The sequence below is a fragment of the Venturia canescens genome, chromosome 8, assembly GCF_019457755.1.
Source record: "Venturia canescens isolate UGA chromosome 8, ASM1945775v1, whole genome shotgun sequence".
Lineage (NCBI taxonomy): Eukaryota > Metazoa > Arthropoda > Insecta > Hymenoptera > Ichneumonidae > Venturia > Venturia canescens.
In genome coordinates, this window is record NC_057428.1 from 4,897,413 (window position 1) to 5,020,502 (window position 123,090).

The window sequence follows — 123,090 nt, forward strand, 5'->3', positions numbered from 1 at the left end:
ATCCTACGCCAGCCACTTCACTTTCAATGAATCGATACACCCTTCCAGAAAACCCTCCTAACACACCTTCCCACAACAACGCAGATGGTGTACGATAACAAGGATGGATAAACGCCAAAACGGATGCGCATCAAACGTTGCATCTAAATATGCTGCATGTATGTAGAGCTCTCCGCTAGCAAATAAGATTTCATAAGAGAATTCATGGAATCCGCTAACCTGGCTAATTTCTATTCATCTTCAAAATCTATGGATATGTCACGAATGTATAAACAAATGAAAAAATGTTGATTCCAATAAAATATGTGGATTCATAAATTTTGTATTTTTTTCCCAAAAAACAATAGGTGTCGTCGTAATAAAAAAAGTAATAATGTTGGATAATTAGAAACTTGATATTTTAGTCATTTGCTTTTGCTTCATAACCTTCAGGTGGTACAGCATTTCGTTGGGGATTGTGAAAGAATGTATGATTTCCATCGCCCCACGGAAAACGCTGTCCAATAATTTACAAAATAGATGAGTCATGATATTATAAATAGTATCAGACACTGAAATGGATGAGAATCAATTTGGTGAAAACCTTGGTTCTTCGATACATATAATCCATAGGAACATAGCTGGGTCGGGGTTTTTTAGATTCCTCTTCCACCCGAGATTTTACGATTAACGATGCAATTAAAGACACCGGCAAGGCACCAAAGAGTGTTAATAATTTCCAAAATCGTCCTTTTTTGTCATATTCTACATGTGAACAATGAATTTTCTACATAGTATTATTATGTCAGTTCTGAATTATGAAGGAGTTTAGATGAAAAAAAATCGTTGCTTTCAGTTCAATACAGAAATGATCGAATAACTGAAATCGTTTTGGAGAATTTATTTGTGAATTTTATGAACGGAGGAGAGATTGGTAAGAATTTCAATTCTACAGAATATTTTTCCACAAGTTTTGGGAGTAAAAGTGAGTTGATCAGTGATTTATAACCTTTCATGTAGGAATCGTTTGACTTTGAGGTTGCAGGGTGACAGGAGCTAGTCCAAGATTTTTCATTATCGCATTCGATTCCCGAGACGTTGGATATTTTTTCCTCGTAAGCATGATTATTTTGTGAACAAAATGTATTCTTTCGGAGGCTACATTTTTCCTTGTCAGAATCCTTAAATAAAATGACATTTACTTGGGAAACGTAAAATTTTTTCGATTCGCCAAAATCAGTATGTTTCACAATCGAAACGATCCTCATATATTGCCTCCAATTTTGGTGGAGTGTCGTGAATCTTTCTCGCCCCAACAGAAAACTGGCCATAGTGCATACTTTTTCGGAGAATTTGATTATTACTGTTTCGATGGAGTTCATAAAGAAGAAACGTAAATAAATTCAATGGCAATTTGACAGTTCTGATGTAGCAGATATTCAATTATTTTTCAAAGGGCGATCCACACTAAGCATGCGACGCCTCGCGGATTTTTCTTGAACTGCTGTTGGAGTGCAAAGCAGACAACCTATCACGCAATATTAATGTCGTTAAGTGGTTTTTGCAGCAGTTATCAGCAAAAATATACGTATTCATAAATTTGTCGGAGTTTTAAATACGACTGGTCCATGTTTCCAATGCTAAATCATACACAACTGTCAAAATTGCACTCCAATAGCGCCATTTTTCCGAGGGACACGAGCGCTGCCATCGGTAGTGGGGATCGCCAATATAAAAATGAAGTCACGTAAAAATATATTCAACAAAAATTATTTAAAATTATATTAGTTCATCGATATTTTGTTTAACTACCACTGCATTAACATACCAATTTAACATTTTGACTTGATATAATTTTAATTATGGAATTTTTTTCGACACGATGTTCAATATTTTTCTGGATTTAAAATTATGTACATTATATTAATTTTAAAAAATTATTGAATATAAATTTCGTACGAAAATTAATTTTTTCATTTGCTTGAATTGAAATTTGAGGTAATTTAAATTATGTACGTAATTTTAAATCAGACGAGTACTCAAGAGAAAGTCTGTTAAATTAAAATTCGATTGAATAAGATTGGTAAACAATAAAATTTGGGATCATTGAAATTATGTACCAAATAAATTCCTTCAAATTTTAATAAACTTATATTTTTATTCAAGAACTTGGATTTAAGGTAGGAGTCGCGCGAAAATCGATATTAGACGAACTCGTGATTTTTAAATTATATCATTTTTACGTGATAAACTTTCATATGGCTAAAGGATTAAATAGGTTACCGAAGATTATACCAAGAAAATTACGATCAAAAATAGAAATACTAGGAAAAAAAGGGTTGGGACGAGTACATTGATGATCCCTAATTTGCTGATAATTACATCCATAAAAAAATATGACATTTTATTTTTTTAATTGTAAAAAAATTACTTTATAAAAAAAAATACAGAACAGTTCGAAAAAAATTTCACAAATCTTGAAAAAACATTATATTAAAAAAAAAACTAATCTGTATCTATTTTTTAAAGTATCCAAAGCATCAAATAACAAGTAAAACATAAAAAGCCGAAACATCACGCTTGAAATAATTTTGGAAACCGATGCCTCATTCTTCTTATTTTATTCGAACAGCTAAATTCATTAAAAAAACTTTCATCTAATTTACGTGCAGCATTAAAATTTATTATATCAATCGAAGGACAAGTAATTTATGAGTAACTCCAAATTTCAACATTATGGAATTGTTCTTAGAAGCTTTTAAATCCAAAAAAAATCACATGCAAGCTAGCCATTTCTTACTCTATGGTGGCAGAGACTTGGAAGAAAATCGATTTTCTTCAGGCTTTCAGGAGCTTCTGATATTATTCACAATATTCGACGTCGATTGGATCGATACAAATTATGTTTAAATATGAGTTAAAAGTACTTGTCCGGCCCATCACTATTCATAATAATAAAAATCAATCATAAAAAAACGAAATTGAACGGCAGAATCCGGTAAAAAATTTATTGAAATGCGATTTAGTATTAGTTTAATGCTCTTAATAATAGTATAGGTTAGTTATGCCGAATGAAATTCGTTCGCTGAAAGAAGTGAGAAATAAAAATTTCCGTCATTGGAATATAAACTGGGGAGTTATTTTGGAAGCTTGAACATATTTAATGGGCAAAATGTTTTTTATTTATCGATGCACATAAACATCCCTTGTATATGGCAGGACAATTCGTTTCCATTCTTATTAAATAAGTGCAATTAAGGGAAAATTACATGAAGATAACTCTCTAAATTCCCTCTGCATGAATATTTGTGCTCCATCAGTTCTAGAAAAGCCCTGATTTTTATTTGAATAAACAATTTTAATGGAAAGTGATGGGCCGGACAAGTACTTTTAACTCATATTTAAACATAATTTGTATCGATCCAATCGACGTCGAATATTGTGTATAATATCAGAAGCTCCTGAAAGCCTGAAGAAAATCGATTTTCTTCCAAGTCTCTGCCACCATAGAGTAAGAAATGGCTAGCTTGCATGTGATTTTTTTGGATTTAAAAGCTTCTAAGAACAATTCCATAATGTTGAAATTTGGAGCTACTCATAAATTACTTGTCCTTCGATTGATATAATAAATTTTAATGCTGCACGTAACTCAAATGATGACTGTTTTCAATTGATTAGAAAATACTTGGCCTCGAATTGATATAATAAATTTTAATGCTGCACGTAAATTAGATGGAAGTTTTTTAAATTAATTTAGCTGTTCGAATAAAATAAGAAGAATGAGGCATCGGTTTCCAAAATTATTTCAAGCGTGATGTTTCGGTTTTTTATGTTTTACTTGTTATTTGATGCTTTGAACACTTTAACAAATAGGTACAGATTAGTTTTTTTTTAATATAACGTTTTTTCAAGATTTGTGAAATTTTTTTCGAATCATTCTGTATTTTTTTTTTATAAAGTAATTTTTTTTACAATTTAAAAAAAAAATTTTTCATATTTTTTTTATGGATTTATATAATTATCAGTAAACAAGGGATCATCAATGTACTTGTCCCAATCTTTTTTTTCCTAGGGGAAGTTTATGGTTTGATATCAAGTCTTTTTTCTTAAAAGTTCCTTATTTATGTTCAGATGACTATATCATTTTAGTTTAAATTTCTATGAATTATTCATGATTTTCGGATTACAAGGTTGGTTTTCACGAAAAAAGACCTATTTTTCGTCAAAATTGTTCTAGAAATATTTCGTCACACGTTCATTCTTGGACTTTGGGGATTTTTTCCTAGTACTCTAATATATTATGCTTATTGGGAACGCAAGAGCACGGTGGAAAGCAGGTTGTAGGCCGTGATATGCTTTTCGGCTTGTAACTTTGGTTTGCACGAAAAAAGACCTATTTTTCGTCAAAATTGTACCGAAAATATTTCGTCCCAGGTCTGTTCTTGGACTTTGGTGATTTTTCCCCTTGTCTTCTAATATGTTTTGTCCATTGGGAACTTAAGAGCATGGAGCAATGCTTGTTGCGGGCCGAGATATGATTTTCGGCTTATAACGTTAGAAAAAAGAAAGGAAAAGAGGAAAGATAGATCAAATTAAAGACACAACAAATCCAACAGAATTGGCCATTTTTGAATGTCGTTTTTGCATTCTGAATTGCATTTTGGTGTCATCCAAAACGTGCCCCGATGAAATATATTTCCAAAGTTTGCAAGTGGCCGCTGAGATCCAATTATTTTCAGTTTGATAGTTGCAGAAAAAATGCACCCGGAAACATTTATCATGTGAGAACTCAATGAAGCAAAAAAACTGAGCGTACTTAATTCAACAGACCAACGGAATTTAAAGACGTTTAAGGTACCTGCGCATTGATTTGGAGAAAAACAATTTCAGAAGAATTTAAAAATGAATTTAGAAATTAAAAAACTCAGAATAGAATAGAAAAAGGAAAATTTAGGAATTTAGAAACGCTGAAGACGTTTGTGATAAATTTTTGAGATTACATATTACGGTTGAAGTAAAAAATTGAAATGATTGGCACACATGCTGCGACACAAAAATATGAAAGTGTGAAGGTATTCGCTCCATACCCCAGTAATACAAACTTCAATACTATTAAAAAAAAACACTTTAAAACTTGCTGAATCAAGTTCCATTACATATTACCATAATCAAAGATAGGGGGTGATACTTAGCACATCAAAAGACTCGGTAGAATCTCGGGACAAGTACATTGACAGCCCTGTCGTCTGCTGGCCCGAGGCTCGCCGAGTATACTTTCTCTGAATAAAACGATTCGCGGTGGTGGGGGTAAAATTGGCATGTCATTTTCTAAAAGTGCAGAGCTCAGGAGATGTTTTATAAAACAAAAATTGGTTTGGAGACTAATTTTCAAAATCCCTTTCGAATGAGCACGAAACCAACACGATCAGTAGCGTAAATGCTGAGAAAAACCTTTGCACAAGCTCAAGATTATGCAAAAGTTACTAACACATTTATGGATTTACTGTGTCTGTACAGAACACCATCAAAGGTTGATGCCAGCAATAACCCATTTCTATGGAAGCTCGGGTCCCGGGATCCCGGCTACAGAAATAATGAGTTGTGATTGGTCAGGACACTCGCTGTACCGTTCCAGCGGAATAAAGTTTGTGAATATATACCTATATATACAATGCCATCAGTCAGCCGTCAGTTTTTGATGTTATAACAAACTTTTCGACATTACGAAGTGCGCGGTGAAAAAATAATATTTTTCATCTAATAAAGTGTTCAATATCTATTTATTTTGTTAAAAATAGTGGTATGTGGTATGTCATACATGCAGTGTATTACAAAAATATAGTGACTTTGGCGTGATATATTGTTCAACCATCTGTCAGTTTTTGATGGCATGAGTAAATTAATACCAACAGCGATCTAAATGATAAAATTTCGGAGAAACAGTGCGAGTTGTATGAATTCGATTCAAAATTCTTATATGACTATAAAAAAAAAATGTTATGTAAGTTTTGTGAAAACCATATGTGGGTTAGTTTACCTTCATCGCAATCGGTTCGCGAGTATTTGTTATATAGGACATATATTAGTTTTGGGAAATTTCTCTCACTTCATACTTTTTTTTTTGTCTGGTTGAACCTTGGTGGCTACATGCAGAGTTTGAAAATTTTGTGCATCTACGTGGGTGCGTCAACTTTCTATCTCTGGGCATGATAATACGAATGGGAAAGATTGCTTCAAAAAGTCCTTGGAGGCACGTTTTTAAATGAAATAAACATTGCTAGCACTAGAATTCACTAAACATATGTGAAAATTGCGAATTTTGGTGGACTTGGTGAACATTATATATTTTTTTTTCTTTCTCCTTCTGTCAAATTTTAAGGAAAATGAATTAAAAAATTCGTTTCATTGAAAAATCTTCATATTTTCTTTATTCACAATGATTTCATCAAACTAATTGAAAACAAAGTTTATAAATGACGGGGGAAAATTCCACAATGATACAAAATATTGAAAAACCTTACGAAATATGATTTTAATACCACAAAATTATGGACACGTCCGAAATGGTTGAAAAATTGAGGGTATCACTTCAAACATTCGAAGAATATCAAACTGTTATAAATTGTACAAAACTTAAAGAAAATCATTGGAAACATTATTTTTAAATATCACAATAGAAACATTGGAGAACTTTAGAAAATCTTATTTAAGAATATTTTTTGTCGTTTAGAACTATACCACAGAAAAAAGATTTGATATCAAGCCGTAAAAATCCTCTCTCGGAAAAAAAAAATTTGGACAACTACATTGATGATCGCCCGTTTTCGCATTATACCACAAAAAATGTAAACAAAACATCTTAAATCACACAACGAAAATGATTTCGAACCGTAAGAAAAAATCAAATATATTACAATCCTACAGCATTCGTGTATAATATTCTTAACTACTATATTGATTGTGCGGAATCAATCTTTTTTCGACGAATCAGATGTTACAAGCCAAAATCATATCTCGGCCTCCAACCCGCTTCCCACCATGTTCTTGGGTTCCTAATTAACAAAACATATTAGAGTACAAGGAAAAAAATCGCCAAAGTCCAAGGACAGACCTGTGACGAAATATTTCCAGTACAATTTTGACGAAAAATAGGTCTTTTTTCGTGCAAACCAACGTTATAAGCGGAAAATCATATCCTGGCCTCCAACCCGCTTTCCACGGTGCTCTTTGGTTCCTAATTGACAAAGCACATTCGAGTACAAGGAAAAGAATCGCCAAAGTCCAAGGACAGACCTGTGACGAAAAATAGGTCTTTTTTCGTGGAAACCAACATTATATGCAGTAAATCGTAAATAAGTCATAGAAATTTAAATTAAAATTATATGGTCATCAAATATAAATACGGAACTTTCGAAAAAAAAGACGTGATATCAAACCATAAACTTCCCCTAGGAAAAAAAAGGTTGGGACAAGTACAATGATGGTGTAGTGTTTGCTGACAATTCCATCCATAAAAAAAAAAAATTGGAAACCGATGCCTCATCCTTCTTATTTGATGCCAACAGCTAAATCAATTGAAAAAAATTCCACCTAATTTACGTGCAGCATTAAAATTTATTATATCAATTCGAGGCCAAGTATTTTCTAATGAATTGAAAAAAGTTACCACTTGAATTATGTGCAGCACTAAAATTTATGATATCAATCGATGGACAAGTATTTTATTAGTAACTTCAAATTTTGACATTATTAAATTGTTCTATAAAAGCTTTTGAATCCAAAAAAAATCACATGAAAGCTAATCATTTGTTACTCTATGGTGACAGAGACTTATAAGAAAATCGATTTTTCTCAGACTTTCAGGATCCTTTGGTATTATTCACAAAATTCAACGTCGATTGGATCGATACAAATTATGTTTAAATATGTGTTAAAAGTACTTGTCCGGCCCATCACTTTCCGTTTAAATTGTTTCTCCAAATAAAAATCAGGGCTTATCTAGAACTGATGGATCACAAGTATTCATGCAGAGGAAATTGAGAGAATTATCTTCAAGTAATTTTTATCTAATTGCACTAATTTAATAAAAATACGGAAACAAATTGTTCCGCAATATACAGGGGATATTATTCTGCATCGATAAATGAAAAAAACTGTACATAATATATATGTTCAAGTTTCCAAAATAACTCTCCAGTTTATATTCAATGATGGCAATTTTTACTTCCCACTTATTCTTCCAGCGAACGAATTCCATTCGGAATAAGAACTAACCTATACTATTATTAAGAACATTAAATTGAATTAATAATGAATCGCATTTCAACAAATTTTTAACCGGATGCTGCCGTACAATTTCGTTTTTTTTATGATTGATTTTTTATTGAATGAATAGTGATGGGCCGGACAAGTACTTTTAACACATATTTAAACATAATTTGTATCGATCCAATCGACGTTGAATTTTGTGAATAATACCAAAGGATCCTGAAAGTCTGAGAAAAATCGATTTTATTATAAGTCTCGGTCACCATAGAGTAACAAATGATTAGCTTTCATGTGATTTTTTTTTGGATTCAAATGCTTTTATAGAACAATGTAATAATGTCAAAATTTGGAGTTACTAATAAAATACTTGTCCATCGATTGATATCATAAATTTTAGTGCTGTACGTAGTTCAAGTGGGAACTTTTTTCAATTCATTAGAAAATACTTGGCCTCGAATTGATATAATAAATTTTAATGCTGCACGTAAATTAGGTGGAATTTTTTTCAATTGATTTAGCTGTTGGAATCAAATAAGAAGGATGAGGCATCGGTTTCCAATTTTTTTTTTATGGATGGATATACTTATCCACAGAAATTTCAAAGTTTGCAGGTATCTGCTGCGATTCAATGTATCTGCGCAATGAGCTTGGAGCACGGCGATTTCAAATCCATTCATAAATGAGCAACTGAAGATTTTTCTAATGAATTTTCACTTTATATTTATGTTATAGTGAGAGTCAAAAAGTAAAATGAATGGTAAAACAATACTATTTGAAAAGAAACACTTTAAATCTTGCTGAACTAAGATCCATTACATATTACCATAATCAAAGATAGGGGGTGATACTTAGCACACATATTTATGCACAGAAATTTCAGAGTTCGCAGGGATCTGCTGCGATTCAGTGTATCTACGCAATGAGTTTTGAAGACAGCAATTTCAAATCTATTCATAAATGAGCAACTGAAGACTTTTCTAATGAATTTTTATATTTATGTTACAGAGAGAGTCAAACAGTAAAATGAATGGCACAGTATATAAATTTTATAGTTTACAGATTTTTGCTGTATTTCCATGATCCAAATCTGTAGTATTATAGTGAAAAGTTGTTAAAAGTCATGATGTTACATTAAAATGACATAGCACACATAACATTCAGAAATTCTGTAGGTTTCCATGATGTTGGCAGGTATTATACTTAATCGCATCCAAAACTGAGCAACTGTAGATTTATCGTAATGAATGTTTTCACCAATAATTCCACATTTGCAGTTTGCACAATAGGAATCATACTCAACATACACGTCATTTCATAAGTATTGTTAACTACATTTGTGTTTGTCTACCGCATTCCGAAGATTCAACTTTTCATATTATCAGCAAAAAAAAGCATCCAAAGACTTTTTGGAACAAGTTTCAAAATTTATTACTCGACAGACCAGGTGGAAAAAGAATAATTACACTTATATCAACACCAGAAACTGTTTTGAGAATCTGATGTACAAAATGTGCGATTGATGATCATAGTTGGAAACCTCTTGAATCACGTTACCACAATCAGCATGAAGAAGTAGTAGAAAATCAGAGGACACATCTCAGGCAACGAATTAATAATATGTATCGATCCGCTGCAAACCAGTGGAGTCAAAACAAGGGCAAGAGTACGATTTCCGAGGCGCCAAGTTTTGACCATGCAGTCTTCATAATTAGCCCAAAATAAGATGTTTTTCAAGAGTAAAAAAAATCGAAATTTTGCCTTTAAGGGGGTGAAACGGGGGGTTGAAAGTTGAAGTATCATTATGATGTGTATGCTCCCTAATTTGGACCATGTAGCGCCCTTTTTTTTTATCAGAAATGATACTATTTTGCAGTAAAATGAAAATCAAAATTGAAAAAAATAAAAAAATTTAAGGGGGTGGAACGGTGATTTGGGGAAAATTCGTCGAATCACAATTCGTCAAATTACAATTCATCGAATCACAATCCTTTGAAAATTTGTCGAAAACTCGTTAGAAATACTGTTTTTGATTTTTGGGTGGGTCCGGAACATCACTCAATAAGGTTTGTAACGTTGAGGCGCGTTTTTTTTTTAATTTATAAAAATGTTGAAATTCATTTCTCCATTCGACACATCTTTCATGTGTGTGCGAAATCGTTGGGTGGGTTTAAAGCACCTTCGGTGTGTGTACGGAATAGTTGGGCGGGCTTGGAACACCTATGATGTGTGTGCGGAATCGTTGGGTAGGTTTGAAGCACCTTCGATGTGTGTGCGGAATCGTTGAGCGGGTTTGAAGCACCTGCGATGTGTGCGCGGAATCGTTGGGTGGGTTTGAAGCACTTTCGATGTGTGTGCGGAATCAATCGTTAAATCTTGGCGCATCCGAAATCGTACTTTCCCCAATGAATTGAAGTTATATTTTGTAACAATGTTCGCTTATACTGCCAAATAAACAAATGAACGCAAATTGAAACAGGAGATGGTAAACAACTCAACACAACAACACAACAAGACAACCTCCACGTGGTGTTTTCCGGGTTACGCTAATAGTCTGCAATTTAGCGCACACATTTTGAAAATCAAGGCGCAATGTTTTAATACGGCATTGAAACACTATTAAAAATACTATTTTATACTTCGAAAAATCATTTCAACGCAAGATATTAATACCCTCACTTATTCGCGTGCGTTAGAAATTTATCATCAATAGCCAAAAAAAACACTTTTTTTCAACTTCAAATGGTCATAACTCCTTAAGGAAGCCGAATACGCAAAAATTTTATTCTTGTAATTCGTTTTAGAATGGTCGAAATATGAAGAATCAATCGTCAAATCTTGGCGCCTCGGAAATCGTACTCTCCCCCAAAACAAGGATCGGAAAGAGCAGAACCAAACTCAATAGGAAGCATGATATGGGAATATTCAAAAATAATGATGACCCAAGAAATAAATTAGAAAACATTTATTCGATTGGAGTTTCTCACATTATATATACTAACAGTTCCGTGTGTTCTTGTTTTATTAATTATCAACCATAATATTTCAGATTGCAAAAAGAAATCTTGACAAATTATAGATTGACGAATATTTTTTGTCTTTACAACTTCCAGACCTATTTTTGATAAACTGATTTGCCTTATTTATATTATCTAGAGTCGCGGCAGCGACTTTGAGACAAGTACATTTATAAGATATGACGAGTTGCTGCCAGAGACTCTTTACCGGAGCGATAGCGTTTCCAATTGTTTTCGAAAATTTTCAAAATTTGTTTCTTCAATATCTAGAGTCGCGGCAGCGACTTTGAGACAAGTACATTTATAAGATATGACGAGTTGCTGCCAGAGAGTGTTTACAGGAGCGATAGCGTTTCCAATTGTATTCGAAAATTTTCAAAATTTGTTTCTTTAAAAATTGAATAATTACAGTACTTCAGAGAATACTATAAGTTGACATATTTTTTATTATTTTTTTTCTTTCGATTGGGACCTCATCGAACTCTGTAGCTTGACGCGTTGAAGAGATATTAATTATTTATTTTTTAATTGCATCAAAAAATGGGTCGGATTTTCGCACACATTTTTGATGTTTATTTGTTTTATATCTAGTGACAAATCTGGTGCCATAATATATTTTATATACCGATATATTTTTTTCCTGGTGCCATAATACCAATATATACCTATATATTTTCGTGTCGTATGACTTATGGTGTGTTGTTTATGCTGATAGATGATGAGGTTATAAAGATCGCGAATTTGACAGTTCACCGATATCCCGGTCGGTAGTACAAGTATAATACTTATATATTTCCGTTATGATATGACGTATGGTGTGTTATTTCAATGCTAACTAAATGAGGTTATAAAGATCGCGAATGTTACAATTCACCGAAACTGTGCCAATTTTTTCCGGTTCTGTAGAAAATAAATAAAAGCAGTACAATGTTTTAGTGAAAGTGGAGAGAAAAAAGTGAAGAAGAAAGAGATAAAGACCGAGGAATCCAAGAGTGTTGTGTAACGGAAAAAAACCGAAAAAAATGTCAACAACGTTCGGATTGATGGTAAAAATATTTAGAAAGGTTAGAGATTTTTTCTATATATATCTTGAGATGTAGTCCGGATTCTGAAACATTAGAAATAAAAATCCATGCCTCCGCTCTTTCTCATCAGCTCTCTCTCTCTCTGATTGTATCATCAGACTTGTCGATGTTTGTTATTGCAGAATATCTAAAGACGCGGCATCGTCTTGTAATAAAATAACCCAAAACATGAATGACGAAAAAGAGCCAGGGACTACAAAAATATAAAAAGGCAGTATAATCGCATTGTCTGTAAACGCATAACAGATTATTCGAAAGTGCTTGATTACAAAATTACTATTGGCAAATCGAAACTGAGACAATCAGTATTTTTTTCATTTTGCATTGGTGGAAATTTTTTCATCAAAAAGACTAAATTGATAATCACGGAGAGTTTTCACTTCAATTCCAACAAAGTAAAATTTAAGTTCGAAATAAAATATGTTCGCGTGTGTGTATATGTGTGTATTAGGGTGGTCGTTATTTGGGGTCTTTTAAAACAATGCTTAACCCTCGACCATGCGGGTTGAAGTTTTCCGTTTAAAATACATGGAATTTTTCTGCGTCTGTGGTAACGATTTTACTGTGGGCCTCAATACGTTTGGAAAATCTTGAAATTTTCAGAAATTATTTTACAAGCATGTTGCTACACGGAAAAAATTTTCAAAGCTCCTATCCTTAAAATGTTGTATAGCATCATCATACTAACCCATTAATGCGCAAAACGATATTTTTGGACACACAATTTCAAGTACGCAGTTTTGACTGAAAAACAAAAGAAAAATTCTCCAAAATCTGATATAGGGGGTTTTTGAGGGTGCTCTTTCAGAACCTGGCGTTTATTTTTTAAAATTAAATCAAAATCTTCATTATTTTTGCGTTTTGAATTGGAAAGTCAAAAATTTTGAACGTTTTTTTCCCTCAAATCGATTTCCGTTACTGTTGCTGCACTCAAATAACCATATTAAGGCCAGCAAAAGTGTTTTCAATGTCTGACCTTTCCGGAACATTGGTTATAACCAGTATTATAAAAGTATGTATAAATACTTTTTTCTCATTCAGTTTTTCCAAGATGGCGGTTTTTGCAAAACAGCAAGCGTGATTTTTTTTCTCGAAAGACTCAACTTAACAAAGAAATGTAACAGAACAAAAAGTGTTGAGAATCATCTAAAGAATACGCCTGATTTTTTTCAAAAATTTTCTAGCTAGTTTTGTATTTTTCAATTTCGATTAATTTTGTAAAATTTTTAAAGTTCTGAAAAGATTCACACGCATTCTTCGGATGATTCTAAACAATTTTTGTTATATAATTTTTTTGTAAAGTTGAAACTTTTTGAAAAAAAAATTATTTTCCATCGAATAATAAATAGGTTCATAATTTTCTTCTTAAAAAGTTTCAACTTAAAAAAAAAAATTATATAACAAAAATTGTTTAGAATCATCCAAAGAATGTGAATCTTTTCAAAGATTTTAAATATTTTAAAAATTTATCGTAATTGAAAAATACAAAAATAGCTAGAAAATTTTTGAAAAAAATCACACGTATTCTTTAGAAGATTCTCAATACTTTTTGTTCTGGAACATTTCTTTGTTATGTTAAGACTTTCGAGAAAAAAAATCATACAGATTTTCATCATGCTGTTTTGCAAAAGCCGCCATTATGCAAAAACTGAGTAAGAAAAAAGTGTTTATAACCAGTGTTCTGGACTCGTCAGACCTTAAGAACATCTTTGCTGGCGATAATATGGTTATTTGAGAGCAGCAACAGTAAGGGAAATCGCTTTGAAAAAAAAAAAAATGTTAGAAAATCTTGACTTTTCAATTAAAAACGAATAAATAATAAAGATTTTGATTTAATTTTACAAAATAAATGCAAGATTCTGAAAGAGCACTCTCAAAAACCCCCTATATCAGATTTTGTTCTTTAGTTAAAACTGCGTACTTGAAATTGTGTGTCCAAAATTGTCGTTTTGCGCATTAATGGGTTCTTATAGTGATGCTATACAACATTATAAGTGTAGGAGTTTTGAAAATTTTTTTCGTGTAGCAACATGCTTGTAAAACAATTTATGGAAATTTCAAGATTTTCCAAATGTATTGAGGCCCACAGTATAATCGTGACCACAAACGCAGAAAAATTCCATGTATTATGAACAGAAAACTTCAACCCCCATGGTCGAGGGTTGAGCATTGTTCTACAAATCTGACAAAATTACAGCATTACTTTTTATGTATTTCGAACCAATTTAGGGGGCGAAAAGGGTAAAATAAATTTGATCCCAAATAACTACCACCCTAGTGGGTATTAAAATACCTAAAACAACTTGCATGCATAATAAAACGATTTTTATTTTCAAAAAAACTGATTCGCCTTGAGGGGGTCACACCCCCCATGGCAACCGCATTTTTTGGGGTTTCCTCTATTTTTTGCGACGAGAAAAAAACACAGACTTAAAATTTAAAGAGTTTATTCATTGGTATTTCAACTTTATGATAGAATTTTTTAACTCTGATGTCTCGAGTTAATTCCGTGTAAAATTAATCCACAGGATCCCATATGCTTCTCCATGGTGTCCACGATTCCCAGGGGTCCCGTTTATCTGCGATCAAAAAACCGAGGAGCGTTTTGATTTGTAAAGCAGTGGGCTATTGCCTGAACTAAAATCATACAGAAATATCGAAATTGAAGGATTATTGAGCTATGCAACATTTTGAAAAATTGAAATAAGGTTTTTCTAAACGGAAAAATCCTTCCTTAATATTTCTGTATAATTTTAATTCAGGTGATAACCACTGCTTTACTAATCCAAACGCTCCTTGGTTTTTTGATCTCAGATAAACCGATCCCCTGGAATCGTGGAGACTATGAAGAAACATATAGGTTCCTGTGGAGTAGCTTTACACCGAATCTACCAGAGATATCAGAGTTAAAAAATTCTACCATCGAGTTGAAATACCATTGAATAAACCCTTTAAATTTCAAAAGTCTATGTTTTTTTTCTTTGCCGCAAGAAAATTGCGAAAAAACCCTACAAAATTCGGCCGCCATGCGGGGTGACCCCCTATGTTGGATTTAATTATTCCAATCGATCAATATCGCGTTATCTTGAAAAAAGATTCGAGTGCCTTAGTCATTGAAATCCTGTCGTTATTTAACGACATTGAAATTTATTATTCGTTTTAATTTATTGAGTTTTTAAATAAATTAGCCGTAATTTGATTAAAAAATGTTTATTTCCTTTTTTTTGATATCTCTTTCAATGAGACAGGGAATAATTTTAATTAAAAAATTTTTCAATAAATGTCTTTTCGCAAGTACACTCTGATGGGTGATAATATGATCATTACATCTGAACGGTAGTCTCAGTGAATAAACCCTACATATATGTTACTCATACATGTAGTGTGCATTTCTTGGTACGAACAAAAAATGAATTAACAATAACAGAATGTCCTCTATATTGTGCCCTAACATGAAGAATTTGATTTTCCAATATCCTGTAAAATTTTTTCAAGTTCACAGTGCACAAAAAGTAGTCAAATCAAACCATAAGTAACAGCACGAATGCTGTTAAAAAATTGGAGACAAGTACATTTATGTTTGATGTCACCTGGACAGTAGTCTCAGTGAAACCCTATGTGACACTCATGTAGTTCAAAACACGAATGCACGATGATTCATAAGAAGTTGTTCGATCTGTTCTCTCGAAACTTGCTTCAAATGAGCAATTCATTACTAAAGGTTATAAAAAAAAACCATTTCAAACGCAATGAATAAAAAAATGAATCTGTTAAATCATGGTAATGCGTGAAAAACGTTTGGTTCAAAGGAACAAAACGTGGTCAAATAAATGCAAAAGTGACGAGTACATCGGATGACGAGTGAAAAAAATTCAAAACATAATGGTATGTAAAAAAAATTACGAAACCAACTGTAAATAATTTCAACAAAACAATTAAGAAAAGCTTTCACAAATCATGAAAAAATATTATATTAAAAAAAATACAAATCTGTAATTATATTGTAAAGGAAAAAAAAAATTCAAATAGGACGTGAGAAATTCATTCTTACGGGAAGCACCCGGAACTTGAGAAAGTTCAAGTGAATCAAAAAAGTTACCATCTGAGTTATGTGCAGCACTACAATTTATGGCATCAATCGGAGGATAAGTATTTTATTAGTATATAATACATAATTTTTCACAATATGAAATTGTTCTGAGAAACGTTCAAATCCAAAAAAAAATCGCATCGAAGGTGAAAGTCATTTGTTACTCTATGGTGGCAGAGACTTACTTAGAAGAAAATCGATTCTTCTCAGACTTTCAGGATCCCCTGGTATTCACAATATTCGACGTCGATTTCGTATCGGTACAAATTATGTTTCAATATGTGCTAAAAGTACTTGTCCGGCCCATCACTTTTCATTCAAATTGCTCATTCAAATAAAAATCAAACTAGACGTTAATTTCTACGTTATTTTTATGGAACTAGCATTAACGCTGCTACACGCCCACTTGAATTTGGACATCATTCCACATATGCTCGGCGGCAACTATCTCTTCGCAACAATTCATGGCATCGAGTAAACAAAACCATTGCAACGGATAGAGGCTTTACATTCCGATATATGGAAAATTTTTTTTTTAGGAAAGGGTATATAGTAATACACTAGGGAATCACTTTTCATCGAATTTCAAGAAATGCCCGTGTCGCACTCATTTTTTAATGTTGATTTCAACAAAGTGCAATTGTGTACGTGACCATAAAAAAACGAAATTGTACAGACGAATCTGCTCGAAAATTTATTGAATTCCCATTTATTATGCCCTGAATATCTTCAGTAATAGAATAGATTAGTTGCTATAACGAATAAAATTCGTTTGAAGAAGAAAACGTGTAGTAAAAATTACCGTCATTTCAATATAAACTGGGGAGTTGGAAGCTGGACAATGCTTATCGTGCGAAGGATACTTTTTCATAAATACGCAATAATATCTCTTGGATATTACAGAAAAATTTGTTTGCATTTTTTTATAATGAATGCAATTAAGTTAAAATCTCTTGGAGGTAATTTTTTTAATTCCCTCTGTTTCCCTCTGTACGCATAGATGTGATCCATCAGATCTAGAAGAGCCCTGATTTTTATTTGAATGAGCAATTTGAATGAAAAGTGATGGGCCGGACAAGTACTTTTAGCACATATTTAAACATAATTTGTACCGATACGAAATCGACGTCGAATATTGTGAATACCAGGAGATCCTGAAAGTCTGAGAAGAATCTATTTTCTTCTAAGTAAGTCTCTGCCACCATAGAGTAACAAATGACTTTCACCTTCGATGCGATTTTTTTTTGGATTTGAACGTTTCTCAGAACAATTTCATATTGTGAAAAATTATGTATTATATACTAATAAAATACTTATCCTCCGATTGATGCCATAAATTGTAGTGCTGCACATAACTCAGATGGTAACTTTTTTGATTCACTTGAACTTTCTCAAGTTCCGGGTGCTTCCCGTAAGAATGAATTTCTCACGTCCTATTTGAATTTTTTTTTTCCTTTACAATATAATTACAGATTTGTATTTTTTTTAATATAATATTTTTTCATGATTTGTGAAAGCTTTTCTTAATTGTTTTGTTGAAATTATTTACAGTTGGTTTCGTAATTTTTTTTACATACCATTATGTTTTGAATTTTTTTCACTCGTCATCCGATGTACTCGTCACTTTTGCATTTATTTGACCACGTTTTGTTCCTTTGAACCAAACGTTTTTCACGCATTACCATGATTTAACAGATTCATTTTTTTATTCATTGCGTTTGAAATGGTTTTTTTTTATAACCTTTAGTAATGAATTGCTCATTTGAAGCAAGTTTCGAGAGAACAGATCGAACAACTTCTTATGAATCATCGTGCATTCGTGTTTTGAACTACATGAGTGTCACATAGGGTTTCACTGAGACTACTGTCCAGGTGACATCAAACATAAATGTACTTGTCTCCAATTTTTTAACAGCATTCGTGCTGTTACTTATGGTTTTTATTCACTAACTGTGCGAACGTTTGTTACATTTATCCCGCACTTCGTAACGTCAAACCCCGGCCGGTTCGTTGAGACACAGCTATCAAAGGGAACTCGCATATGTAACCTACATTATTACACACGATATATAATCACGCAACCGACGATTTATTTATACTTGACAATATTCCGCGCACTCTGGTTTAATTGAAAGATTATCTCAGTTGACACTTATTTCCAATCGAACGAAATAATGAAATATTGAAAAGTTTCGTTGACATAAGCATCGCGCATTTTTTTATATTTTTCATTTTCACACACAAATCACAGTCTACATTTACGCGGCCGCTTTTATACCGGTTTAGTATACCACAAGTTTTAACAAAATAAACTAGGGAAAAAATAGGTTGGGACAAGTACATTGATGGTCCCTCGTTTGCTGATAATTCCACCCATAAAAAAAACTTTAAACAAAATTTTTTTTAATTGTAAAAAAATTATTTCTTAAAAAAAAATACAGAACAAATCGAAAAAAATTTTACAAATCTTGAAAAAACGTTATATTAAAAAAAAACTAATCTGCATCTATTTTTTAAAGTGACAAAAGAATCAAATAACAATTAAAAAATAGTAAACCGAAAAATCGCCCTTGAAATCATTTTGGAAACCGATGCCTCATTCTTCTTATTTGATTCGAACAGCTAAATCAATTGAAAAAAATTCCTTCTAATTTACGTGCAACATTAAAATTTATTATATCAATTCGAGGCCAAGTATTTTCTGATGAATTGAAAAAAATTACCATTTGAATTACGTGCAGCACTAAAACTTATGATATCAATCGGTGGACAAGTATTTTATTAGTAACTCCAAATTTTGACATTATTGAATTGTTCTAAGAAGCTTTCAAATCCAAAAGAATCACATGCAAGCTAGTCATTTCTTACTCTATGGGGGCAGAGACTTATAAGAAAATCGATTCTTCTCAGACTTTCAGGATCCTCTGGTATTATTCACAAAATTCGACGTCGATTGGATCGATACAAATTATGTTTAAATATGTGTTAAAAGTACTTACGTAGCAAGTAAGTACTTTTAACTGCACGTAAAAGTATTTACGTGCAGCATTAAAATTTATTATATCAATTCGAGGCCAAGTATTTTCTAATGAATTGAAAAAAGTTAACACTTGAATTACGTGCAGCACTAAAATTTGTGATATCAATCGGTGGAGAAGTATTTTATTAGTAACTCCAAAGTTCAACATTATGGAATTGTTCTAAGAAGCTTTTAAATCCAAAAATATCACATGCAAGCTAATCATTTCTTGCTCTATGGTGGCAGAGACTTGGAAGAAAATCGATTTTCTTCAGGCTTTCAGGAGCTTCTGATATTATTCACAATATTCGACGTCGATTGGATCGATACAAATTATGTTTAAATATGAGTTAAAAGTACTTGTCCGGCCCAACACTATTTATTGAAATAAAAATCAATCATAAAAAAACGAAATTGTACGGCAGAATCCGGTTAAAAATTTATTGAAATGTGATTTATTATTAGTTTAATGTTCTTAATAATAGTATAGGTTAGTTATATCGAATGAAATTCGTTCGCTGGAAGAAGTGAGAAGTAAAAAATGCCGTCATTCCAATACAAACTGGGGACTTATTTTGGAAGTTTGAACATATTTAATATGCAAAATGTTTTTTATTTATCGGTGCACAATAACATCCCTTGTATATTAGAACAGGACAATTCGTTTCCATTCTTATTAAATTAGTGCAATTAAGGAGTTTCGGTACAGGCGATACAATGTTGCCATGCTAAACCATGCTAAAAGCATAAAAAATTTCAAAAAGTTCAGAATTTTATAAAATTTGGTGAACATATTCTTTAGTGCCAAATTTGACAATACAAATTTTTTAAGATTTTTCTTCTACACAGTTATCGAGTAATTGATCACTAAAGTTGACGTGTATAAGCATAGCGTTTCCATATAAATAGGTATACATTCCGGGCATAAGAAATCTGCTTTAATGCGTAATTACTCGATAACTAAGTAGAAGAAAATTTTGAAAAAATTTGTGTTTTCGCACTTGATGTTGAAGAACATTATCACCAAATTTGATCAATTTCTTAATATTTAGACTTTTGTACCGAAACTCCTTAAAGGAAAATTACTTGAAGATAACTCTCTAAATTCCCTCTGCATGAATATTTGTGCTCCATCAGTTCTAAAAAAGCCCTGATTTTTATTTGAATAAACAATTTAAATGGAAAGTGATGGGCCGGACAAGTACTTTTAACTCATATTTAAACATAATTTGTATCAATCCAATCGACGTTGTATATTGTGAATAATATCAGCAGCTCCTGAAAGTCTGAAAAGAATCGATTTTCTTATAAGCCTCTGCCTCCATAGAGTAAGAAATCACTAGCTTGCATGTGATTTTTTGGGATTTAAAAGCTTCTTAGATCAATTTAATAATGTCAAAATTTGGAGTTACTCATAAATTACTTGTCCTTCGATTGATATCATAAATTTTAGTGCTGCACGTAACTCAAATGGTAACTTTTTTCAATTGATTAGAAATTAATTGTCCTTCGATTGATATCATAAATTTTAATGCTGCACGTAAATTAGATGGAATTTTTTTAAATTGATTTAGCTGTTCGAATATCAAATAAGAAGAATGAGGCATCGGTTTCTAAAATGATTTCAAGCGCGATTTTTCGGTTTTTTATTTTTTACTTGTTATTTGATACTTTTGACACTTGAAAAAATAGATACAGAATAGTTTTTTTTTAAACATAATGTTTTTTCAAGATTTGTGAAATTTTTTTCGAATTGTTCTGTATTTTTTTAAAGTTTTTTTTATGGATGGAATTATCAGCAAACGAGGGCCATCAATGTACTTGTCCCAACCTTTTTTTTTCCTAGGAGCAGTTTATGGTTTGATATCACGTCTTTTTTCTCAAAAGTTCCTTATCTATGTTCAGTTGACTATAGGATTTTAGTTTGAATTTCTATGGATTATTTATGATTTTCGGCTTATAACGCCGGTTTCCATGAAAAAGGACCTATTTTGCATCAAAATTGTACTGAAAATATTTCGTCACAGATCTGTTCTTCGACTTTGGCGATTTTTCCCCTTGTCTTCTAATATGTTTTGTCCATTGGGAACTCAAGAGCATGTAGCAATGGGTATTGCGAGCTGAGATATGATTTCCGGCTTATAACGTTAGAAAAAAGAAAGGAACAGAGGAAAGATAGATCAAATTCGAGACACAACAAATATAACAGAATTGGCGATTTTTAAATGTCGTTTGTGCATTCCGAATCTAGACATTTTCATGTCATCCAAAACATGCCCCCCATGAAATATATTTCCAAAGTTTGCAAGTGACCGCTGAGATCCAATTATCTACAGGTTGATAGTTGCAGAAAAAAGGCACCCGGAAACATTTATTATGTCAGAACTCAAAGAAGCAAAAAAAACTGAGCGTACTTAATTCAACAGAGCAACGGAAATCAAAGACGTTTAAGGTACCTGCATTGGTTGTTCAGGAAAACAATTTCATTTCAGGATAATTTAGAAATAAATTTAGAAATTCAGAAATTTAGCATGGAATTTAGAAAAAGGATAATTAAGTTAAATAGTAAAGCTGAAAACTTTTGTGATGAATTTTTGAAATTACATGTTACGGTTGCAGTAAAAAATTAAAATGATTGGCACACATGCTGCGACACAAAAATATCAAAGTTTGAAGGTATTCGCTCCATACCGCAGTAATACATACTTCAATACTATTTGAAAAGAAACACTTTAAAACTTGCTAAACCAAGTTCTATTACTCATTCTCATAATCAAAGATAGGGGGTGATACTTAACACACATATTTTTGCACAGAAATTTCAGAGTTCGCAGGTATCTGCTGCGATTCAATGTATCTGCGCAATAAATTTTGAAGACAGCAATTCAAAATTTATCCATAAATGAGCAACTGAAGACTTCTGTGATGAGTTTTTTACTTCATATTTATATTACAGTTAGTTTTAAAAAGTAAAATGAATGGTACAGTATAAAAATTTTATAGTTTGCAGATTTTTGCTGTATTTCAATGATCCAAATTTATAGTATTATAGAGAAAAGTTGTTAAAAGTCATGATGTTACATTAAAATGACATAGCGAACATTGTATTCAGAAATTCTGTAGGTTTCCATGATGTTGGCAGGTATTATACTTAATCGCATCCAAAATTGAGCAACTGTAGACTTATCGTAATGAATCTTTTCACTAATAATTCCACATTTGCAGTTTGTAGAATAGGAATACTCAACATACACGTTATTTCATAAGTATTGTTGTCAAAATTTGTGTTTGCCTACTGCATTCCGAAGATTCAACTTTTCATACTATCAGCAAAAAAAGCATCCAAAGACTTTTTGGAACAAGTTTCAAAATTTCTTACTCGACAGACCAGGTGGAAAAAGTATAACTACACTTATATCAACACCAGAAACTGTTTTGAGAATCTGATATACAAAATGTGCGATTGATGATCATAGTCGGAAACCACTTGAATCACGTTACCACAATCAGCATGAAGAAATAGTAGAAAATTAATGGACACATATTAGGCAACGAATTAATAATATGTATCGATCCGCTGCAAACCGATGGAATCAAAACAAGGATCGGAAAGACCAGAGCCAAACTCAATAGGAAGCAAAACATGGGAATATTAAAAAATAATGATGACACAAGAAATAAATTAGAAAACATTTATTCGATTGGAGTTTCTCACATTATATATACTAACAGTTCCGTGTGTTCTTGTTTTATTAATTATCAACCATAATATTTCAGATCACAAAAAGAAAATTCTGAGGTTAAACTCGGTTCATCCTATCTCGAAATTATATGAAAAAATTGAACTGAGTTTAAACCGCGTCGGAGAAAACTGCCATTAGAGTTCTTATGATCAAACGAACATTGTCAAACGATTGGGGTTAATAAAAATTTCAAAAGTTGAAATATATAGGGGCGCTAAGTTTAAGCAACTGAGAGAGATGCATAGTGTCGTTACGACCGTCTAACTTCGTCGAGCTCTCGAGGCGCTTAGTGTGGCCAACAAAACAGCACACTTACGGATGTTTTATGTGGTTGGTAATGAAAACCGAGTTCCCGAAACTTTCGACCAATCACAATCGTTTCGGGAAGTGCCAAATAAGCCCTATACCTTAAGCATTGAGTGTCACCCCCCTGCTGCGGGCAGTCGGGAGTTAAAAAATAGCACTATACTGCTACAAATCCGAACGAATAACATACATTTATCCTTCCAGATAAAATCAATGTGAAGGCCAAAAATAAAATAACCAGCCTGATAAAATGAGTATAGTCATTCAGAATCCCTTTTCCGCGATTTCGATGGGTTCTCGTAAAGATCTATTTTCAAAAGTTCATAAGAATGCAAATACTCATATAAATTATCTTTGCTAATCTTGTTCTTTTGATGGCTCCCCCCCCCCCCCCCCCCCACCCCCCTCTACTCCTCGACCAGCAGCACTCGCTTCGCTCGTGCAGCAAATGTCGGGGCAGGCATCAAAACATCTTATATCGATATAGATGCATATTTCGGAAGAAACATACTTTCGACCGGTTGTGAAGAAAAATAGTATATACACCACACAGGCAGGAATATCAAACTTTCTGCCCTTATAGTGTAATATACTATTTGTATCATATTTTGGGAAATGTTGTACAGTTATGATCCTGAGCTAGCACACAAGCAGAATAATAATCATTTAATAACTGCTAAATCATTTTAGAAACCCTTGGGGTGATAAATCCTTTAGCAGGTACGGTTGAAGGTGTACACGAATTCCTACTGCAACCGTAATTCTTTACTGTACTTGGCTAAGTTATAAAATGATCCCATTTTTATTCAGAGTTTAAAATTGTTTATTGATAATGCAAACATAGAAAATCATTTAAAACAAAACTAAGGTCGTGACCTTTTAATACTTGGGGTTCCTTTTTCATTTTTTGAAGTTTTATACATCCATTCTTAATTTTATTATTAATTTTCTAATATTCTCGTACTTCGTTGTACGGAAAAGAAAAAATGAGCACATTAAGACGCCTGAAAAGTGCTGAACAAGCTATACTCAGATGCCAAAGTCCATACGGATAACCTTGGTTGAAACCAGACAAATGCAGCGACCCACTTCCCTTGCTACAATGTTCGAACTATTGATTTCATATAACAGATCAAGATATACAATTACATATCAAAGAGTTTCCAGCTGATACCTGTGTTAAGGAGTTTCGGTACAGGCGATACAATGTTGCCATGCTAAACCATGCTAAAAACATTTAAAAATTCAAAAAGTTCAGAATTTTATAAAATTCGGTGATCATATTCTTTAGTGCCAAATTTGACGACACAAATTTTTTTAAGATTTTTTTCTTCTACACAGTTATCGAGTAATTGATCACTAAAGTTCACGTGTATAAGCATAGCGTTTCCATATATATATAGGTATACATTCCGGGTATAAGAAATCTGCTTTAATGCGTAATTACTCGATAACTAAGTAGAAGACAATTTTGAAAAAATTTGTGTTTTCGCAGTTGATGTTGAAGAACATTATCACCAAATTTGATCAATTTCTTAATATTTAGACTTCTGTACCGAAACTCCTTAACACAATAATGTTCAGTGTTGCGTAAGAATGCTACTGACCGTTTTCTCTGATACGGTTCAACTCAGTTCAATTTTTTTCATTCGAGGTATGATAAACCGAGTTCAAACTCGCAAGGTAAGTCTTTCAAGTGACCTTCTTCGATTTTGATAAAATTTAAATATGTTATTCGACATCAAAATCTTAGGGACACGTATTTTTTTTTTTTATCGGCAGCAAAACGTTTCTAGCGGGTGAAATCATCTTTTGAAGTTGAGACCTCTGGGAAGTACTTTCCCGGTTTCACGTATTTCAAATTGAGATAATCCAATACACCCAATGATAAACGCTGGAAAATGCCACTGGTTTCACATCGGAGGGTTGCATAGGAAAAGAGTTTCAAGGGTTGAAATTCACAAAATCGTTATAACAAAAAAACTATTGCACCTATGGTGAATTCAATCGCATTTTGAAGAGGGCTAAAAAAAAAGTAGATACGGGTTTTCGCGTTTTTCTCGCAAATCAAGTTAAGGGGGTGAACTACCCCTATACAGGATACAGGGTGTCACAAAAGTAACGGGACAGTTGAATATTTTCGCCGGTATGATCATTTCCCAGATCGTTAAGGTCGATCTTGAAGTCACATTTCCCAAGAAATTCATTTTGACCTTGTCGGTGTCTTTCAAGATTATTTCAAGGTCAACTTTTGTTTTTCAAACGAGAGCCCCCTTTTTTGACAATGGTAATCCATAGAGCGGTAAATTTTTCGTACAAACATGAACTTAAGTCATCGGTCCCCTTTGAAAGTCACTGCAGGGTTAACTTAACTTAAACACAGTATGGATATCTTGTACAAGAATAGAAGCTTCTTAAATTTTATCATTAAGACCATAGTTATCAATTTTAACAAGACCTATCTAGTACTGACCTCGAACGTGACTTCAAGGTGATTTCGAGGTCAACTTTTTTTGTAATGAAAACTCCCTTTTTGACATCCGCCATCGATAGAATGAAAAATTCGTAGTAATATGTACTCAAGTCATTGGTTAATTGTGAAACCCAAGGTTACTGAAGGGTTAATTCAATCCAAACACAGTATGAACTATGGTCTTTATTTGGGGTCAAAATTTATTTTACCCTTTATGCCTCCTAAATCGGTTCGAAATGCATAAAAGGTAAGGCTGTAATTTTTTCAGATTTTTAAAACAATGCTTAACCCTTGACCAGGGGGTTGCAGTTTTCCGCTTAAAATGCATGGAGTTTTTCTGCGTTTGTGGTCACGATGTTACTGTGGGCCTCAATACATTTGGAAAATTTTGAAATTTTCAGAAATTACTTTACAAATATGTTGCTACACGGAAAAATTTCCAAAACTCCTACCCTCAAAATGTTGTATAGCATCGTCATTCTAACCCATTAATGCGGAAAACGACAATTTTGAACACACAATTTCAAGTACACCGTTTTCACTGAAGAACAAAAGAAAAATTCTCCAACTCATTTTACAGCCGCCTAGCATGTTGTCAAGAAGCTCAACGGTTCGAGTTTGAACATCATGTCTAAATTTTGAAGAGAACGAAAGCAAACATGAGAGCCAAGGGGACTCGCGCTAATCAAGCACCTCGACACGAGAGTGACACGAGGATTCGCGCTATTCAAGCACCCCAAAACGTGAGAGGCACGGGAACTCACGCTAATCAAGCACCCCAAAAGATGAGAGGCACGGGGACTTACACTAATCAAGCACACCAACACGGGAGAGGCACGGGGACTCACGCTAATCAAGCACCCCAAAGAGAACAGAATTTACTATGTTCACGTCGTTGTTCCTGGCCCATGCTAAAAGTAAATCAAATTTTGACCTTCAATTGCAAACTCGATCGATGACTTGAGTACATACCTGTATGTCGAATTTCTCGCTATATCGATTCCGGATGTCAAAACGGGAGTTTTTATTTTTTTTAAAGTGGACCTTGAAATCAACTTGAAGGTCATGGTCAAGGTTACGTTCGAGGTCAGTACTAGATGAGCCTTGTTAAAATTGACACAACACGAATGCTGTAAAAAAACTAGAGACAAGTACATTTATGCCCTCTGAGAAGTCATCTGTAAAATCATGGAAATCAATGGTCGTAAGACTTTAAATCCAAGAAACAAAACGTTGTTAAATAAATGCAGAAGTTGCCGAGCACATCGCACTATGAACAAAAGAATTACAAAAGAAGAAAAATAGGACACAACAAATTACAACCACAAAGAATACAAAAACAAAACATTACAAAAATAAATTGCGACTAAAAAAAATTAAGATCACAAAAATTAAAAAAAAATTACCCACGGAAAAAAATTATATACCAAAAAATTGAAACAAAAAAAATTTGGCCGTTGTACTTCGCGTTTTTTTTTCTAGCTAATATTATCTAATTTACCTGTATCTTATACTCACAAATTGGAAAGTCGAGTAAAACGCCAAGTACAACGGCCAAATTTTTTTTGTTTCAATTTTTTGGTATATAATTTTTTTCCGTGGGTAATTTTTTTTTAATTTTTATAATCTTAATTTTTTTTAGTCGCAATTTATTTTTGTAATGTTTTGTCTTTGTATTCTTTGTGGTTGTAATTTGTTGTGTCCTATTTTTCTTCTTTTGTAATTCTTTTGTTCGTAGTGCGATGTACTCCGCAACTTCTGCATTTATTTAACAACGTTTTGTTTCTTGGATTTAAAGTCTTACGACCATTGATTTCCATGATTTTACAGATGACTTCCCAGAGGGCATAAATGTACTTGTCTCTAGTTTTTTTACAGCATTCGTGCTGTGTTTCAGGTTTATTTGACGACTTTTTGTGTACTCGAAATCTGAAATTTTATGGGATATATTGAAAAATTGAAATAATGATCATATAAAATGAAACATCTGATCACACAATAAAGCAGTTTATATATTCACCTACACCCATCTCTCTCTATATATTTATTTTGACATGCTGAAGCCAAATTCCAAAATACCGTGAAAATAGGTGAAAATTGCGAAAAATGATCGTTGAGCAAAATTTTGTTGACCTAAATCTAGAATGTTTCTCGTGTTTTTCGAAAATTCTGATAAACAAGGTTTCAGACAATATTCCGGATTTTTCGATTCTCACAAGTGACCCATGAATCTCATTGTCAGTTTCCACTTATATATTTGAAGCCCCTGGCTCAAGGAATGTCTCGGTATGAATCAGTTGAGATTTCACACAATCTGGACAAGCGATGAGAATTTTTATTATGAGGTCCAAAAGCTTGGAATATTTCCATGAGGCGCCCGAGACGTTGACCAATTGATTTTGTTCTTCCGAACAGATGTACCAATATTGCGATCGTAGAAAATCACTCCGTATCGGTTTGAAGTTAAAAGTATTATTAGGAAATTGTGCACCCTTTCCACTGCAAAATCTATCGACGTCAAAAAAACGAATTGAAACTTGAATATTACTTCAGAAATCAATTGACTGTAGAATTTTAATTAAAATTGAACATGACGCTAAACGAGTTTATCAGTTGTGCAGTTCATATTCTGTTTTAGGATGTTTTATCAAAAGGTAATGATTAAAAATGATGAATACAACGTTTTTATCACTCCTTCTTTCGGATCAACAAAATCTTTGCCGGTTCGTTTGCCTGTTTTGCTTTTGAACCAGGCAAATTTCCGGGTCCCTTCCTATTATTGTACCGCAAAACAAGACTCTGCAAGACCGGAAACGAAAAAAAAAACACGCATTAGTTTTGCTATGGCTGAATTTTCAAAAACCCAAGATTTCGCGGTATCGAGGACGAAATGAACGGTGGTGTGAAAATAATATGTTAACTCGAGGAAAAAACAAGAAATAATTCCCTGTCCGACGAGTAAAGCTCGAATGACCGAGGAATGACCTTCCACAAGAAAAGCGAGTATAAAGTGTACGTAACAAGTTCTAATACTTTGGGAATCCATGAGCTTGGTTCGTTACGACAAAGTCTCCAAAATTTCTGTGTGAAATGAAAAATACCACCAAGCGGAACCATCTGACATTGCTCTGACTCGATAGCATACCATGAATAAATGACGAATGAGAAATAGTGAAGCTGCGACAAGCCTCTTCCACATTTATCAGCACTGGGGATCAAGGGACGCGGTAGCGGCTCGTATTGTTACAAGATTCTGCAATCGAAAACATGCAATTACTGTTTTACTTTGGAAAAACGTTTATCAGAAAATCTTTTAATCATAAATGACATTTCAAATGATTTGATTCCAACCAATAGTCGTAAGACTTTTAAAAGTTCTCTTTAAATTCAAGTCAATAATGAACATTTTTCTGCTTACTTGACAACTATAAACTACATGGCAGAACACACAGCACAGGCATTATTAACATTTTTTTTATAGAAGTATCCAAAAGTCTGAGAATTTCAAAACCATTGTCACCAGCCTGTACGTATGCAATTACAATCGCAAGATCTCTATCATCATTTTCTTTTCTGACCACCAGAAATTTTCTCAATGCGTCGAGCCCTTGACTAGAATTAAACTTTCTTCTTAGTGTTTTTCCATACAATGCGTTTGCTTCTTCGGTAGATATTTTTGTAGTCCTTGATCTTATTCGTCACTCCTATCTTGGGTTATTTTATTTATATTTTTCAATGGAATCTATCCAATTTTTGATAAAATAGCATAATGACAATGATAATGATCATCTAAAAATTTGATAATATTCAATTTTGGAGAGCTGATGAAAATTGTCGCTATGACAAAGATGCAGAGGCATGGATTTATTTATTTATTTAAATCTACTTTAAAATGTAAAAGGATATTTAAAAACCAATTTCTCGTGAATTATTGAATAAAATGTTTTCCATATGATATAACAAATGAAACGAAAATGGAATGTGTCGGGAATTGAAATCTGAGAATATAATCAAATAAATATCGTAGACGAATATAAATTCTTCATTTGTTATTAAATAAAATGTTTTCCATGAGAATTGAATAAAGAATCAAAAATGTAATGTGTTAAATTGAATTATTGTAAAAATAGGTATATTCAACAAATATACCCATCTATAATATTCAATTCAATTCTACACATTTCCGTTTGGATTCAATATTTATATCATAAACAATACATTTTATTTGAAAATTTATTCCGAACTAGGGTGCATTCCGTGCGATTAAGCGTGTGAATAGTTTTCTTGTAGCGCTGCAGCGCTACTTTTATTGCAACAGCGTCTTCAAGCCCACCAATCTTGAAGCAGTTCAATAAGAATAAACAGGAGTACAGGGGGATGGCTCCATAGTTTTCGATGTCCAGGTATATTTCTCAAGAGTTTTTGATGTCTAGGTATACACTATAAAAATACTTCAAAAAAGTAAAAAAAGAACGCCAAGTATTAAAAAACCGCCCCTCTAGTTTCGAATGATCTTTACTATATTTTCAGTAAATGAAAAATTTCCTTACCCATTATTTATTGCTAAAATGACATAGTAGGATGATCAAGATAAGAAAAAAAATATGAGATCATTTTAGCATAGCCAAGGATTTTGAATAAATTTCGATTTCTGGTTTTTTGCAATAATTGCAGAAGACAGAATGTATGTTTCGACTCGGTGTCGGTAAACTATTGTTTCCGTTACCATGATTTTCATTCCTATTTCCTGAGCTTCTACAGTCGCGAGCAATGTGACCCTTTTTATTACACCTATTGCAAGTAATCGTATTTCCGGGTTCTCTACGAGTTCCCTGCTGTATTTTTTCTTCGTCTATCGCGGCTGTAATTGCTTCGTTAAGGGTTGGATATGCCCTAGCTTTAATAATTGTTTGATATTCGCGTTTGAGACCTTGCGCGAAACTCGAAAGGGCTACTTCGCGTATGTGTTTTTCTACCGCCATTTGTTCGATCATTGTCGAGTGCTTTTTTATACTTGCATCAATTAGATCCATCATTGTGTCTTCTACCCTTCTTCCGAAATCTTTTACTGATTCATTAAATCTTTGTCGGCAAGAATACAACTCTGTTTGAAGGGCTCCTACGGTTCTCGTACCGCAAAATATTTCTAACATAACGGATTTAAATGTTTCGAAATTTGGAATATTTTTATATCTTACTTCTGCTCGGGCTCTACCGGTTAGTTTCGTTGTTAACACTGATTCCAGGAGAATCTCTTGGTCCTCCTCTAAAATATGTTTGTTGACGTGAGCAAAAGAATCTACAAGTTCTCGCGCTTCTTCCGGTTTTGAACCGTCGAATCGAGGAATTAAACTACGCGCTTCTTTAAGAGATATTGAGCCTCGAAGTCTGTTAGTTCGCGAGTGATTTGGCGGGGAATTTTGAGAATTGTTTCCTCTATTATTTTCGCCATTATTTCCAGGATTTCCGGGATTATTATTTCGACTATTTCCGGGATTTCCGGAATTCTGATTATCTCCCGTTGTGTCTAAATTTACTGTTTCAACCATTGTTGATATTAAAGGATTTGTTGTTTCTACTACCGAATTTTCCGGCGTATTTTCCGCGTCTAAATAATCGTCTTCCGATGTCGGAGATCGATTTAAAGATTGGACGCTACTTCGTCGTCTTCTATTTTGCGAAGTGGTTTCGCGGTCGTAGTCGAGTTTATCGTCGAAAAATGAATTGAGCGAACGCGAAACAGTGCTAACGCTCGGTAATCTGAGACGTTCAGCGTACTCGTCGTCTGACATATAAATTTTTATATACGATCTGGCTTTGGCGGATTAAAATGTTATTTAATAATGTTCCGTCACTTACAGTAAGATGATCGCTAGCATGATGTTCAGATTCGTTGTCGGGTTGAATTTCTTCCGCTCCTGCTCCAGTCGTATTTTAGGTTGAATCTTGACGTAAATCGGTCTGCCTTGGATGCGACCCGTACAGCACCGAAATCGTAAAGACGTATTTACGACGTCTATACGATGTCTTCACGTCTAAAAGACGTCTTAAATACGTCTTTACGATTTCGATGCTGTACGGGGATGATCGGTGATCGAACGTCCGTTCGATTTATCGACTTTTCTAGAATTATCGGTCCTCCTCAGCAATTTGAATTCCTTCCGTTTGACTATCGTAGACGTGTCGGGTTTCTCGAGTTGTGGCTATCCCACCGCTGCCACCAATGTTGTGTTCGCGAAGACCGTCACGAAGGGACGAGTTATCAAGGACGAGTATTTAAGGGATTTAGACCAAAAGAGCTGAACTCCAACTCGATACTTTTACAACAAGTTAACAATAAGTTTATTTAAGAAGTTACAAATTCGAGGTTTTATTGCCTCGAGACCAATCATTACAACTCTCGTCAAAAACTGTCAAATTTTGGTTAGTTGGTAAATTTATAGACTTTGGGGTTTTTCCCCCTCTCGCGACAATATGGCGTGATATTCTTTCTCGAAGTTTCGGTGCTGACATCGAGGGTCGATGCGCTCGTTCGGGAACGTCGATATTTCGCCGTCGATGCATTTATGCTGAGAACGCTTTCAAGAGACGCGGTAGAGGCTCGACGCCAAGTATTAAAAGGATCAACTGCAGCGCAAAAGAAAAGCCAGCGCGAGCCCTGCCACTACTCTTATATACGCGAATATGCCGGTTTTATGACGTCACCGAATTCTCAAAAGGCTCTCACAAACAAACCATTTTATGAAAGAACCTGAAAATTGGTGATGATTTTTTTTCGATTTCTCCCTTTCCATTGGTCTTTGTTGCAAGTAAATCCGTCCAGTCGATCCTGAGATATGTAACGTTAGTGATTTAATATCCATCATTTCGGGAGCTTTAATTTCTTAGAGACAGACGGGCGTAAGTTAAGCATGTTTACATTTGGACTTACGTCCTTTGCACGATTTCTTACGTTTTGTCGCACGCTACGTCACGCACTACGCTGAACGCGGCTACCCCCTCTCCTTCTGCGTCGCCAAGCGAGAGAGACAGAGAATGTGCGCACAGCGGGGACAATACCAGCTCCTAGTTTGCGCATAACATATGTATATATTTAAATAATATATATTTTATTTATTAGCATTAATTAATAATAAGATATTATTATATTAAATATTTTATTACAATATATAATATAAAATGATAATAATATAATAAAATAAATAAATTAAATAATACGAATAGAATTAAATAATAAATAATAAAAATTAAAAAATATAAAATCCTGGTCGACGTCGCTGGATTTTTCGAGGAAGTCTAGGGCGATAGCTCATGGGTTTTGGAGGACATTCTATCGCGATTTTCGATTTCTAGGTCGACGACCCCATAGTTTTTTATGTCCAGATATATTCCTCCAGGACTTTCGTCGTCTAGGTATGTTTTCTCATGGTTTTCGAGGTCTGGGTCGACGGCTCCTTAGTTTTCAACGTCCAGGTATGTTTCTCCATGGTTTTCGTGGTCTCGGATAATTCCTTCATGGATTTCGATGGCTAGGTATATTCCTCCATGGTTTCTGATGTGCGAGTGTATTTCTCCATAGTTTTTAATGTCCACGTGTATTTCTCTATAGTTCTTGATGTCTAGGTATATTCCTCCATGGTTTTCGCGATCGAGGTCGACAGCTCCACAGGTTTCGATGTCCCGGTATGTTTCTCCATGGTTTTCGTGGTCTAGATCTGTTGCTTCATGTCTAGGCATGTTCCTTCTTGGTTTTCGTGGTCCAGGTATATTCCTCCATGGTTTTCGATGTATGGATATGTTTCTCCATGGTTTTCTCGGTCTAGGTAGATTCCTCCATGGTTTTTGATGTATGGATATGTTTCTCCATGATTTTCGTGGTCTAGGTACATTCCTCCATGGTTTTCGTGGCCTAGGTATGTTTCTTCACGGTTTTCGCAGTCGAGGTCGACGGCTCCACAGTTTTCGATGTTCAGGTATGTTTCTCTCAGGTTTTCGTGGTCTAGGATAATTCCTCCATGGGTTTCGATGTCTCCATGGTTTTCAATGTCTAGGCATTTTTCTTCATGATTTTCGCGGTCGAAATCGACGGCTCCACAGTTTTCGATGTCCAAGTATGCTTCTCCATGGTTTTCGTAGTCTAGGATAATTTCTCTATGGGTTTTAATGTCTAGGTATATTCCTTCATGGTTTTCAATGTCTAGACATGTTCCTTCATGGTTTTCGTGGTCCAGGTATATTCCTCCATGGTTTTCGATGTATGGATATGTTTCTCCATGGTTTTCGTGGTCTAGGTACATTCCTCCATGGTTTTCGTGGTCTCGGTATGTTTCTTCATGGTTTTCGCAGTCGAGGTCGACGGCTCCACAATTTTCGATGTCTAGGTATGTTTCTCCATGGTCTTCGGGGTCTAGGATAATTTCTCCATGGGTTTTGATGTCTAAGTATATTCCTTCATGGTTTTCAATGTCTAGACATGTTCATTCATGGTTTTCGTGGTCCAGGTATATTCCTCTATGGTTTTCGATGTATGGATATGTTTCTCCATGGTTTTCTCGGTCTAGGTAGATTCCTCCATGGTTTTCGTGGTCTAGGTAGATTCCTCCATGGTTTTCGATGTCTACGTGGACAGCTCCATACTTTTCATTTGCTAGGTATACTTCTCCTTGGCTTTCGTCGTCTAGGTATGTTTCTTCATAGTTTTCTATGTCCAGGTGTATTATTCCATGATTTTTAATGTCTAGATATGTCCCTCCATGGTTTTCGTTTTTTTTCATGGTTTTCGTGGGCGAGGTCGACGGCTCCATAGTTATCAATATCTGGGTATGTTTTTCCACAGTTTTCGATGGCTGGGTCTGAATTTACATAGTTTTTGTTCTCTAGGTATATTTCTCCATCACTTCCGTGATCTAGGACGATGACTCCATACTTTTCGATTTCTAGCTATGTGTCTACATAGTTTTCAATGTCTAGGTATATTCCTCCATGGTTTCGGATGTCCAGGTAGATTTCTCCATAGTTTTCAATGTCTAGGTATGTTCCTTCATGGTTTTCGTGGTCCAGGTATATTCCGTCATGGTTTTTGATGCTAGGTCAACAATTCCATAGTTTTCGATGTCTGGATATGGTTCTCCATGGTTTTCATGGTATAGGTCGACGGCTCCATTTTGTTTTCGGTGTCTACGTCGACAGCTCCACGGTTTTCGATGGCTAGGTATATTTCTCCATGGCTTTCGTCGTCCTGGTATGTTTTTTCATGCTTTTCGAGGTCTAGATCAACGGCTTTGTAGTTTTCAATGTCCAGGTATGTTTTCCCATTGTTTTCGTGGACTAGGTTGACGTTTTCATAGTTTTCACTATCCCGGTCGATAGCTCCATAGTTTCCGATGTTGAGGTGAATTTGTCCATGGTTTCCGATATGAAAGTCAACAGCTCCATAGTTTCCGATAGTGCCGCGAGTTTTTCTAAGGTTTTCGATGTCTAGGTTGACGACCGCATGGTTTTCGATATCTAGGTCGACGGCTCTACAGTTTTCGATGTCTAGGTTGGCGACTATAGGATTTTCGACGTCTAGGTGGATGCCTTCGTATTTTTCAATATATATTCGACAATTTTATATATATATGATATTTAGGTGAACGGTGCAATGGTTTACGATATATTTCCTCATAGTTATCGATATCTAGATCTGCGATTTAATAGTTTACATTGACGAGGCAGGTTCAGACGTTACAGAAGACCATGAAAAAATATCCCTGGACACTAATAACCATAACGCTGTGGTCTTAGACATTGAATACCATGGAAACATCTCCTTGGGCATTGCAAACCATTGACAGTATCCATGTAAACATGGAATCCATTGAAAGAGAAAAAGAAGATTGTTTCAAAAATCATTTTCCAAGTAAACAAATGGAGCTTTTCAAAAAAAGGAATAGAAAATTAAAATATCATCCCATTGCATAGGAATTTTCCACTCTTTCATTGGAAAATTTGATTTGCTGAATGGATAATCAAAATCGTCGCCATTATTGCTTGTAAAAAGTTTCAACTCACATAAACATAACCGCACAGTTTTCGTCCGTCTACATAGAAAAATTGGCTTTATAATAGTGTTGATTGCTTTTGTCACATAGAAAAAAGCACTCAACTTGAAACAAATCGTTTTAAAAAGTATCGTTGAAAACGAGGAATGTATTTTTTTTCCTAAATATATATTGTCTCGCCTCTTAAAAATAAGTGAATTGAGAAAAAAAATAATTGAAAAAGTAAAAAATGAACGCCAAGTATTAATAGGTCGCGACCGTAGTTTCCAATGATTTTCTATATTTGCATTGTCAATAAAAAACTTGAAAATATAAAAAAAAATGAGATCGTTTTCTGAAGTTGCCAAATACAGTGAATGAAAAATGGTTCCTATATAGTTGTCACGTCTCTCAAAAAGCAGTGAAATCAGTAAATATTAAAACTTCAAAAAGTAAAAAAGGCACGCCAAGTATTAAAAGGTCGCGACCGTAGTTTTAAATGATTTTCTATTTTTGCATTGTCAATAAAAAAATATGAAAAAATTATTAACTATAAAAAAATATGAGATCTATTGTAACATATATACAGTGAATGAATTACGTTTCCTGTAGGAATTCAGAATTTTGGAAATAAAAAAAAAATGAGATCATTTTCTAACGTAGCCAAGTACAGTGAATGAATTAAGGTTCCTGTGGAATTCATTCGTGTACACTTTTAGCCCTAATCACTCACTTCTTCAGGAAAATTTTCCAGCAAGCGTTACAGAGCAACAAAGGTTTCTAGAATGATTCTGCAATTATTAAGAAATTATCATCTGCTTTTATGCTAGCTCAGGTTATAAACTTAAAACATTTTACACAATATGATACAGGAACCTTTTATAAAGAAAAGCGCAAATACGTGTACAAGTGCATGCGTTGTATCTATGCGATGTACTGCACAAATTCATTGTCAATATTACACACAAACTTGGCGTGCATTGTTTTCAATCGAAAGCTCGGCGAAGGAATGCCTCATCCGACCATATATTTGGAGAAAACTTGAATATCCACTAATGTAATTGTTTTTTAATTTGCCATCCCTTTTCCATCCAACTATTTTATTGAGTAGTTCGACGTGAGATCTCGCGTTGTGTACATAAAAAAAATTTCCATTCTCGACTAGTTCGACTGATAAATTCATTACTCCAAATGCTTCCTATTCAACGCGTTTACTTTTCTCAAATCAATTTTTACACAGTTTATATACTCTTTATTTTAGGAGTGCGATATACGGGCACAACAGCGCTATGTCATTTTAATGTAACATCATCAATTTTGACAACTTTTCATTCTAATGCTATAGATTCGGATCATTGAAATACAACAAAGATCTGCAAACTATACAATTTATATACTGTGCCATTCATTTTAGTTTTTGACTCTAACTGTAACATATATATAAAATGAAAAATTCATTACAAAAGTCTTCCGTTGCTCATTTATGAGCAACTTTGACTTTGAAAGATTTGAAATTGCTGTCTTCAAAACTCATTGTGTAGATACATTGAATCGCAGCAGATACCTGCGAACTCTGAAATTTCTATGCATAAATATGTGTGCTAAGTATCATTCCGTATCTTTGATTATGGTAATATGTAATGAAACTTGGTTCAGCAAGTTTTAAAGTGTTTTTTTTCAAGTAGTATTGAAGTTTGTATTATTGCTATAAAGCGAATACCTCCAAACTTTTATATTTCTGTGTCGCAGCATGTGTGCCAATCATTCAAATTATTTACTCCAATCGTAACATGTAATCTGGAAAGTTCATCACAAAAGTTTTCAGATTTTCTACATTCCTAAATTTTCCTGTTTCTAAATTATATTCTGAGTTTTCAAATTTCTAAATTCATTTCTAAATTCTCCTGAAATTGTTTTTCTTCAAAACCAATGCAGGTACCTTGAACGTCTTTGAATTCCGTTGCTCTGTTGAATCAAGTACGCTCAAAGGACAAGTACTTTTAACTCATATTCAAACATAATTTGTATCGATCCAATCGACGTCGAATATTGTGAATAATATCAGAAGCTCCTGAAAGTCTGAAAAGAATCGATTTTCTTATAAGTCTCTGCCACCATATAAAGTAAGAAATGATTAGCTTGCATGTGATTTTTTTGGATCTAAAAGCTTCTTAGAACAATTCCATAATGTTGAAATTTGGAGTTACTCATAAATTACTTGCCCTTCGATTGATATCATAAATTTTAGTGCTGCACGTAAATCAAATGGTAACTTTTTTCAATTTATTAGAAAATACTTGGTCTCGAATTGATATAATAAATTTTAATGCTGCACGTAAATTAGATGGAATTTTTTTTAATTGATTTAGCTGTTTGAATCAAAGAAGAAGAATGAGGCATAGGTTTCCAAAATTATTTCAAACGCGATTTTTCGGTTTTTTATTTTTACTTGCTATTTGATTCTTTTGACACTTTAAAAAATAGATACAGATTAGTTTTTTTTAAAGATAATGTTTTTTCAAGATTTGTGAAAATTTTTTCGAATTGTTCTGTATTTTTTTTTATAAATTAATTTTTTTTACAATTTTTTTTAAAGTTTTTTTTATGGATGTTAATATTTTAGTTATCAAATTATATTGTCAAATCAGTGTAAGGCCTGCTACACACGGTCAATAATATTGCGCAATATAGATGATTGCACAATATTATTGAACGTGTGGATGTAGTATTGAAACATTGCGCAATCATTGAACAGAAGTTTGAGCTATCTTAAATTTATGGCGCACTACACACCATACAAACTTATTGTGCAATATTACTGTGCAATATTATTAACCTTATGTAGCGGGCCTAAAATGCTAAAGTACGAAATTCGCGGTTCCTTAAGCAGAAGTCAGCGCACTCTGGCACTCTGGTGACGAATTACGTTTTCGTCACACCCCGGAGTATTACACAAAACCGGTGCTCGGTAACCGCTAATTTCACGCGGTACACGAAGCAGGCGGTAGCAGGACAGCCTCTTCCTGTTCCATAGAACATTTATTGTCTATGGCTTCTGGTATTATGGTCTTATGCAACCTGTCATTACTATCTTATATTCATCACAGATAAAAGTCGTGAGGCATGTGAGTTCCCAGTTTTCATACATATTGTGTGCGCAAATAAATGAAATAATTTCTCATTTCTATTGTAACATCATCTGGTTATACTCTTCTTTTTTAACTCCGTATATTTACCAATTTTTAGGTTATGCTCAACCGTAATACCTTTTTCCAAAACGTCTTTTTTTTCTCACGTGTGACAAATGTAAAATTTCGTCTGCGAAATTTCACTTCAATTGGAGGATCACTTTCTTTTGACAGGATGTCTGCATCTTGATGCCATTTTTACATGGAAACACTTTTTCATAATGTTACTCCGTAATGCTCCTTTGTGGCTCAGTCGTAATGGAACACACACCTCGAGTTCAAAATTTCTCTCGATCTTGGTATTCTACAACAAAAGAATGATTTAAATTACTATTACTAAAAAATTCTTCTTGTTTGAATAGTATAATATATTTTTGTGTACATATGTTACTTAGTATTCAACAAGTGCTTCTCAACAAGGACCCAAAGAAACATCACTGCTGGAAGAACCATGGATCAGCATATCAGAAAAAACTAAATTGCATATTGATTCCTTAAATCCAGCAATTTTGTGTCCACCAGAAAAATTGTTCATAGGTGCTCAAACAAATATTGCCAATTTTGTAAAAGTTAGTGGACTGGCAGGAGTCAAAGATGCAAATTGGAAACCAATGGAATTTGATGTCAGCAAACTCCATACATATTGTTTGATGCTCTCAAAAATAAGACTCACCAGTAAGAAATATTATATTTCACAATATTTTACTTGAACACCGGTCAGTAGAACCGTGATCATGAAAGTTCAGTTTATGTTGAGATAGTGTATAATTAATATTTCTGGATGCCATTGATTTAATAAATAGATCAATTCAATATTTCCAGAAGAGCAGAAATTTTGAAGTTGACTCCAACTTTTTGTCATCAAAATAACGTTTGAAAATTTATCTTAAACATTGAAATGTGTAATTAATTTTAAATACATGTTCGACTTTTTTCTCCTGATGTTTAACAGCTATTTTCAATTAACATAAAAACTCATAAAAATTTTACCAGGATAAATTATTTATAGAAAATCTTGAACTGCAGCTCTTGTGGTGATTACAACAATGGGTGGTTATGCTCTGGCACCAACAGCCTTTGATCTTCAAACGTTTGTTATGTGTTCGCTGGGAACAGGCATGGTATCTGCAACTGCAAATTCAATCAACCAATTTTTTGAAGTACCATTCGACTCACAGATGTCGAGGACAAAAAATAGGGTCCTTGTGCGTGGTTACTTAACGTAAGTTACAACATCTACAAATTAAAAATCGCGGGATAGAAAGAATATAAGTTGTAAATGGGAAATTAGAATAATTTAATTGACATCCAACTTAGCCCTGCTCAAGCAATCATTTTGGCAGCAACATCCGGTATCGTAGGACTTTCGATACTTTATTTTCAAGTGAATGGATTGACTGCTGGACTTGGAGCTGCCAATCTTGTCCTTTACACGATTATATATACTCCGATGAAACGATACAGTATTTCAAACACCTGGGTCGGAGCTGTTGGTAATTTTATTTTATTTTATTTCAGCTACACAGAAATAATTCATGTCATTAGGATTGTTATCACCGAAATTTTTCAAAAGTTTTGTTTTCAGTCTGTGCAAATATCTTTAACTACCGTCCAAACAACGTTCAAATGCGATTCTAAGCCAAAGTTATGAAAAATACAATCCAAACAGTACTGAAAGCATCTCTAGAAATGTTTCCTGAATATCCTTATTTTGAGAAAAACATTCACATACAATGCTATTATATACCATTCTACGATATTGAAATGGTATATTACACAACAAGGGCAGAGAGTTCGAAATTCCTGCACTGCACATTAGAGTCGCAAATAATGCATTACTTTTCGTACATCATTGGCGTTTTCATTACTCATTACATTTTAATGAGTGATGAAAAAAATATTCACTACCTACTACTACATCGTAATTTGTAGTGGAAAAAAGTTCTACTATCCATTACATAAATGATTCTCAACACTTTGTTCCATAAATTTTTTTCGTAAAGTCGAGACTCTTCGAGAAAAAAAATCATGAAAATGTACATCATGCTATTTTGCAAAAACCGCCATCTTAGAAAAACTGAGTGGGAAAAGTGTTTATAGTCAGTATTCTGGAAAGGTCAGACATTAAGGACACCTTTGCTGGCAATAATATAATTATTTAAGAGCAGCAACAATCACGAAAATCGATTTGAAAGAAAAAAAACGTCATAGATTCTTGACTTTTTAATTAAAAACGAAAAATAATAAAGATTTTGAGTTAATTTTACAAAATGAATGACAGCTTCTGAATGAGCACCCTCAGAAACCCACTATATCAGTGGGTTTTGAAGAATTTTTCTTTTGTTTCTTTTTGTGTGTCCAAAATTGCCGTTTTGCACATTAATGGGTTAGTAGGGTGATGTTATATAATATTTTCACCACACCTGCGCCGAAATTTCAACTTTCCGAAATCGGAAGGTTGAATTTTCGGTTCATGTGTGGTGAAAAATAGTATACACTCCACGGGAGTGAAATTAGACCACCTCAAACCGCGTGCTTATCACCCTCGCCTTCGGCTCGGGTGACAATTCTGCCCGCGGTTTGAAGTAGTCTACTTTCCCTCCCTAGGTGTGTAATATACTATTTGAGAGTAGAAGTTTTAAAAATTTTTTCCGTGTAGCAACATGCTTGTAGAGTAAATTCTGAAAATTTCAAGATTTCCCAAACATATTTACGCCCACAGTAAAATTGTAACCACAAACGCAGGAAAATCTCATGTATTTTAAACGGAAAACTTCAACCCCTGTGGTCGAGGGTTAAGCATTATTTTAAAAATCTAAAAAAATTACAGCTTTACTTTTTATGTATTTCGAACTGATTTATGGGGCGGAAAGAGTAAAATAAATTTTTACCCCAAATAACAGCCACCCTAGTGCTTATATGCATACTTGAGAAAAAAAATTTGAGTACTCGGGGGCCGCATTACGTGCGAGTTCGAGTTCGTATACTACTATTACTTGTACTAGACAAAACGGAACTCGAAGGTGATACAGAATATGAGCCGAAACCTGAAATTAATCATTTAAAAATGTTTTTAAATCACGAATTTTGCATGATTCTTTGCAAAAAAATTCAATATCATACTTACAAAGTTCGTTATTTATTATGGAACAGTATGTCAAAAACCACGTCTCCAGAAAAAGTAGATAGAGAAGTTTAAAAAAAAACGGGAAAAAATGTATAATGTTCTAGGCAACCAATACGTTTATTTTATACGACAAAAAATAAAAATTGTCCGATTATTTGTGGTAGAATAAATATACAAACAGTTAACCTCTTAGGTAGCATTGACGTCAAATGGCGTCAATGGCTTAATCGATTTCTACGAAAATTGGTACCCTGAGGTTTTCGAGGCCGCTGATTACGAATCTGCACTCAAAAGCAACAAATTCAAAATGGCGGACCAAAATACAAAAAACATTTTGCACATTAAATATGTTCAAACTTCGAAAATAACTCCCCAGTTTGTATTGCAATGACGGTAATTTTTACTTCTCACTTCTTCCAGCGAACGAATTTCATTCGACATAACTAACCTATACTATTATTAAGAACATTAAACTAATAATAAATCGCATTTCAATAAATTTTTAACCGGATGCTGCCGTACAATTTCGTTTTTTTATGATTGATTTTTATTTGAATGAATAGTGATGGGCCGGACAAGTACTTTTAACTCATATTTAAACATAATTTGTAACGATCCAATCGACGTCGAATATTGTGAATAATATCAAAAGCTCCTGAAAGTCTGAAAAGAATCGATTTTCTTATAAGTCTCTGCCACCATAGAGTAAGAAATGACTAGCTTGCATGTGATTTTTTTGGATTTAAAAGCTTCTTAGCACAATTCGATAATGTTGAAATTTGGAGTTATACTCATAAATTACTTGTCCTTCGATTGATATCATAAATTTTAGTGCTGCACGTAACTCAAGTGGTAACTTTTTTCAATTCATTAGAAAATACTTGGCCTCGAATTGATATAATAAATTTTAATGCTGCACGTAAATTAGATGGAATTTTTTTAAATTGATTGAGCTGTTCGAATCAAATATGAAGAATGAGCCATCGGTTTCCAAAATGATTTCAAGCGCGATTTTTCGGTTTTTTACTTTTACTTGCTATTTGATTCTTTTGACACTTTAAAAAATAGATACAGATTAGTTTTATTTTAAAGATAATGTTTCTTTAAGATTTGTGAGATTTTTTTCGAATTGTTCTGGATTTTTTTTTATAAACTATATTTTTTGACAATTAAAAAAAAAAATTTTTTTTTAAGTTTTTTTTATGGATGGTTTAATTATCTCTTAATTATGTCTTCGCATAAATTTGGTATAAAAATAAAATAACTATTTCTTCTAGAGATCTATCTTTATTTTATAATTTCGAACCAGTTTGTTTTGACACAACTTCGAAAAAATAATAATATATTGAAATATTGATGTTATCAAACTATTGATACTTATTTAAAGAGATAAAACCGACTATGCAGTGGATTTTTTTTTTCACCACACCTGCGCCGAAAGTTCAACTTTTCGAAATCGGAAGGTTGAATTTTCGGTGCATGTGTGGTGAAAAATAGTTTACACTCCACTTTATACTAAAACTATATAACTATATACTAAAAACTATATACTAAAATAGTATTTACTCAAACCGCGTGCTTATCACCCTCGCTTTCGGCTCGAGTGACAATTCTGCCCGCGGTTTGAAGTAGTCTACTTTCCCTCCCTAGGTGTGTAATATACTATTTCATTCTGTTCTCACAAGTTTCACGAGTAGAACCATTGTTTGTAACGACTCTTGGTCGTATTTATAACTTTTTTTGACGAGATTATTTTTTAAAATCAAAACAAATTTAAGAAAGTATAGATTTATACAATCAAGACTCATCTCATAGTACCAAAATAAATATTTCTTTTTTCATACCATTTGCTAATCGGGGATTCTCGATATAATAAATCTTAGTTTTGTAAGTTAACTCCGTCGTCGATGGAGAAAGGTACCTAAGAATTCGTTATTATTTGTTTTTTGGCGAGACAAAATAATCTACATTTTTTGCTAAAGGTTCTTTGTTGTTGCGCAACGCCGATTAAAAATTTGGTAATGTCAACTAAAGCCATTGGAAATCATCTTGATGAAATTTGTACTTGACAACGATATTTCCAATGATAAAAATATGTTTTCAAATACAATTCTCTGTTTGCGTTGTTCATGATAATTGATTTAATAATAGATCTTGATTACTTTTTAACTAGTTGGTGCTATTCCTCCATTAATGGGATGGTCCGGTTGTACCGGCGACATATTTGCTCCTGGTGCATGGATTATGTCTGGTTTGCTTTATGCCTGGCAATTTCCGCACTTCAACGCTCTTTCGTGGAACTTACGACCAGATTATTCACGAGCTGGTTATCGAATGATGGCAGTGACGAATCCAGTGCTTTGTCGACGAACTGCCTTTCGTTATACAGCCGTCATCATGGGATTGTCTTATCTTACACCCGTGCTTGAAGTTACTAATTGGTGGTTTGCTCTTGGGGCAACTCCATTGAACGCGTATTTTCTATATCTTGGTAAAATTTTCTTCACTTCTCTCCATTTTTTAACACTTTCATGTAGTATATTAAAAATAATGGAATTTCGAAACGTTGATATAATCTATAGTTTAAAAATAAGTAAATATTCATCTTAATCGAGCATATTAAAAAAGATCAGTAGCGTGATATCGGAAAATCATAGAATTTTATCGACAATGATAGAACATTTTACTATTTTTTAGTTTCCATCGACCCTGTTGAAACCCCTATGGGTTTTTACCAGCCCGTATTATTACTTTGACATAACTTCAACTTCCAATCGTCTAATATTCCACCTTTTCAAAAAATCCTCCTCCCTACAAGTATCACCAACAAATAGTCACTATTTCTCAACAGAGCCAAACAGAGAAATGAGTTACAATTATCAGCACCATCAGTCCTTATTATTTACAGTTCAGAAATTGATGTGTGAGGCATTGCACGGCTAATACTAATTAACGCCAAACTTAAATGAAGCAGTCTCAACCTGGCATTACGAAAATTATATTTTAGCCTTAAGATGATGGATCAGTCGGTAATCACAACCGTGAGTGCGAGAGAGATAGCTGCAAATTTTGAAAAGGAAATTTTTCCACATCGTTCGTCTGATCGAAAAAATAAAAATGTCATCGGATTTTTGCGATCGTGCTGCGTACGATGACATTTTTATTATTTTAATCGGACGAACGATGTGAAAGAGTTTCAATTTCAAAAATTCGAGTTGTGATTACCGACTGATCCATCATCTTAAAGAATTATAGTCCTATCATGCATTTTGTTTAGTTCATGATAATTCTTACGAAAAAATTGGTTCTAATTCGAAATTGTATTAAAAATGTAACAGAATATTTTTACATGATAGTTGTTACTTTATCTCGAGAAAAAATTATAAAAAAATGTTGAACATAGATAAACCTATTGGATGATACCGTTCAAAATATACATTTGTAACGAAATTAGGTAACGAAATTGGTTTGATTTAAGCCTGGTGTCATGTACCTATGCAATAATTGTTTCATTTGTTTATGCAGCGTGGAGATTCAACAAAAATTCAGACAGCGCAAGTTCCCGCAAATTGTTCAGGTTCTCACTCGTCCATTTGCCGGTACTGATGTTGATGATGCTGTTGTGTAAAAAATATTGGGCAAGTGGAAACGAAAAACAAAATCAAAGGAGCTTGACGGAAACGATACGTCAACCTGCAAATGATGTTCTGAGTATCTTGACAAGAACCCTCACGCCAACGGGATCATCAGTATGAAAAACTCTTGAATTCAACAATTAACGTAGAATATATATATATATATATATATATGTATATTTATAGTATTTCCGCAGTGGTAATATTCACTGCGGGAAAAACGTGAATAATGTACAAAGTTCTGTTAAAGAAAATATCATTTTCACTGAGTTCCTTCATCTTAATTGAAGATTCGATTAACATTTATTCCCAGGAGTTTTATAAAATAACTCTAATTTTCTCGGCCAAATGCACGACAAATATGAATTGATACTTTGTCAATGATATATTAAATGCAAATTTCAAAATCCCATTCTTTATTGAAAAATATCAATTCTTTCGTTAAAGATGATTCAAGTTTCCATATTTCCGGTGTTTTTCCTTTTCAGGGCGTACTCGATCGCCATTTCTCGCCTCGTTTTAGTTAGAATCCTGTGCCCCGGACAATTAAGATTTTGTTCGAAACATTTATTCCTGCAACACTGTCGGCATAGCTTGTATCCGCATTTTGATCCCTGTAAACGATAAGATAATTTCAAACCCGCTTTTCAAATTTCCATTCTTTTTGAGACGTACCAGTGGATTAGGACAGCCATGACATAAATCGTTGCCACGCTTTACCGTCGGTATTGTTCTATTTGGTCTTCTCGCTATTTTTCGCCATTTTTTCAATTTCTTCCGTGAAATTGCATTGCCATCGTCGTCTGTAAACGTATGTTTCATCGTTGCCAATGACAGTGCCTTGAAATTAATGAAAATAATGAAAACGGGCTCATTGAACGGAATTTATTTGAACTACATTAGGAGGTGCCATCACGGATACAACTGTTTGATATCTATAATATATAGAAATGAAATATGCGATATTTTCAGCAACACACTATACTGTCGTGAAATCTTGGTACAAGTCAACGGCGTGCTAAAACGTATCCCAAATATGAAACTTAGCATTGGCCTCATGAAATATTTTACCTTCAATCAAATAAAATGATAAAACATATTTAAAGATTAGGTAAGCTGAATGTTGAAATTTCTAATTATGAAAAATAGTATCAAACTTCACACCGATCATGTAAAAAGCGGAACGCCAAAAAATGTTTGGAAAACGAATAATGTAATTTCGTTTTAAAACTTTCACAGCCACAGCTGTTACAAAAATTATTATGAGAGGATTTCACTTGGATGCCGCATTTTTTAATTGATCAGCTGATCATCCAAAAGGGTGGGATTCAATATCCCGAATAACTTAATTGTAGAACGGTCGATATTTCGAAATTTTTAAAGTTGTGATATCAGTTTGGAGAAAAATAAGTAATTCGAAATTCTTATTCCCGATTGACTATTCAACAGATTGCGTGTTTAATCCAAAATTCCTTCTTTGAATTCGTATTTACCCGAAAATATATATTTCAATAGTTTTCATTTCGAATGCAATTTTAACAGACCACCTGAATGTCAAAAGTTCATATTTTCGAATTCAAAATGGAGAGTAATTGTTTTACTGACAGACCAGAATATAGAGTAGCAAAAAATCAAAAGTGAATTTTTCGAGCCTACAAAACTTAGATATGCAGAATAGCGATGGCTCGAAAAGGCGAAAGTCAAAATGGCGATGTTTAAAATTCGAGATCACCGGTCTGAGTGAGTGAGTGAGACGCGTGTATTTGGAGCTCCACTGCATTTCTTCATTTTAATCGATCGACTTTCTAACGTTTCGCTATTTTGACTGTTCGACTTTTTGGTGTTTCAGTATTTCAACCTCAGTAATATTTGGTCTTTCGTTATTATATTTTAAAAATTGTGAATTTTCACAATATCGCTGACTGTAGTAATTTATGAATCGAAAGAGTGATAGTCGAATTTTCGAAAAATCGATATTTTAGTCATCGTCCTATGGGCGATTGTTACATTCTATTTTCTATGTAAATGTGCTTCAAACCTTGCAGTTTCTGCTTTATTTATTTTCGGCATTCAAAGCTCTAGTCGAATCTATCTATCTCCATATTATCATTCGAAGTTTATAAACTCGAGATTTTAGCTGTTCGAAATTTTAGTCATTCCAACATTTGATCCCCACCCATCCAAAAAAACTCTGGTTGACTGATGCAGTCAACCGGAACGATGATCATACGCATATAATGACTACATGAGACAAGGGAGCCTCAGTATCGGAGCTCCTAACTTTTACGGCCATTGCACACTCCGCGCGATGAGCGATGAGCGAGGAGCGATAGCCAATGAAAACTCTGCTTTTCCGGCAGTCGCCCGGAAAAGCAATTTCCGTTCGTCAGCTAATACTCATTCTTCATCGCTAATCGCGCACAGTATGCAGAGGCCATTATTATGCAAATCGTAATGTTTGTAAAACCTCGGCAATACGCTGAAAATCAACATAGCGTCCATCCGGAAGCTCCTTATAATAATTTTCGCAATTAGTCAATGAGTACGCGCAAGTGCGAGAGAGATAGCCAAAATACGGTTTCCTCGGCTAAATTGGAAGATTCTGAGAAAATGCAATTCACTTCGTATTCTTTCTTTGATAAAAGAAGCACGTAAGAGTCGTAGTCGGCGGATGGCTGAAAAATGAAATTTTTTACGATTCTCAGGAAGTTTGACAATGTACCGTTCATTTCTTGAATCACAGGTTAAACGTTAGATTAGGAATTAGTAGCAAGAGTAGTGACTAGAGTCTTATAGGTCACGATGAACGTCATACTTATTATTCATGTGACCTAAAGGCTAAAGTTAGTAAAGGATATTTACATGAATAATACTTGAAAGCAGCCCCTGGCTTTATGCCGGTATATCGGCTTACCACACTGATCATTGTACTTCAGAAAATGTACACATCACCATCGGGAACCTCATTAAATTCTCTTAGATTATCGCGTAATTTTAAATGGAATTTAATTTTTATCTCACCCTGTCTTTTTTTTTTGCTTCGATTTTGTTGATGTGATCTTCGGGCGAGTCTCTCACGTAACTTTTACACAGCCAAGGTGGAAGTTCGAGATCATAACCTAAACGAAGCAAAATTATCGACGAAAAATTAATTTCATTGAATTCCAATTTTCCGGGGTATCTCAGAAATTGTTAGATTATCTATAATTCAATTTGACTTACAAGCACAATTTTACTGTACTTGCAATCAAGTTCAATGTAATTTAACTGTACTTGCAAAACAAAACTATTTGGTAAGAATACACCTATTATAATACTATAGTAGATTTGAAAAAAGGTGCCTTCGCTGGAAATTTTCGAGGGATATATCGGATTTCGAAAACGCCAATGACGAACCGTTTTTAGTGACAGGCCATTCATCAAGTCCCTCATGGCATGGAAGATATCGATCTCTGATCGATTCAGCAACGAATCTGAACGATTCCATCGTAGAATTTGTGGCCAGTATCGACCTCACTTCTTCATTGCCTGGTAAACAAAGTCTGATGATTAAGTTATAGAAATTTAATGTCCTTATATAAAATAAAAGCATTCCATTAAACTTCACCAACGAAAATAAAATACGTACACATGTTGGAACAATTTGAAAAGATGCCCACGAACATAGGAAGCTGGAGCTGGATAAATTTCTACGAGATCTAAATATTCAAGAGCAGGTTCCCAAGAGGGCGGATTTCTCGATTCGTAAAGATACGGATTATAAAGATTTCCTTCTGCGCACATAACTCCGTCGACTTTTGTTACTGCAATGCAACGTTCAGCATCTTGGATACACTGGATGTTTCCGTTCGCAAACATTGGTATTTTTACGGCTTCTCTGTTGGAAACATTATTTTTTAAAGCAAAAATATACTTTCCACACTAATATCCCAGCATTAGATTGGTACCATTGCTAAATTAAGAAATTGAGAGTCATCGAGCTTGTGTAACCAACTCAAAATCGATGGTTACGTCTCCCGTGGTAAAGTATTACCATGTTATATAGTGAATACGGTCGCTGTTACATGTCAGACACCTCACGTGTATTCTACCGGATTTATCCGTGAGTTTTTCTTGAAATCGTGACAAATAGATTTCGTAATGGGGAGTGTTTGGTGTAAATCCGGCTCTGGTCTCTCCGGTTGTGACAAATATGTGTACAATTTAAAATAAAATAATCTTTGTAGAAGAGAAGTGAATGAAATACGAACATGATTTAATGAAATTTTGACTACCGCGGTTGGTGAGAAAAATCTGGTGTCCAAAAACGAACCACAGTCGGAATAAGCTTATTAAATCACATTTTTTGATATATTTTATATTCGTGTAATCGTTAGATTCGCAACAAAATCAGGCAGAATCGGATTTTAGTTTGATTTTTGCACACTTGGCGCTGCGTATGCTATCCCTCGATGACTCTTAACCAAAAACCAAAAAAGTTAGGTCATTTGCGAGAAATGAGATATCGACTGCTACTTTCTAGGGGCGAAATCCAGACGCTTTCGGATAAGAAGTTTTTGTGTAATTGCAATCAAAAGTTTTTAATGCCCTATTATGTGGCGAGGCTAGTTGTTCTGAAGGTCTTTTGGTTTCAATTTATTAAATCGGTTTGGAAAGAAGTGTTCAGCTAGAAGAACTTAAATCTTTGTTATCCGTTAAAGTGTTAAACGATAGGTCAAAATTGCGCGTAAAAATAGTCACATATAAGCGTACTGTGAGAGCCTTTCTTGCGTCTGCCGCTCTACCCACACTATCCGATAAAAATATATTAAGAATAAAATTCTTGTTAAATTCTAGTAAATTCAGTACGATCTAAGACAATTGTTTTAAACCTTAATATTTTATCATAAAATCTTCAAGTTTTCCAGTTGAGGCGCACTCTTTAGGAATGGGTTTTGTCGGAACAAAATAAAATAACACTAGAAGAAAATCATTTATGAATGAAAAAAATGATATTTACCTGACAGCTTTTATGTGTTCCCATGAGGCGAGGCCCGTCAAAGGTCCTTTCTGCTCACGGGTGCGGCCATGAACAGTAAGAAGACTTGCTCCCGCATCCTCGAGCATTTTTGCATAATCCACAGTTTTTGATATTTCTGGGAATACACGTAACTTACAGGTTACTGGAATGTCCAATTTTTCCTTTAAGGTGCTGACTACAAAATAATTTCAGATAAATATTAAACATTTATTTCATGAGTATCCAGGCTAGAAACATCAACTAAAATGATTTTTTTGTTGTACCGATTTTTTTCAGTAATTCCCAATCATCCTGTAAAAAGGCACCGTAATTGCCGCGTTTTGCTATCGCTTGAGGACAGCCAATGTTTATGTCGATTGCATCGCAATACGGCTGAGCCAAAAGGGAGGCTTCCAACAATACGTCCGGATCATTACCACAAAACTATTCACAAAAATGATAATAATAATAATAATAATAATAATAATATTAATGGTAATGGATTCAACCAATTTATTGAAGTGTATTATTACCGTGAATTCTCGAAAAATCTTGATTTAGTTTTCATAACCGTTATTTCATTATATGAAGTTTCAAAATAAATACTTAAAGCTGAAGATCAAATAATACTTGAGTTATGAGTGGTCGATCTTCACTCGAACTGGCCAAAGCTTCTTTCCTGTATTTTGGATCTCGACAAAAAACCGATGAATGGAGCATCGGAGTATAACAAAGATGGGCACCGTGTCGTCGTGACAATAAACGCCATGGTAGTTCGCTGGCGTCGACCATAGGTGCAACGACGTATCTAGGTGACCCCAAAATTTCTTTCCAAAAACGATATTCTTCAGACAGAGTTGACTTTTCCATTTCCACATAATCATTAATGTGATCTAGCATCGTTACTTTTTTTCTGTTAAAGTTGAACAACAATCAAACAGGATGTTTTCCTGGAAAATATAAAAATTCTACATCGTTGTTGAGACACACAATGAAAATAATACATGAAAATAAAATAGCATACAATGGAAATAAAAATTAATAATAAAATAAAATGTTGTTTTTGTTGTTGTTGTTATTATTTTCATGATGCTGCCTACGATCAAGCATATTTTTCGCGGACGATTAGAGTACAAATAAAGGTGGATCAATAATCGTGATGATATTCTCTACCATCATTCACTTGCAATGTTGGGCAATTTGTTTTCAACGTAAATAATGTGCAACTTATATAATGGAAATTGTTGCAAGATGCAAAAGGGATATAGATAAAACTTATTCATTGCCCTTTATTGAGTATATAATAATATAATAAAAATTACGCCTTTTTACAGCTAGTTCTTTCCTTTATTCATCTTTTTTCGATAAAAAAAAATTTCCATCAACCTTCTTACCAAAGAAAATTTTATATACAGCAAACGGTATAAAATTACTTGAAATACATTTAATCGGCTATTGGAAATAAATGACACTATCTTTCAACTTTTACCTATATATGTCACATAATGTCACATTTCTCTACATAAAATATATCAATTCGATACGATATGAGACATAATGGGTGTCTGCATTTTTACGAAAACTCGGACGGTTGACTCAATCTTCTGGGCTTATTCCTGGAGATAATCTTTCTATGAAAAAAAAAACCATGTATTATTTTTTTTAATTTTTCATCCACCTTACCTCTCCTAAAATAAACGGACGCTTTTGCTCCTCGTCGCACCCTTCGACAACGTCAATATGTTATATATAAATATAAAAATGTTACTCATCAAAAATTGCTGTACGTGCGATAAGTTTTCGTTTACTTCTTCATGAACCAAATCTAAGATGATCAACCATTCGAATTAGTTAAATTTAAATTCTGATTAGGTGGAAATGGAAAATGTTTAGGATTAGGTGGCGATCGTGGTGAGGCGGGTTTCGACAATTCAGATTCAGGAATCGGCGACAATTGGGCGGTTTGTGTCACATGAGGTCCCATTTTGAATCTTGGACGGCGGCTGAAGGACGGTCTTCGTATACGAAGTTGTTGTTGGCTTCTCTTCGACAAAGGTAAGTTAGTAAACATGGTCTCGACGCTGGGGTTGTCATTAATTGTACGGATCCCCCCACTGTTGTTGAGTTGACAAACTCGTTTCGTTGTTAAATTTAAGGGTGGAAGTTTGACCGGTGGACGGCTCGTCTGAATCTCGTTAAGTGATTCGTCCTTTGAGAGCGACTCATTTTGGCTTTGAGTTTCAGTGAAAGCGGGAACATCAGATTTGTCAGGGCGATCAGCAGGACTGGCTATCGGTGTAATTTTATTTTTTCTCGATCGTCCATTAGTATCCGAATGAGTCGACCTTTGTCTTGCATTCTTCCGTAACCGTGTACGCAAGAAAGTCTGTATTCTACGGACAGTCGTGCAAGATCTCGGAATGTTTTTTTCGTTGTCAGCCTCGATACTCCCGTGTCTGAATTTTTTCGTTTTGCCAGATCCGCGGGGTTGATTGCGACTTTGATTATCCATGGCGTTACTGCTTGAACTATTTGAGGACCAGGCATGATGGTTTATAATGGAGAAGCAACAAGAAACGGGCGAGGGTGTGGATGGTTTTACGTCTATTGAATCAATACTCCCAATCGTTCCAATAATCGCAGGTCCCCTTGTATCCTCGGAGACAACGCTTTGCGATGAGGACAATTCGATAGATGTTGCGTCATCGCGACTATCGTAAGAAAAATATAGATGAAAATTCCGTTTTTCACGATTAATTGCAAGATTGAGAGCGTTATTCACATTTGAATTGCTCTCTCGTGTCGCGGAAGATGCAGGATGGCTCGAGCAGATGTAAACTTTTCTCGTTACTTCATTTTGTCTATTTATTGCAGATTTGTTGACGAGACTGTTACAAAAATGATAACGAATCGGCGGCTCCACATTTTCGGATGATCTTGAAGTTTCGCCACAAAAATTGGCAGAACTTGACGCTACATTTGACGTACAATCAATGCGTTGAAGGGTGTTATCGGCTGTATTACGCATTCTCTTATTTCTAACGTATTCGTAGGTCGTCAATCCGAGACAAGCAATGTATCCGTGAAAAAAACAAAGATGGATGAGTAAAATAGCCGCAACCGTCGAGAGAATGCCAACGATTGAGATAATAACGAGAGAACCGGTACCTGGCAACGGTAGAATCGACAATGTAGCGTTATCCATTATACCATTCGAGGAGTTGTTTTCCGAATTATTTACGAACGATACGCGTGTATTATTTCCTTCGGAACTTGAAGATTTCCGAGAGTATCTCAAGGTAACGAGAGTTAATTCGGTCACAATAAGACCAACGATGATGGTTGATCCGATGACCGCGCTAATCAGGCAGATGATGAAATATGGATAATTCCTACCCCCTATACAATTGTTCAACCATTTACAATGATGATCGAAATTGCCAACGCACTTGTTGCACACCGAACAATGCTTGGTACGTTTAGAGCTCGTTGTTATATTGCACAAATGACATCGACCATTTTCGATAACATGGAGGTGACGATGGCGATCAAATTCTGGGACAACAACGTTACTTGAACGTTTACGTACTTCCTTGTCCGCTGGATCAACTAGTAACGCACCCAAATGTGAAACAGCATGCACCAACAGAGATGAGCCTAACACATAGCTCAATATCTCTCTCAATGACGATGAATATTCCGGCAGTACAAAAAAGTACGTGCCGATCGTAACAATCGATATTATCAGCCACCCAACCACTTGTTGAGGATGTAGTGGCAATTGCAAACCATCAGTTCTTCGTGTCCTTCTTTGTTCCGGTGAACCGAATTTATCTTGTAAAGAGCAACAAATCTTCGCACCAATAGCCGGGACTTTCATCGATTGAAAAAAATCTTTTCCCTTGGGTCCTGATAGTTCTGAATTCTTCGCTCCCGATTCTACTTCCGTCGTACCTGCTCCTATGACCGTTGCTGCTGCTAACGCCCTTTGCATTACGCTCGATTGGCATCTCGACCTTTTCTATCAAAATCTTCAGCGATTCTCATACGAATCATGAGATTGCAGTTTTCTCTTTACCCATTCAAGTTCACTGTATTTTCGCTTATTTCTTCTTCAAGGCCACTGTTTGAAGGACGAACAAAGCGGCACGTTTTCTTCATACACAATAACCGTATCACCAATATTTCTCATTATTTCTTTAATTTTTCCTTTTGGTGCTTCGAAATGACATGCCGAGTAAAATAATTCCAAAACAACGAAAGAATTCCACAGCGATTTTTTTTTTTTATCAAACTCTCACCGATCACTGTTTATCCCGTCCTTCCTCACTCAATAATAGCTCAACGAGGAAGACGCAAAATATAGGACAGGCTAGTTGCCTCAAACATCCCTCCCTCTTCGTCTTTCCACGGGCGACGCCGCGCGTATGCGGAATCGATAATGGCATGGCAACGTTACGTGGCCTGTGTGTCGTTCCAAAGGAAATCTACCCCTTCCCCCGCCCACGAAAAGTCCATGGCTTTTCTGAACAATCAAAATAAAGCTGAAAATTTACACTTCTAATGATAATCCGAATACAAGAATTTGAAAATAAACGGAAATAGCCTGTACATCATCATATTCGAGTATACAAAAGTGCGCCAAGCTCCGCATAAGCTTTCTTCTTTAATACTTGATGTGCAACCAGCTACCATACTTTTTGCTATTCGTAACAATAATTGAGTCATAGGTTTAACTTCTTTAAACTGACAGATACTGATAAAAATGAGGAATGTATGTAGTTGTTTTTTGTCTCCCTTACGGGTTACACAAAAATAGCGAATCCGAGATATTGAACGCCGTAGTTGGCTATGAAAAAATTGAGCTACAACAATTCACAATATGATGATTAAATCTGCAAGAAAAATTTAATAATTTTTAAAATTCAAGAAATTGCAAACTCTAATAACATTTAGGAAGTCCAGTATGAAATGAGACATTCATATGTGGTATCTAGCCCAAGTGTGTAAACCCGTAACCCTGATCCTCTCGGATTTCTTTGATTTTTTATGATCACATTGAGTCTAAAAAACACCTTCATCATATTTTTAGAGTGTTCCGAACATTTCTCATTTCGAAGAATTTTTTTTTCGAAATAAAAAACATAAAAAAATGTTAAGCCATCACCCGTGTAGGCAGATTATTTTTTCTGTATTTTACAAACTATTAACGTTCTCAAAATTCCAAAAAATTCTCAAATTACTCACCTTGAGCCGATACTGAATTCTTTTGGCACTAATTAATTTCGCTAATGAATTTCGAATAGTGCACAACGAATTATAAACTTTGAAATGAGAATAATGCTTTCGTGATGCCTGCATAATGCTCCACAACATGATATAGCATGTGGGGTTCGTGTGGGTTTTTTTTTCAAAATAGGTACAAAAAACTCTACTTTCAATACGATTAACGATAACAACATGATTATTAATTCATTGTCAGATTGATTGATGAGAAATAGGTTTCATCGTAGTTTGTGCGCCCGTGAAGAAATGCATGTTACTTGAAGTATATTTTTAATCTGAAATACAGCATGAATGTTGTAACAAAACTAGAGACATGCATATTCTATACTTTTCGAGCAGACACCTGTAAAATCATCGGGATGAATGGTTGTAAGATTTTGCATTCAAGAAAGAAAACTTTGTCAAATAAATGTAGAAGTTGCAAAACACATCAGATACCGAACGAAAAAAATTACGAAAGAAGAAAAATTAGACGCAGAAGATTACAAACTCAAAAAATGCAAAAAAAAATATTACACGAACAAATTGCGAACAGAAAATAAGATCGAAATTTTTTTTTAATAATTCTAAACTAAAACGTTAAAACAAATGAAAATTGGTGGTTGTACTAGGCAAATCTTTTTTCTAGCTCACATTACCTGATCTAACTGTATCTGTTCGGGAATTAGCGAGGTTACGGTGACGGCGAGCGCTATCGGGATCGAGTGCTCGCCCCGCCGCGGGCGTCGTCAGCTCGCGGGCCTCGGGAATTTGGGAAACGTGAGACAATGGGCATTTCGTGCTCTAGTTCTCACGATCCCGTGGGTGTCAGCACGTACTGGACATGTAATTCGGGTGCGAGCGACGCACCGTGTGGCGCATGCCCACGGCGCGTCTTCATCGATCTCTATATTGATTTCATCAGTCTTGGATCCAGTCTTACAGCATGCTAACGTGCTCCGTGCTCATTACATTTATTTTTGGCTACATTCCTCTGATTTTCGGTTTCTTTCTCCAAAAATATTGAGCTCATCGCATTCAGGACATTCTCAGCAACAATTTGGCTTACATATCTGGACAATTCTCTTTCAGATCCCACATATATTTCGGGATTAACTTGCGGGCACTCACGAGCAGGCGTCGGCCTTTCTTTCAGCATCTTCGAACGTGCCCGACGAGGACGACCGGGTCTTTGATCACGGTACGCCTTAATCTCGGGTACACTCTTTGGGTTCTTTCTCACTCTGTTACTTTAAAGTCACTGTTTTATCATCGACCAAAAATAAAGAAGCAGTTTTTTACACATTTTACGGCAGCCGGTATTGCGTCATTTATTTTCCCACCAACATCAGACCCTCACACAACAGTATCTTATACTTGAAAATTCGAAAATCGAATACAATGCCAAGTACAGAGATCGACAAAAAAATTTTCATTTTTCATTTGTACATTGATCAAAAATATACATCGGGAAAATAATTATTATCAATTGATTAAAAATCAGCAAGTATTGCAAATTACATTATGAATTGACCAACCAATTTCTAATTGATGAAGGAGATATTACCAATTGACAAAAAATTCCCAATTGATGGAGAAGATATTGTCAATTGACCAACGAATTTCCAATTGATGGAGGAGATATTACCAATTGACGAAAAATTTCCATTTGATGGAGAAAATATTGTCAATTGACCAACCAATTTCCAATTGACGGAGGAGATATTACCAATTGACGAAAAATTTCCAATTGATGGAGGGGATAGTGCCAATTGACCAACCAATTTCGAATTGATGGATGAGATATTGCCAGTTGACGAAAATTTTTCAATTGATCCAGAATGTTCTGGCAATTGACCATATAAAATCCAATTCTAGAAAAATTTTTGGCCAATTGGTGTATCGTCCATTGGCGATCCGGGCGATACCAGCGACTGATTTACGCATACATAGAATGCGATACGCCCGTGAGCATCTTCTACGACGCTTAGGTCGACGGCTCGATGGTTTTCGATGTCTAGGTCGACGGCGCCATGCTTTCGATATCTAGATCGACGGATCCATAGTTTTCGATGTCTAGATATATTTCTCCATGGTTTTCGATGTCCAGGTCTGTTTATCCATGGTTTTTGATGTCTAGGTGTGTTTATCCATGGTTTTCGATATCTAGGTATATCTCTCCATGGAATTCGATGTCCAAGCATATTGCCCCGTGGTTTTCGATGTCTCGGTCGACGGCTTCATGGTTTTCGATGTCTAGGTATACTTCTCCATAGTTTTCGATGTCCAAGCATATTGCTCCATGGTTTTCGATGACCAAGTATATTCCTTCATGGTTTCGATGTCCAGGCATATTGCTCCATGGTTTTCGATGTCTAAGTATATTTCTCTATAGTTTTCGATGCCCAAGCATAATGCTCCATGCATTTCGATGACTGGGCATATTTCTCCATGGTTTTCGATGTCTAGGTATGATTTTCCATGGTTTTCGATGTCCAGACATATTGCTCCGTGGTTTTCGATGTCTAGGTATAATTTTCCATGGGTTTTAATGTCTCGGTATATTGCTCCATGGTTTTCGATGTCTAGGTATATTTCTCCATGGTTTTCGATGTCTAGGCGTATTTCTCCATGGTTTTCGATGTCTAGGTGTGTTTATCCATGGTTTTTGATGTCTAGGTGTGTTTATTCATGGTTTTCGATGTCTAAGAATATCTCTCCATGGTTTTCGGTGTCTAAGTATATTTTTCCATAGTTTTCGATGTCCAGGAATATTGCTTCATGGTTTTTGTTGTCTAGGTATATTTTTCCATGGTTTTTAATGTCTCGGTATATACCGCCATGGTTCTCGATGTCTAGGTATACTTTTTTATCGAAAACTATGGATAAATAGACCTAAACAGAAAAAACTATGGAGAACTATGCCATGACATCGGAAACCATGGAGGAATATACCTAGACATCGAAAACCATGGAGAAATATATTTAGACATCGAAAACCATGGAAGAATATATTTAGACACCACAAACCATGGATCCGTCGACCTAGACATCGAAAACCATGGCGCCGTCGATCAGGACATCGCAAACCATGGATAAATAGACCTAATCAGCAAAAACTATGGAGGACTATGCCAAGACATCGAAAGCCATGGTGAAATATACTTAGACCCCGAAAACCATGGATCGTCCGACCTAGAAATCGAAAACCATGGAGACAACGACCTAGACATCGAAAACCATGGGGCCGTCGACCTAGACATCGAAAACCATGACGGCGTCGACCTAGACATCGAAAACCATTGAGCCGTGGACCTAGACATCGAAAACCATGGAGCCGTCGACCTAGAGATCAATACCATGGCGCCGTGAACCTGGTCATCGAAAACTATGGAGCCGTCGACCTAGACATCGAAAACTATGGAGCTGTCGACCTAGACATCGAAAACCACGGAGAAATATACTTAAACACCGAAAACCATGGATCCGCCGACCTAAACATCGAAAACCATAACGCCGTCGCCCTGGACATCGAAAACCATGGAGCCGTGCCCCTAGACATCGAAAACTATGGAGTCGTCGACCTAGACATCGAAAACCATGAAGTCGTCGACCTAGACATCGAAAACCATGGAGCCGTCGATCTAGATATCAAAAACCATGGATCCGTCGACCTGGATATAGAAAACCATTGAGCCGTCAACCTAAGCGTCGAAGAAGATGCTCATGGACCTATCACATTCTATGTATGCGTAAATCAGGCGCTGGTATCGCCCGGATCGACAATAGATGAGGCGCCAATTGGCCAAACATTTTTCTAGAATTGAATTATATATGGTCAATTAACAAAACATTTTGGATCAATTGAAAAATTTACGTCAATTGGCAAATTGGTCTCCTCCACCAATTGGAAATTGGTTGGTCAATCTAGAGTCGCGGCAGCGACTCTGAGACAAGTACATTTATATATATGACGAGTTGCTGCCAGAGTCTCTTTACCGGACTTGGTAATATCTCCTCCATCAATTGAAAAATGAATCATCATTTGTCAATGAAGTTTCTATCAATTACCAAATATTTGGTCAATTGATAATGTAATTTGAAATAATTACTGATTTTTAATCAATTGACAATAATTATCAAAATTAGTGGCAAAAAATTATTGATGCCGATCCCTGGCCATGTACAACGGCCACATTTTTTGCTTTACGCCCACGTAACCCGCGATAAAACCTATTTCTCATTAATTAGTATGACTAAATAATAATTATATTATAGCTATTCGTAATACAATTAGAATTATTTATAGGGGAAAGTAGGGCAAAGCGGAACACTTCCCCGAAAATTTAGAACATCTTTTTCTCCATTGGAAATCTGCAAAATTTCGTTATCCGACAGAAAACATGCTTCACAAACTCAAAATTGAAGGAAAAATTTTTTTTTTTTGAAAATTCATTCTTTTTTAAATCAATAAATTGACTTATTAGCTCAAGACAATCCGTGAAATAGTTGTTATCATTGAAAATATGGATATTTCCAACATGGGTGATATTTATACAACTTAATTTCATTTATACGGTAACTTGGAGTTACTCTTATTTTTTAAGGATACACACCTGAAATGTGAGAAAAATCACAACTCTTTTGTTTTTTTGGTAATACCATAGAAAATGGATATAATGTATATTCAATAAAACAATAGCAGTTGTTCCTCCTAGCAATACGGCGAACTCGCCATATCGCCATAAGCTTACAAATTTGTCGGAATTTTTCCCCGCCGGGGAAAATGCTGTTCTAGTTTTCGAATGAGCTGATCCCATTTCGATCTCCATCGAAGAATTCAGTCGTGGATTCTGACTCAAGTATTCTGAATCATTTTAGTCATAAGATTTTTTTTCACACTTCAGATGAAAATGAGTGTGCGTTTATTCTTCTCCCATTAATCAATTCCATTTCATAAATTTCCACCAAGTTCTGTTGAAATAGAACGTCAAGAAACGAAGAACGTTTAGCAAAATTCAAAATAAATTCAAAAATGAGGTAAAATAGGCACAAAAAAAGTCGCCTCAGCCCACATTACCGTTCTAATATTTTCAATGAAGTTCCGTTGAAATAGAACGTCAAGAAATGAAAAACTTTAACCAATATTCAAAATTAGTAAAAAAAAAAAATGGGGCAAAGTGGACACAAAAATTTTTTCGCACAAAAAAAGGCCACTTTGCTTCATTTTTTTCATAAAATTAAAATTTTATTTTATTTCACCTCACATCCGAGAAAATTAATCAAAATCGTCAAAAGAGCCTTTTTTCGAGGGGGAGTCCACTTTGCCCCATAATTTTTTTTCTTTATAGTAAATGGGAAATAAGTGTGAAAAATTAATTTTTTTAAATACAGCAATAGTTGACAGAACGTATGTCAACCGACACTAGTTGAACTGCTTATGATGTCCTCTTGCCCCACGTTCTTCTAAGAGTACCATGAAGTTATCGTAAACAAGATAAAACTGTATAAATATCACATATCTTGGAAATATCCATATTTTTAATGATAATAACTATTTCACGGCCTATTTTGAGCTGATACTTTAATTTATTGATTGAGAAAAAAAATAAATTCCCAAAAATCAAATTTTTTCCTCCAATTTTGAGTTTTTGAAGCATGTTTTCAGCCGAATAACGAAATTTTGCAGATTTCCAATGGAGGAAAAAATGTTCTAAATTTTCGGGGGAGTGTTCCGCTTTGCCCTACTTTCCCCTAAATATTTGGAAAAAAACATATTAATCCCCCCACACGCTATATCATGTTGTGGAGCATTATTCAGGCATCACGAAAGCAAATTGAAATTCATCAACAAAATTAATCTGAGTGCCAAAATAATTCGGTATCGGCTCAAGGTCAGTTATTTGAGAATTTTTTGGAATTTCGATAACGTTAATCGGCTCAAGGTCAGTTATTTGAGAATTTTTTGGAATTTCGATAACGTTAATAGCTTATAAAACACCGAAAAAATGATCTGCCCACTATGGGTGATGGCTTAATATTTTTTTATATGGTATCACAGTGTTTTTAGAACTTTTTCAGATTTTTAAAACAGGACGTTTTTTTTCAGAAAATTTTTTTCTCAGATATGAGAGATGTTCGGAACACTATAAAAATATGATGAGGATGAAAGAAATATGGGCTGGAAACCTCATATTTATTTTATATAAACTAGGTCGACGGCGCCAGATTTTTCAACGATGTCTAGGTCGATAGCTCCACAGTTTTCGATGTCTAAGATTAGGTATGTTTCTATATGGTTTTCGTGGTCTAGATCGACGACTTCATACTTTTCGATACCTAGGTGTGTTTCTACATAGTTTTCGATGTCTAGATATATCTCTTTATGGTTTTCGATGCCTAGGTCGAAGACTCCATAGTTTTCGATGTCTAGGTGAGCAGATCCATTAGATTTCGCCCAATTTCTCGAGAGGGGTTTTTCGAATTTACTTAACCTTTGGTACTTCGAAATACCTTAAAAACTATCTCTAAATACCAAATATCAACTCTCTAAGTGCTCAAGGTCATGAGAACGAGCCTTATAAACATAGAAGAATGACCACTTGTTGCATTGTTTTAAGATGATGGTTCACAAAGATTTTACGTTCAAGTCAAATAATACTCGTTACATTTCCGTCAGTATACCATCTATATTATAGAAAAGCGTGGTTCATTCGTCCAGATCAAGAAGCCTTTCATTGTAATCAAATTAAATTAATTGAAAATTTCAATAGAATGACCATTTTCAAATTGATGCTACAGCCTTATTTCTAGCTTAAATAACTTCTAATATCATTTTTTTCCGTTTTTCACACCTTTCAAGCGAGTTATGCCGAAAATTTGGATTGCGTGAAAAAGCCTAGAGAGATATTATTTCAAAGTTGGTTATTTTCGAAATTTTACGAATAATCGCTAACTTTGACCCTGCACCACAGGTTTCTATCAACTCTGATGTTCACAAAAATTTAGGTGAGAGTAGTTCTTTATATCCAAAGCGACCTTCTTCAAGGAATTTTTTTGCCCGAACTTCCATCACTCTTTACAACCTGCCGAAAATCACAACAACTTCGAGTGAGTGTTATAATATTGAAAAATGTATGATGCAGTGTTTCTAACTGTGTTTTAAGGCTGTTATACGGAGTTTTGAGTACAGTTGTATTGAATCGATTTCCATATAAACAGCAGTAAATTTTTTGAAAAATGGAATCATATTCATGTTCGTAATCCGATGTCAACTTTTGCATTCATTTGAAAACGTTTTTTTTCTTGTATGAAAAGTCTTACAACCATTGATTTCCATGATTTTACAGGTAACTGCTCAAAAACCATAAATGTCTCTTGTTTTTACAGTATTCATGCTGTATGTCAAGTTTAAAATATACTTCAAGTAACATGCCTTCCTTCATGTACACGCAAACTGCGATAAAACTTATTTCCCATGAATTAATCTGACTATAATTATAATTTATTATATTACAAATAGGATTTTTTATACCTATTCTGGAAAAAAACATTAAGAACTCCAGACACTATATCATGTTGTGGAGCATTAATCAGGCATCGCGTAGACATTATGCTCATTTTGAGGTTTATAATTCGTATTGCATTATTCGAAAATCATCAACGAAATTAATTTGAGTACCAAAATAGTTGGTGATACGACATAATATCACATGACAAAATATCACGCGACAAAATATCATGGACAAAATATCACACGATAAAATATCATCGCGACAAAATATCATACGACTTAATATCACTGGAATATAAAATATCCCACAACAAAAAATTACAATGATTATTTATCGAAGCCAGGCATGAATTTTTCAAATCGATTGATGTTTGACACTGTATATACGTGCGAGTGGAGTGTATAAGACAATGGATAACGAACACAATACAACATTGTGTTTGTGTGTGTGTGTGTGTTTGTGTGCGTGCGCGTGAGTATTTGTGTGTTCGTGCGTGTGCGTGCGCGCGCGTGTGTGTGTTTGAGCGCGTTTGTGTGTGCGTGCGTGTATTTGTGCGCGTTTGTGTGCGTGCGTGTTTGTGTTTTTGTGTGTTTGTATTTATGTGTGTTCGTGTTTGTGTGTGTGGTTTGTGTTTATGTGTGTTCGCGTCTGTGTGCGTGCGTGTTTCTGTTTGTATTTGGGTGTGTTTGCGTGCGTGCGTGTTTGTATTTATGTGTGTGCGTGTTTGTATTTATGTTGTATATTTTTTATATGGTATCACAGTATTTTTAGAACTTTTTCAGATTTTTAAAACACGTTTTTTTTCAACAAAATTTTTTTTCAGAAATGTAACAACCGAGATTACATGTTCAACCGTAACATGTAATCTCAAAAATTCATCACAAACGTCGTCAGCTTTTCTAAATTCCTAAATATTTCTTTTTCTATTCTACTCTGAATTTTTTAATTTCTGAATTCATTTCTAAATTCCCCTGAAATTGTTTTTCTCCAAAACCAATGCAGGTACCTTAAACTTCTTTGAATTCCGTTGCTCTGTTGAAATAAGTACGCTCAGTTTTTTTTGCTTCTTCAAGTTCTGACATGATAAATGTTCCCGGGTGCCTTTTTTCTGTAACTATCAAACTGTAGATAAATGGATCTCAGCGGCCACTTGCAAACTTTGGATATATATTTCATCGAGGGCACGTTTCAGATGCGACGAAAATGTCTAGCTTCACAATGCAAAAACGACATTTAAAAATGGCCAATTCTATTGGATTTGTTGAGTCTTGAATTTGATCTATCTTTCCTCTTTTCCTTTCTTTTTTCTAACGTTATAAGCCGAAAATCATATCTCGGCCCGCAACACGCATTGCTCCATGCTCTTGAGTTCCCAATGGACAAAACATAATAAAAGACAAGGGAAAAAATCACCAAAGTCCAAAAACAAACGTCTAGCGAAATACTTACAGTACAATTTTTACGAAAAATAGGTCTTTTTTTCGTGGAAACCAACGTTATAAGCCGAAAATCATATCCCGGCCTCCAACCCGCTTTCGACCGTGCTCTTGGGTTCCTAATTGACAAAACATATTAGAGTACAAGGAAAAAAATCGCCAAAGTCCAAGAACAGACCTGTGAAGAAATATTGCCAGTACAATTTTGATGAAAAATAGGTCTTTTTTCGTGGAAACCAAAGTTACAAGCCGAAAAACATACCATCCATAAAAAAAACTTTGAAAAAAATAAAAAAAAATTATTTTATAAAAAAAATACAGAACAATTCGAAAAAAATTACACAAATATTGAAAAAATATTATATTAAAAAAAAAACTAATCTGTATCTATTTTTTAAAGTGTCAAAAGAATCAAATAACAAGTAAAAAATAAAAAACCGAAAAATCGCGCTTAAAATCATTTTGGAAACCGATGCCTCATTCTTCTTATTTGATTCGAATAGCTAAATCAATTGAAAGAAATTCCATCTAATTTACGTGCAGCATTAAAATTTATTATATCAATTCGAGGCCACGTATTTTCTAATGAATTGAAAAAAGTTACCACTTGAATTACGTGCAGCACTAAAATTTATGATATCAATCGGTGGACAAGTATTTTATTAGTCACTCCAAATTTTGACATTATTAAATTGTTCTAAGAAGCTTTTAAATCCAAAAAAATCACATGAAAGCTAGTCATTTGTTACTCTATGGTGGCAGAGACTTATAAGAAAATCGATTCTTCTCAGACTTTCAGGATCCTCTGGCATTATTCACAATATTCGACGTCGATTGGATCGATACAAATTATGTTTAAATATGAGTTAAAAGTACTTGTCCGGCCCATCACTATTCATTCGATAAAAAGTCAATCATAAAAAAACGAAATTGTACGGCAGAATCTGGTTAAAAATTTATTGCAATGCGATTCATTATTAATTTAATGTTCTTAATAATAGGATAGGTTAGTTCTTATTCCGAATGGAATTCGTTCGCTGGAAAATAAGTGGGAAGTAAAAATTGCCTTCATTGAATATAAACTGGTGAGTTATTTTGGAAGCTTAAACATATATATTATGTACAATTTTTTTCATTTATCGATGCACAGGAATATCCCTTGTATATTACGGAATAATTTGTTTCTGTTTTTTATTCAACTAGTGCAATTAAGTAAAAATTACTTGAAGATAATTCTCTCAATTCCCTCTGCATGAATACTTGAGATCCATAAGTTCCAGACAAGCCCTGATTGTCATTTGGATAAACAATTTAAACGGAAAGTGCTGGGCCGGACAAGTACTTTTAACTCATATTTAAACATAATTTGTATCGATCCAATCAACGTCGAATTTTGTGAATAATATCAGAGGTTCCTGAAAGCTGAGAAGAATCGATTTTCTTATAAGTCTCTATCACTATAGAGTAACAAATGACTTTATCTTTGATGTAACTTTTTTGGATTTGAACGCTTTTTAGAACAATTTTATAATGCCGAAATTGCGAATTACTAATAAAATACTTGTCCTCCAATTGATATCATTAATTTAAGTGCTTCACGTAACTCAGATAGCAACGTTATTGATTTATTAGATCTTTCTCAAGTTCCTGATGGTTCCCGTAGGAATGAATATTCCGAATTATCATTAAATACATGTCCTCGAATTGATATCATAAATTTTAATACTGCACGTCACTTAAATGGAAATTTATTTCAATTGGTTTAGATGTTAAAATAAGATGAGGCTTCGGATTCCAAAATGTTTTCAAGCGCGATTTTTAATTTCTCACGTTTTGTTTGAATTTTTTTTAACTTCATAAAATAATTACACATTTCCAATTTTTTTTTAATATAATGTTTTTTCATGATTTGAACATTTTTTTCTGAATTATTGTGTTGAAATTTTTTTTGTATGAATTTTTTTTACATTTTTTGCGATATCATCAGGAAACAAGGGACCATCGATATGCTTGTCCCAATCTTTTTTCCCCAGGGTGAAGAACTACTTTCACCTAAATTTTTGTGAATATTGGAGTTGATAGAAATCCGTGGTGCACGGTCAAAGTTAACGATTTTTCGTAAAATTTTGAAAAAGACCAACTTTGGAATGATATTTCTCTAGGCTTCTTCACGTGATCCAAATTTTCTTCATGACTCGCTTAAAAAGTATGAAAATGAAAAAAATGAGCCATATTAGAAGTTAATTAAGCTAGAAATGAGCCTGTGGCATCAATTTGAAAAAGGTCCTTTTATTGAAATTTTCAATTCATTTAACTTGATCACAATGAAAGTCCTCTTGATCTGGACGACTGAACCACATTTTTCTATAATCTAGATGGTATACTAAAGGAAATGGAATCAGTATTATTTGAATCGGTATATTTGACTTGAATGTAAAGATTTTGTGAAGCATCATCTTAAAACGGGGCAAAAAATGGACATTTTTTTACCTTTATAAGGCACGTTCTCGTGACCTTGAACACTTAGAGAGTTGAAATTTGGTATTTGAGAATAGTTTTTAAGGTACTTCGAAATACTCAAGTTTGAGTAAAATCGAAAGACCCCTCCTGATAAATTGGGCGAAATTCAATGGATCTACTCATATATATGTTACGGGTAAAGCCCAATATAGCTAGGTGTAGATGGCTAAACTTAGTTGTATCCAAAATAGCTGAATAAAGTTGACAAGAAAGATAAATTTTGGGTTTTAGCCTACTAATACTTGCATTTGCCAAGCACTACTGGGTAAAGTTGAAATTGTCAGTGTTGTGAATGTTTTTAGACAAATCAAAAACGCAAACAATGACTCATGCTTTCCAGCGGTTAAAATTATGATGTCTTCTATGCGTACTTTCTTTCTCTTCTTATTGTATACTCGAATGATTATTTCATTCGAGTATTCATTCATGTTGTGAACGTTCTTGCACAAGTCGGTAGTCAAGTGTAGCAAATTTTAGTGTTTAAAAATGTCCGTTAATGAGAACAATTTTTAAACAGAGGTTTTACAATTTTGCTGAATTGTTGAAGCAAAAAGAATCTAATAGCTTCAATGGACGAAGAACAGTATAAAACTTATTTACAAGTTAAAAGTCACCACCGTATGTCATGCGTCAGCAAATAAAAATATCGATTCATGTACTTGCGTATTTTCAAAAGTTATTGTTCTTGACAAAGATATATTATTTGAAACAAAACCAAACTTTACTCACTTTTCGTTTATTCGTACAACTCCAGTTTTATCCAGAGAGATTGAGATGATACTAAGTTTAAACTGATAAATGGCCCGAAATTAACCTTCAGAGGACCGGCATTTGAGAGTTAAATCGCTTTTGAAAAGTGCTCAAATTAGTGTCTGGTATCACGTATCAACTACATATGGGGTATTCCATATCAAGTGGGCCACCCCAATTTTTCACAATGTCTAAATGACTTCATAAATTTTTGGTGTGTCGTTTGAAGTGTCAGAATTATCTATAAATAATTTTAAATTTTTAACTGCTCAATTTTACTCACAGTTTGTGCTTTTCCGTTTTTTTTTCAATTCTCCGTGTATTGAAAACTAATGGTCACACAAAAAAAAATGTTAAAAGATAAAGTTTCGGTTTTTGCACATACTTTCTAATAAAAAAACTTTCTTCATGGTCCACGTTAATTTTCGTGTAATTTTCAACAAAATTGAAAAAGTTTTTTTTTTTCATTGAGAAGGACACTTTTTAGAAAACTGGAAATTTGAGAAGTATTTGTTTTTGTTGTCTACAAACCACGAAAAAATTGGCACGACGGCAAATCAATATGTTCACACTGTTTTGTGTGTTTTTGCGGAAAAAAGCTTCTATTTTTTTTTAAACCCTTGTAACTTTGGGAATAATGGACTGAAATATATTTTTTTTTTCTTGAAATCTTGGATTTTTATTGCACTTTTCGAAAACAGCATGAAAAAATAGCTGATATCCACCTTCTTTACTGTTCATCAGCGTGAAGCAAAAAAATGTCAATTCCAATAGGAGGGATTTGTTCAATTAAAAAAAAAAAAATTCTCTCAGAATCTTTGACTAATTTAAATATTTTTCAGACTTGTTTTATCGCGGCGAAATTCTTCTCCATATTTTTTCTCTTTTATACAAATTTTTCTTCATCATACATTTCATATTTTATTGGGTTGAATGAATAAAATGTTTCGATCCAGCCACGATAGATAAAAAAAATAGTTCTCTGTTTTGCACGGTTGAGTTTGTCACAAAGATATCATCTACACCCGCAAGACTATGCGTTTTTCTTTTTAGATTTTCTTTTTATTATTTTGTCATCTATTTTTTCTCTGCGCCGATTCTGGTAAGAATTGGTATCCGAGACTTTTGAGATCGCTAATTACGAATTCAGCAATGGATTTTCAAATTTCAAAATGGCGAATCAAATAAAGCGATCGTCAAATGCTAAAAATACATCAATTTCAGGGAAACTCAGTACCTAGAGGTTTTCGCGATCACGGATTACGTCACTGGCATTGGATTTTCAAAATTCAAAATGGTGGATCCAATGTGTTGGACATAAACTTTTAAAAACTCAACAATTTTTCTTCAATCCTGTATGTAGGGGATTTTTCGTTCACTTTTTACGAATCCGACATTAGATTTCTTCAATTCAAAATTGATCCGGCGATAGATTTTTCAAAAACAGTAGAAAAAAATTACAAATGACCGGAACATCATTTTAAGAATAAAAACCTGATAAAATCAAGGAATGGGTTAAAATCATAATTACATCAGAAACTTTTTTCTGCCAAAACACACAAAACGGTGTGAATATATTGATTTGCCATCGTGCCAATTTTTTCGTAGTTTGAAGACAACGAAAACAAATACTTCTCAAATTTACAGCTTTCTAAAAAGTGTCCTTCTCAATGAAAAAACATAAATTTTTTCAATTTTGTTGAAAATTACGCGAAAATTAACGTGGACCATTAAGAAAGTTGTTTTATTAGAAAGTATGTGCAAAAACCGAAACTTTATCTTTTGATATTTTTTTTGTGTGACCATTAGTTTTCAATACACGGAGAATTGAAAAAAAAACGAAAAAGCAAAAACTGTGAGTAAAATTGAGCAGTTAAAAATTTGCAATTATTTATAGATAATTCTGACACTTCAAACGACGCACCAAAAATTTATGAAGTCTTGGGGTGGCCCACTTGATATGGAATACCCCATATAAAGTTCATATCACACATGGTGAGCCGATATATCGGCTTTCCGGTACTCTAGAGGTTAAACATAATTTATGCTTAGAATTAATTTCATCCAAAATAGTTGGATATTATCCAGCTATAAACTTGGCATTATGCATAGTTCAGGCTTTACTCGTAACATATATATGTGAATCTTCAATTGACAAGTTAAATATACCACGAACCTTAATCACGATCTGATCTAATTACGAATTTCAATCGCTACTGGAGTCTGAGGCACAATTAAAGTGAGACGAAAAACAATTAACAGGTGTATATTGTCCTTTGAAAATATAAAACTTGATTGCGAAAAATCAAAACATAACCTGAGAATGCAGAACAGGGAAAATTTGATCCCTGATTTGTATTAGTATCTTACTTATTATTTATGACTACAATAATAAACTAAAAGAAGTGCACTTACTGATAAACAAACACAACGGTAAAATTTAAAGATCTATGTTTGGTTAACTTTTCCTCACAACGAAGATAAATCCGATGGATCCTTATAGAAGTGAACAGGGGGGTGACTGACAGTCAATGCTAAGGTATAGGGCTTAATTTGGCACTTCCCGAAACGATTGTGATTGGTCGAATGTTTCGGGAACTCGGTTTCCATTACCAACCACATAAAACATCCGTAAGTATGGTTTGGCCGCCATAATGGCATTTTCACTATTTCCGGTCAGTCCGTCGGTCCAAATCTGAAAACTGGCTTTTTTTATTTCCGGTTTTTTAAATGTAGGTGGGTATATTTGGGTCATTCCACTAATTATGGAATTAATAATTTGTGCCGGAGACAAATTAACAACAAACAACAAATTTAAAAAAAGGAGCAAGTCAAATCGAGCGGCCAATTTTATAGAAGTCTTGAGAGCGGTCATAAGAACTGCGATTTGTGAATATTAGTAGTAGTAGTACGGCTCGGGCTGCTTATTCTAACACTATACACCCATAAAGCGCTGCTGATGCCAGAAAACCAGCGATTCCTTTGCTTTTCAAATGTATACGCTATTCAATGGATTTTACAAATATTTGGTGCAAAAAGACGAGTATTTTGTTCTTATACTTGGGCTTGACAATGCCGGAAAAACTGTGAGTTGAATTTTGTATGGATTACTTATTTCAAGGTTAGGTTCCATATATAATGAAGGATTCAATCAGTTTTTCCTTAATCTTTATTTATTTGTATCTATTTACACAGACTTATCTTGAGGCTGCTAAAACAAAATTCACGAAAAATTACAAGCGTATAAATCCTACGAAAATAACGACTACGGTGGGATTGAATATTGGAAAAATTGATATCGCTGGTGTGCGCTTGAATTTTTGGGATCTTGGTGGACAAGAGGAACTCCAATCATTGTGGGATAAAGTAATCGCACTATCTAGTTGTCTGGTTACCGTATATGTAAAATTAGGCTATCAGTCCAGATTAAATATTGTTGAGAATTTTTATCGTATGTACTTTCGTCATAGAGCACTACTTTTAACGAATTTATTCAAGGCATATGTATTTCCTATTTTTGCTTCACAATTTTCATGAATATTTCCCATGAATATATAGTTTATAATTTACATGAATATTTGCTTCCTTATGAATCTGAAAATACATCATTATTCCAGACGACTTCAGTTTATAAGCTGGTTACATTATTTTATATTTTTGCATTGATTCCATTTACACAAATATTTTATTCATTCAGATTTGTAGCAGTATAGTGCTGTATTGGTAATAGTGCTTGGAAATATGTAATATGACTCTTCCATTACATATTTCCGGACGAATAACGTAACCTTATTGGAACGGTTTTTGGACAACTAGAGAAAACTCAAAGTAACAGTTTAAAGTTTTTTTCTACATTTAACAAAAAAAAATTGAATTATTCTATATTTCATCTACCTTATCACAATGCTGTTTCCAAGAATTTTTTCTTCAAATTCTCGAATAATCCCACTATCTTACAGTTTTCTAATATCTTTCACAAAACTTCTGTGTTTAATAGTGTGTAAAAAATTTCGTTTAATTCATACATCTTCAAATTAATTGGAATTTTGATATGTAAATTAATTCTACTAGAACTTCTTGAAAACCGTCAACGTTTTCCAACATTTGCCAAACTTATCCTTTTATTTTTGAAAATGAACCTCAGACAAATTGTTAAACAATTTGATATTATTTAACATTGATGATATCCTGAGGTATCACTGAATTTTGCTTTAGATATTTTTTTCTAGAACGTTCTAGAATATTTTGAAAATTCTTTAAGTTTTTTTAACATAATTCAAATAATTGAATTTTCTATCACATTCTGATGTTTCCTAAAAATTATAGTTTTCACACATGTGGTAATATATCAAGTGAAATTGTTAGTATTATGCAGAGTCTCACGCTGTCATTTACATTGTTGATTCTTCGGATCGTGCTAGAATTCCAGATTCCAAAGAAACTTTTGGTAAGAAAAATAAAATATATAGTTAATAGTATAATTAAAGAATTGTGAATACCTGCAATTAACAAAAAATCAAATGCACCCTGATTAGATCGTGTGATATCTTCCGAACATTTGATGGGTGTGCCACTGTTGGTTCTAGCCAATAAACAAGATATTACAGACTGCATGGGAGTCAGAGACGTTAAACCTATTTTCAATCAAAATGCCCATTTAATTGGGCGAAGAGATTGTATGGTTATGCCTGTGTCTGCTTTGAATGGGTAAGCAAATTAGTTTTGGAACTTCAAATATGCTTTAGACTAGTTTGTCCTACCTTATTTCCAAATTCTATTTGAATTTTCTTATGACATGGTTTTTGTTGAATATTTGTTCAATGAGTAAATATTTCAATTATATCTTTTTTTTGAGAAAAAAGAATTACTCAAATCACTGAAAAAATATTTGATAAAGTAATTTTTAATATTCTAAAAATTTTGGTCTAAATCATTTTTTTTACTGTAACTGTTGTTCATTACCTGCGTCAACTTCTCAAAAGCAATTGATTCATTATGAATTTTGACTATTCATCAGTCAGAGCAATTTTGATGAGCTACAATTATTCGTAGAAAGAATTATTTTTTCTATCATGTGGAGAAAATTTATAATTAAAGAATAAAAATTTCAGTGACGGAGTTGATGAAGGGATCCACTGGCTGGTCGATTGTGTCAAGAGAAACAGTGACGTTAGACCTCCACGAAATCAAGATGATAATTATTTATCGTAAATATAAAAACACGCGTCAACTTAGCTTGCATGTTCAATTATTTTATACGAAAATAACTATTGGGATATGGGTGGATGTACGAAAAAATAAGAAAGAAAAATAATTCTTCATATGTTTATGACCTGGGTGCACAAACGTTTTTTCGATTAATGTATCACTTTATCAAAGAAGGAACCTGGATAGGAAAGTCACAATGAGCAGACAGGAGGGGGAAGAGTAGATATATACACCGATGGTGGAATCTGGTACATTAGAAGATTGTGGTTTCAATGGTAACTGATATTAAGTCACCCAGATAAGAGATAGCAAATCGAGCACACCTTCGTACCTTGAGCATTCACATGATCGACCATAACGAGCTTTTTCTCTTTTGTCTTGGCTCAGTTACATAACAAGAAAATTTATATATATACAAGTAGTAAATATATTTTGCATTTTCAATGATTAAATCAAAGTGGTAAAATTTATTTGATATACGTTCTGTGGAACTGAGCCTAATACACGCGACACTTACGAATTTCATTCATTTCCGGATCAAAATGTGGTATTATGAACCAGAGGACTGGAGTGTATTGCCCCCTGAGCTTAATAGAAGGTAAATACTTCATTACGTTAGTACGAATGGATAATTGTGCGAAAAGTTGTACCTTTTATAATTAATTCTCAAAAAAGCCGTTTAGATTGGAACCGTTGAATATATCAATCCAAGTATTTTGAAATACAGCAATAGAGAAGGCCGTTTTCCGATATTGATTGTGAGTATATTGAGAGTACGTGTTTTGGTATAGGGCTTGCATAGTACTCACAGTCAATATCGGAACCCACCCATAAAAACGGTATTGATGTATTGATAATCTGTGTAGTAATGCAATGACAAATTTTTCGTATCAGCGAAGAATTTAGCTTGTTCGTTCACGATAATAAAAAACAATCTTGCAACGTCATCAATGTGCATTTTTCTCCTTTAAATTAAACGTTTGAACATTGGCGGGCTTTTGACTTGGTTCTGATAGTTCTGAAGTCGGAAGCGTCGAAAGAGACACGGGGTACATTCTGTTTGGACGCTGACAGCGTTAATAGCGCTATTTTGCGTTCGATTTGGCGTTGTAAACGCAACAAGCGTTTAGATGGGTGCGTTTAGAATTGTGTTCTCAACGTTCCCGAAGTTCAAGTGGTTGAACGCATCCACAGAGAGAATCGTTTGTTATCTCTGTTATCGTACTACTGCTTGTTTCGCTGTCTTCACTTTTCGATGAATCCAGTGTTATTTCGTCAAGTAATTAAAAAAGAACAAGATCACTTGTTGGTTCCGCCTTTTTGTAATCGCACCAAATCCAACATGATGTGAACGCAACCAGTGTCACCGCGTTCACTTCAAATCGAACACGTTTTAGCGTTATTAGCATTATTAAGGATGATGAAGCGGTCCAGTTGAGTCAAATGACGGTTTACGAAATAATTTTTTCCGAAGGCCCGCAAAATTGATTATGAGGCACAAATAGATGCTTTAGATGATATTGCTCTATAAAATATATAGTTTGTTTGCGTATTTATTCTTTTTAATATTTTTATTAAACGAAAAAGAATTTTTTTTTCGTCATTACCAACTTCAAAAAGTCTATCATTCACGAGTGTTATTATGGAAATAACTGTTTCAGTGAACATTTTATGTAATTTAAAATGAACTCCAGAGAGTCATTTATAATAACATCTACTTCTATTCATGTCACAGAATTATTTATTGTGACTTTTTATTAATATTAAATGTATCCAAGACAAGGCAACATCGCGAATTTTGAGGTTGGCAACACTGCTCGCTTACGATTTGGACTGCGTACAGCACGTTGAATATTCTCAACGTAAACAAACATGTCGGTGCTGGACGACCGTCCACGTGATAAGTTCGGAAAGTTTACAACCAAAAAGAAACTACAATGGAAAGAAAATATTGTGATCGCAAATAAAAGACGAAAAATTATCAGTGAGCGTGCAAATGATTTGATTGTTGACGGTCGTCGTATAGTGGAAATAAAGAGGTTAGCTGAGGATATGTGGTGTTCGACGTGTGATGCTCCGCTTTCATTTCGATACATTGAGGACGAAAAAATAATCGGGCTAGCTAGCATCTTTTATGTGAGATGTCAGCTATGCCTCCTACTTTTAGAGGTTCGAACAAGTAAAGGTCATAAACAGGATAATTATACGCACTTTGATATCAACGTTAAAAATTCTCTTGGTAAGTAATCAAACCGTTTCCGCTTTATCTCAAATTGTTATTAACTAATGAATAAACTTTCAGCTATGATTGACGCAGGCGTTGGTATTAGTCAATTGAACAGCATTTTTTCAGCGTTGAATATCCCCATAGTTAGTGGCACGTTAGTCAAACGAAATGAACGGCATGTTGGTAAAGCATTGGAGAAACTGGCACGCGAAACGTGTAGGGAAGCAGTCAAACTTGAAAGGGAACTGACTCAAACCACCACGTTGTAAGACAATTCTATTACTTATGGAAAATTTTCGAAATTTATATAACTCATTGTCTGGAAAAAACGTTCTGTACAACGGTTGTAAAAAAACTTTTCATATATATAAATGAAAGACCCGTTTTTTGATGTTGTTCCATGATAACTCAAACGAGGAGTATTTTTTTTTTTAATCTTCCATGGAACAGTTTGGTGTAGTGACCGCACAATTTTTCAAATATAATTGCTTTAATAGATAATATCGTATTTGATTGACAATACCGACATACAACAAATGATCATTAATCTTTTTTTTAGGTTTCGTAGATTTCATTGGTACCTCATGTTATATCATTTACATGTAGTATCATTTGTTAGTAAATCCAGGATACATTTTGGCACATCCGTACAGCCAGGACCATCAGATCAACACTGCTCTTCTGAGAGCAATGGACGTCAATGAACTAGTACTGTGTAGATAATGAGTAGATAAAATAATCACTAAAATATAAATCTTAGTTTGTAAACTAACTAAATCATGATATAATCATTACGATTATCACTAATTGCATGTCGAATAGTAGTACCGTTGGATAATTAGGCTTGGATTATAAGATTTGTAACATTTCTATTTTTGTGGCTTTTTGTAATTATTTCTAGGGACTCAATGGTGAACACATTAAAGAGGGAAGCAGCTATAAATTCAAAGCTGTATCTTTAGATATTTTTTTGATACATTTTTCCAATCATTTTCATAACTGATTATCATGGTGTGTTTTGATTTAATAGCTAAAATTTATTCCAAGTGGTGTTTTTTTTAACCTTTTCTGTTTTAATTTACTGATTTTTATTTGTTGAACTTTCTGTTTCTTTCTGTGCTTGTTGAACTTTCTGTTTCTTTCTGTGCTTGTTGAACTTTCTGTTTCTTTCTGTGCTTGTTGAACTTTCTGTTTCATTCTATAAAAATAATCTATAAAGCGTTTGATTTTTTTATTTTTTTCTTTCGCCAATTTTTTAGATCAAGTGATCAGCAGCCATCATACCAGTCCGAGCAAGATGTAGTGCCATTAAAAGTCTCCTTCGATACGGGGTGGCAGAAGAAGGGATCGGGACGATCTTATAACAGTTTAACTGGTAAGACTTATTTTTGCAAAAAAGTATTTCATCTCATTATCAATAAGTAGAAAATGAATCATTGTGCTATTTCTACGTATTTCAGGACATGGCATTGCAGTAGGATCCAAAAGTGGTAAAGTGCTCGCTTACGGGACGAAAAATAAGCGATGCATTCGCTGTGAAAAAGGACATAAACCAAGTGATCATGATTGTCGACTAAATCACACGGGGAGTTCGAAATCTATGGAAGGTGCAATTGCTGTGGAAATATTGGCCAAAAACTCAATGTTCGTAGAAGAGGGAGTTGTTATTGGTACTCTCATCGGTGATGATGACTCATCGACTATCGCCCAAGTTCGACGCGAGTCAGACCATCCAGTTGAAAAAGAATCAGATAAAAATCATGCAGTCTGCACTCTCAGCAAAAATATGTGGGCGTTGAAAATCCCCGGAAAAGTGATTGAATACATAAAGTATTGCTTTGGCTGCGTACTAATAAAGAATAAGGGCAATGAGGAAGCTGTAAGAAGAGGGATTTTAAATATAGTTCCACACGCCTTCGATGACCATTCCAATTGCTGTCGTTCTTGGTGCGGATTCGTTGACAACCCCGAAAATTACAAGCACAAGATTCTACCAGACGGAAAAGGTTTGACCGATGTGAACATGAGAGCTTCCCTCACTGCAATTTTGACAAAGTTTGCAGCTAACTCAAAACGTCTTGCTCCCTGTGGTTCGACCCAAGCAAACGAGTCATTCCACAACATATCTCTCAGCAAAACCACTAAACGATGTCATTATGGTGGATCCGAGTCGAATGATTTTCGCGTGGCCTCAGCGGTTTGCCAAAAAAATCACGGGACTTCTTACGTGGTAGAAGCCAATATGAAGCTTTCTCTGTCACCGGGCAAATATACAAAAACTCATCGAGAAAAGAAAGACAAAATGCGAATCAGCCGAGCGCTTGCTGCTACAACCGTTGAGAAGAAGCGTCGTCGTCGGCAACTACACCGCTTGCGTCATTCAAAAAATGTCGTTTCCGAAAATAAAGAAGGAATCACGTACTTATCTGGAAGCGGATTCCATTCATTCGATGATAATAATAATGATTTCACTCAATCGAACGAGTCGATTCCAAACGATAGCCGTTACGCATTTTTTGATGTGGAGACAACGGGACTTTCGAAATCAAGCGAAATTGTACAGCTTTCCGCCAAGATTGATGATAGAGAATTTGATGCATATTTAGTGCCTACATGCGGTTTTGCCCCTACTGCATCTCTTGTTACAGGTATAATATACTGATGATGTTTTTCACGAATAATTTTTTGCTAAAATATCGTTTCTAGCAAATAATGACTTGATTTTAAAAAATACTCCAGGTTTAAGTGTTGAAGAAGGAGTGCTGTATCGAAATGGCGTGAAGATGGCTACGAAATCACGGACTTTGACAATAAAATCATTTATAGATTTCTTGTCACCTGGACCGGTAATACTTATTGCCCACAACGGGGGACGATTCGATGCTCCTTTACTCATCAAACAAGTGCAAATTTTGGGATTAATGGACAATTTTCTCTCTGTAGTCTGCGGATTTTGTGATACGCTGCCTCTTTTTAAAAAAATGTTACCAGATAGAGTAAAAAGTAAAGGATCTTTCAGTCAAACAGCTTTAGCTGAGGATTTCATTGCAATCGGATCATCAGCCGGTGCTCACAATAGTATGGTCGACGTGATTACGTTAGAGAATATTGTAAAAATTGTAGGTGTCACTGAAGAAAATCTCCGATCCAATGCCGTGACTGTTAAATCAATAATCACACAGGAAATTCAAGCTGCGAAAACTGCAGACATTAAAAAGGGATTAGATTGTCTCAAAAATGGGGTTTCGATAGGAATGTTAACCAAAATAGCGAAGGCTGGGATAACCATCGAAAACCTGACAAAATCACTCCTCGATGGTGGTGAAGATGCGGTGGTAATGCTATTGGGGGTTGATGTGAACGGTCGACCTCGAGTAACCAAAAATAAACGCGTTCTGCAAAACTTAATAGCAGAGTTGAAAAAGTATCCCTGAAAATGCCCACTTCAATAAACGGTTCCGTAACTTAATTACATCATTATAATTATAATTGTACGATGTAAAACGGTCTATTAAAAAATATATATAATATTGTTGAATTTTGAAATGAATATAAAAAATAAAGATATGAAATTTATCGCAAAGTGAAATGAAAATGTTGTAAGTTATTACATTGTTGATACATAAAATATAAACCCACCAACTTTACCATTCGCTCTCAGCCTATGAAATCCATACGCATGTATTATGATAAATAAAATAAGCAAGTATTTTTTATGTTTAAAATGCATGAGCGACCATTGTGCCGACATTTCAAAGCGTGGAAGTTAAAATTCGCGCCACTGAATATTTTCAGGTTATGGTTACCTAGTCGACGCAGCGTTGCCACATCCATTCATTCGCTACTTAAAATTCTTCATATTTCACTGAACCTTCAAGATTAAACATTAAAAATATATATTTTCCGGTGGGCAAGACGTGTTTTTTTTTTTTTTAATCGTTCATGAAAATTTAGTTTACGTTCACACGTTCATAGAAATAGTTTATCTTGGCGTTGAATTATCAAAATAATACCAAAACTCATAGTGTAATCGTCTTTCCCATCTAACCGCATGTTAAACTACATAGATAAAACAATTTTTTTCTCTGGTGTTTTGTGGTGAAAAAATTTTTAAAAAATCATAAACATTCCGAATAATCCAACCTCTACTATATATTTTTTTCAAAATGAAATCTTGGATTTCAACTAACGCTTCAACCTCCTTAACGCTATTAACGCTGTCAGCGTTCAAGTAGAATGTACCCACGAAAGAAAACAAAATTCCGACAATTTTTTACAACATTCGACTTCGTTTAGATATAGCTACTAGCAGCATGTGCTCTGAATGTTCGTGAAACAAATGACATTATGTAGTCGAAATTTGTGCAGCAACAAAGCAAGCCAGTTATATTTTGGTGTACGGAGTCACGTAGTAGTAGTACAAATCACGGTAGCACCGCACTGACACACCACAAGGCACAAACCATGGTGAATAGTGACCCCGCTTCACGGTCACGGTGCCCACGGTACATTCATTCTATGTATTTGTGTCTATATGAATTTTGCGTGTTGCGTCAAGTAAAAGTGTGCGTTCTCGAGTTTTCGTTATCTGTACGTCTATACTTACTGTATTTTTTCGGCGCTATACTGTGAATAAACCTACATTTTACATAGTTTTCCTACCGTGTCTAGAGGTGAAATTAAGATAGCGAACAGAAGAGTGCTTATAGGCTAAATCACGGAACTGTCGCAAGACAGAAAATAAAAATATTTGCAGTTCTCGGCACTAAAATGAATATGCGTATTTAGACGATACGACATATGGGCGAAGAAGTACGTATCCGAAAACACTCATAAAATAGTTAAATCGTTATCGAATGAAAAGTAAAGGGGGAAAATTATATTCTCAAATCCAGGTGCGGCATTTTGTGAGGGCGCGTTAATCGCAAGAGTATCCTATTTCCCTTATTTATTATGCGTGATGCGTGTCATATGCACGTGTGCGTGCCGTGAGGTTAGTGTGCGCCATCTATAATCGTCCCGGTCGTCCCCCATAGTAGTCAAGGCATTTTTTTTTTCAACTGTCGTTCGAATGACTACACAAATATATATATATACGCGCGCGCGCGCGCGCGTGTGTGTGTGTGTGTGTGTGTGTGTGTGTGTGTGTGTGTGTGTGTGTGTGTGTGTGTGCAGATTATACTACAGTGTGTATTATCTCGAGGTTCCACGTTCCACGTCCGTCGTTGAACAATATTCGAGAGTTCGAGTAAAGACACGGGAAAAATATTATTTGGTTCAGTAGCATGAAAAACGACCTCGACATGAAATAAATAATAAAAGCAAACAGAATTCGTGAAATTTATCCATATATTTTATGTATCTGTGTTATACATGTGAACAAATTTAAGGAAACAATTATTTAGGTAGGCCGATTCTTGTTGACTGCACAAGTGCGGCGGTGGTGCGGTGAGTGCTTTTCTCTTGTTGGCTTCTAGTCAATTGGCGTAACGTCACTCGCTACTTCAAGATCCTATATAAAACATTTCTGTCCGTTAGACAACCCAGCCCAAGTCTTGTAGTACGTCGAGCAAGAAATCTTTAACCTCCTATTCGAGATCGTTCAGAATTTTATTTGAAGCAAAAGGTTTCATTTTTCGTGTACTCTATTTACATAACTCGATTACCCTACGACGCTCTTCAATTTTTCTTTTTAGTTGATCGATGTCCAAAGCAAAAGATATTAATGATCTCTGATCTTGTTCCATAGTATTCCCTCAACACTGGAAAAAACTGCAGTTTTTTATTTGAGAGCATGACTCACTATTTTTTAATTAGCTCTGACGTTTTGTTTGATCTGTTTCGTTAATGAAAAGAAAAACGTGTTGTAAACTAACAGGACTGTCCAAGATAGAAGTTGTTGCTAGCTGTTACACTTTTTTCATCCTGGTGGCTCCTATCTCACGGACTAACCACCGTTCAGCTGTTTTCTATAGGGAAGTGTACTGCGAGGCAAGGGAATATTTCATAGTGACATTGAAATCATGAATGCCTCAGAACATGGGTAAATTGATTGCATTGTTTATTATCAATTTTGTTTTTATTTTCTGTTCAAATCTTATAGATCAATTTTCTTTTATTGATTTGATTGTATATTATCCACAAATGTTTGTAATGTGGAGACAAAATATTCTTCCATTAATCGACATAATAGAATTAATAGATTCATTTCATTGATCTTCAATATCATTAATAGAACTTTTCCCAATCATTTTAATTCATACTAATTGATCCATTAATTTTTTGTTTTTCAAGTTTTAAATAAACTAGTAAAAACATGTTTTTAACTTAGACAAAAAATTTTAACTCGAGAGCATGAATCAGTTGGTATATCATAATTGTGAGTGCAAGAGAGATAGCTACAAATTTTGGAAGTAAAATTTTTCCATACCGTTCGTCCGATCGGATAAAAAATGTGTCAGCCCATGCAGGATGATGGCAAAGATGGACTGTAATTCATTTTTATTCCAACCAGATGAACGGTGTCAAAAAATTTCAACTTTGGAAATTCAAGGCAAGATTAGATGACTGATCCATCCTCTTAAAACATAATTTTGGAAATTCTTGGACTGAACAATGAAAGTAAGTTCCAAGTTGACTGATTTAACCCCAACACAATTGTTTCAACTTTTTCAAAAGTCCAATAAAATTTTTTGGGAAAAAAATTGGTTCCACAAGATTTCAAAGATGTTAATCATTAGCGGTGTAACGCATGTTAATTGCAATGATTTTTTTTTTTTTTTTTTTTAATTATAAGAACATATCCTAACATTATTTCTGAATAATTGTTTGATTTTTCTAGATTGAAAATGGGTATTTAATTTGAATAGACACAAATCATGTTCAGAAAGTATTGGAAATATCCATGAAAATTTGTCATTGTCTTACTGCAAAGAATGATCATTTTAACGCTTTAAGAATGTTAAAAATTGTATTTGTTCTTCTTTTTGTGTTATTGACTTGGCATGATTATCGTGTGTTTTTACAGGTTTAACCCATCCTTTAACATGGCCTCCATAAAGCAGGCTTTCAATGAGGCTGTTGAAAGAGGTGGGTAACGGAAAGAGCAGGAATGGTTATTACTTTTTCTGTATAAATTCCTGATTGTGCAAAATGCTTATATCTTTGATTTGGACCAATGCATTTTCATTAAAAGAGAAATATCTTTCTTCTACTCATATGCTCTGGTCTACTTTTGAATAAAATGGCCTGTAAAAAATTAACAGTACATAAATTCTTTTTAGGACAATCAAATTCGTCTGATTGGCTTTCTTCTTTATTTGTTAAGCACTTAAATTAAAAACAATTTTCCTATTCCAACAGAAATTTAATTTTTTTGCAAATGCAGCAAGAAAAGAATTGTCAAAACGTTACTGATACGAAGTTGCACTTTGATAATATAATATTGTTAAATTCAAAAGTATCAACAGTCAGGATGCCTGCACCAACTCGACTCCGAGATCTTATAAGGCAAATAAGAGCAGCCAGAACAGCGGCTGAGGAGCGTACTGTAGTAAACAAAGAATGCGCTTATATAAGATCAACGTTCAGAGAAGAAGACAGTGTCTGGAGATGTCGGAATATCGCAAAACTTTTGTACATTCATATGCTCGGGTAAATCAATAATATTTCATCAAGTATCTGCTGAAACATTTTAATAATTTCTTTAATACTACTGTTACAGTTATCCTGCCCATTTTGGACAATTGGAATGTTTAAAATTGATTGCGTCGCCGAGGTTTACGGACAAACGTATTGGTTATTTGGGCGCTATGTTATTGCTTGATGAACGACAAGACGTTCATCTTTTGATTACCAATTGTCTTAAAAAGTAAGCTCCCATCGTGATTGAGAAACACGAAAAGATCTATTGCAATTCCAGTGATCAGTTGAAATACCTATTGAGATTATAAAAGAGTCATGTCACATTACTAGGAAACATGAGTTCTCTATCATTGATTTGAACTGAAATGTATAATATGATCTTTTGTTTGCGATATTTACAGCGATTTAAACAGTTCCACACAATTCGTGATTGGTCTAGCGTTATGTACTTTAGGCGCGATAGCCTCACCGGAAATGGCGCGAGATTTGGCTTCAGAGGTTGAACGATTGATGAAATCACCGAACGCCTACATACGAAAAAAAGCTGCTTTGTGCGCATACAGAATAATACGCAGAGTACCCGAGCTCATGGAAATGTTTCTGCCAGCTACGAGAAGTCTCTTGACTGAGAAGAACCATGGAGTTTTAATAACGGGTGTGACACTAATTACCGAAATGTGTGAGAATAGCGTTGACACCTTGAATCACTTCAAGAAGGTGAGACTTCTATTAATTTTAGTTTCTAAAAAAATAAAACGAGTTTCACACAACCCAAATTTCATTACTGTATTTGTGCTTTCGTCCTTTATATGCGCGTATCTATAAATTCCTAATGATGGATGATGGTAATAATTCATTTTTTATTAAACAACAAGGAAATAGCCACTAATTCGATAAATGTAATTGACTTGTTCCAAAAACTTAGGGAATATATCAATTTCTTTGTATGGAAAATAAATAATCAACCACTGACTCAGGCATTTGCAGATTTTTTTTTCAAATCAGTGATTGAAGTTCTCTTTATTGAACAAAAAAATTACTCAACATTTATAATTGTACAAGTTTGATCTGTCTTGTTAAGGAATGCGGCCATCGAGAGGTAAATTCATACAACCCTTTGCTGTGTTAATTACTACGTTGTTTCATGCATGAACTTTCGAAGCTTGATCATATATTGTGGATATGAAAATTATGATAAAAAAGAAATTTGGGATGACGGCTGCAGTGACTCATATATGGGATAGATTCAACTTTGCTCATAACGATCCTAAATGTGAATAGAATTACTGAAAAATGATAAAAACCTGAAAATTAGATATTTCACTGTCGTTGATCGTACTGTGTACTTTGATTCTTCTTTTCTCGTCTATTGTAGGGGGAAATTTTATATTATTCGGAATTTCCCCTTTTTTCTCTTCCTTTAAATAAATGCAAGTTACAATCTCTTGTTCTTGTATTGTGATGATCACTATTATCGATATCGCATTCGCTATTTGCCGACGATATTTTTATTGTCCAGGTTAATTTTCTCTCCCTTCGCACTACGTTCACGTATTTTATATCTCTTTCGATGGACTGCAACTATATCTGCTGTTTTATATTTTTCTTTGTAAACTTGTGACGCTCAGTTTCCATATTTGTTACGTTTTACAAACAAATGAACGTTGAAATATATATATTCATTAATAAATTTTTTGCAAGTATTTTACCGTGAAACTAAGTGCTTTGCTCGTTTGTTTTTATTTCGAATTGCAGATTGTTCCGAATCTCGTGAGAATTTTGAAGAACCTCATACTCGCGGGTTATTCGCCAGAGCATGATGTTTCTGGTGTCTCGGATCCATTTTTACAAGTGAAAATCTTACGTTTGTTGCGCATACTAGGACGCAATGATGTTGACGCCTCCGAGGCGATGAATGATATCCTTGCTCAGGTTGCCACCAACACGGAAACGAGCAAAAACGTTGGTAATACGATATTGTACGAAACCGTTCTGTCAATTATGGATATTAAGTCAGAATGTGGATTGAGAGTTTTGGCAGTTAATATACTTGGACGTTTTCTTCTAAACAACGATAAAAATATTCGTTACGTCGCTCTTAACACTCTCCTTAAAACCGTATATGTTGACACAAGCGCCGTGCAGAGACATCGCTCTACGATATTGGTAATTATATTGATTCATCATCGCTGACTAAATTTCTCTAATTTCATCATAAATTCCCAACCATTGTTCAATTGAGTTACGAAAGGATTGTTTTATTTGTTGATATTTGTTTGCGTCTCGAGAAAAAAGTTGAAAATAAGAATTAGACTGGGCCAAAAAAATCAATATTTTTTTTCTAAAAAATATATCGAGTATATTATTCAGAATGACGAAAAAAGAAATTTGGTGAAAATTAGAGCCCTTAATATTAATTTTAAGAGATCTATCATTGCCGTTTTTGATTTTTATGCATGATTCGATGTTTTACGCCAAAACTGCTAGGAGATTGAAGTGAAAAAAATTGATTTCCACTCAATTTTATATAAAATTGAATTTCCTACAAAAAAAGGTCTGATTGAAAATTTTCTTCAGACGAGCCGTTTCCGAGTTATTAAGCTTTTTCAATCGATATACTTTTTCGGTTTGACTGTTTTACTTTGGAGTTTTGTAACTAATGAATCAATGAATATAAAAATGAAACCATTCTTGAAGCAAATTTGATGCTCTCTAAAAAAGGCCTCTTGGTATTTTTCCCTAAATTTACTTCTTCAGGAGGTATTCACGATTGAAATAGAAAAAAAAATTGAAATTTTAAGTTTTTTGTTCTTTACTCAATCTTTTTCCACTTCAAGGACTAAATTGACTTTTTCGAACAAGATTTATCATTTTTCATCAAAAATCTTTCAATATTTATCCTTATTCTAACAAAATTATCACAAAAGTATCTAAATTTAACGATGTATGGTACAAAAGTGTAAATAATTAGAAATTGATCAAATTTGGTGATAATGTTCTTCAACATCAAGTGCGAAAACACAATTTTTTTCAAAATTTTCTTCTACTTAGTTATCAAGTAATTACGCATTAAAGCAGATTTCTTATGCCCGGAATGTATACCTATATGGTAAATATTTACTTTATTCACTTTTGCTCAAAATAGTCTTAACATTTTTTTCCAGCATTATTATCAATAACGAATAATACCGCGATCAATTTTAGGGAGGGGGAAGGTACAAAAACCAAAAAAAAAAAATTTTGAAAAAGTCCGAAAGAAATTTCAGTTTCTTCCCTATATTCAAACCCATCCAACGATTCCGCACACACATCCGAGCATTATTCTCAATAAAAAATATTATCGCGATTAATTTTAAGGAGGGAAAACGGGAAAAAACAACATATGATTTTTTTATTCCTTAGTTTGTAAACTGTTTTTGGCAACGCCAAAATCTGTTATTTTTATCGAGCACGGCAGGATCACTTCCCGTTCAAACACCCCGTTATTTTCCAAAAAAGTTATACTTTCAGATTCCGATTGAAATTTAACGATTGCTTCTGTAAGCGACAAGGAACACCCGTCACACATAATTATTCCGTATATACTGTTCAAATTGAAATCGTTGACATTCATACTTTGTGGCCAGACACGTGAACATTATGCCTTTGTTTACTTTTTTTCATTCCATTGAATGATACTACGTAAACTTTACTATCGTTGATATTATTCTATTGTATTTGTAGCAACAAACAATTGTTGTTGGGTGACTCCAGAACGCATCTTTGAATATAGCGAAGAAACTGAAGTTTCTTTCGGACTTTTTCAAAATTTTTTTTTTTTTGGTTTTTGTACCTTCCCCCTTCCCTAAAATTGATCGCGATATTATTTTTTATTGTTAATAATGCTCGAAAAATAATTTTCCATGCTTTTTAGGAAAAGTGAATAAAATAAATATTTACCATAAATATAAATTCATTCTTGCTTAATTGATATTTTCTCAACAAAAAACGTAATTTTATTTTCTCAGAGTAAAAAATTTCTTCAGTAAAAAATTATTTAGTTGAGAAAATATCAATTAAGCAAGAATAAAGTTATATTGATTGTTAAAATTAGATATTTTTGTGATAATATTGTTAGAATAAGAATAAATATTGAAAGATTTTTGATGAAAAATGATAAATGTTCTTCGAAAAAGTCAATTTGGTCCGTGAAGTGGAAAAAAATTGAGTAAAGAACAAAAAACTTAAAATTTCAATATTTTTTTCTATTTTTATCGTGAATAACTCCTGAAGAAGTAAATCTAAGGAAAAATACCAAGAGACCTTTTTTGAAGAGCATCAAATTTGCTTCAAGAATCTGTCATGGTTTAATTTTTATATTCATTGATTCGCTAGTTACAAAATTCTAAAGTAAAACAGTCAAATCGAAAAAGTATATTGACTTAAAAAGCTTAATAACTCGGAATCGACTCGTCTGAAGAAAATTTTCAATCAGACCTTTTTTTGTAGGAAATTCAATTTTATATAAAAATGAGTGGAAATAAATTTTTTTCACTTCAATCTCCTAGCAGTTTTGACGTAAAACATCGAATGATGCATAAAAATCAAAAACGGCAATGATAGATCTCTTAAAATTAATATTAAGGGCTCTAATTTTCACCAAATTTCTTTTTTCGTCATTCTGAATAATATACTCGATATATTTTTTAGAAAAAAAATATTGATTTTTTTGGCCCAGTCTAATAAGAATTTGAGAAAGTGTCAAATGTCCAACTACATCAACTTACATCATATTTTATTCACAGGAATGTCTTAAAGATCCTGATGTTTCGATTAGACGACGTGCCATGGAGCTTAGTTTTGCCCTCGTCAATACAAATAACATCAGAAACATGATGAAAGAGTTACTCTTGTTTCTTGAGCGTGCTGATCCTGAATTTAAGGCTCAGTGCAGCAGCAATATCGTCATGTCGGCTGAGCGTTTCGCACCAAATAAACGCTGGCATCTCGAGACACTCTTTAAAGTTCTAGTAGCGGTATATCATAATCTCAATATTCCTTTGTGATAAGTCCACATATTCATTTTTCTTGAGAGGAGATGAGAAAGGCTATCAAATTTTTTTTAAATTTATATCGCTGTTAATATTTAAATTCGTACTTTTTATATATGGCAGGCCGGCAGTTTCGTTCGTGATGATGTGGTAGCGTGCACGATTCAACTTATTTCGGAAACTCAAGCACAACAGAGTTACGCCGTAAGCGCCCTTTGGCGAGCCCTCGAAAGAGACACTTTCGACAAGCAACCATTGGCTCAAGTAGCTACGTGGTGTATCGGTGAATATGGTGACTTGTTGCTCTATGGCCCCCCGATTGACGATGCTGACACACCAATAAATGTGGGTGACTTGCCAAAAGGAAAATTTCCATCGCGTATTCTTCCTTAAACATTTTTCATTTATACCATTTTATTTGACACTACAATTTCAATATTGTGATATAAAAGTCGCATTTTTTCATAGCTCACGGAAGACGATGTGATTGATGTTTATCAAAGGTTACTTTGGAATCCTCAAAATACCGTAGTGACGAAGCAATACACACTTTTGTCTCTGACAAAACTGAGCACGAGATTTCAGCGAGGAAACGAGTAAGGAATATATATTTGGAGGAATTATTCGGAAACTGTGTGCACGCGCGTGCGTGCATGGGTGCGCGCGTATTTCTTGATTTCTTAAATTTTCTTTGTCTTTGAGATGTTCTATTTTTTGTTTTATTCATATTTATTGTATATCCTGCACGGTTCTTCAATTTTTCATTTTAACCCTCATTCCTTTTCCGTTTATGTTCGCGGAGTCCACTTTTCAACGAGACACAGTGAATATGTTTCAGTACGTTAGTACCTCGATTTTACAGGAAAATACGACAGATTATAGACACTTTTGGAAGTAATCTGCACATTGAACTTCAACAGAGAGGAATTGAATTTTCGCAATTGTTTCGTAAGTACGACCATTTGAGGCCCGCTTTGTTGGAGAGGATGCCACCTATGGAAACCGCGAGACCTCAGGCCAATGGAATAATAGGTATGGTGAACGGCGAAACCGAACTCGAGGAGGACAAATCATTGAATTCAGGGATCGAATCGATCGCGCAACCTCCTTCGGATTCGGTGAGCGCAACAATTTATAGTATAGTAGTTTATTTCCAATTATACCTTTTCAGGTTTTTACATAGTTCCCCTCTTTATAAATCTCCCCTCTTACATGCTAGTTGTCCTGATCTTTCCTTCAGTTACTCTTTTCCTTTACATGTTTTGCTTATCATCTATTCATATTCTCTCGCATAATCATACGCTCTTTAAGACCTTAGGCCATCCTAGAGACCGAAAAAAGTAGTAGACCAAGCAATAGAGCTCTAAAATCACTCGATTTTGACGAAAATAATACTGGATAACGGTTGATATCATTACATACGGAATAGCCTCTAGAAGCTAACTGACCAAAAACGTACTCGAGCTTTCCATTGTCAGTTTTTTTTTTATTAACAATTTAGTGCAAAAAATCGCATTTTTTTGGTTTTTTACTTAGAAAAGAAACACTAATGGAGCAATGTGTATGGTTTCAATGGACGAAATATAGAGAACTAAGATACGAAGAGAATGAGACCTGAAAAAATCCAATCAGTTGATTATTAAGGAAGAAAACCTAAAAAAAAACTAAAAAATAGGGTTTTTCCAAAAATTCGTAACGCTGCCGTTTTTTGAGTTGTAGCGCAGGCTCTCCGCAAGGAAGTCGATATTAATAGGTACTTTCTGCGTGTAAAACCCAGAGGCTGTCGGATTATTAGTTTTTCTATAATTCCAGTTAAAAGTTTTTTACACCATATTTTTCAACGAGGCTGGATGCTCTGAAAGTAATCCAATTGGAATTTATCAATCGGATTTGGAAAGTAGAAGAATTTAGTTATAAAACTTCAATCTTCGTTAATCATTGATTTTTGGCCAAATAGTGTACAAGTAGAAAATGAATAATTTGCCTAAAAAACCGTCAGATAAGTGTTATTAAAAATTGAACTATGCAATACAGAAAAAAAATTTTACGTACTTCTATAAACAATGTATTTTTCGAGATATATGCCAAATATCAAGTCAATTAGTTGAAAATTGTCTGAATTATGAATCCAGCCAACCAAGAAAATGTAGTTTTGAGATAGACCCGTTTGAAGAAGAATTGAATTTTGCAATACTTCAAATCAGCGATGCCTGCACACCATACGATTAGCCTTTTGGAATATCATCCTGCTTTTCCATTTCTTTTCTCCTCGATTCTTTCATCTTTTAACCGGTCCCTTAACGATCTCTGCACGCTTTGTCGATCTCCTGGCACATTTCATAGCTGCTTGGGTATTTCCAACTGTATTGCCTATATTATATGCATAATTGAAGAAAATCCGTCATGGAGCACACTAACCGCAATATCTGCAGCTACCCTAGCGGATTGCACACACCCTACGCTTTTTTATGTTTTTAATTCAAATTGATACAAAATTAGAGTAAATTCATTAAGTGCAATTAAAAAAATCATTGATAATGCCATAAACATGAAAAAAAAAAAAAATACGGGAAACTGAAACATTTCGAAAATTCACAGCTCACTGACCAGGTAAAACCCATTTTAAAAATTTCCAGTGTTGTTTGGATATAGAGTAAGGTACATTCCCTGAAAATTTCATTGAGGTAGAAAAAATTCCCAGCTGTTTGAAAACGGTGATTTTTCAGAAATCAAGTAGCTTTTAGAGGTTGTGTATAAAAAGGAACGTGAAAACATATAAGTATTCGTATATGCAGTTATAGAAGATACCTAGATGAAAAATTAGAGCCGTATGAAAGCCATCTACGTAAAAAATTATCATTACGGCCGCGTTTCAAAAATGCAGGAAATTTCGTAAAAATTGTAATTTAAGAAAGTGTGCTAATTCGATCGGATTTTCATTCGGAAAGAAAAACTATTTTTTTCTCAAAAGTAGAAGGTCCAAGAAAAGTGCCGCTTCACACGAATATTTGAACCTCATCGAGTTCGCATGAAAAAAACATGGAAAGGGTTAAACAAATGATTTTTAAGAATTTCAAAAAATTCTACAGCGGTCAAGATTTCATGAATGAACTTTAAATTTGGGGGATCGTTTTATTTCATAACCTACTTTTTAGGAAAAAAATCGGCAGCAAAGTCGACCAAAGCGCGCAGGCTGCGGTCGAAAAGTAATGCATCTACCCATATAAATATAGGGGGACATGAGGTAAAATGGCCTTCTTTGAAATTGTAAATTTTGGGGTAAAATAGACTTTCTAAAAGTTAATGATAGAACGATTTTTCAATTTTTTTTTTTTCAAACTCAGGATGTTTTCTTCAATATTTTTCTTAGTATTAATGTGTCATTGAGCAACAAATTAGAGATAATTAACCGAAAGACATAGACCCTAAAAATGAAAAATTCGAATGTAACTCTCAACAATTTCCGGAATAAGTTGTTTGTATACGCACTCACATGTTAAAATCTTACAACGATAATGTGGGCTAAGACGGTGTTCTTCTTTCGTTGAATTAGAACGTCAAGAAACAGAGAATTTTTTTCGAAATTCAAAATAAATTAAAAAATGGGGCGAAGTGGACACTAAAAAAACTACTCTACTGACGATTTCGACTAATTTTTTCGAATTTACGATGAAATTGAATAAAATCTGAATTTTCTATCTATCTGAATCTAGTCAGAATCGTCAGTAGAGCATTTTTTTCAAGGAGATGTCCAGTTGGCCCTATAATTTTTTTTTTTTTTGACAGGATATGAAAAATAAGTGTGAAAAATCAATTTTTTAACACAGCAGAAGTTGACAGACATATGTAAACCGACACATCTAGCTTAATTGCTTATGGTGTCCATTTTGCTCCGCGTTCCCCTATATGTGTGCATAATAGAACAAGCAAAAATAGGCCTGTATCGGCCGGGTTTTTTTCGCGGTTTTTTTTGGCCCTTGTGTTAATGCAGTATAGGGTTTTGCATTTGGAAAGAGAGACTGGGTAACACTTTGGGACTGGGAAACAGTGAAGAGAAAGGGATATTAGTATTAAAGTAACGATATAACGGTTCGCGAAAACCCAGCAGGGTATATCTGGCGGGAACAGAAAAATAGAACATGAGTAGCAATCAAAATTCCCATATCACATAAATTATTAAGCCTATTCACAGAGCCGACTAAATTTTCTACATCATCATTGTAATCTGGTAACAACTTCAAGTTAATCTATCATGTTAATAATTTCAGAGTGCTTTGTTGGATCTTTTGGGCACCAGTGACCTTGAAATAACAGTCCCAGTTGTGGTTTCAACAGTAAGCAGCGAAACTCCTAACAAAACAACGTCAGTTAGTAATAACGACCTTTTGGACTTACTTGGTGGTTTGGATCTTGGCAGTCCGGAAAACGCGGTTACACCAGCGGCATCACTTAGCCATCCAATTTCACAACCGCAATCTCAGTCTTTCTTCAGCTCGACCAACACAACAAGTTTCCTTGTTAACGACCTTCTTCATTCAACTGCAGTGGAAAACGGTTCGTCCATACTATACTGAAATGAAGCGCTTGATGTAAATTTGAATTAAGCCTAGAGTAAAAAAAAATCGAGTTTCAAAAAATATTTATTAGAATTGAATTTTACTGGGAAACAGATTTTTATCTGCAAATATGTTTTCTGATTCATCACAGAAGTTCCAAACATGGTTGTTCACGACAAAGCTGATCTGAAGATCATTTTCAAGATGGAGAGATCAAACGACTTTCCTGATGTTTTAGTTATAAACATGCTTGCCTGCAACACTGGGCCAACCCCATTGACGGACTTTCTCTTCCAGGCTGCAGTTCCCAAAGTAAATTCATCATTCACAATTTTTTCCTTTAGTGTCTCTACGGAGGGGGATATACCACTCGTTTTTTTTGCATTAACCCGAAAATGTAAAGATTCTATATTAGTTTTTCTTGAATTTTAACGAATTGAATCTTGGATTCGATAAAATTTAATCGAATATTATTAAAGTAATTAAGAGTTGACATTGCGGCTTTTCACGTAATTAATAATTTGTTTCATTCTTATAGACATTCCAATTACAAATGCTTTCACCGTCAAGCACCACGATAATACCATCGGGGCAAGTGACTCAAGTTCTTAAGGTTTCGAATATAACCAAAGTGAGTATCGATTTTATGTCCGTTAATTACAATAATAACGCTCGTTCATAAGATCCTTTCTTGTGGAAACGATATAAATTTTTCCGATTAGGTTTTGAAATCGAATTCGGATAAGAATAAAAAATGTTCTATGAGATCTGATTTTAGTTGGGCAAGGTATTTTCCAGTAATGTGTTAAAATATTCATAGTCCCGTAACACATTTACATTCCAACAACTTCGCTGACGTCAGTTTCATTTGAATTTCAATGGAAACTCTACATACTCATCACTTGTTTTATTTCAAAGAACCCAAGAACGAATTGAAGTTGAAATACTAGAAATTAATTTTGATTACAAACGTACATTTGGGGCGTTTCACGTCAAATCGGAAATCTTTCAAATTCGCATTTTTTATTTGATCCATTTTTTTCTCAAAAAGAAATTTTTTTCTTCAAACATATAACTCTTTGAAAAAATAAGCGAAGCTAATGCATGGGGAGATTAAAATCTTTTTTGGAATGATCAATACACCAAACGGAAGTTCATTCCGTTTATGAAGATTAGACCGTCACACAAAAAATATGATCAGTACTTTCAACCGGACCCGCTGAATCTGAATCCGGGGTCAGATTGACCGATATACCTCCAAAATTTTGAATAAATTCCAAAAAATTGCGAAAATGCCGGAAAATCGCTGTTGAAAGCATGATGAAAGTTGTCTTTGACCTTACTCGGGGGTATTGTTTATGTATTTTGATGCGCTGAATCTGAATTTGAGGTCAGATTGGCTGATACACCCCCAAAATTTTGAGTGAATTCCAAAAAAAAACCCAAAAATGGCGGAAAATTGCAATTAAAAGTGTGATAAAAGTTGTCATCGATCTAAATCGGGTGTGTTTTTCATATTCAGCACATCATCCTGAATTTGAATTCAACAAGTGCTCTGATATTAAAATAGCAGACTAGAATGCGGACTGGATACCCTATACAGTTCGTGATCGGTGTAAGACAATGTTAACACGCTAGACTAATGTAAATCCAGAAAGTAAAAGTGCTTGCAATTCACAAAACCTATGATGTCGTCTGCACCGATAATTCAAGGGAACTGCTATTTTTGTATGGCCCACGTCACTGGTTTCACGAAAAATTCCAAAAGTGAAATTGTGCACGCCAACGTTCGATTAGTCCAAGAATCAGCAAAAATAGTGCCCGTGGATGAAACCGTAACTACCGAACTGATGGATGTGGAACTTTCTGATGAAGAGATAGTAATGGAGGTTGACAAGATCTATCAAGCAAAAAGTTCCGAGGATGACAATTACCTCCCATATGTCGAAAGCAAAGGCTCCCCAAACCTTTAACCAAGAAGAATTGAATGTTCTCGTACGAGAGTTAGGATTGCCGAAAGACGGAGCTGGACGGTAACATTGAAAAAGAAAAACTTGCTATCAAAATAAACATCAGCTTACTTTTATCGTGATATGCAGAAGATGTTTCGGCAATTGTTCACAAACGACGAAGAGAATTCATTGGTGTACCGTTCAGATGTGAAAGACTTAATGGATAAATTCCAACTGAACATATACTAAAACGATGAACGGAAACGCTTGATTGATTCGTCAAAAAGAAGTCTTAAAGCCGTTCTATTGCATAACGGAAACACATGTGCTCCTATTTCAATAGCTTACTTGATTCGGAACATCAATGGCAAATTTGTGGTGATCTCTAAATTGCAACACTGCTCTTAGGTCAACAGTCAGGTTTCACAAAAAATCCCTGCTTTTTATGTTTATGGAACTGTAGAGACAGAAAAAAACCATATGTTCAGAAAGGATGGCCAAACAAAAACAAACTTCGATCTAGGCCGTAACAACATCATATGAACGGTAGCACGTCTAAATATCACAGTCAAAATATCACACGAAAAAATATCACGGACAATATATCACCACGACAAAATATCACACGTCAAAAGATCACGCACACAAAATCTCACAAGACCACAAATAACAGTGACAAAATATCGCATCGATATAGTATATGGAGGCAAATCACGAATATATCACGGATTAATCGAAGTTTAATGTTTGTTTGTGTGGAGATGTATGTGTTTGTCCGCTTTGGTTTGTTTGTGTATAGGTATGTACGTGTTTGTCTGTTCGGGTTTGTTTGTGTAGGATGTATATTGTCGGTGTGATATTTTGACCGTGTGATTTTTTGTCGGTGTTTTTTTGTCGTATGTTTTGCAGTCATGGAACCCATATGAACATCATTGATCGGCCCTTCGAAATATCTGCTACCACCACTTCACATTAAACTTGGTTTAATAAAACAGTATGTCAAATTGGACAAAGACGGCGATTGTTTCCAGCATTTGGGAGAAAAGTTTCCCGCGATGAGTGATGCGAAATTAAAGGAGGGTATATTTGGTGGACCACAAATTCGTAGTTTATTTGGAGACGAAAATTTCATTAAAAAAATGAACGATACTGAGAAGGCAGCTTGGCTAAGTTTCAAAAAACGTTTCTCAGAACTTTCTGGGATATAAGAAAAGTGAGAATTACCAAAATTTGGTTGAATAGCTATTAAAATTTTAGAAATTTGGGTTGTTCAATGAATCTCAAACTACATTTCCTACACTCCCACCACGACTATTTTCCTGAAAACCTTGGAGATCTTAATGGAGAATAAGGAGAAAGATTTCATCAAGACATCAGCGAAATGGAGAATCGGTATCAGGAAAGGTGGAATGTGAATATGATGGCAGATTTTTTCTGGACGCTATAGAGAGAAATAACAAGAGAAGATAGAAAGAGGAAGAGAAATCCGCTGCATAGGTCGTTCGAAGAGAAAAGAATCCGTTTACAAGAGAAGGACGGTTTAAGATCGGTGAAAATTTTGCTTTTCTCATATTACTTGTGGAAAATGAAAAAAAAAATCAATTAAGCACAATTCAAACCAAAGAACAATCATGCCTGCAATAGTTTTATATTCAAGTTTTTTATACAATCCTCCCCAGTTTCTAGTTTATTGCATGCAGAATATATAGACCTTTTTTGTGTACAGTTCAAGATGAATCATGTGTATTTAAACCATTTAAAAATTATTGTTTGACGTTTTTTTGCAATTTTTTGTTATTTTTCACGATCTTCGACCGAAGTTTGCATGATCGGGACTACTGCTACCGGATTCAGATGGAGTTGCTCGAAATTCATAAAGAACAGCTGGTTTTTTCCATGGATGCAAAATTTTGGAGACGTAAATAGACTCCGGATTCGGTTTCAGCGCATCAAAATACAAAAAGAGCGTTTTCAATATAGATCAATAAAACTTCCCATAACTATGGTAGCGATTTTTCCCCATTTTTAGTGGTTTTTTACAGTATACTCAAAATTTTGGGGGTGTATCAGCCAATTTGACCTCAGATACAGATACACTGCATCAAATTACAAAAAAACACTTTCGAGTAAGATCAAAGACAACTTTTATCACGTTTTTGACAGCGATTTATCGCCATTTTTTCGGTTTTTTGAAATTTACTCAAAATTTTGGAGGTATATTGGCCAATCTGACCCCGAATTCGAATTCAGCGGGCCAAAATATGTAGAGATTGATGGGTCCGATTCTAGGTACTGACTACTTGTTTTTGTGTGCCGGTCTTATTAACGAATTGATTCAAGGAATTTCATCCGCTTTAAGTGAGGATTTTCCTTTTTCCACTGGGTTGGTGCCCCTCGATTTTCCTCGTAATTTTTTATATGAAACGTTTTAAAGGGTTCATTTTATTGGTTATTGAGATAAACGTGTTTAAATATAGTTTAAAATACACAGGTATAGGAACTATGCGTAAAAAATAGGGTATTTTACGCTATGTAAAAAAATACATAAAAATGCATGATTATGATAGATTTCGTAAAAAGTAAACGAGAAACGTCAATATTTATTCATAAAAATGCAATGTAAATTTTATAATTCAATTTTACAATCGTCTTTTTTCATCTATTTTTCAAATGTCTAAAACGCTATCCGCCATATTGGATTCCAACGTGACGTCACTCCGATAGTAAACAATCTAGATTCTTATCGTGCGCTTTGTGTTATTTTGAAATTTTACAAGTTATTATAACTCATTATTTTCACAAATTTTGTTGCTTGGTCTTTCACAATCGTATATTTACTAACGGAGTAACGTCACAAACCGAAACAACATGGCGGCTAGCATTTCCGCGGGAAAATTCAAAATCATAAATAAAAAATAGTTTTAAGCCAATTTACGGTCTTATAAAATTGAAATAAAAATTCTACTGGTTTACTACGATCTCAGGATTATTTTAAAATAGTTTTCAAAAAAGGTGTAATACCCTATTGTTTATCTTTCGATAAAACAAATGAGCGCTTCTTACAAAATTGATAAAAAAAATTAGTTTCCTTAGAGCCGCTTAACATTTTGAAAAAAGCAGTTACACTTTTTTCAAATATCAAGTTTTTGTAAAATCCATATAGCAAGATTTTACAACAAGATTGCGTGGTTGATGGATTACCTTAGGATCATTATCTTATACCTATAATTTGGTGTTTTATTTCTTAAGGGATCACTGAGAATGCGACTACGTATTTCATACGTGGATGTATCAGGCACCGTACTCGAACAGACGGAGGTCAACAATTTTCCTACACAATTGTTCAATTCACAGTGACAGGAATATACGTGAAGGAAGAAACGAATTGTATATACGTGAGCCTAAAATGAGGATATTACGTGTGGTCAAGATGCAAGAAATCTCGGTAAAAGATATAGAACCAAGATCGTTCGAACAAAAAATGAAAGAATGCGCCTTTAGCTGTAAAGTCCTGCTAGCTTGAGCAACGGAAGTCCTCAGAGTTCACAAAAATGACTTTTGTGATAATCGAGACGCGAGACGAGACGATTTTTATATGTTTAAAAGAAGTAAAACATCGATAATTGATGTTGGATATATGTGACCAGGTCCACGACTTTTCTACCACTATCTGTGAGCTGGGATCAGCTGCTTGGGTGTCGATTTTTTTAAAGTAGATTATAGACAAAAACAGCCCTCCAAATCGGGACTTACAACAAAGAAATATGGTGCCTGTGCAATTATTCGAAAGTTAATTTTTTCACGAGAGTTCTGTAGAGCACAAAAACTCGTATGAGATTCTTCTCTCTTTTTCAATCTTATATTTAAAAAGAAAAAAGAATTGTTTTTTCCTCTAACCGAAAATTCGGTTAGAGCAAATTAGTAACCCTTCTCTGAATTATCATTTTTTTTAATTTCGCGTATTTTCGAAATAGTGTCAAGGGCAACATTTTTCCAAATAACCAGCTTAAATTTTTCATTTATGTAGATTCTATTATTACCTACACTAATTTCTATTTATCGCCACTTTTACCTTTATTCGGGGTCTCGTGAAGGTAATTGATTTCTAAAAATCGCTGTTTATATATAGCTGGAAACTTCCTTCTTTTTTTCAAATGAAATTGCTTGAATTATTCAAGGACTCAATTCCATCCACAAACAAAACTAAAATCTAATGATTGAAACGACCATAATAAATTATGATTTTTAGACATGAAAATGATTGACAATGCCATAAATATGGAAAAAATGACGAATTTGTATATTTGGAACAACCCGAGTTCGCTAAGCAAGTTAAACTCATTCCTGAAATTTTCGAAGTTATGCGGGGATATATCAAAGTATAATTCCTAAATTATTCTGGCAATTCCATTCCTATAGATAAAAGTAATGGGTAAAAATTAGTAAGAAATGTACGTGGATGAGAGATTTTAGCCGTCTATTTGTAAAATCGTTGCCCCGCCGCGTGTTGAAAAATGGACGGAACTATATAAAGCAGCAGTCTCAGAAACGCGTGCTAAAGCAACTGAATTTTAATTCAAAAGAACAAACACTTTTTCCCAAACGTCCTAGACGAAAAAAGAGGAATGCAAGTATTTTATCTCCACAAAACTCTCGCATGAAAAAAATCATTTCATAGGCTAAATAATTAACTTTTCAAAAATTTCGAGAAATTATTCACCTATCAGATTTTGATATACTAAGTTTCAATTTGGAAGATCGGCTGTATTTGAAATCAGCTTTGTTTGAAAAAGCCAAACAGCTGTAGAATGCGCAGGCTGTAGTAAGAACTAGTGGATCTAGCCATATATAATTTATCGTTTCTGACATTTGAAACATCATTCATTTTTTTTTATTGATTATTCTAGAAAGGCTTGTATAGTTGACTGAAAAAAGTTCTAAAAGAGACGCATAAAGATTATTTTTTGTAAATATTAGATAACAGATCCGATTCCTATTCTAGCCTGTCAAAGATCGAACTGTCTTAATATATGACAAACATAATCGATCTAATGACAGAAATGAATCAATAAGACAAGGAGAACAAGATTAATATTTAGAATACGTTTGACTTGAGCTTTGTCAATGTTGAAGCCACTTAAGCATCGTGTTCTGGCATTACAGGCCAAGCTACAGAGATTTGGAGTGAGCATTTTCTACAAAAAGTGTTAGAAGAAAACCAACTGCGCCATTGTTTGAGGAATATCTCCTTATGATATAGTGACCTGTCGTCTACTCGAGTTTCTTATTTACCGCTTTATTATTAATAATTTGATGCAAAAAAATCGCTCTTTTTTAGTTTTTTGCTTATAAAATAAAAACTATCAGAATGATCAGGATAGAGTGAGTAGACATTGTAGAGAATAAAAATACGAAGAAAATGAGAGGTCGAACGACTCGATCGGACCGTCAGTTTTTGAGTTGTAGCGTAGATCCTCCGGCCAGTATTAGTCCCCCTTTTTTTATTAACATAAACTTCATTTGTGTGAAAAGCAGGCACATAGTTTTGGATCTGTGGCCATTTGAATTTTTTTTTTATGCAATTTTCCTGCAGCCCTCCCCTACATTAAAATGGTCCGATTTCAATTTACTAAAATGATTTCGAAAGGGGAATTTTTATAATTCAAAATGTTCATCTTAGTTTTTCATGATAACGTTGAGAAATATGTTAAAAATGGAACTGAGCAGCACGATAAACGACCGAGCGCGCGACAGTAGTTGAAGAGTGGGGGAGAGCAGCGGGCAAGTCTCATTGCATGGGACAGTGCCTGCTTTTCACACAAATGAAGTGTATGTTAAGAGGATGGATCACTCAGTATATCGCAACTGTGGGTGCGAGAGAGATAGCTGAAAATTTCGATTTCGAAAATTCCAAGTGAGGTTAGTCGACTGATTCATACTCTTAATAACTAATACTGACCGGAGGATCTACTCTACAATTAAAAAAAAACCGAGATATTAATTTTTGAAAAAAAAATGCATTTTCGTCGGTTTTTAACGATTTTCTCCTAAACTAACTGTCCGATCGAGTCGTTTGACCTCTCATTTTCTTCGTATTTTTATTCTCTACAATTAGTCTAGTGACTCTATCACGATTACCCTGATAGTTTTCATTTTATTAGCTAAAAAAAAACTAAAAAAAAACGATTTCTAGCATCAAATTGTTAATAATGAAGCTGTAAATAAGAAATTCGAGTAGACGACAGGTCACTATTTCATATGAAGCTATTCCTCACACAATGGCGCAGCTGGTTTTCTTCTAACACTTTTTACGTGAATAAATCTTTGTAAGCTTGGCCTATTATCACATCACGCGCTTTCAAAGTTTATGACGCCGCAGTCGAACATACTCTGAATTCCCGAATTTCCGATATGATTATGGTGAAACGCAGAAAGCAAAAACTGCTCGAACCGTCATCTATGTAAAAAGACAATTTTATTTGGCGAGGCAAAACAGGCGCACTAAACAAAACAATCGATTTATTTAATCGACCAAATAAATTACAAGATGTCCTCGTTGAAAATCATGTAATTCTGATTCTCAAATGGGAATGGAAGCGTTTTTTTTTTATTGTAACAATACCGATTCGTCTCGCATCTCGTTAACGCGATACTTTGATACTATTTCCCAAAAGCTATCGATAAATATGGTGACCGATCAATGTCGAACCAAAAATGCTGTACTTAAAAAAATATACGAATAAAATACCGGACAACTGCAAATTGCCGAATTATTTTTCTTTCCGTCATAGAGCACGGAAAAAATGGAATAAAACATATTGAACGCACGGATCAGTGAGCAGGTATGAATCATCAGCAATTTTGTTTGAGCGTCAGAGAATTGCTATAGTTAACCATTCATCGAACCTGTGTTATTCCCTTAGTTACTACACAAAAATCACAATATTTAATTCGTCAAAGGAGAAGGGAGAGAACGACTGAGCGAGAGCGAGAGAGAGAGAGAGAGAGAGAGAGTAAACTTCTACACTGCAAACTATGCACCCACAGCGCTACTAAATGATGAAAAAAAAAAAAAAAAAAAACAAGAAAAAAGCAATGAACTCGGTCAAACACTATATTGATGGGAATATAATGCATCGTGTAAAGAAAAATATCTGTATATAAAGTGCATTTTGGCTTCGTTCCTTTTATCAATTTCGAACTTCTTTTAACCTGATACTTTAAACTTATGATTTTGAACTTTCGTCTGTAACATAATCGAACTGGTATTTCATAACTTATTGGAATTCAGAAAGTATAAACGAACGATTGAATGCAAAATTGTTTAAATAGCGTCATTAGGAGCAGCAAAAATGAGAGCGGAACTTTTCTAAAGCGGCATATTTCCTCGTAAATTGTCGTGTATGTGTGCAGATGAAAGTATTATTCATAACACGACAAAAAACGACCGATCACATCGCTCGTACGGTTGCCGAGTGAAGCACATATCATGAATCTTCCTTGATTTTCATGGTGCATATTAATAGTATATTACACACCTAGGGAGGGAAAGTAGACTACTTCAAACCGCGGGCAGAATTGTCACTCGAGCCGAAAGCAAAAGACAAGCACCGAAAGTTCGCCTTTTCGAAAGCGCCGAAAGTTTGACTTTCCGAAATCGGAAGGTTGAATTTTCGGTGCATGTGTGGTGAAAACTTATTTTTGTTACATACACAACAAAATTTTCGATATCACGGGACAGAAACCTAAGTTTCCCCCTCTTGTTTCAATTAGTTTTCAATGTTATAGTTCATCGGGAAATACGGAACATGTCTTTCAATATCGAATTAATTTTCCTCAATTAATCAAATATTCTTTACGGAAAACAATCAAACATACAATTATTTTGGTTATAGATGATTATTAATTTCTCTATGAAACAACGTATCAGCTGCATGTCATGATCAATTTTGAGGGTTTATTTCATTCTTGTGTGTCTGTTAGGAGATGAAAAAGACACCGAGTGTTTCTTATTTTCCGACGAGCTACTATATACAAAATATTCGATGAATTCGGAATGGGACACTGAAGTGCTTATTCACGTTCGATTCCAATGTCAATTGTGGTAATGATTAGTTCTTTGACCAGCGTAGAAAAATTATTGAAAAACTGGATTTCTGATAAATTCATAATACTGTAAATAGAACATCTCTTGGCTTACTTCAGCGTAGTAGCGCCAAAAAGTAAGGAACAGGACAAACCGTTCAGGGGTAAGACATTTTCCACACGCACACCAGCCAAAAATTATTATTTTGAGTCAGGTATGACAAAAAAGTAGCACTCATAAATTTTTCAGTCAAAAAGTTCGTTTCTTTATCCATATGTGGATGAACGCCATTATTGTTATTTTTACCTTTGAGTGTGTTCCCATTTCACAAACTTCACAATAAACGAAATACGTTTTCGACACTCCAGATGTTGCAGATAGAGACATGGCAATAAGCTACTGTCCACATGTTCTATCGTCAGTGCCCATAAGTTATATCATAATGGACCTCTGTGTATACATATGAGTGGATCTATTATGCTTTAACTGCAGCTGCGAGTTTAGATCAGCGATTTTATTGCCGATTTTTGTTTAAATGACAATTGAAGTATGGACTTCAATAATAAAGCGGACTTCAAATTAGAGCAAGAGCTCTTTCTCAAAAATGTAAGATTAAAGAAGAGAGATCACGCTTCATTCGAATTTTAAAGCTTTATCAAGCTTACGTCAAACAAATCACAAAAATGGTTAAGGAAAATAAAAAAAAAAATGTATGGTCATCAAATTTCTTTTTAATGTGTTCAAATCAAGAGGATCGTTTTTTCTTAGGACTTACGATTTTGAAAAAATTGGTAGCCGAAGTGCTTGACTGAAGCCTTTAAATTGCAGTAAAAAAAATCGATCTGCCCATATATATTCATGCAACGAAAAACACGTTGATCTGCTACTGTGTAAGCCGGATGATTAAATGAAAATCGAAGTTGTATATAATTCTTAGGGAATCAAAATGTGAATCATTCAAAAAACAAAATGTATTTTTATTCCAAGAAAAAATAAACGTTTCATATCTTGGTTTTTTCATTTATTGGATTGACATTATTTTCATTTATTTTTGTTTTTAATCGATTCGAAAAAGTTTTTTTTATTAGTAAGTTGTATCAGTAGAGTACTGGAACTAGTATTTTTTTAAAATTCCATTGAAAAATTCCCTTTTTATTTTGTATTGATTTTCATTTTAGCAAAATGTGTAATTGAAGGTGATTTGCATTCAGATTGTTCTTCAATCTAGATATCTTTTATATATTTATTTCAAGAGTTGGCGGAATTTGCTCCGACCTGATTGAACAGCCTGTCTTTGATAATTTGTGCCATTAACCCATGTATAACCTCAATCGTAGTTTTGCAACTGTCGCGAGTTGCTTTCACGAGCTTGTCCTCACCCCGACGATCATGCATGTCATTTACACCAAGAACAAATCCACCGCGTCCAAGCGCTACTTCCGATTGTTCCAATTTGTCAGAGAGATCAAATATTTGACCAGTTGTGTAATCCGCGTTTGTTAACAAACTTGATGAACTCAACGTGTTTACCCAATATTTATTCCACAAGGAATCGAGCAATCGACGATCCAACGACGACTTGAAATATGACACCTCCAACGAATAATATTGTTTACAATGAACTCCAAAATCTTCAATTTTGTTCAAAGGAATCGTTTGATATTCCGATGGCTCTTCCATCGCTGGTTTGTAACCCTGCAAGTTATTGAAATTTTTCTACATCAAATTCTTATTTGAATTTTTTTGCGAGAGAGAGAGAGAGAGAGAGAGAGAGAGAGAGAGAGAGAGAGATCGGGGAAACACATACTCCGGTGAGAGGAAGAAAGTAAAAATTCAGACCTTAGGATAAGTTCTGAATGCACCGAGACAGACTTTCCCTGCTGAAATCGTCCTGACTGGATCAATAACAATTGCAACAAATGGTTCTTGGAAATTTTGATTCAGCATCTGTGTGGAAACGTCAATGCCTGATAACCAGCAACCATATCCAGGATGACTGTGATACCATCCAATAGCATTTTCTTGCCTCCCAACCTCAAATAAAGAAGTTGTACAGCATCAATAAACGAACACAAGTGACCAAATTAATTGAACATAATAACAAATATACAAAATAACAGGTACCTGTTTTGCAGCTTCAATATAAGCTGTCATATATTCATACGCTTGTGCTTGAGCATTTACTCTTGTCTCTGTACCTTCAACGGGCAAAGCAAATGAATCCATCACGATCATGGTATTAGCAGCTACTTTACCTAATAGCAGTCCCATAACTTCCAGTGTGCCACCTGATCGAGCATGCATCACCATTTTCAGTAAAGCCAATGCTGATATTTTTATGTCTTTGAAGAAGTGAGGACTAGAAAATAATTTCATCAAAATACAATGATATACTTGGTCATTCGATTCAGAAACAATTTAGAATATCACAACAATTTGATATCATATTAACATTGAAAAGAAAGGGAAGATATGGCGTTTCATATTTTCATAAGGAATTAGTCTAACTAATAGTTGGTAGTTTCCAATTGGATTGTGTACCCGATATCGTGGGTTCAAAACTCTGTTTTTCAGGGAAATGTTTGCAAAAAAAGCATGACAGTAATTTTATTGTGATCTCTTAAAGAACTGTTCGTTGTTTCTCCTTATGAAACTTGCAATTCCAATTGTGATCACTGGGAATTATATTCCAATCAAATAGTTATACACAAATTGAACCTTTTTTTTTGATATTTTTGGGGATATGTAGATTTAAAATACTAAAAAAAAATCAATAAAAAAAGGTCTATTCCAGAATGCTGCAACAAAAATTTGTCAGTGGTCTAAATATTGAGAACAATATATTTGGTGAATAAATAGAACTCACTCTTTTTCCCAGGGTTTTGCAGCCAATATATCTTGCTGTTCTTTCCTGTCGTATCTATAAATTTCATCGACGATACTTATTGTCTCTATGCTGTTGTTAACTTCCCATGTTTTTTGAGCAACCACCATTTGGTCGCTTGATGTACTTGCCATCATTCACTTTGATTCTTACAATATGTCCTGATTATCAACAGACCTCAATCAATTATAAATATCGAAAAAAGTACACAACCTTTTTTGAGTTTACAAAAAATGAAAAAGCATGTGTTAATATATGAAGGTGCTGCAGGAAAACAGACATTATGCCAGGGATTAGGAACAAAAAAAACAGATATAACCTCAAAACGAGAATAATTACGAAGTACTTCACATCGAATTTATCGATTTATCGAGAAGCTGCAGTAAATATTTCTGTGGGATATTATTTTTCTCGAACTCACGTGATTGGAACAGTGGATAATGAGTTTTAATTCTTGGGATCCAAAAACAATCTTGTTCCCTATAGTTTTGTCTTTTTATTTTGCAATGAAGTAATAGTAACAGCAGATGAGTTGGTGTTTCGTTTCGAGGGGTCAAACGGTGGAGTGCTTGTCACACCAGCTACACTCATAACATATGAATTATAAGGTTATGTTCGTTGCTAAGCGCCACAACGGGATTTTGACAACATCTGATTTATTAATTTCTCGGATAAACAATGATCAAACAAACGTTCAAACAATATTATTTGTTTCAAACAAACGATTCCGAATCGATTGGCGTTTGAAAAAATCAATTTTGAAACAGTGGCGGCTAATCTAACGCTATTTTTTGCTTCGTTTGTTCGTCAAAAAATATTATCAAACAAACATTTAAATTAATCAAACATTCATAAACTAATGACAAACAATCATAATTAATTTTAAAAAATTGCAAAAGTTAAAATCGAGGGGCTAATTTTATATAGCTAGTGCGTTAATTTAATTGGAAAGCCCACACACACTGTAATGTCGGTAGTGGTAGTGCCATAGCCATAGTGCTGAATTTTTGTTAAAAGTAACACAACCTCAAATCATACATTCATATAATTCGGATATTTGAACTTAACATTGGTAACCTAACGGGATAGTAGTCGTAAAAATAATTTTGAAATTTGTTAAAGTCTATTGCTGTTTTATACTAATTCTGAGCAAAACTGTGGCTGTTAAAGACAGAAAAAACCTGTGCTCGAACAGTTGATATCGTTCCACGATGATATTTTCGTGTTACACAAATGCTTTTCGCAGCTTCGAAAAAACATTTCAGTTGAACAAAATGCTTGTGACAAAAACCAGAAGATATAACGCGAAAAGTAATTGGTTCTATAGTACCAATGAAAGAACATTGAATTCAACGAGAACAATTACATCCGCGAAAGATCGGAACGTCATAGCAGCTACCGCTGCAATACAATCTGGTAAAAAACCAGACATCGATTCGATTGACGAGGGATTTGGAAGTAATCTGTTTACGAGCGACGATAATCGTTGTTTCGAGATTGAAGATAACAACAAGTATGATAAAGTTAAAATACCTGGTGTACTGAATCCCTGTGACAAAGATTTATCTGATTTAGCACCATGGACAACAGGATCGTTTAACTTTGCAGCATACGCGAACGACTCGAGCACAATCCAAGAATTAGCAAAACTCGGTGTTGATCTACACAAAGTGGAAAAGCGTACTCAAGCAATGGAACTTTTATTGAAATTCCATTTCAATGAAATGAAACCTTACATAAGATTTTTATACGACTGTGGGATAAAATCAAATAACTTAGGACTTTTCATCACCAAAAATCCTTATATTTTCAGTCAAACGATTGAAGACATGACCATCCGTATCAGATATCTTAGAGCCCACAAATTTAATCCAGCAATGATAGAACGAATAGTAGAAAAAAATCCGTTCTGGCTCATGTACAGTACTAAAAGGATCGACTGTAGGCTCGGCTATTTTCAACAAGAGTATGATTTGAGTGGTTTTAATATTCGTTACCTCGCTACCAAGCAACCAAGACTGATAACCTACAGTTTCCAAAAGTTACAAGAAATTCATTTTGCCATGAAGGAAGAAATGGGTTTCAGTCCAGAAGAAATGAAGATTCTCCTCCTTGACAAACCTAGGATCTTCATGAAAAGTAAAACATTAGACTTTCTTAAAGAGGAATTTGAATTGAAAAAGGAAAGGGTTTATTTTCAGATTACAGTATGCTCAAGTTCGTATAAAAATATAGTTGCTCAGGTTCATCCAAATACAGTGAACTGCATGTAATTGTTATTTATCGAAGCAACTCGATAAAGTTGAAAAGACTTGTTTTACATGGGCTAGAGAAAAATAAACCAGAAATATAATAAAAAAGACAATAAAGAAAATTCAATATTCGTAATACAGAGGTTGAAAAAAAATGAAACCGATTTCTCTCCTGTAAATATATATAAAAAGAACTTGAGCAATATTTCTGTAATTGGGTAATATGGAAGATTATTTCAGATGTTGACTAGAAAATTGTGGGTTAAAAAGGAGTTTTGACCTTAGCAATACTCGTAGATTCTAACTCTATAAGAGTAATTCAAAAGAATAGTTTGGTATAATTTCACTTTTATCCCTTACTGTAGTAGAACAATAGCACATGACTCCATCTTTTTTCAATGTTAAATTGACTTATCTAAAGAATTACAGCTTCGTTTTATCTAGTGGGAAAAATCTTGAAGATAAATTAACATTTCATAAATTTTGCAATTGAATCCTGGTTATTATGACACCAACATTTGAACTTTCGATTTAGAGAGGTCAGAAAAAATGTTCAATTTTCTGCTATTCAGGGAAGTCAATTTTTCTTTTGTTCACTGAACCTAATTTGAAAATAGATCAATATAATGAAAATAGCTCTTTCCAAATAAATTTTTATTTCTAGAAACATGGTTAGAATCGTTAGCGACCCCACTCATTTGGAATTTGTAAAATACATAAAGCTGTATGGTAGGGGTGAGAAATAAATTAGAGAAATAATTGGTCTGTTCGCACTGGTTGAATTTTCTACACTTTCTATGTATATAGTGATGTCGTAATTCACGGAAGTGCAGAATAGTGCGGAAAGTTCAGCCAGCGCTAACAGACCTAATGTGTCATGTAACTTATTCAAACTCAACGGATTTATTCAACTCATATAAACGGCATTAAAAAGTATACATTTTTCTAGATAGGAAACAACTCGTCGAACTGTTCGATTACGTTCACAACACGATGAAACTGCCGCACGAAATAATTGTGAAACAAGCTATGATGTTGACCTGCCGCATAGAGAGAATTCGATCACGACACGAGTATCTCCGGGCACTGGGCAAAGTACAATACGACCCGACGCAACCGATGTATGTTTCACCCACCGCACTCATTGCTGGTACAGATCTGGATTTTTGTCGCAACGTTGCAAAAACAACTATTGAAACATACGACTTGTTTCTTAAAACTCTGTAATATGATAGAAAAGAAGCTTACATATTCAAAATTTGTAAATACATTTGCACCTCCAGATATTTTTTGGATAACTTTGACCGCAAAATGTTTCCTACATTTCGTTCTTTCCACCTCTAGAATCTGTTAAAAACCTTGGAAAAAGTAAAAATTACTCAAGTATTAAAAGTTCGTAACTTAATTTGCAACATATTAAAAAAAAAAAAAATGAATTGCAAATGTGAACGAATGAATCTTTAAAAAAGAAATTGAATAGAAAATTCTAATTACATGGGACATTTTCACTCTGAATTGATGAATTACACTTGCCGAAAAATAATAAAAATCGTCACCACTGCTTGCAGTTAAAAATGAGAAACTTTCGATTAATGCCTGCATGGTTTAGTATTACCGACTGTACATCGTTATTTATTGCGATTGATCAGAGTTCTGACAGTTCCTCTGGACCGCCGTTGAATTGCAAAATCAATACATAAATTTGGTGTGCATGGTTAAGTAAAAAAGCCCCGGAAGATACCTAATCAAGAGACGCGGTAGCGGCTAGATGCCAAGTATTAAAAGAAAAACTACCTCGTAAAAGAAGAGCCAATGCGAGCCCTGCTGCACTCTTATACGCGAATACGCCGGTTTTATGACGTCAAAGCATTTGCAAAGGGCCCTCACGAACAAACCGTTTAATTAAAGAATCTGAAAATTGATGTCGATTTTTTTTTCGATTTTTCCCTTTCCATTGGTCTCTATTGCAAGTAAATCTATCCAGTTAAGAGGATAGATCAGTCGCTTCGAAATTTCGATCGCAAAATTCATCCACACCATTCAAACGATTTTTATAAAAATTGAACTGTGTTACAGTGGGAAAGTACAAATCCGCTGACAAAGAAAAATTTTTTTTTTGTTACCATCGGAGTAATCTTCCAATTACTCTGGAAATAATTGATATATCGAAAATCCGGCTAGTCAGTGAAAGCGCAAAATCAAAATGAACAGTTTGAGCCTTGTTTGGAGTCGATGCAAAATTGACAACGAACATCGATTTTGAAATTTTGGTAAAAAAAGTTACCGTCAAGATATCGGCGGTAGGGTGGAGGTTGTGTAACGCTCCGAGCGGGAATTATAGTAACTATTATTTCGAATGATTTAGTTTTGGGTGGGTTCGATTGATAAGGAGTTGAAACTCGCCTTGCGAATTTCTCTTCAATAACTCAAGACAAAGATTTAAATGTTTGATGAAAACATTTAAATTGACGAAAATATGGATCTTGACTCTTCGGCTGACAACAATGTTCTCTCTTAATTCTATTCCGTTCGACTTTTAGTCTCACAAATCTTTTGATTCTCACGCGCAGACTCCGTACGCTCCGCTCATACGCGGACCAATCACGTTGTTCTTCATTCTCCCACTCATTCGAATTCTGGGGTCTCGCGACCCACGCTTCGGTTTCACACGCTCGCTTCGCAACCACACAATGCCCTTATTATTCTAGGTCCTTAGCATAAGAGTGGCGAAGGATATGTCCTAGCCTAATGTTTATAAGATGAAAGTGGGTAAAAGTATCGTATTAGAATACTAGAACTATTTATATAAGAAATCAAAGAAAGCCTTATTTCGATACATTTCAACGTATGGAGATTATTATAATGTAAACTATAAGAATGAGTTAGTCAATACGTTCATATTTCTTATCGACTAGCGGTTATTGTTTATGCTATACTTATATATTAGTCACCCAAGTCCGTCACGTTCCTCTCATTTGTTAATATTTCAATGATCAAATTATCAAATCCGTATGAAATGCTAAAGTACGAAATTCGCAAATTCGCGGTTCCTAGCGCAGAAATCAGCGCACTCTGGTGACGAATTACGCATTCGTCACAGTTGTCCATAAAAACACTAGGGCTCCAAAACCTAGCCTGATGCGAGGGTCTAGTTTAAATGTTAAGCAGAGATGTCAAAGAACTCACATCAGACGTATCAGAGACTAGCAGGGAGATATCCGAAGACGGGGTTTTTGGGGTGGGGGGCAGGGGGCCGCAGTAAGGGCGCTTCTTCATAGCGGTCAAGTCGAGAAGTAAGAGTTTATCCTACGGAACTCGGTCAAGCCTGCAGATTCTTGCTCTCCTCCAAACGGTCGATATAACAGGCTCATTCTATGCAATTCAGCAGAGTATGACATATTATATTTATTCCATCCAGCTCACCATTTCATCCAGACATATCGTCGCTTGCGAATTGAAACGTGAAAAAGGGAACGCGCTCATAATATATAAATATATTTATCCCCTAGGAAAAAAAAGGTTGGGACGAGTACATCGATGGTCCCTCGTTTGCTGATAATTCGATCCATAAAACAAACTTAAAAAAAAATTTTTATAAAAAATTGCCAAAAAAATTATTTTATAAAAAAAATACAGAACAATTCGAAAAAAATTTCACAAATCTTGAAAAAACATTATCTTTAAAAAAAAACTAACCTGTATCTATTTTTCAAAGTGTCAAAAGAATCAAATAACAAGTAAAAAATAAAAAACCGAAAAATCGCGCTTGAAATCATTTTGGAAACCGATGCTTCATTCTTCTTATTTGATTCGAACAGCTAAGTCAATTGAAAAAAATTCCATCTAATTTACGTGCAGCATCAAAATTTATTATATCAATTCGAGGACAAGTATTTTCTAATGAATTGAAAAAAGTTACCACTTGAGTTACGTGCAGCACTAAAATTTATGATATCAATCGAAGGACAAGTAATTTATGAGTAACTCCAAATTTCAACATTATGGAATTGTTCTAAGAAGCTTTGATATCCAAAAAAATCACATGCAAGCTAGTCATTTCTGACTCTATGGTGGCAAAGACTTATAAGAAAATCGATTCTTTTCAGACTTTCAGGAGCTTCTGATATTATTCACAATATTCGACGTCGATTGGATCGATACAAATTATGTTTAAATATGAGTTAAATGTACTTGTCCGGCCCATCACTATTCATTCAAATAAAAATCAATCATAAAAAAACGAAACTGTACGGCAGAATCCGGTTAAAAATTTATTGAAATGCGATTTATTATTAGTTTAATGTTGTTAATATGGTATAGGTTAGTTATGCCGAATGAAATTCGTTCGCTGGGAGAAGTGAGAAGTAAAAACTGCCGTCATTGCAATACAAACTGGGGAGTTATTTTGGAAGCTTCAACATATTTAATGTGCAAAATGTTTTTTATTTATTGATGCACAATAACATCCCTTGTATATTACAGGACAATTCGTTTCCATTCTTATTAAATTAGTGCAATTAAAAGAAAATTACTTGAAGATAACTCTCTAAATTCCCTCTGCATGAATATTTGTGCTCCATCAGTTCTAAAAATGCCCTGATTTTTATTTAAATAAACAATTTTAATGGAAAGTGATGGGCCGGACAAGTACTTTTAACTCATATTTAAACATAATTTGTATCGATCCAATCAACGTCGAATATTTTGAATAATATCAGAAGCTCCAGAAAGTCTGAAAAGAATCGATTTTCTTATAAGTCTCTGCCACTATAGAGTAAGAAATGACTAGCTTGCATGTGATTTTTTTGGATTTAAAAGCTTCTTAGAACAATTCCATAATGTTGAAATTTGGAGTTACTCATAAATTACTCGTCCTTCGATTGATATCATAAATTTTAGTGCTGCACGTAACTCAAATGGTAACATTTTTCAATTTATTGGAAAATACTTGGCCTCAAATTGATATAATAAATTTTAATGCTGCACGTAAATTAGATGGATTTTTTTTTAATTGATTTAGCCCTTCGAATCAAATAAGAAGAATGAGGCATCATTCTTCACATTTTTTTTATAAAATAATTTTTTTGGCAATTTTTTATAAAAATTTTTTTTAAAGTTTGTTTTATGGATCGAATTATCAGCAAACGAGGGAACTCTGACTCGGCGATTTTTTCCCTCGTACTCTAATATGTTTTGTCAATTAGGAACCCAAGAGGACGTTCGCAAGCGGGTTGGAGGCCGGGATATGATTTTTGGCTTATAACGTTGGTTTCCACGAAAAAAGACCTATTTTTCGTCAAAATTGAACTGAAAATATTTCGTCACAGGTCTATCCTTGGACTTTGGCGATTTTTTTCGTTGTACTCTAATATACTTTGTCAATTAGGAACCAAAGAGCACGGTGGCAAGCGCGTTGGAGGCCGAGATATGACCCAGATAGACAAACGTGCTATGAAAAAATTTAATACAGAGTGTTGACAGCAATACGACGTTACAAAACAGCATGCGTAACGTAAATATTGTCTAGTTTGCTTCTAATTTGAACTGCAAACTAACGGCACGTTGGTAAATTTGGCAGCAGAATTGGGGTGAAAAGTATTGACAAGATGTCGGCAATACGTGTGCATGGATAACAGCAAGGGAACGGCAACAGAACAGCACGTCGTGCTGCTGTATCGGCCGAACGAGCGTGAGTGATGTAGCAGCAACAGAACGGCAACAGAACAGCATGCCGTGCTGTTGTATTGGCCGAACGAGCGTGAGTAACGCAACAGCAACAGAACGGCAACAGAACAGCACGTCGTGCTCTTCGCGGCACAAGGTGCCACGCTGCTTTTTCGTATTGTGTACAATGCCGCGAGTTGCTTTATCGACGGCACGCGGTACTCCGAAACCACCTGAAGAGAGCAGAATTGATGCAAATAAGTGGGTTCGTTGGTAAGTACCATGTAGTAGTTACCAATTTATGATCTATTAATATTTTTTTCATCGATTAATCATTTTTTGTGGTAAAGACTATATGCATACTTCATCCAGTTATTGTCCTATAAAATTTTACCTTGGGAAAAAAAGGTTGGGACAAGTACATTGATGGTCCCTTGTTTCTGGATGACATAGAAAAAAGATTCAGAACCAGGAAAAAAATTCTATAGAAATAATAAACGAAAAATTGAAAAGTTCAAAAAAATTCAACAATAAAAAACAATCGAAAAAAATTCTGTAAAGAAAAATAAAAATTTTCAAAAAAATTCATAAATATTGAACAAATTGAAAAATGTACTATCCAAGTTACATGCAGTATAAAAATGTATGATATCAATTAGAGGCCAAGTTTTTATTGATAATTTGGAATATTTATTGAACAAATCGGAAACTTTAATTGAAACTCATGATAATTATTTTCAAGAAAAAAGTTAATGAAAAAAAAATCATAACGGAAGTTACGTGCAGTACTAAAATGTATTATATCAATTCGAGGTCAAGTATTTATCAGTTATTCGAAATATAATCTCCGGCGACAAATGAGCGTTGAGAATCCTTGTCGGGCTCACAACGTTTTATCAAAATTACTAAAAAATTAATGGAAATGAAATCATTAAAAATTCACATGAAAGTCATTCGTTACTTCAACAAGGTACACACTTTAAAGAATCGATTCCCCTCCGATTTTCAGGATCCCCTGGTATTATTCACAACATTCAACTTCGATTGGATCGGTACAAATTATGTTCAAATACGTCTTAAACGTACTTGTCCGGCCCATCACTTTTTATTCAAATTGCTCATTCGAAAACCAATCAGGGCTGCTCTAAAATGACAAATATAATAAAATCGATTGAAATAAAAATAATATCTCTAAGTAATTTGAACTTGATTGTTCGCAAGTTCGTATAGCAATATCCACTTCTCATTTTCTTTAGTGAACACATATCATTCGGTAAGAACCAATGAAAATGAGAAATAATCAGGCACATTACAAGAAATTTTCGAACCTACTCAGCCATGCAATGTTTTTTTTTTCTAAAGTCACGTACACATTTTTATAAATACCACTAGTCAGTACGACACGTGGATTCCTGGAATTTGGAGAAAAATTATTTTGTTGTGAATTCTGACTTTAGATAATAGATAATAGATAGACTTAATAGATTAATCAACTTTATCTTTCATTTTCGTTTCATTTTGACAAGAGCGATTCGAAGGAAAATTATTTTCTCGGGAATTACTGTTCCTTAATATTAACACATGCATTAACTTTGTTTTTGATTTGTTTTCGAATGAGCAATTTGAATAAAAAGTGATGGGCCGGACAAGTACGTTTAAGACGTATTTGAACATAATTTGTACCGATCCAAGCGAAGTTGAATGTTGTGAATAATACCAGGGGATCCTGAAAATCGGAGGGGAATCGATTCTTTAAAGTGTGTACCTTGTTGAAGTAACGAATGACTTTCATGTGAATTTTTAATGATTTCATTTCCATTAATTTTTTAGTAATTTTGATAAAACGTTGTGAGCCCGACAAGGATTCTCAACGCTCATTTGTCGCCGGAGATTATATTTCGAATAACTGATAAATACTTGACCTCGAATTGATATAATACATTTTAGTACTGCACGTAACTTCCGTTATGACTTTTTTTTCATTAACTTTTTTCTTGAAAATAATTATCATGAGTTTCAATTAAAGTTTCCGATTTGTTCAATAAATATTCCAAATTATCAATAAAAACTTGGCCTCTAATTGATATCATACATTTTTATACTGCATGTAACTTGGATAGTACATTTTTCAATTTGTTCAATATTTATGAATTTTTTTGAACTTTTCAATTTTTCGTTTATTATTTCTATAGAATTTTTTTCCTGGTTCTGAATCTTTTTTCTATGTCATCCAGAAACAAGGGACCATCAATGTACTTGTCCCAACCTTTTTTTCCCAAGGGGAAGTTTATGGTTTGATATCACGCCTTTTTTCTCAAAAGTTCCTCATTTATGTTATGACGGTTATAGGATTTTAGTTTAAATTTCTATGAATTATTTGCTTAGTACATTTTTATAGATTCCATTCTCATACGAACATTTTTTTATGGGATAATCTTTTTCATGAAATTATCAGCTAATAAGGGACCATCAATGTTCTTTTCACAATCTTATTTTCCCTGGGTATGATGTTCGGCTTATAAAGTTGGTTTCCACCATAGAAAACGAATTTTTCGTAAAAATTGTAGTGAAAATATTTCGTCACAAGTCTGCTCTTGAACTTTGGCGATTTTTTCTCTTATACTCTAATATGTTATGCCTATTAGGAACTCAACAGCATGGAGGAATCCGGGATGAGGCCCGAGAAATAAATTTCGGTTTATAATGTTGGTTTCCACGTAAAAGACCAATTTTTCTTCAAAATTGTACTGAAAATATAGGCAGTGGTTTGGTCTTGGACTTTGGTGATTTTTCTCCTTGTCTTCTAATATGTTTTGTCTATTGGGAACCCAAGAGCATGAAGAAATGCGCGTTGTGGGCCGTAATATGATTTTCGGCCTATAACGTTGGTTTCCACGAAAAACAACAAATTTCTCGTCAACATTGTACAGAAAATATTCCGTCACAGGTCTGTCCATGGACTTGGGCTATTTTTTTTCTTCTACTCTAATATGCTATACTTATTGGAAACCCAAGAGAATGGTAGAAAGCGGGTTGGGGCCCGAGATATGATTTTCGGCTTATAACGTTGGTTTCCACAAAAAAGGACCTATTTTTCGTCAAAATTGTACTGGAAATATTTCGACACTGGTTTCTTCTTCCACGTTGGTGATTTTCCCCCTTATCTTCTCATATTTTTTGTGTAATAGGAACCCAAAAGAGTGAAGAAATGCGTCTCGTGGGCTGTAATATGATTTTCGGCTCATAACGTTGGTTTTCGCGACAAAAGATCTATTTTTCGTCAAAATTGTACTGGAAATATTTCGTCACCGGTCTGTCCTTGGCCTTTGGCAATTTTTTCCAAGTCTTTGAACGAAGAAAAAACTGAGGTAAAGATTTCCTTAATAGAACACATTTTATTTATCCCTTTTCTTCAAAATTCAAATGAACGAACACGAAAAATCCAACAGATTTGCCCACTTTAAATGTCGCTTTTGCATTCTGAATCTAGAGATTTCATCTCATCCAAAATGTGCCCCCGATGAAATATATTTTCAAAGTTTGCAAGTGGCCGCGGAGATCCAATTATCTACAGTTTGATAGTTGCACAAAAAAGGCACCCGGAAACATTTATTATGTCAGAATTCAAAAAAGTAAAAAAACTGAGCGTACTTGATTCAACAGAACAACGGAATTCAAAGACGTTTAAGGTACCTGCATTGCTTGTGGAGGAAAACAATTTCATTTCAGGATAATTTAGAAATAAATTAGGAAATTCAGAAATTTAGCATAGAATTTAGAAAAAGGAAAATTAAGATAATTAGTAAAGCTGAAAACTTTTGTGATGAATTTTTGAAATTACATGTTACGGTTGGAGTAAAAAATTTAAATAATTGGCGCACATGCTGCGACACAAAAATATCAAAGTTTGAAGGTATTCGCTCCATACCGCAGTAATACAAACTTTAATACTATTTGAAAAGAAATACTTCAAAACTTGCTGAACAAAGTTCCATTACATATTACCATAAAGATAGGGGGTGATACTTAGCACATATACTTATCCACAGAAATTTCCAAATTCGCAGGTATCTGCTGCGATTCAATGTATCTGCGCAATGAGTTTGGAAGACAGCAATTTCAAATCCATCCATAAATGAGCAACTGAAGACTTTTGTAATGAATTTTTCACTTGATATTTATGTTACGGTGCGAGTCAAAAAATAAAATGAATGGCACAGTATATAAATTTTATAGTTTGCAGATTTTTGCTGTATTTCAATGATCCAAATCTATAGTATTAGAGTGGAAAGTTGTTAGAAGTCATGATGTTACATTAAAATGACATAGCGCACATAACATTCAGAAATTCTGTAAGTTTCCATGATGTTGGCAGGTATTATACTTAATCGCATCGAAAACTGAGCAACTGTACACTTATCGTAATGAATGTTTTCACCAATAATTTCACATTTGCAGTTTGCAGAATAGGAATACTCAACATACACGTCATTTCATAAGTATTGTTGTCAATATTTGTGTTTGCCTACCGCATTCCGAAGATTCAACTTTTCATATTATCAGCAAAAAAAGCATGCAAAGACTTTTTGGAACAAGTTTCAAAATTTATTACTCGACAGACCAGGTGGAAAAAGAATAACTACACTTATATCAAGACCAGAAACTGTTTTGAGAATCTGATGTACAAAATGTGCGATTGATGATCATAATTGGAAACCTCTTGAATCACGTTACCACAATCAGCATGAAGAAATAGTAGAAAATCATAGGACACATATTAGGCAACCAATTAATAATATGCATCGATCCACTGCGAACCGATGGAGTCAAAACAAGGATCGGAAAGAGCAGAGCCATAGTTAAAAAGAAAAAAGACAGCGCAATTGAAAGAGAACAGAAATCAAAATTGTTTCATGTATCTGTGCATTAGTTTCTGAAGACAGTAATTTCAGATCTATTCAGAAATAAGTAGGTGAAGACTTTAGTAATGAATATCTTCGTTAATATATTCCAGTCGGAACCAAAAAGTTAAAAGATTGGCATACCTGCTATTTCACAGAAATATCAAAGTTCATAGGTACTTGCTACGTACCAGTTATACAGACTTTGGTGCTATAGGGAAAAACACTTCAAAATTACATGAACCACATTTTTGAAACTTATTATGACACATTCAAAAAAAAAGTGACAGATACGATGCATGTTGAAGCAAGCAAAATGCTGTAATTTTGTATGTCTCCTTGGTTATCCGCAGACAAAATATTTGATCACATCCAAAAATGATCAGGTGTAGACTTGCAGACATGAATTTTTCAACCCACAATGCCAATCGCAAACATGGTCTGGAAATATTCAATATACATGTCACTTCATCACTTTGTCGAACTTTAGAGGTGTTCATTGCATTTCGAAGATACAAATTTTGATATCATGAAAATTAAGCACCCAATGACTTATTGAAATAAATTTCCAAATTTATCATGTAACAACTCAAGTGAATATATCTATGCATTTACATGGCCCAAAGATTTTTCAAAACTTGGGTGTATGAACAAGCAATCATGAAGGCTTTTTGTTATAAATATTTCAAATTATCTTGTTGAAATTAATATAAAAAAATAGAAATACGAATATCTCTCGTATTGTCTGGAGAACAAATAGAAATTGGTATGACAATACACTGTAAGCTAAGGAGGTGGAAAAAAGGGACCGGTGAACACAGCCAAACTAAATGAAAGAAATTATGACAACAATACATTGAATTACTTGACCAAAGTTTTTTAAAATTTATTTGAATTCGTTTACACACAACCATCCACCTCTTTCTTTAATGTAATTACACAACATAGAATTTCTGTTTGGAAAGAACATTTTAGAGGTTATAATGAACGAACGTTTTTTTTCTCATTGTTATTATTATTATTATTCAACACTAATTAGTCACGTCATTAATAATATCGATTCCTTCCACTTTTCAATAACCACTTTTATTTTTCTACACTCTGCACGCAACAGCACTCCGGCGGTCATAACCCCAAACGTCAACATGACGCGAAATTTCGCAAATTTGCTATCTATGTATATATTACGATATCGAAGTAGAACAGATAATTCTTAATTTTCACGATACACATTATTCACGTTTTTACTTCTCAATATTTTACTCACTCTCAGTACACTGTATGAGATCAATTAATCTACTTTTGAGGTTTTATTTATTATAGATATTATTGTCGTGAATTGGGCTCGAAACTTATTGAAACTTCTTTTATGAAAAAAATAAAATTGATTATATCCACTGCTATTTCCAATAATGTTTTATATATTTAAACGAAATTTGCAAATCTTGCACCGTTGATCCACAGGGCTACGATCGCAATCACTTTATAATAACATAACAGACGATAACAGACGGTATACAAGAAAACATTGAGGACTATCAGAAACTTTCTCATCGGCGATTGGTCGAGACGGATAGATTCTCACCGGTGATTGGTTATGATGGGCATCAAGAAGCCCTTGTATGTATCGGTCTGAACCCATATACGGATACGTCAGCTGCGTGAATGTGTTGGTACTTTTTGCATAATCTTGAGCCCGTGCAAAGTTTTTTTTCAGCAATTACGCCACCGATCATGCTGATTTTGGGCGCAATCGAAAGAGAATTTCTTAATTAGCTGAAAGTTCAATTTTCAAATTGTGACATAACTCCTGAGCTTCGCAATTCAAGAAAATGACATGTCGATTTTACCCCCACCACCGCGAATCGTTTTATTCAGAGATAATATAGTCTCTGGGCGAGAGCCTCGGGCCAGCAGACGACAGTGCTGTCAATGTACTTGTCCCGAGACTCTGCCGAGTCTCTTGATAAGACTGAACTTCACTATCACTCTTCAAATGTTCAGGTAATCGATCCCATAGCGATGGAATGAATTTGCCATAATATTTTATGAGCAGAACCTTAGGAATTGATTCGAGTTCATTTTTAGTCAGCATCCAATGTTCTTTCAACGGATGGATCGCATACATACTCGCACATCTATCCATCTTGAGATTACTTTTCAAACTGAAGTCAGGAAAAACAATTTCACCAATGTTGAAAAAGCGGATAGTCTTCTTATAGAATTATTGTAGAATATTTGGTAAAGTTCATTTTGCTCTCCAACTGCAGACCCTTCCCCCTTCCTTATCTACATCCGGCCGTGCATTCTTCAGGCGATGATGAACCAATGTTTTCATCTCGACACACACCCAGAGTTCAAAATCTAGAGCGGATAGACCACTTATATTTTTTCTTGTAGAATATATGGTAAAGTTCATCCCGTCTTTCTCATGCTCTCTCCTAGACTTATGATTTTTTCTTACGTTCATTCCATCTCTCTCACCTCTCTCTCGAGCTGCATACCCTTCCCCCTTCTTTATCGACATCCGGCCGTCCACGATGACAAATCCGAGAATCACTGGTATTCCAAATAAACTAAATGTCGCACACATTTTCTTACGTTCATTCCATCTCTCTCATACTCACCATCGGCTCTATCTCTCCTTCTTTTTTCAAAGGGCTGCGCGAAGGCGTTAGACACACACAATGATTTTTTACAGAAGTAATTCCATCTCTCTCATACTCGTCAATTCCTGTTCATTCATTCCTCAGTGCGTGGGACACACAAAATTTTGAAAGAAGTAATTCTCTCATACTCATCAACTCATTCCATCTCTCTCACCATCGGCTCTATCTCTCCTTCTTTTTTCAAAGGACACAATAATTCCATCACTCTCATCAATTGCTCTCTCTCCCTCTCCTGACCCTTTGCTGCCCCCCCCCCTCCCGCACACCCGGCCCTTCTCCGCTCCCCCCTCACCGCGGTAGTAGGCCCTAAAACATAGCTAGCGGCTCCCCCGCACACCGATCCCCCCTGAGAGCCCGCGTGGCTTCCCCGCACACCGCTCCCCCCTGAGAGCCCCGTGGGTTAGAACTGGTATAGCCTTACTACTGACAAGGGTCAATTCGGTCCCTTCTCGGCTCGCTTGACCCGCTACGGGGTGGCGGCGCAACGGCAAGATCGGGCTGGGCAACAGGTACCAAAGTACCGTCGGAATACCGACTTATTTTTCGCTCTACCACGCCGAATACGACCCGAAGAACCACTCAACACAGGTGATCGAGGACGGCCCGGTTACTCAGCTCCAACTGAGGTATTAATTGGTAGAGGAGCTGGCCCAGGATGAAAATAACAGCACGGAATAACACAAAAGAGTAAAAGAAATGCTCAACTCACAAGGAAAGGTACTTTAGTGTCCGCCTCCGATTTTGATAATTTTTTTCTATGTTATAGTCCATCCAAAAATAAGAGACACGTATTTTTTTTTATCGGCCGAAAGTTATTTTTAAGGGGTGAAATCAACCCTCAAAGTTCGGCATGTTTTGCGTCTGGTAGAGTGTTTCATATAGAAGCACTCAACCGATCGAAACGAAACCAATTGCAAAATGTTTGGCATGTCAAATAACCCATATGACATGTCCATCTTCTTATGCACCCTTACGGCAAAGGGATGAACCACCCCCGAATGTTCAGAATTTTTTCGTATAACAAAAACTTACAATCCAATTTTAATAAAACAAACGCCATTTTGCAGAGCAAAAAAAAATAAAATCGACGTGTTTTCGGGTTTTCCTCAGATCAAAAAAATTAAGGGGGTAAAACACCCTTAAAATATCAAATTTTGTTTTGAGCACTGGCCCCTTCCAGTTTTAGTATTCTTTTCATAGAATGTAGCTTATCAAAAAATAAGAAACACGTATTTTTTTTTATCGGCCGAAAGTTATTTTTAAGGGGTGAAATCAACCCCCAAAGTTGGGCATGTTTTGCATCTGGTAGAGTGTTTCATATGGAAGCACCCAACCGATCGAAACAAAACCCATTGCAAAATGTTCTGCATGTCAAATAACCTATATGACATGTCCAACTTCTTATGCACCCTTACTGCAAAGGGGTAAACCACTTCCGAATATTCAGAATTTTTTCGTATAATAAAAACTTACAATCCGATTTTAATAAAAGAAATGCCATTTTGCAGAACAAAAAAAATGGACGTTTTTTTTGGTTTTCCTCGGATCAAAAAAATTAAGGGGGTAATCTTGAATTTCACTTTG

General features: G+C 34.4%; 7 protein-coding genes and 1 long non-coding RNA gene across 21 annotated transcripts; 5 read left to right on the forward strand and 3 right to left on the reverse strand.

The window, feature by feature from the left end:
• The first annotated feature begins 38,968 nt into the window (after positions 1-38,968).
• Positions 38,969-46,233, forward strand: Cox10 (Cytochrome c oxidase assembly factor 10). Of its 2 annotated transcripts, XM_043426256.1 has the most exons (7): positions 38,969-39,124; positions 39,246-39,486; positions 39,583-39,862; positions 40,214-40,409; positions 40,505-40,680; positions 44,488-44,805; positions 45,840-46,233. In XM_043426256.1, the coding sequence occupies exons 2-7, from the start codon at positions 39,409-39,411 to the stop codon at positions 46,067-46,069; spliced, it is 1,278 nt and encodes a 425-aa protein (XP_043282191.1). In that variant the 5' UTR covers positions 38,969-39,124; positions 39,246-39,408; the 3' UTR covers positions 46,070-46,233. The 2 variants fall into 2 exon arrangements, with proteins under 2 accessions (XP_043282191.1, XP_043282192.1); XM_043426257.1 differs by lacking the exons at positions 38,969-39,124; positions 39,246-39,486 and having other exon boundaries at positions 39,726-39,862; positions 40,197-40,409.
• Positions 46,234-46,348: 115 nt separating this feature from the next.
• LOC122414913 (uncharacterized) lies at positions 46,349-55,243 on the reverse strand. Its single transcript, XM_043426581.1, has 10 exons — positions 52,788-55,243; positions 52,632-52,672; positions 51,579-51,875; positions 51,233-51,392; positions 50,949-51,144; positions 49,578-49,826; positions 49,346-49,491; positions 48,971-49,068; positions 46,625-46,789; positions 46,349-46,563 (listed from the first exon to the last, which is right to left on the reverse strand). Exons 1-10 carry the CDS (start codon positions 54,940-54,942, stop codon positions 46,402-46,404), a joined length of 3,669 nt encoding a protein of 1,222 aa, XP_043282516.1. The 5' UTR covers positions 54,943-55,243; the 3' UTR covers positions 46,349-46,401.
• Positions 55,244-71,161: 15,918 nt separating this feature from the next.
• Arfrp1 (ADP-ribosylation factor related protein 1) lies at positions 71,162-74,588 on the forward strand. Its single transcript, XM_043426260.1, has 5 exons — positions 71,162-71,519; positions 71,629-71,799; positions 72,799-72,880; positions 72,969-73,140; positions 73,545-74,588. Exons 1-5 carry the CDS (start codon positions 71,427-71,429, stop codon positions 73,642-73,644), a joined length of 618 nt encoding a protein of 205 aa, XP_043282195.1. The 5' UTR covers positions 71,162-71,426; the 3' UTR covers positions 73,645-74,588.
• A 233-nt stretch (positions 74,589-74,821) lies between these two features.
• LOC122414707 (uncharacterized) lies at positions 74,822-79,474 on the forward strand. The gene is made up of 5 exons (XM_043426254.1): positions 74,822-75,880; positions 75,944-76,133; positions 77,128-77,243; positions 77,329-78,516; positions 78,608-79,474. Exons 1-5 carry the CDS (start codon positions 75,514-75,516, stop codon positions 79,300-79,302), a joined length of 2,556 nt encoding a protein of 851 aa, XP_043282189.1. The 5' UTR covers positions 74,822-75,513; the 3' UTR covers positions 79,303-79,474.
• A 607-nt stretch (positions 79,475-80,081) lies between these two features.
• Positions 80,082-104,156, forward strand: AP-1gamma (adaptor protein complex 1, gamma subunit). 13 transcript variants are annotated; one of them, XM_043426247.1, is made up of 17 exons: positions 80,994-81,316; positions 81,747-81,911; positions 82,383-82,489; positions 82,896-82,957; positions 83,329-83,521; positions 83,592-83,738; positions 83,914-84,229; positions 84,594-84,611; positions 85,268-85,678; positions 88,297-88,527; positions 88,666-88,887; positions 89,011-89,138; positions 89,405-89,660; positions 92,811-93,096; positions 93,250-93,410; positions 93,637-93,729; positions 98,300-104,156. In XM_043426247.1, the coding sequence occupies exons 4-17, from the start codon at positions 82,915-82,917 to the stop codon at positions 98,405-98,407; spliced, it is 2,613 nt and encodes an 870-aa protein (XP_043282182.1). In that variant the 5' UTR covers positions 80,994-81,316; positions 81,747-81,911; positions 82,383-82,489; positions 82,896-82,914; the 3' UTR covers positions 98,408-104,156. The 13 variants fall into 13 exon arrangements, with proteins under 13 accessions (XP_043282176.1, XP_043282184.1, XP_043282185.1 ...); XM_043426241.1 differs by lacking the exons at positions 80,994-81,316; positions 82,383-82,489 and adding an exon at positions 80,082-80,680; XM_043426243.1 differs by lacking the exon at positions 82,383-82,489 and having other exon boundaries at positions 80,993-81,316; positions 83,338-83,521.
• On the reverse strand, positions 81,200-81,748 carry LOC122414712 (uncharacterized). The gene is made up of 2 exons (XR_006261803.1): positions 81,535-81,748; positions 81,200-81,380 (listed from the first exon to the last, which is right to left on the reverse strand). It is a non-coding gene; the product is annotated as an uncharacterized lncRNA (long non-coding RNA).
• Positions 104,157-104,365: 209 nt separating the features above from the next.
• Positions 104,366-106,596, reverse strand: CSN5 (COP9 signalosome subunit 5). Its single transcript, XM_043426259.1, has 5 exons — positions 106,442-106,596; positions 106,003-106,181; positions 105,261-105,495; positions 104,976-105,170; positions 104,366-104,831 (listed from the first exon to the last, which is right to left on the reverse strand). The coding sequence occupies exons 2-5, from the start codon at positions 106,155-106,157 to the stop codon at positions 104,385-104,387; spliced, it is 1,032 nt and encodes a 343-aa protein (XP_043282194.1). The 5' UTR covers positions 106,158-106,181; positions 106,442-106,596; the 3' UTR covers positions 104,366-104,384.
• Positions 106,597-106,749: 153 nt separating this feature from the next.
• mTerf3 (mitochondrial transcription termination factor 3) lies at positions 106,750-110,194 on the forward strand. The gene is made up of 2 exons (XM_043426258.1): positions 106,750-108,159; positions 109,222-110,194. The coding sequence occupies exons 1-2, from the start codon at positions 107,232-107,234 to the stop codon at positions 109,497-109,499; spliced, it is 1,206 nt and encodes a 401-aa protein (XP_043282193.1). The 5' UTR covers positions 106,750-107,231; the 3' UTR covers positions 109,500-110,194.
• Positions 110,195-123,090: the final 12,896 nt, after the last annotated feature.

What these genes read in the sequence shown, in the direction of transcription:
- Cox10 (XM_043426256.1), top strand. Translation starts at nt 39,409, where the DNA reads ATGTTACTCCGTAATGCTCCTTTGTGGCTCAGTCGTAATGGAACACAC. An exon ending in CACCTGGGTCGGAGCTGTTG is followed by an intron (nt 40,681 to 44,487) that starts GTAATTTTATTT and finishes CTTTTTAACTAG; the next exon opens with TTGGTGCTATTCCTCCATTA. An exon ending in CGCGTATTTTCTATATCTTG is followed by an intron (nt 44,806 to 45,839) that starts GTAAAATTTTCT and finishes TTGTTTATGCAG; the next exon opens with CGTGGAGATTCAACAAAAAT.
- LOC122414913 (XM_043426581.1), bottom strand. Translation starts at nt 54,942, where the DNA reads ATGCAAAGGGCGTTAGCAGCAGCAACGGTCATAGGAGCAGGTACGACG. An exon ending in GGAATTACTGAAAAAAATCG is followed by an intron (nt 51,145 to 51,232) that starts GTACAACAAAAA and finishes ATTATTTTGTAG; the next exon opens with TCAGCACCTTAAAGGAAAAA. An exon ending in ATGGCCTGTCACTAAAAACG is followed by an intron (nt 49,069 to 49,345) that starts GTTCGTCATTGG and finishes TGCTTCGTTTAG; the next exon opens with GTTATGATCTCGAACTTCCA.
- Arfrp1 (XM_043426260.1), top strand. Translation starts at nt 71,427, where the DNA reads ATGTATACGCTATTCAATGGATTTTACAAATATTTGGTGCAAAAAGAC. An exon ending in TCCAATCATTGTGGGATAAA is followed by an intron (nt 71,800 to 72,798) that starts GTAATCGCACTA and finishes TGAAATTGTTAG; the next exon opens with TATTATGCAGAGTCTCACGC. An exon ending in AGATTCCAAAGAAACTTTTG is followed by an intron (nt 72,881 to 72,968) that starts GTAAGAAAAATA and finishes CACCCTGATTAG; the next exon opens with ATCGTGTGATATCTTCCGAA.
- LOC122414707 (XM_043426254.1), top strand. Translation starts at nt 75,514, where the DNA reads ATGTCGGTGCTGGACGACCGTCCACGTGATAAGTTCGGAAAGTTTACA. An exon ending in CTGACTCAAACCACCACGTT is followed by an intron (nt 76,134 to 77,127) that starts GTAAGACAATTC and finishes CCAATTTTTTAG; the next exon opens with ATCAAGTGATCAGCAGCCAT. An exon ending in ATCTTATAACAGTTTAACTG is followed by an intron (nt 77,244 to 77,328) that starts GTAAGACTTATT and finishes TACGTATTTCAG; the next exon opens with GACATGGCATTGCAGTAGGA.
- AP-1gamma (XM_043426241.1), top strand. Translation starts at nt 81,892, where the DNA reads ATGAATGCCTCAGAACATGG. An exon ending in CAATGAGGCTGTTGAAAGAG is followed by an intron (nt 82,958 to 83,328) that starts GTGGGTAACGGA and finishes TAAATTCAAAAG; the next exon opens with TATCAACAGTCAGGATGCCT. An exon ending in GACATCGCTCTACGATATTG is followed by an intron (nt 85,679 to 88,296) that starts GTAATTATATTG and finishes TTTTATTCACAG; the next exon opens with GAATGTCTTAAAGATCCTGA.
- CSN5 (XM_043426259.1), bottom strand. Translation starts at nt 106,157, where the DNA reads ATGATGGCAAGTACATCAAGCGACCAAATGGTGGTTGCTCAAAAAACA. An exon ending in GCAAAACCCTGGGAAAAAGA is followed by an intron (nt 105,496 to 106,002) that starts GTGAGTTCTATT and finishes ATTATTTTCTAG; the next exon opens with TCCTCACTTCTTCAAAGACA. An exon ending in ATATTGAAGCTGCAAAACAG is followed by an intron (nt 105,171 to 105,260) that starts GTACCTGTTATT and finishes TCTTTATTTGAG; the next exon opens with GTTGGGAGGCAAGAAAATGC.
- mTerf3 (XM_043426258.1), top strand. Translation starts at nt 107,232, where the DNA reads ATGATATTTTCGTGTTACACAAATGCTTTTCGCAGCTTCGAAAAAACA. An exon ending in ACCTAGGATCTTCATGAAAA is followed by an intron (nt 108,160 to 109,221) that starts GTAAAACATTAG and finishes ACATTTTTCTAG; the next exon opens with ATAGGAAACAACTCGTCGAA.